Genomic DNA, 125,868 nt, shown 5'->3' with positions numbered 1-125,868 from the left:
CTGAAATGAACAAAAATGCTGTGATACTCTTTGCATCGCCGTGTTTTGGTCTATAATTCCGTTAATTTCATCGGATATTAAACCCTGGAGGTGAATAATAACTGCTAATCATCACCTTCTTCTAGCCAATCAGCTCGCTCGAAAAGTATTTCCGCGTGTGTGATATACACTATTAGTATTTATTTGAGTCCCCTTCACCTCCCATTTCATTCCGGTGGCCTTTCGATGATGGTGGTTTTGGACATCCTTCCATGTACAAATTGAGGAGAATGGTAACAGAGGCACCATTGGTCACCAGAGTCAATGGCAACTTGAAGTGTGATCATCATTCCATAGATTTGTGGAAATTCATCTAACACTTGGTGAGCTACAATTCATATTGAAAACAATAGAAAAAAAAAAAAGAAAACCAAAACAAAACGAAGAAACAAAAGAACAAGAAAAAAATTACAAATTACAATCCGTCTTGCTTTTTCCGCTTCTGGTGTTATCCACATATATCTGTTGTTCATGCCAATATGAGTGGGACTATTATTCACATCAAATTAAACGCGGCCAAAACTAAAATAAGAATTGAAGGAAATGACTCCCACAACAATCCACCCAAAAAAATTTTTCATGAAGAGGCAGCTGTTACTTTCTCTTCCTTCCGCGACCTACAAAAGATTGAAATTCTGGACGCTAACTATTTGTTCAGAATAGCTTGTACACTAGTACGGAGAAACGCTCGAGAAAGATGTCTTTTGATTCATAGTGCGACGAACTAAAGTTGTTTTAGTAACCCGTTTTTTCTCGCGACATGTTTGCAGACGAATCAGAAACGGTCAACCAAGCCAACATGACCTCGTCAGTGTTTTATTGTTGGTATTATCCAAGTTATTCTTGGGACTTGGGGGAGACCACTTTTGCCTGGCTTATATTTGGTATTACAATTCTTGCTTCTCCCGTGATTTTTCGTCTTAATGCGTTCGAGATCGTAGCCGTGAGCAGGAGGAGAGATTTGCAGAGAGCGTCGACTATTCTGTTGTGCAGTATGGCCCTTACAGACATTTGGGTTGGTGCCGTATCCCTGCCGTTAACTGCCGTTATTGATTTGTTGATTGCTCACCAAACGTTTCTTGACAACGTCTGTATTTTAGACCTCATAGGCCTTGCTGTTATGTACTGTGGATCCACCTCTGTACTGTCCTATTTGACAGTGATTGCATGGGAGAGGTACATTGCTGTCAAGAAATGGAGAACATACCAATTGATCTCGTCAAGACGACGTGCAAAGAGACTTGCTGTACTCGCTTGGCTGCCGTCGATAGTCATATTACCGCCCTATTTCTTAGCCGCGGCTAACATAGACATTGGGTGGTTTAAAAATTCTTATTTACTTTTTCAGGGTGTTTTTTGGGGATCTGCCTTAACAGTGATAGCCTATTTTTACCTAATGATGTACCTTGAAATACGAAAACTAAAAATGAACCTGGTCCACACTGTTCGCACTGTATCTGTTGTAAAGCAGAAAGCTAAAATTGCTAAGACAACTGGTTTTATAACAGGAATGATATTTTTATCGTTTCTTCTTCCCACTGCGATAGAAATTTTGGGAAAGTTCTTCGCAATTTTTCAGAAAAGTTCGGTTTTCCGACTGACTGAGACAATCATGCAGCTTAATTCCCTCGCAAATCCCTTGATCTATTATTACAGAGATCGCCGGTTCAGAAATGCTATTTTTGAAATGCTACGACTAAAAAAATCAGAGGAAAACCTGCCAGCTGCTGGCGCGAAGCCACGATCTGTTGAGGAAATCAATCCTGAAAGACAGAGAAGAGTTGCCATGAATGAATTACCATCACAAAATAACCAAATTAAACCAACAAGAACATGAAAGGTGTTCATTTATGATGAGTGCACAATTTGGATTTGCTGATTGCTGCCAGGAAAGAAATGACATTTGAATACTCTAAACAGCAGCATCGCGTTGGTCACAACAACACAATTCGTCGAAAGGACTTCGGCAGAAATTTGGCAAAGAAGTGAAGTATACAATTAAGATTCATGTTTTTGAGAGTGGAATGTTATTTTCAATTTTTGGGTAAGGAACTGAGAACAAACAGTCATATGCCCGACAATTTTCCTTTCTTTTTATTCCTTAATAGAAGTTAGCAGTTACGCAGATGTCTAATACTTATCTAGCCGAGCCACTTTTGAAAATCATATAAGGTCCTTAATTACAGTATATTGATAACTTCATAATAACATCAAAAACTTATAAAATAGGAAAGGTTGAGAACAGCTTGGTTTGAGAAAAATATAAAGAAGACTTTTATTAGCGTCATTAACCACTCAAGAGATGTTACTTAAGGAATAATCTTCAGTATGTCACGAATTTCTCTCTCAAAATACTTAACCGTGTTTTTTTCGTTGCTCTCCGAGAAAGCTTGGTGTTTCATTCCATAGTCTAGCAACGATTCTTCAAGGCACTCTTTCTACTACAAGATTTAACGGTTCCATATCGAAATAATAAGAAGTAGCCATATAAAAGTGTGTATGGCAAGAAAGGAAATCATATGTTTTCGCAAATAAACTACCTAAGTTCATTGGCGCTAAGGCGGTGTTAACATCAGCATTAATTCAGATAAATTTTATGATACAGAAGTTGTGGAGGCAGAAGTTTCTGTAGCAGTGATGTTTTGTTTGGACAAGACATACAGACCTGAAACCAAACTGACAATCATTTGGTAATAGGGTTTGTCGGTAACTTTGTCTAAACGTCCGTTGCCTCACGGAACCGATTTCGTTGTGAACATGATCTTTTTAGGCGAAGTGCAGTGTGGAATCAAACGTGTGAATTTTGCCGTAGCTAGCTCAGCAGTAGTTCACATGTCCAAGGTGATCTTCATTTGAGAGGGGTTGTTAAGAGCGGTCGAATTTATATGGATTCATGATTGTATGATTGTTTTTATCATTAATTTGTTTTTTCTTTGAAGATTTTAAGAAACAGTTTTTGTGGGGCGCAGCGGACAACTGGAGGTTATGGTGTTTATTATTACTATATGCATCAGCATAATTATTGTGATTGCTATTATTTTTTTAGATATACGCACTATTTTGTCTTTTTGTTACCTTTTCAAATGATGGGCAAAGATGAAGAGATAACATATCCATGGATAACGATAAGAATTTGTTCTCGTTTTATTATGAAAAAAATGTTCATGATTTGAACAGAAAAGCTTTCCTTTGCGTTCAGTTTGCCTTCTCCATTGAAATAAATTGATGTTCTTTTCGAAGTCTTTAATTTCCGATTTTCACAACATCTCATACTGAACACAATTGATTCTGCTTCTCATCTGTGTGTGGGCGATTTTTTTTACCCTTCAATACAGACAGAAATGTCTTTTTAAGCGACAGGCTTATGTGTTTGGTTTCCATTGCCTAATTGAAATCATGGGGTTGGTTTACAGACAGCCTTTCACAACAATTATTCAGCACTATAATGTATCCTTCTTAATGGACTTAGTTTATAATCCCTTTCCTTCATGGATTAGCTGAGGTATCGACCAATTTTGAATCTTCCTTTATGTCATGTTTTGTATGTTATTTCTATCTTTTATGGCATCATTTTCCATTGAAACTGGATTTGAGCGGGACACCAGCTGCCAAAGTAAATATTAACTATTTTTGTTATGTACTGCTTTCTACACATTTTGGCGGTTTTACGGCTATCGGTTAACCCCATCGAGACCCTCGTAAACGTGAGACACTGGCTTAATCAAACTAACTGGTAATTTGAGTCTCAAGGCTTACGTATATATGGCTAAAGACGCCCCATGATAGGAACACCTTGAAGTAATATACCATCAGTTAGTCTAAGGCCCAAACCACTCTAAACTGTTTTTAAAATAATCCATTTTAGTCTTGGCCAAAAGGAAGCAAAATATTTTTACTCACTGAAGCATTTTCCGTTTTACTCTCTCCTGTTTACATCATTATAGCCTTCACAAACCATACTCCCCCAAGGAAAGCTTTTTCTTATTTGAACGATAGCAATGAAAATCAGATCGACCGCGAGCCAGCTAGCGAACTGAAAAGAGGCGCAAATTGCTTTTTGCCTTGATCAATGGGAAACCAAGTCTTTGACGAGCATCAGTGGCAACGGGACCCTATTGATGGACTTACCTATCGAATTAGAATGGCGTGTCATGAAAGTTAATAGCTCAATATGAAGGGACATCGAATGAATAACAATGTTGGTCAACTAAACACTGTTTGCATCTGCTCCAGGAGAAAGAAGAAGCATCACGTTGATGCACATGGCCGTACGCTGAACTAAGTGAAGTGGACAAGAGGTGGTTCTTGGTCAGCTCAGCAGAAAAAGCAAAAATTACAGCTTACCAGTCAGTCGGCAAATCTTTGTTGAAAAAAAGAAAACCCAAAACAAAACAAAACAAAAACCGTATTATCAATACCGCTGCTAAACATTTAGCTAGCATTGGGAGAACATTCTTCTATAGGATATGACTGTTTTTAAAGCTTTTATAATAAAAGATTATCGCACTCAGTGGTCTACGCAATATTTTTGAACTTGAGTGATAAAACCTCAGAGTCAGCATTTTCAGGCATTCTATATTAACAAGAAGGCGCGTCATGCGCCGATCGATTCAAAGCTTCTACATCCCCCTAGGGACAACCCACGGGTATTTGGCTGTTGTAGGTACCCCGTGGATGGGGGATTAGAGCCTCTCCTCGGTGGGGTGGGAAATTTGAACCAACGGAGTACACAAGGAGTTTAGAGGTAAAGAGTTCGCTTACGTATGCAAATAAGTCAGAGTAAAATTATGACATCGTAGAATGATGCTTAACAGCAAAACCAAACAGCGCCACCGAAATATTTACTGAATTCCCCAACATTTCTTGATCACACTAAGAATTGTTTAATAAAAAAAAATTCCGATCGGGTGGGGCATTTAAACGCAATTTCCTCCCGGGTAATGGGGGGGGGGGGGGAGGGGGGGAATTCTTACGAATCAATCTTTAAAATTTCAAATGCCCGAATTGACCGACGCAACGTTTTTGTAATTTATCAAAGAAGTAAAAATAAAACACATCATAGAAAGTAGTATCAAACAAGTTTATTACTTTTCCTATTAATAAAATTCATCAAAAGTCATTAGTCATCTGGCTGCGATTAGCATCATTACTCGATAAGAGATTTGTCAATTATTCGGACACCTCGAACCGTTGGCAGAGCCATTATTATTTGATTTCTTTTTTTATTTCTTCAGTTCTGTTTGTTGTTCTTTTTTTTTGTTTGTTTGTTTCTTTTGCTTTGTTTTGTTTTGTTTTTCTTTGTTTGAATTTCATATCTGTATTTAAATTGTTGTGGATGCACGTAAATTAAGGTCTCGATCCAATGATCCATCTGTTTTTAGCTGAGATCGACCGCGAGTACATGTCGTACAAGGAAAGCTTAATCTGCTCTTTGGACAGATAATAACAGAATACACGACAGACTTTCTTATAACGATACGTTTACGAAGAATAAGACTTTCTTACGACTATGCTTGTGCGAAGAATAAGAGACCCACTGGTAGAAACGAAAATATAACTTTATCAATATGAATATAAGAACGTTAATAGACCACTAAGAATTAAACAGAAGCGAACAATTTCCTTCTGCTTGCGTTCGAAAAGCCGTTAGGTAAAAATTATTCAACATCAATCTATAATCCCTAAATAACGCGCGGTAAAAAGTATTCTTTGTCTACATCGATCCCCGTCCTCCTCGCCCACGTCCCCTAGGGCCTCCAGTTCCCCTGCTCCGGTCGCCTCGACCCCGGTTTCCTCTACCTTGATGACCCCCTCGTCTATTTCCTCTCCCCTCGTCAACTGACCTCTTATCAAACGTTCTACGACCGTTACTTTGCGAGTTTGTGGTTCCAGTTCCCTCCCGATGTGTCTTCCTGTGTGAAACAGTACACCATTCCGAACTCGTGCCGTTACCCTGTGTGTTGTCCCGATCGGTTACACCGGATGAAGGTGAGGTACTACCAGAAGTGTTCATTTCACTTGTCGTCCCTCTGTCATCATGTGCCCTAGTCTCCTCCTGTTGTGGGTTGAGTCTTGAAACCTCACTACTTTTCCTCGGCGGAGTCCGAATGGCACCTTCAGTAGCAACCAAGCGTTCCTTTATCGCTCTATCGTCCCGAACATATGAACTTCTACCCGCATACTTTGAATCGCTAACACTTCGCTGGTAGCTCTGGTCCCTGTGGCCACCTCCCCTTGCACCTCTGCCCCTTCCTCTTCTGCCCCTAGACGATTGATACTGCTGACTGGATTGTTGTTTAGATCCCCGGGTAAGGTCTGAGGGAGAGGAAGAGGAGCGTGGCTTAGGGTTTCCATCTGATATCCAACTTGCGTCCCAGTTGGAGGGGTATCCTTAAAATAGCAACAACAATAAAGATGACAATGACAATAGCAATAACAGCGGTTATCGTAACCATAATGGCGGTGGCTGTTATCATGGCAATGACGGCAGGAAAGGTTATGCTGAAGATGAAACTGAACAGTGACAGTAAAAGTGGTAATAACAAATTTTCAGTTAAAAAAAAACAAACAAACAAACATTGAGGACAAAGAAAAAACAACATGAACAGCCGCACTGAGCACTATAAATAACACTATAAATACCACTCAACAAAAGCCTTATTTCGCGCTAAAAAGCGTAAGCACCACTAACCTTTAAAAGATTTAGAGCTGGCGGAGGCACTCCAAGGAGAAATATTTGTAGGACTTTTTGTTGTCGGTGTTGTAGCAGATGGGACCACCCTTGTGGGTGTTCTTTTTACAGGTGTTGAAGGGCCACTAAACGCCACTTTCTGTGCCCACGTCACTGGAAATGGCTCTTGCTTACTACGAACCGCGTTTAAAAGGGGAGGAGGGGGATTGGAGAAGGACGATCGCCTTGAACCTGAAGCCTTGGGAAATGAAACAAGGAATTAATTTATGAGAAAAACGTAACCTATCATAGTGGAATGTGCATCTTATCAATGATTGTGTGGAAAGGTGGGCGTATTATTGTAAAATGTAGGGGTCATAACCAAGAATGAAAACTCCAAAACGGGTTGATTTTTGGTAGAAATGCCACACTCCTGTTTGCTTAGGTCAGTCTATGACTGCTATTGATTGGACACGATAAGGTTTCTCTGCAGCATGTCTCACCCTCACTTCGTTATGGGATTTGACTGCTATTACTTTCACTCTGAATTGCCTTCAGTCTCCATTTTTGTATCAGTGTGGATAACACTACATGTGGTCAGTGCGAACCCTGATTTTGGAGCATCCATCATAACTATGACCGTATGTTTGCACGGAAGATCATAACCTCTATTATCTCCAGCCCTATATCTTGATGATCCTTTGGCAATGTTAAAAATCTACAACATCTTAGTAAACCTGTTTGGTTGCAGTTCATTCTTTAAAATGGTACAAAGCTGACTTGATTCGTCGATAGACTGGAGCTCCCACACCAGGAATAATGCGGACCGTATCACTATCACGGCTTGTCAACGACAAACAAACCTTACACCAGATGGGTGGGGAGGAAACCTGTTTGCATTTACCTTGGTTACACAAGGAGATCCGGGTGGGGTAGGCGATTGAGATGAAGACCCGTCCAGGCGGCTGTTCCCTCTTGCACTGGATCCCGTTGACTGCTTCAGCGTTAAATGAACAGTTTTTGTAATCGTCGAGCCGCTCTCCTGAAGCAAGACTGTGTGCACATGCTTGGTACTTCTGGGCTTTTTGACATTATTCTGAGAATAACATAAAGTAGAAAGATTACATGTTACTCACAAACAAGTTGTTTCTTTTTCTTTTTTTACTCAAGAAGAACGCGTTTGACGCGACATACCTCATAATTCACCGTGCATTCCACGACCGGTGCCGCACCGGGAATGCTGATTTGCCAGCTGCTCATAACGTAAGGCGGCTGTGAGACAAACGGCAAGTTAATTAGTAACTCCTAAAATAAATCTATTTTGTTTACTTCCTTCGGCCACCACGCCAAGCATTATTTTCACAAAAAGTAATCTACCTACCATTCCAAATTATTAAAATTGCGGAAAATAAAAAGTCACATGGTCGTCAGTGAGCATAGGCGACGTGAATGACGGGTGTCCGTGAAATAAGTTCGAATTCGCTTTAATCTTTATTCACAATATTACAATCCAATTTTCAACACTTAAAAAATTATTGCGACAACTTTGAATGACGGGCGACCATAAAATAATTTCCGTCCGTGAAATAAGTCCGAATTCGCTTTAATAATCATTCACAATATTACAATCTAATTTACAATGCTAAAAAAAATTATTGCGATAACTTTGAATGACGGGCGACCATGAAATAATTTCCGTCCGTGAAATAAGTCCAAATTCGCTTTAAACTTCATCCACAAGTTTACAATCCAATTCACAACACTAAAAAATGATTGCGACAACTTTAAGATCATACCTGGCTCAGTGTTTTGATCTCGCTTGTGTGTTTGAAAAAAAAGGTGACATTCTAAAAGAAGAGAGAGAAAAGGTAAGACCAATAGAACTGAATTTGTCGCTGTCCTTCGAGGAAGATGTGGAAAAATCGTAGTGGAAACAAACCACAGAGAGGAAATATTGAAAACTTATTCCCACCTTCACCAGAAGGAGAGCTGTCTCGTCTCCATCAACTTCCACGAACATCTTCCATTTGTGCTCCTGTTAGGGGGGGATAAAATTTAGTTGAAATATCGTGCCTTCTTCAGCAATGGATAAATTTATGTCCGGTTGTTTTGCATTTAATAATGGACAAAAATGTCGAATTTCGTTTCCTAATGCTTTGATTAGAATGAGTGTACCTGACCCGTTCATTCCCAAGATGTCAGTAAAAACTCTCCTTATTGTCTGCCAGACAATTCTCATGATGTAACCATGGAGAATTTAGTATTAGACCAAGTGATAATCCCCCCATTGATTATTTTCTTGATTATCATCACTTGGCTGCTTGATATTGTAAGGAGAAATTCTTCCTTGGTCACTCAAGAGAGTTCAAGGGTCACACTATTCTTGCGACAGTTTACATGCACGTCTCGTGAGGGCCGCTGCGCTTAATTGTAGAAATATCATCTTCAGTTTAAAATTCATTCGCATTTTGCCTTTGAAATCAAGAAAGTTAGAATTAATATCACCTATAATTTTCGATAATAACGTTTCACAGCTGCATTAATCAAATCGCCCTTATCAGATAAGCATCGTTCCAGATGATTGATCTCCTTCGCTCTCTGTAACAGCGGCTTCAAATCCAAATTGAAGGCTTGAGTACAATCGCATGGAACAAAATTTTATCCAAGAAAGAATCTATACTAGGGCACTCACCTGCGAGGATTTTTCCATTCTACAATGATTACCGAATAAGAGAATGAGAGTTTGCTGCTGGGGTTGACTGCTTGCATAGCCATTTGTTGTAACATCATCCTGAATGCAAGGTGATAGAGTTAATATCGACTGAATGTCATACAATCAAAACCAAAGTAATTCCATAAGCCGATAGGAATAAAGAAGAATATCACAAGGAGCCAATGAGAACTCGAGGTAAAAACATGTTTCCAGCCAAAAGCGCGGGAAAACGCGAGTGACCAGGTCGCAGTTGGTTTTAATTTTGCACCTGATTGGTGGAGAGAGAAGCGCGAGTGTTTCTTTTAGACCAATCGCGGAGCGAAGAAAAGCAAAACTGACGAAGTACTTCGATACTTAATTGGAAATTTCTCTGTGGCTTGTTAGACATGCATCACACACAAACTTGCTAAGCTCTAACTGCACTAAAGTGCCACGAACTGACTCAAAAATGGCCATGGTCTAAGAAGTTTATGAAAAAAGGGAACTTTGGAAGTTGTATTTATAATAATAACAAAGCAGAAAAAAACCACAAACAGAAACAACTCTGCTTTAAAAATGTACCATGGGTCGAAGAGGAGGAAAGTGCATCATTGACTCGCTCTCAGACCTCAAATGAACAATTTGCTCCTGCAAACAGAAATAAAACAAAGACAAAGGATCTTGTTTTTCTTGATGATTGAAAGTAAAATACTCCGTAATCCGTTACTGATTGACACTTACACATGAGTTTATAACTGTTAAAAAAACATTTTCAATAAAATTTTTCGTACTTGTCGCTTAGCAGTAAACTCCACCAAACCATTTGGCAGTGCAGCTTAAAAATATCATAGAGTAATCCTTCTTAAAAGATCTCACAAAAAGACCTTTCTTTGTCGTTCCGTTGACGTTCTATAAATATCCTTCTGGAATTTTTACCGTCGCCTTCCAGAAATCTTTCCACCACACTGCAAAGGTCATTCAGGTTGTCACTGAAACTTAATTTTAGCTAAAAAAGCATTTCAAAGTTGACTTAGATGCCTTGTGATGACCAATCAAATTTCACAAATTCCTTAGCTTGAAATAAAGCACACATTTACCATCAACTCAATCCTGTGACCAAAGGATTCTATTCCAAGAGTTACCAACTGCTCGTCTGTGAGCACAATGAGCCTGCGCGATAAAAAAAAAAAATTTATACCCACGATTGCTAATTTAATGCTATGCACGAACGACTTCCAGCTGTATCCTTGGGTATAATCTATTAAAAAATGAATCGTTTTCCGTGAATGCAATTTTGAACGACATTCTTGCCTTAAAATGATTGAACTGCATAGTTTGAAGCTTGCGTGGAATCATGAATACGGATTGTTAACTGGGCGAGTGGATGATATAACTGATTGACTGCTTGAAAACCTGAGTCACGCACTGATTGACGGACTGACGGACTGACTAATTGACTGTTTGTTTAACTGATTGACTGATAGAATAACTGACTGACATACAAACTGTCACAATAACTGAAATAATATTGATTTTATTTAGACTGACAGACGGATTGACTGTTTGTTTGAATGATTGACAGACAAACTATAACTAACTGACAGGGTAATTTAGTATTATCAACCGAGTTGATTAACTATATGACTGACTTTTTGATTGACTAACTGCCTGACTGACTCACTGAACAAATGACTGACTTTCTGTTTAACTTACTGCCTGACTAACTGAGTGACTGACTTTTTGATTGACTAACTGCCTGACTGACTCACTGAATAAATGACTGACTTTCTGTTTAACTTACTGCCTGACTAACTGAGTGACTGACTTTTTGATTGACTAACTGCCTGACTGACTCACTGAACAAATGAGACTTTCTGTTTAACTTACTGCCTGACTAACTGAGTGACTGACTTTTTGATTGACTAACTGCCTGGCTGACTCACTGAATAAATGACTGACCTTCTGTTTAACTTACTGCCTGACTAACTGAGTGACTGACTTTCTGATTGACTGGCTGCCTAAGCGACTGACTGACTGATTAAATTTCCTTATTGACTACCTGACTAAAATAACACCCACTCAGTGACTAACAAACTTCATAGTATACATTAAATTTAATTTTGCGTTTCTGACCAAACTTCCTCACCAAAAATCTGCCTTCTACCAAATCCATGCACTACCACCATATCTATTTTGAAATACAACAAAACACATATCAGCTAGGGGGAATGCAAACTAATATTATTAAAAATTTCAAATAGAACAACTCAAATAGGCACAAATGGATAGATAGAACAAACACGTTCCCTCTAGAATTGAACGAAAAACTAACCTTCTCCCAGTAATATGATTATCTTGGAACAGTGGTAAATACGTCACAAGGTCTTTATGCCCACCTGTAAACAGATTAAGAAAATTTAGCTAACAAGGCTTAGCATTCTGAATTAGCCCTTCAACCCCTAAGAGTGACTGGCATTTAATTTCTCCTTATAACATCAGCTCTGAATCAAACATTAAGGTCATGAGAATAAGGGAAATGATCAACAACTAAAGAACTCTTGACTGTTAAACAACTTCTCCTTTTCAGACCCTTAAGAAATGTATAGAGAACAGTATGGAGAAGATGCATACTGATGTTAGCTAGGGTGTAAAGTGTTAGATGCAAATTGAAACTTTAACAAAATAAGAGCATTAAACAATGATTTGGTTTTATCAACTGAGTTGATAAAATAAATGTAAATTTGCCACTGTAAAGAATGTCTTGAGCTGATGCTTCAATCGTTAGCCCTTTCGTCAGAGCGACGATGGCTTTCAGCTTTAGAAACTGTTTATGGTAGTCAATTTACATCATTACCTCAGGTTACAAAAAAATTATAACCACCCATTACCAATGCAGAACCACAATTTCTTTCAGCTTTAGAAACTGTTTACAGTAGCCAATTTACATCATTAACTCAGGTTACAAAAAAAATTATAACCACCCGTTACCAATACAACCACAATTTCTTTACAAACTTCCCTAGTATCTATTAGGAGAGGCTGACTCAGACTGTACCCCACAAAGGTCAAATGAATGGTAGTGTAGTCCTAGTCACCAAGCTCCACTCATCTGTGAATACTTCTAACTACATATTTCATGGTTTTCTGTAGAGCTATTTTTTTTAATCTGCAACATTGTACAAGTAATTTCTGCTGGTCACTTACTGTTCTGTGCAACTTGCTGCAGCCATAAACACTGAAATATATCACACAGGATTAATCATTCAACACATAAAAAGAAAAAGCATAGAATGAAGTTAAAAGACAGCAAACAAAATTACCACATCATTCTCTGTCCAGGCATTAACATCATGTTTGTCCAGAACCTGACGGAAAATAGAGACAATGTTTTAGGTAGGCATTAAGTGTTGTTGAATGGAAGAGGAGGTAGCTTTTTGGGAAAAAATTCTTAACTCTTGAAAGGAAAATCCTGGTTTTAGCAAGACCCCACTTAATAGCAGTGCCTCTCTTCACAAGGAAGTAGAAAAGGACTTTTTGTTGGACTAGCATATCACCCAGGAGAGTGGTGATACACTAAGTCATTTCATGCAGCAGATATTAAGTTACATTGCGGCAGCTATGTGAGTCAGCCCCCAGCAGGTCCACAATCCAAAAAAAAATGTGCATTATAAAAATAATTATGCCCTGTACAAGAATTGTTGTGTTTACTTCAATAGGCTGATATGAAAGACATTACATGTGTATGTCTGGCATTCAGCCATCACAGTCCAAAAACCAACAAACAAATAACAGCAACAACATCAACAGCAAAATGAAACAAAAACAATCACAAAAATCAGATAACTAAGGCCCTGGTAAAGACATCCAGTCTTCTCTGTGAAAGGAATGATTTACCAAAAAAATTACAACAAAAACAACATTAACTATCAAAGCAAATTTGAATGATTTTCTAACTGACTAATTCAAGAAAAAAACTAGACTAAGTCCAGTCTTGGATGATGTACTTTACAATTATGTTTTCATCAATCAGCAAATCATATTTCACTTTAATTCCATGTGTATTAATGTGAAACATGACTATGATGCAGAAAATACACACACTAATAATACTAATGATTCATTACATACCTTAGAAATAGACTGCAGCTCATTAATTTTCTTTTCTTTTTGTTGTACACGTACTTCTCTCTAAACAGGGAAAAACAGCCACTAAGTGTTCAATGCATTCAGCACAGCAAGATTGGCCAGGGCCCATATTTACTGGTCTTCAACTCCTCACAGAAGACTCACATTTCTTCATCACATGATCAAGAAAAAAGTTAAAAATCTTATCCTAAATTATCAAGACGCAGTTCAGTACGATAAGCACTTTGCCAACAATAACCACAAAATATCTGCAAATTGACAACTTTCCATTTGAAATAAAACCAAAATTGGTCTTAATTCCTGAGTTGTAGTGTACAGTAAGTGTGTATCAAGAATTTACTTCCTGTTCATGAACAGTCAGCGGGTGTAAGGTGACACAGCAAAATAATTCCATACCTCACGCAGTTCTTTCTCCTTATTTGTCAAATCTCTCTCTAACCTCTTGAGCCTACTCAACGTAGCATCTATTTCATTACTGAAAATTAAGTAAATTAACAACAAAACATAAGTAAAGAATAATTATTAAATGAGCTTAACCCTTTAACTCCCAGAAGAGATTATCATGGAACCTCTCCCAATAATATCTATACATCATCCAGCAACAGGCAAATGAGAATACCCAAACTTATCAGGAAGAAATTGTTATCTTGATCTAATACCAAATTCACCAAACCTTTTGGCCAGGATTTGTGTAAAAGCTGGAGGGGAGAATTAAAAATCAGATCTTGGAAGTTAAAGGGTTAAGATCTACAGTGCAAACACCAAAAGCTCCTTACAGCTGTAGCTGAGGAAAAATTGAAACAACTCCCCATCCTTGTTCATTTAAACAATTAGCTAGTTGACATTGTTGAAATTTTTTAAAGAGTTCTCTCTGTAATCAATAGGGATCCTGCCGAACCAACAAAAAGGTATTTATTAACAGACAGAAATGTCTCTGAATATTTGATTAACCTACCTCCAATTCTTTTTCTGTTCAATGAAGGAGTCAGTTTCCTGTTGTAGAGAAGCTGGAAAAAAGATAAAATGACATAATACGAAACAATATCATAAGAATGCCGTAACAAAAGGTACTGAGGGTTTCTGATGATAACCCCCAAATGGTTTCTCTCCTTACTGTGCCAAAGACTTTCACTTATCACTTTTAGGTCATTGTCCCAAACATGTTTGTCATAGGTTGGTGATAGGTACCTAACATTAAAATCTAATTTGATTTTACTTGTTTGTGTACACTTGCATGCAATACCTAGTTATTAATACTATTGTACCTACCATCTCCACTCATGGATTTGAGTTCTGACAGAATCTCATTAAAATTTGGACGTTCCTGACAAAAGGAAAAAGTAACAATTACAGTAAATCAACCATAGAGTGCAATACATGTGAAACTGGAGGCTGATGCATGGATATCACAGATGCTACAATCAAAATCTCCCTTAAAAGAGTACTGTCATAGGACACATTTACAATTAAGTCCCCACTACCCTCTCCTAAAGCAACTTCCCCCCCCCCCTCCTTCTCCAAATGAAAATACTGTTAGTAATCAATATAGATAACCATACTTATTGGTAAAGACAGTCAATTTTTTTAATAAGGTTAAATTAAACCTTTTGACTTCAAATGCTGATAGAGAAGGATTTTGCTCTTCATTTCTGTAGAAATCAGGGCAGTCCCTTTTCAAGGCACCATTAGTTCCTTCACTGGTTCTTCCTCTATTTCTTCATTAAGTATGAGGTCTTCATTAGTATGAGGGTAACTGACTTCAAAACATCAACTCTAAGATTTCTACAAATGCTTTGGCCACTGACTAAAGGATTGTATTCCTTGATAATACTCCAAACCATAAATATAACCAAACATGTATTTATCACCCATAATCAAATGATTCAGAACTACTAAGGATTAGTCATGACTACCTTTGGTTCCGTCAACCAACACTTTTTCATCAGCTTTGCAAACTTTTCTGGGCAGCTGCTTGGAATGGTCAACCTCTGGAAGATGAAGAAATCAATTACACTGTACAGATGACACATTTTTAAAAATTACTCAACATAAAATTTGCACCTCAGACTAATTCAAAAAGTAGAAAAGTAAAGCATATTTAAACCTAAAATACCATGTTCTTTGGAAAATAATTTGCAATGAAAATGAACCACACTTGACAAGTTCAGTACTGTCATAGTTTTCGTTATCATCATTATCATAACAAGTGGTTTTTGTAATATCCTGAAGAGCATACCAAGTATCTGTTGTCTAATTATTTCTTTATTATTCATTTATTAAAACAACCAGATCACATTATCATCAGCAAAGGCATTTATTTACAGGGAGCAGTCTGAGGCTGAATCTTAAATGTGTGTCCTTCAGGGACAATAGCCTGTATGTTGATACCTACATCAACATGTATTTCTTTAACCCTTTGACTTCTAAGGGTGACTAGCATGTAATTTCTCCCAACAATATCACTCCTGAATCACACATTAGGGTCATGAGAATAAGGGAAATGATCACCAACTAAAGAGGCTCTTGATTGTTTAACATATTCTCCTTGTCACCATCTTAGGTGACAAGTATGGAGAAATTGCATACTGATATTAGGGAGCAAAAGGTTAAATTTCAAAATGTTTTTTGGATTTACAAAATCTCTTTCATTTACCTCTTCCTCTTGCACAACCACCCATGCTACTTGGACACCAAGAAGTCCTTTAAATGGTACCTCTTGGGTAAGCATTTCCCATAGCACCTAAAATAATTAAAAACAAGGTTCATTCAAACTCACATAATGAGTCCAGTCAAAAACCAATTCCCATACTGGAGTAGCACACATAATTATGTGCAATTGTAAGCCAGCTTCTCTGGAATACAGAATAATAAACTTTACTACACGTATATCAATAATCTGGAATGTGCACCATGATTCACTCACCACAGCATAAGAAAATGTATCAGAGGCTTCTGATATCGGCAGGCTTTGAATAACCTGAGTATACAACAAATAAGTCTAAATTTATTATTTGTCTGAGTATGTGTATATGCAATAAACTCAAACTGAGACCTTGCTCTAATTGATAGATGAAAGCTACTAACAGCGAAATGACATTTAATCCTCTTAAATGCAAGTGTAACCAAAAAGGAACTTCTGCTAGCAATAACTGACACTGAAAGGTGAAGAGAAGAAAAAAAAATTGATAAGTAGGTTCTTCTTACCTCAGGAGCCATCCATGGGTATGTCCCCACCAGAGACATTTTAGTTGTGTTATTAAGGAATCTTGAAGTGCCAAAATCACAGATCTGTAAAATTTCAAAATTGCACTATCTTACATATTTGGTGAAATTGCAGTTTGGAGCCATTGTCCTTAATTACATGACTTGTGCACATGTACATCTAATATCATATCAAATTATATGACTGTTTATGTTACCTAAACAGTCATTTGTAAATATACCGTATGAACTTTGAGAAAATAAGAACATCCTGCTTGCTATCAGGATTTACATGTAAATATCAACATGTTACTTCTATGCAATGGAATTAAATGAGGAAGGTACATGTCCATGTACATGAATGTTTTAAGGCAGGTGATATATTAAAAGTAGAATACATGTACAAATTCTCAAAGTGCCCAGTCATGTCATTCATGTTATAAAACATGCTCAGGATACACACTATTCTTAAAGGTACAATTGTTGAGTATGATTCATGAATCTTGCTGTATTGTACACTGTGATACATCCACACTTACTTTGACTGTCAAGTCAGAGCAAATCACCACTGCAAAACAAAACAGTTAAGGTAAAGTGAGTTTATACAGCTTTAAATTGTAAATGGAAAGTTACTTAATAATATCTAAGCTAACTAAAGGTTTTACTGGTAATTATTTTCCTGATGATAATAATTACTACTACATTCCTTATTATCCAAGATCAATCATTAATAATGTATTTTACCACACCCAATATAATAATATTAACAACTGACAGATATCATTCAAATTTGAACTCAGACTTTCTTCCAAGGGCTAAAAGGAAATCTGACTCAAGATCAGGAAACATCAATTGCAATAAATAATGTGCAACATGTATATTATATATGTATCTTTTGAAATCATTAAGTAGGAACTCTAAATAACTTTGAAATATTTCACCTTGGTGTAAAATTTAAGATAATCTAGTTTGATTGTGGTATTGCAATTTCAAGCTTTCATTATCCACTGACATCAATCTCATTTTACAGGTATTTCAGTACCAACTCACTGTTTCTTGAACCTAGTTCATAAGGCTGTTGATTGAGCAAGATCAAATATTTTAAAATATTTACCATTTTTTGACTTCAGATCTCTGTGAATCACCTTCACTGGGGCTTCATTGTGGAGGTAATTGATAGCTGTAAATATATGAGGAACAATAAAAATGATTGGTGTTTATTAACACATTGAATATTATACATATACCATGCACAATATGTATTATTTGTTATTAGTACTTGTAAATAATAAATCCCTGATAGAAATTTGCGACCAGATAACTCTAGAACTGGGTTTCTTTGACCTATTACCTGTCACAACTTATATCATCTTAAAAAGTGCCTGGTGGTTCATAGAGATACTTTGATGTGTTCTCTCAATAAGATTGAAGTGTCTTTCCCAAAAACATGTCACACAATGACCCTATCCCCTTCCCTGCTAAGTCTAACAAGCTACCTGTTGGGCTATTACATATCCCATGCTGGTTGATACATGTTTGACAAAATTGGGTAATTGGTCAATGCCACCAATGTGATTCTGTGTTGTATACAAATGTTTGAAAATAACTTTCATTGTACACAGAAACCCCTTTCAATTAGAATGAACCTTTGCTTACCAAGAGCAATCTCAGTGGACCATTGTAGAATCTGGTCAAAATTAAGCTTATTGTTTGTGAGATGATCATACAAACATCCACTGGCAGCATATTCTGAAAAATGGAATAACATAGTCAACACTAATACATTACTTATATACAAGACTTTGGGGTTTCCTGCTGTGATTAGCATTCTTGTGAATACTTTGTAGTGAGTACACTATCAGACAAATAATGAGACTTAATAAGCCATTTTACAGTTGTGTACTTAGTTACCAAGCTTTTGATTTGGAGTGAGGCTGAAGGTGACCTTGTTGTGATAGAGACCAGTATCTTGTTAGCATGATAACAAAGTAATTTACATTTGAAAAGCAGCAAGGTTTGTGACATAACAAGATCAACCTTAGCCTTACTCTTGTTCAAAGGCTTGGCAACCAAGTAAACAACTGTAAAATGGACTATTATCTTTAGCATCCCTAATTGGAATTTGAAATTATGAGAAACTTGCGAGATAAATAAGGAATTAAAGTTCTTTTGGAGATCAGCTACTGTCTGTACCTTTAATCAACACATATTGAAGCCTTTTTTTTTTTTTTATCATAATCAGGGTTAAAATGGATGTTGTTGCTATTATAAAATCCTATACCTAGCCTTGTACATGCTTAGGCTTATAATACATATAGCTGCCTCACAAATATTATATTATAATCACCCATTTTCAATCCCAAACCTTGCTTACATCAGTAAATCTTAATTGGAAAGTATTCCCAGAACACTGAAATTTGAAGAGCACTCACATCGAAACAACAAAAATGTGGCAATGGTAAATAAAAATTTTTTTACAAACAAGTCATGGGCTTCAATTTTGGGTAAACAATGTCATCATGCAGACACATTAGAGTTAATTAAGCTGCTCACCTGTCACAAGGCAAAAGTTAGGCTGAGAATTTACTGCTCCATAAAACTTGATGATATGCTTGTGACTGAGCATGCTCAGAATACTGGCCTAAAACACACGCCATAATAAATTTAAGTGCGTATATAAACATCTTGAAGATGACAGCTTATATTACTGAGAGGAAGATTCTCAAAGTTCAATACTTGGACTACCCTTGACTGAAGTTAAGCATTAAGTAGCAATGTTACAAAACCTCAGCACTGAGTTGGAGTCTTTCAGAAAAAACAACAACGAAATGCACGCCGAATACAATCACACGGCAACATGTATCATTCAACCAAATCTCTACATGGAGGTCTTTGCGATAATTATGTCTGCCTCTTGACTTGAAAATGAGGTAAGATTGAGACAAGGTGATTTTGCTTTTGACATACTTACATGTAAGTAAAAAGCTAAGAAGCCCTTAAGTACATGTTGAGTGAGATCTTAGCGTGTAAATGTTCTCTCGTCAAAAGCGCTAAAAACTTAAGTGCAATTCATATAGAATTATGCATCTCAAAACAGCATCAGTCAGTTAAAAGATCAACCCAATTCTAAATAAATCAACATGTGTTACAGCGACTTGTAAGCTTCGACACCTACATGCTTTAAGATCACGAAGCCGTGTGTTTGGGACGGACAACACAACTGTGAATTGTAACCCTCAACAATATTAAATTACATCGTTGCTGTAAAGCGAGTGAGTACAATTAAAAAAGAATGTCGATCTCACAGGTAAACACACATTTATGGTTTAAAAGATGGCTTAAAATTGAAAATAGCGTGAACTTTCCAAGAGCGGGGTGATAAAATTAGAACACAGGTGAGATTTACCTCAGTGAAATGCACATGCCTTTCAAAGGCATGTAATTTGTGAGAAGTCTAAAAAAATTTGATTTAAGTCTGGTCCAAATGTCTAGTTTCCTAACAAAAGATTATGCGTTTGGACTTGACTGACAAAGGGTCATGCAACTTCCTACCGCGTGTAACCATTTGATTACAACTTGCCTCTTTTCCTAGACTCAAGATTTTCTTCACCGCTACCTCTTTATCTTGCGATTTCCACCTCGCTCTATAGACAGAGCCAAACGCACCTCCACCGCATTTCTCGAAGAATTCGAGATCTTCAAAATCAATCTGGACATAGGCCATGGTTGACGTTTTTGGACTACATCTCCGAGCTAAAAAAAGGCTACGGATCTTTCTGCCGAGCGCTAACTAGAACGTGTTTCAGATGACTTGAGAGGGAACTCGTTCGAAACTGGTCAGCAGTCAGCAGTATTGACTAGGAAGAAATTTCTGACGTCACGAAAGTTGTCAGTTCTTGGCCGTGAAAGACTGGAAACCAAGATTCCCAGGCGCGAACTTCAAGAAATGGCGCCTCGTAATATTCCTGGTTGTTGTATCTCTCAGTTTTTAGTAAAGTTTTAGCGGTTTTTTACTCATTAAGTCCTTTCGGTATAGAAGCAAAGATGTCTTTGATAGTGAAAGATGTTTTAGATGCCCTTCAACAGATGCAAAAGAGTCTGGAGTGTTCGATTTGGTATGAATGCATTTAGCGTCCCCTAAACTTATGCAACATTTGTCTTTTGCGATTTACCTAAATGTTTTAAGGTCTAAAAGAGTAAGTTATTCATTTTATCTCGTTGAATTCTTCATAATATTACAAAATTACTTCTTAATAGCCTTGAATTGTTGAAGGATCCTCACTCAACGAAATGTAATCACCAGTTTTGTGGGTAAGTTACGATGCGTATACATGTAAGCTTTATACAACTTTGTCAACAAGTACAACAAGTTGCTCATTTTGGATTTCCATTTTCTTTTTACACGATATTTAAATAAAGTGCCATTTCACACATTGTGTCCTCCTTCTCCACATCTTTTCTTGCTTGAAAGACCTTAGTGCAAGTATTGTGTAAGACACTGTTTACAGTTACAGTCTATAATTTTTTTCTAAGTTACATGTACTGTTCTTACTGTCCTTAAGGAAGACAACTTGCCAAAATGCTTATTCCTCTGGGTATATCTCACTTAAATCTGTCACTGGAGAAGCCCCAGAAGATCCATGTATTTGAACAAAAATTTGGAAACAGCCTTATTTATTGATTATTTCTTTTTTATTTATTTAGTGTTTTTTCCTTCCACTGGGCCATCTGGCTCTAGCATGAAGGGTGATTTTAGGGGGCTTTTGGCTAGGTTGAGGGTTGTGCAAACCAGCCAGGAGTTCTAGCACCTTGGAGTGTGACTGTAGAGCAAGAGCCCCCCTAGCCTCGATTTGTGACTTCAATATGAAAGCTAATTTTGCAATCAACCTGTAATATGTTACAGTATCTACATCAAATTTTAATTGATCTTCTTCAGAGATAGAGCTGTTGACATGTTGCTGGATGAGTGCAATACTTCCACAAGCTGATTTTGTTGTCACTGATAAAAAAAAATAGATGAGTATTAAATAACTGTTTTTGTGGCTAGCCAAAGCTTGTTTAATATTTTTTTTGTTAAAAATTACAGTCATTGCATCAAGCAAGTTCTTGAAAAGAGCAGTAAGAAGTCAAAATACAAATGGTATTGCCCACTCTGCAAGACTCCAGTTTCTAAAAGGTATATTGATATCCTTTCTTTGTTGTTTACTCTTTAATTAAACTAGATTGAATCTTTGTTCTTCGTTACATTTACAAGAATACCCTTTGAATGTCTATGTATGGATGAATTGAAAAAAGAGCAGCTTTGTTAAATAAGTAAACAACCATCACAGGCTTTTAATCCATTTAAAAAAATGGAATACAAAGCAAAACAAAGAACTTTTGGTACACATTTTTTCCCCTGTGTAGGGAGCTGGGTTGGTTGAAATCACATCAACAGTGATGTTTTAGTAAAAGCATTGAACAGAATTGTAGTGGTACATGTTGGCTGCAATAGGGCTAATTGAGCTTTGAAATATTTTGCACAATGCACATGCAAATGCCATAGGAAATTAGGACATTCTTATTTTATTATTTACAAAAATGAATTAGGAGGTTTTAATTTTTCTCTTTTTCCTCACTGTGTGTAGGAGCCTTACACCAAACCCTAGACTAAATGAAATTGCTGCTGCAGTGCGTAATTTACAGGGAGCTATTCAAGAAGATACAGGGATTCCAACAGGTAAGAGCTGCAACATGTCAAACTGACTACCTCATCCGTTAGGAAGTGCTCTTTCCAAGAGAAATATTTGTGAGTATTCAGGGCAATCACTCTGAGTCTGCAAGGGGGGTTTCTTCTTCACAATCCCTGGGGAGTTTTGTGCTGGAAGTTTCATGAAATCAAATGCTAAATTCCTTTCAAGATCCTCAATGATTTTTAAAAGCTCCTGAAATTTTGAAAAGTTTTTAATTATTAAGGATCTTGGCAAGAATCTTTAAAATCTGTGTAAATTCTTTTTGACTAATTGGCAGTGTTTGCTATTGTTCCTTTACACTGTATTGTACCATTACATACACATGTGGTGTTTGTTTTGTTTCAGGCTCACCACCTTCACAGCCACTCAAGCCACTCATTACAGTCTATGATAAAGGAAGTGTTGATCCAGATTCTATTCATTGTCCAACCCCACAAAAATGTGTCAGCAAACAGAAAAATGTAGGGCAGAAAGTTTCCAGAAGGAAGAATCCTTTCAGCATATATGTTGATGACGATGGTTTGTGTTTCATCCTTCATTCCAAAATTTGACTGTTATGAGATAAATGGTGTAAAAGTTGGTTCATTTCACATGCTTTAACACCGTACCTCAACATTAACCATTTGACTCCCAGATCAAATTTGTAATTCTCCTTACTATCAATCATACAACTCATATAATGTTAATTCAGAGAATTTAATATTGGATCAACTAATTATCCCCAAATTGATGTTTTTCTTTATTCTCATCATTTATCTGGTTTATATTGTATTGATATTGCAAGGAGAAATTCTGTCTTGGTCACTCATGGGAGTTAAAGGGTTAACCCTTCAATCTCAGAAGGGCTCATGAATCATATAGAAAACCATAGTCAAAGCCAGACAGGTCATATGATAATGCACAGTATATCAGAAGAACAATATTTACATCTGAGGGAAAGAAGCTCTGGCCACCAAATTTAAACTACAGAATTTTGCATAGTAGCCAGATAATTCTCCAATGTCTGATGTATATAGAACACCTTTCCACATTTTCCTTGCTCCTAACATATTTCCTCATTGTTCAGTTGGTAGTAATCTACAATTAGTATCTAGGAAGCACACTTTGGAATCCTGTCCAGGCCAAGTTTCTTTAGTCTTCTTTCTTTTGCAATTTCTGTAATGGCAGCTCACCTTAAAGAGTAATATTCAATGGACAATTTACTACTGATTTAATTTAGTAATGTTTAGATCCTTTAAGTGAGTGAAAAGCCTACAAGGCTTTGCCTTGCTCCCAACATGTGGCCTCATATATATGCATGTACATTGTAGCTCTGTTGGTGGTAGTATCTGGGAAGCCTGGGTTCAAATCCTGTTAAAGCCTGAATTTTTCCTGGCTTTTAACAGTACTTGAAATTTCTTCAATTACAGCTGACCTTTGTCTGTGAGGATCATTTTACCACTTTTCTTTACGATTATTCCTATTTTAAACTATAGATGATGCTGACCATTCTCTGCAGAATAAAAAGCCTGAAGCTGTGTCTAATGTCAACATAAGGTGAGATTAAAAGTTAACTGTACAAGTTTAAACTGGTGAACAGACATTTGATAAAACCTATGAACATGTGCAGTTACAATTTTGTTTTCTTTGTCAGTTAATGATTAATTGCCCATAATTTGATTTTAAATTTAAAGAAGGAAAGGACTGGAAAGAAATAAGTCTTTTGAGATGCAACTATGGTGTATGGGCATCAAGCATTTTTTTCCTCATGTTTGGTTTTTGTCTTTTCCGTTTGAATGTTATCATGTTCTCCACATAATTAGGTCAATGCTGGGACCAATATCAACACAAAAAGCAACAAACAGTGCAAAGTCAAAGAAGTCTTTCAACACAAGACAGACGAGAAGCTCCAGAAGAACAGCCCCAAAAAATCTCCTCGAAGAAAACACAAATAGAAACTCTGTCAATGAAGAGCTACTTCATATGATAGATACGTTGCCATTCCAACCACTTTTAAAAGCAGGTCAGAAAGTTTATCTATTTATATGTATACTTGTGCTTTAATTAATGTGTTTTTATCATTGTGAATATAGTTTTGTTGTTAATCGTTTTTGCTAATATTTTGTTTTTGTCTTCTCATTATGATGAGCAATGCAAGATTATCAAAATGAGCCAGTAACCTGCACATTATACTGTCTACTCAATAAAACATGCTGGCTACTCCAAATGCTTGTAGCTCCCAGAGCCCTTCGCTGTGGATAGACCTTTGACCTTCAGTGCCTCCTACTTTGTGTCATTGTCTGGTTACTCAAAATATTTTTGACAACCCCAGCCAAGGCATTTTTAGTACTTATATAGTGTGTACAGAGTGTGTGATTTAAGATCTTCATGTGCATATACACGTACACGTCTAATGTGCTAATTCTGTGTTGAAATTCTAAGGTTCAACATCCCAGGCGGTAGATGGAGCTTCGATGGCAGGTGAAACTGAGCAGGATCATGCTATTACAACCAACCAAGTGTCATCCCAGTTAGTTGAATCTGAATGCGTCGTTAATTGTCAAACCATAGACTGTAAAGGGAGACGACAGATTGCTTCTGGACAGCCAAAACGCGCTGTGTGTTCAAAAACTGTTGCCGAGGCCGACTCCTCTATGAAGACAAGTCCTCGTGACAACTCAGTGTTCATTGAAAACAAGATTTCTCTTTCGCCAACCTTGGCACCAGTACCTGTAAAAGGAGATAACAATGGAGATGAAGGTGCAGTGTCCAGCACCAAGTGTGAGTGTTTTTCACCAAGTAGTTTAGATATTATGCAAAGTGTTTCTATTTTGCCATCGCAGGATTGTCTTGAACATCGATATGAAGTAGTCGTGGGGGAAATCCAAGTAAGAAATCAAGAGGAAGCTTTTGCTAAAAGGGAAGAATTCTTAATTGAGGGTGTTAGCGAAAGCGAGGCTATCAAAATCGAGAGTTCTGCAAGAAATGCTCAAGAGGGACCGTTATTGACCTGCAAAAATAGACGAAATAACGATAATGTTTCACCTCAGTCTTTAAAGAAGGGGTTACAATCTGAAGGCCTTTCGAGTAGTTCCAAGAATCATGCGCAGGGAAGTTTGGACTTTGAAGGTTTAGTTTCCTTGTTTGATGATCCTTTTATGAGTAAAGATGTAGAGGAACTATCAAAAGCGGATGAAAGTTCAAAACAACATCCAGATACCAGTCAACACGAAGAAGAGACGTTTTCATCCACCCGAGCAAGTTTCGCTGATTGTGAAGAATCACAGAATCAAGCAGCCGAATCTGATTTGTGCGAACAAGTTAAGATGAGGCGAAGGCGTCGAACATCGGAGATTCCGTTGCCAGCAAACAAACGTTCTGAAGCTTCAAAGAAATCTCTGCAGTTGAGAACCAAGACAAAAAAGAGATGTGCAGAATCTGCAGCTACTTTAACTAGCGACGATCAAAGGTTTTCTGAAAACACTCGCAAGAAGTTAAAACAAGTTGAGGATCCTTTGCTTAATAAGAAGTCTCCTTTCAAAGACGAAACGAAGGAATTACAGAAAGACGAAGAAAATAGTGAAGAAATGCATGCTAATGGAATGATTTTGCTGTCGGTGAAGCATGATGAACAAGCTCAAGATAATTCCTCATTCGGAAGTGATAGCAGCAAGACCGTGCTTTCAAGCGAGATTATTCAAGCCAGTGTTTCTTCCTCCGATATATCTCCTGCGACAGTCATCAATCCAATGATTGCCCATGGTGATCAAGGTGGAGAAAACCTGCTAAAAAGAAAGGAAACAGAAGGATCAAACTCGCAAAGAAACAAGGAAAACGATCAGAGTGAAGTCAGCAAACACAACAGCGTGATAGGGAGTAGACTGCGTGAGGATGAAAAGACTAGAGAGTGCCCTCAAATAAAACTGATTTTGGATAGAAATAAAGAAAATCAAGCAAACCACGAAACGCAAGACCAAGAAAATGCATACAAGGAGGAAGAAACGGGAAAAGAAAAGAGAAAACATCGTGAAGAAGAAGCAGACTGTGTTGGATCAAAACAAGAAGCATCAAAGAAACGTCATCAGCAGCCTCAGTCCTTTTACTCAAAAGGGATGTCACTGACGGCAGGTGGTTACCAAGGGTTACCAGTCCAGAAAGAAGTGGAGGAATACGAGTCTGATTTGGTTAATACAACTGATTCCTCTAGATCATTACCAGAGCTAGAACTTAAACAGAAAGACCATTTGACGAGTTCTTTTACGTGGCATTCTCAGGAACACACTGCAACTGAAGTAAAAGAGATTGTGAACGGTTTTAATTGTAAATTTTTGGATGAGGCCCAACATTTAACATCTCAGAAATTAAGTCAGAAAGGGAAATTCTCAGGTGACACTCCAACACAAAGTTCATTAGAATTTTTGGATGCCATGACGCCATGTTTGTTTGGAAACGACGGCCTGGAAACTTCAGTTGGAGACCTAAACAGCCCTCATAAAACAACAGATTCCAGAACTCCTTCCTGCAGTGACGGCGAAACTGAAGAAGAGAACAGCTTGGATATGCAAAAAGATGGCTGCCTGAGCGGAAATTCTCGAGATAGTATCGGGGTCGAATATGGGAATGCTGAGCGAGAGAAAGTCGTTGACTTGGCCCATTGCCCTAATGGTGTTGGGGAGGTAACGTCCAATACAGACGGAACTCAGAGCTTTGAGACGAGTCAAAGCATATCGGTTCTTCATGGTTTGGAATTTCCGCCACATGATCAATCCCAAGATAGTACTAACTGCAGCGAAAACATACCAGACCTTGGCAGATCTTCACAGCATTTCCAAAAGCAATCTGAAGACGATGCCCCAAGGACGGAACCGCCTCCCAAGAAAACAAGAAAAATCGAGATGATTTCGACATCGCAAGATGATACATATTCAGATATTTCACTTAGGCCAGGGAGTGGTCCGATAATCAAGAAGAGTCGTGAATCGGAGTGCATGGAATGTGAGGTCATACCACCTACTCCACTGGTTAAACCTGTCACAAAACATGCTCTTAGCAACCTAGATCAGTCTCATTCGAGGTTGTCACATCCCAATTCAAAGCTGCACAGGAATAACGACGTGAAATCTCGATTGGAAAATCCAGTTGTTAGACGAAGAAGGCGAAGTAAGAGCCCTCGTGTTTCAAAATCTGCAACTTCCAGTTCTACATGTTCTTCTACTAGCAGTGAACAGAGCGAAAACAGCACGTCTTTATTGAAGAACCTCGAGACCATCGTGCCTGACTTTAGCAAGGAGTTTGAGTCTTCACAAGGCAGGAAGCCAGGAAATGCAATCACTGAATGGGACGCCACGCCTAGTCAATCACCTGATGACTTCGAAATAAATAAGAATTTTTGTGATAAAACACTACCTGATCGTTGCGTTTCCCAAGACAAAACTTTCAGTCAAAGTTCTTACAATGAGATTCGATCCGATGTTTTAAATTCTAAAGAAAGAGCTTGTAAGAACTTGGGTGATATGCCTTGCCCTGATGCAGAAAAAACAAATTCGTCGCCACAAACATGCAGTTTAGATAGACAAAAAGTTCACGGTGAAGTACAGGATTCGTTTTCCTGGACAGGTACAGAACACAAAAGAAATTCTCAAATTTCTCCTGTCCCTTCGTATAATGATATTGCGCATAAAAACACTGAGGACGTAATTGATGTTTTCAAGCACAAATTAAGAGAGGCAAGTGTGCGCGACAGCGGTGAACAAGACTGTTTCCGTGGTGATTATGATGAAGGGGACATCTCCCTTGGAGACGATGTAAGGCGCAAAAATCCTTTCGGTGTTAGGAATGAAGGGGATGCCCTTGCTAGTGATAATGAGGTAGATTCTTCAAGTGATGAAGTTCTACTGATGCCTGTGTTTCTCCCCAAGTCGTCTGAATCTCATCCAAATGACAATTGCAGTGAAGATGACGAGGATGATGAAGAGGAATTGCAGTTCTTTTCACAGGAACTAATTCCATCTGACGAGGAGAGATATGACGACAACGATGACGATGGAATATGTGCGTACTTTTTCTTTCGATTTTCAGTTGATTTACTATTTCTTATCGAAACTAGAAAATGGTATTTTTTTAATTAACGGCTTTTCAGCGGGTGAGGTTATTTGTAAAAGTTAGTAAACGACGTTAACGACGATTTGAAATCGTCCACACTCCATCATCACGCAGAACTGAATGTGATTACAATGTAGCTAAGATCCACTCCAAACGTCTTTCACAAACTGTTCTCATGGCCGTTGTCGTTGTTGGTCTCCCAAGAACATGTTGTACATGCATTTCTAAGATTTTAAAATCGAATTTCAAAAGAACTGCACCGATACATCTCTCTCATGAAAATCCATCTTCTCACATACATGCACTACTGAATACGCAAACTGAACGGAATTTGTAAACTGCATGCTAAATTGTGAACTAAAGGATTCAAATAATCGTATCCTCTAGCTTCGTGTAAAGCGTTGGACAGTACTGGTGCTTCGTCGGCTACAGTTTTATCAGAAGCTGCCGCCTCTACTCAGGTAGGTCTTTTCATTCAACCACTAACTCCTCCATATCGAGTTATCGTGTTACAATGGACAGTATTTGAAGGCTTACATGTACTTAAATATCTCTGATCGTCATTCCTTAATTTACGTTGCCATGGAGAGTCTGACATTTCTTTCCGAAGACAATGGGGTTAAAGAGCTCTTCACATGCAGTAAAACCCCGATATGATGTTATTACAGAGGCCAGGCTAAATGTCTATGTAATTTTTGGGCGTAAAACATAATTTAAAGCGTGCTGGAGTCTCAGTTGTGGAGAGGCTGGTTGTTGTACCTACAACCAAAGAAATTTACCCTCAAGCCCCTCACAGACTAGAGTTACTTGTACTTTATTTGATTGAATAGGAGTGGAATTTTTTTTTTTTTTTCAGAAAATGGAGGTTCTTCGCCAGGATGTTGAAGCGATGGAAAAAGAGATGGACGAGCTAAGAGCTTATCTTGCTGAAACAGACGAGCAACAAAAGGAAGGAAACATAGCAATAGATGATGACGTGGACTGTATGGAAGAAGGTACAGCTGTACATGTAAAGGAACTTGTTTGAGCTCATTGTGTGTTATTCTTCTTAATGCAGATTCATTTGTCAAATCTGAAATTTGTATCTTCAATACTGAACTGACATTGTGGTTGGTTTTAAGGCTTGATTGAAAAAATATAGCTTTCATTGCAGTGATTTCGATCCCCCTTTCCTCCTCCGTTTGCCATTTTGTGACCATTGTAAACCGAGAAAAAGAGAGGCGTAGTCGCAAAAATTACTGACTTGATTTAATTAATCCAAGGTAAAAGTAAAGTAAAGTCGGTATTACCCAACAAATTGTTGGTTAGCTGTAATTGTGACTTGAACTCTTCCTTCCAAAAAAGCCGTTTACACTTTCAGATTAATTTTACAATTTCAGATCCTCGTGATAGTGCCATCATAACGTCTTCACTCACTCCACCCCCACCGCTTACACCCAAGAGCATCCCTCCCATGCGGCAACTGTCCTCTCCCCTGAAAAACGCTTCGCGCTATCTAAATCAGGAGGGGCAATCGTCAGATGAAGATGAAGATGAAGACATTGCTGGTGAGGAAATAACTACCAGCATTAGAGAGGAATACTGCGAACTAAGAAATACGCCTTGTAACGGAAAAGAGAATCTTGAAGAGAACGAAAATGCTGTCAGATCGTGCTCACGGAAGCGCGCTTTGTCACCGAGTCACGAAGATGATGGATTGAGCATCACATCCGTCGGGAACCGACAAGATAAGACGCCTTCTCCACCGCGCAGTTCCCGTGAGATTCAAAAATCTCAGGAAAGAGATGGAGGTTTAATTGTTATTGACGATAGGGACCCTGTGAATTCTAAGACTGGGTCTCTTTTGCTTGTTAAGAGGAGAAAAGTAGTCGATGAACTTGTCCCCAGAAAATCTCCAGTTGTTAGCTTGCTGTTTACGAGAAGAGTGAAAGATGTCAATGCGGCCAGTCATTCTCCAATATCACATGGGTTGGCAAAAGGACTATCGCCTATAAAGAAGAGATCTCCTTTCATTTATTCACGCAAGCGCTCTGCTGAAGCCTCCACGATCTCTGGAAGGAACTCTACGAGGTTACTGTCACATAAAACTGCGTCTGGTGACGATATGCCGCATGACCAAGCACGTGTTGTGACACGTGATGCTCGATCCCAAGAGAGTACATCAAGAGATTCTCTGTCAGCTGATGGCCTGTTGATTGAGGGTGTGTCACGTGCTCAATGTCGGTTATCCGATGAGACATTCATAGAACTGAGCACTGCCACGAACACACCAGAGAGCCCGAGGAACCGGAAGAAGGACAACTCACGAAGTGAGAAGACTAAACCTCCATCTTTTGTGGCTACTCGTCTAAACAGGAAGCAGCTGGTAAGTATATCGCTTGCTCTGGAACTTGAGATTTCTATCCCCCTATAATTATTGTTATTCAGTTAGAATAAGAAAAAGTCGTTTAAGGTGGACAGCGGAAGTTCTCCAGGGCCGACAGAAAGCGCCAACTGACAGATTTTAAGAATGACGCTCGGGTCGTTCTTAGGATTTTTGCAACGACTTGTCCAAACAATTGTCTCGGCGATCCTTTACACCGACCAAATACATCAGAAATGAGCTTAAATGTGAAGCTTTCAATAACTTTTCCACAAGTGGCTGCCACTGGTGTAACAGGCGAGTTACGTCCCAATCATCAAAAAATCAGGAGCATTTGATGATCTTTTGCAGCATGTATGGAACGTATGGAATACTTTGTGTTATCCTTCTTTTTTGAACTAAAACATTTAATGTATTCAGTCAGGCCGGTTATCGCTGTAGCTTACAATTGTTGGTCTAATTGCAGGCGGAAGCTCGTGTTCTTGCCGAAACGTATGGCGGGAAGCTGGCTAGCGAATTTAACAGCAAGACTACTCACGTGATCATGGCAACAGGTTGGTAAATATTGTCTGGTACGTCGTTTTAAGTGTACTATTGAGAATAGCTCATGACCCGGACGCTCACTGTGTGACCGACGGTATGTGTACATGTATCACAAATTTCCAGATTTCTCTACATACCGTATTACGTAAAATTCTGCGTGAGGGTTTTGTCCTTCTCTTTTTTTTTTTTTTTTCGGTTCTACATGACTAAAATTTCTTATTTAATATTTCTTTATTTAAGTTTTAAAATTTTTTGTCCAAGAAGTAGAACTTTAACAAAGAACGAATCTTATCAATTGTATTTTTCAAGTTTTCTGACTCATCAAGTTGTACGAAGGTAATTGTTTATATATGTGTGTTTATATTGAGTCTGACAACGAAACATAGGAATTTAAACTTGATTCTCTTAAGGAGTGTTTTATTGACTGAAAGAAGTAATTTTTTTTTTTTTGGGGGGGGGGGCTTAGTTTTATTTTAAGGTATTTTTTCTCAAAGGAAATTATTGTGGCGGATAAGGAACAAGGATGTTTGAATTATCAAACATCATTAAATTTATCATCAAACATAATCAGGTCAAACTGTATTCTAAGATGATAACGGCAATGAATTTTGCTCCTTTCAGATGAAAACATGCAGGTGACACGTCACAGTTATACCATGAAGTACTTACTGGGATTGGCTCTTGGTAAATGGATTGTCAGTCATCACTGTAAGTTCACAGTGTCAGTTTGCCAGTCGAGTCCGATATACCTTTGCTACTCTCCGCTCCGCTATCCTACTTTTCTTTCTTGCTACAGTAATCATGCCTTTTGTGTTTTGAAGCAAGCGCTATTAACCAAGTGCTAGGTCAACAGGGCTGGATATAAACCCATCTTTCCAGCTCGAGAAGCCAATCAAAGCCCAGGGGTCACATCGTCGTGCGACCTCGTGCAGCTAGCCTTACTATGAAGAGTGATTGAACGCTTGTTTAGTGCACGTCATTTCCATGATATTTTCCAGTTTAATAGTACGCAGATTACTTTGAGTACACCTCAAAAGGAAAGAAAAGTAGCCACATACATCGAGTTTCTCTTTTGCGCAGAAAAGTGTTTTTAGCAGCAACTAAATTTCATTGTGGTTATATAATTTGACTTTGCTGCACTTTGCATGACAGCAGTTGAATTGCGACAAAAAAAAAGTTTTTATTCTTGTATCCTCTTTTTGCAACAGTTTTCCATTTTCTTCTTTTTTAGGGATCACTGCGTGTATTGCAGCCAAAGCACTTGTAGCGGAGGTAAGTAGGTCTTCTATTTTAGCACTTATTTATTTATTTTCGTTATTTTGATGGGTTGGACGATTTCAGCTTTAAAGCTGGACTAGTGTACTTATTCTTGTCTCCGTGTAATTCAGTGAATTTCCGCTCGCTAATTTACCAGTCCGTTTGTCTGACTGTCTTTTCGATCATTCGCTTGAAAAAATCACGCGCGAGAGAAACATATTTTCGATTAGTTTAAGGCTACTTACCCATGGATTGTTTCATAATGGCACCATCCCTTGAATGCCACAGTTACATTTTTTCCACAATTAAGGGGAGAATAACAAGCGTTCACTCCTTAACCCTTTAACCCCTAAGAGTGACTGGCTTCTACTTTCTCCTCACAGTATCACCCTTGAATCAAATGTTAAGGTCATGAGAATAAAGGAAATGATCATCAATTTAGGAAGCTCCTGATTTTCAGACAAATTCTTCTTGTCAGCTCCAGAGGAAATGAAAGGAGAACAGAATGAGGGATATGAATACCGATGTTAGGGTGTAAAGGGTTGGGAGTTATACGTTATTTTTTTTCCTCAGGCGGATTATGAAGTGAGGGGTGACGCTGGTCTTGGACAAACTTCTATCCCTTGCTTGGCAAGAACAGCTAGAAGTAAGAAGGTATGTCTAAAAAAATATATGCCTTTGTTAGGAAATGAAACAATATCAAACGTTTCAATTTGTACTAAACACTCTGTTGCATTTACCACTCAACTAGCCTCTGTATGCGATGAAAGTGAGATTTTATACAAAACCCCGATTAATTTTGCAAGCGGTAGACTTCGTTGTTATTGCGATGTAGCACCGAACTTAAGATCTCACGAACATCGGTTGAACCCAGCTGACCAGTTGAAGGTTTTCTCTTGCTTGGTCTTGCCTTCTAGGTATATCTCTCCCAAAACTCGTCTCCTACTTATTATTTTTTCCAGGAAGCACTATTGTTCGAAGACTTCCACGTTCTCTGCTTTGGCAAGTTTAGTGCAGCGGTCGCAAAAGGTACTTCTTTTGAATTGTCTGCTCCTTGTGAAGATTTGTGGCATTAAAGTGAATTTTGAGAAGCTGTTCAGTTGTGAGCCTTTATAGCTCTTACATCTTGCATAAAATCTCATCTTTGTTTAATTTCCTAAATAGCCTGCGGAACAGGTGGGATTTTTTTGCGTTTTCAGGAGAACGGAAGCAAGCGCGAGGCGAGCGGCGCAAAAAATGACTTTATTAAATGGCTTTTTTTTTCTTCAACTACAGACCAGCTCAGCCAGCTTTTAAAATTTTGTGGAGCACATGTCTTTTCCGATGTTGAAAATTTAAAAAGAATCGGAAAGGTGAGTCTATTTGGTTCTACTCTTTTCTTCCTCTTTGTTTAATTTCATTTTCATTTCTTCATGTTTCCTTATATATTTTTGTCTCTTTTGTTTGTTTGCGTTTTTTTCCCCTTTAACTCATTGTAATTTCCCGAACTCTAGATAAGGATGTAGGCTTTTAAGGTAGTGCAACGCATGTCTTTAATAAGAAAAGTGGTGACTTAAAATAACAGAACTAACTAGCATGCCCTAAATTACCTGTATGGCGAAAGTGTTGCTCCATCTCCCATCCCCCTTCCCTCTTCCTTCCCCGACTTAAAAACACTTCCGATGTATCCCCTGAGCTCGGCATTAAGTGAATGCTATTGTCTTTCTAGGATGGCCGAAAAGTTGTTGTCCTTGATAAAGATACGAAAACAAACATTGATCACTTGAACGGTAAGGCTCATTCTCCTAGTTCTACGCTGTGCTGCAGTCAACATTTCACCTTGTTTTTGTTTTTTGTTCTTGTCAGTTTTTTTTTTGTTACACTGTCACTTCTCATATGAAAACTGATTACCTTTATCTTGTTTGAAACAACTTTATTTTTGGCCATTATTCCTTTTTCTACTAAGTTAATATTATCGTCTTTTCTTCTCATCTTTCTTTCTTTGTGTCACAGTGGTCTGTCGTCACTTGAACACGATCCCTGTGTCTTTAGAATGGGTAACAGACAGCATAGCAAATTACAAGTAAGTACTGTACCTAGAACTAGCGTACCTCAACGACACAATATACGTTTGCTGTTTTATCGTAGGTTGCTACTCCTTCCCCAACCCCCATCCGCTCCAAACTCCTTTTGCACGTCATAGTTGAAAGAACCGTGGTCCACTAATTATTGCGCTGGAAATCGCCCGAATTGAGCCCCTCAATCAAAAGTACTAGCCTACTTGTTTTGTTGACTTTCACCGAGGTTAACCCTTTAACCCCTAAGAGTGACTAACATCTAATTTCTCCTTACAATATCACCCCTGAATCATACATGTAAGTCACGAGAACAAAGGAAGTGATCACAGACTGGAGAAGCTCTTGATCGTGCAACAGCTTAGAAAAGTAGAGAATAGTAGGCAGACTGTGTTTACTTATTTTAGATTGTAAAGGCTTGATTTGTGTACAAATTTGTAGTTAATTACTTCTCACTCTTCTCTTGTTCCCTTTTCCCTTTTGTTTACTACTTGTCCTCAGGGTTCAAGATTTAAAAGATTACGCCATCAAAATGGACGATTAGAGGCATACAGACAAGTCTTCTCTTAACCAAGATATCTTAATTCTGTGAATGGAAATGGTGTATTTAAAGTAGATGTGGTATAAAAGAAACTGCGAAATAATTTGATTAAAACATGGTAGTTTGCTTTTTTAAAACATCCTTGGAAAAATTGTGGACAGGACTATCATAGAGGCAGAAAATTCTTCTCGCCCAGTCCCTCAGGTAACTCCCCACGGGGAGAGTTAGAGTAGGGAAATATTTTAATACACTTCTGAATCGCACACATATATTGTGATATGGTGTAAATAGAGCGTATAAGTTGAAAGAGAAACTGAAAAAGCATATTAACTTTTAAATGATACTTTCCTTCTTTGACTGCCCACAAACAGGTCTAGAAAAGGTTTAACCCTTAAACGTAAAAGATTCTTTGATATCTCGAACGTGATAGTTTGATTATTATATTAAAGAATGAAGAGCCATGAATGGGCAGTTCTCTCCGATTACAAGAGAGGGGTTTTTTTTCTCTACGATTAGTATTACAAGTTGTGAATTTATTTTTATGTTTAGCGGTTAAGCGCTTGTCAGATCAGTTCATTGCGTCAAATCATAGAGATGTTCTCTGATGAGCACTCAAGCCTTTTGTGGGGAGAGGACTTATTCCTCTCGTTATCTGCTCGTTAAATCTGCGTGCAAGTCTTGTGGGTTAGGCATGTGTGCTCCGACAAAGCTGAATTTCCCTTTTTGCAAAAGAAGACCTCTTTTTGATGCTCCTTCAAACGTGTAACAAACTGACGTTTGGTCTGTCCGGTATACACATGGTCACAGTCATTGCACGGAATAGAATTAATAGCGTCGGTTCGTTGTTCTTTCGTGACAGCAGGATCCCTAGGTTTGGCAAATATATGCCAATATTGCCAAACCTAAGGATCCTTTTACGAAAGAACAACAAACCGACACTATTTCTTATATTCCGTGCAATGACTGTGATCACGAGTATATCGGACGGAAAATATGCCAATATTGCCAAGAATGGGGGACTCAGTGTTTTATTCGTGTGGCTTCTTTGCTTCCTTTCCTCTAAAAAGGTCAGGCTGAACACGTTCGTAACTCTTTCACTATCATTTTCAAAAACGTGTGTCATGTCTGACATTGCATTTTTGACGTTAGCTTCGCGTCTCAACTGAAATGACTGACCAATTCTAGCGTTTGACTATTCAGTTCGTTGTATGAAACGCGAATGGTTTCAGTACCTGGCTAGACTTATGAAGCAGCAAGAAATTTTAGACTTAAGGATGAGTAACTTTCAGTTCTTAGCGGAATGACTTGGCTGAGGCAAAATAGAGAATGGCAATTACTATTAAACCTCATGTACAATAGTACCAAAATAGAGGTGAATTGCAATAGCACACCCGTCAGATGCTGAGTACGTACTTGAAAGCTATAACCATAAATCCGTGGAAGTTCTAAGGTCTGTGGGCGGATGTGAAACCAAAGATAACAAAGCGCATTAAATATAAAATTAGCTGTACATTTCGTGAAAACTGCTTAGGCAGGAAGTCCAAACCTAGCAGATTTATGAATTTACTAATGTCGAAACATGTAAAGAACGATGGGGCTCTATTGAGGTGGTGTTTAGTGTATCCGCTTCCTGTACAAGAATATTCAAACGCTCACTAAGGTAGGGTTCTCGATAGGGTTAATTAAGCCGTTACGCGTAAAAATTTGCAAATTGTAACCGTTAGTTGAAAAAAGTTTACTGTAAAATTGAAATTTCATCACAATGCGAAAGAAAGTAATCGTTAGCCATAAAATGGCCAAAATTTTAACTGTTAGCCGTAAAAGAGAGCCTGTAAGATAGGGAAAAAGTTTAAGGGAACTCGTAACTTCCAACCGCACCGTCGAAATGATTTTGACTCGCGTGTTCGTTTTTAACATCGGAAGTTTAGATGGGGAAGAAATTTCCAGGAACTTGGGATTTTCTCTTCCGGCTTAACTTTCAGTTACTCACGAGGAGAACTGGGTTCGATTATTAGTTCCCAGTCGATTGATTTCCATTTTGGACTTCATCTTAGAATGTTCAGAGCGCCTTGCATAATCCGTTCCCAGTTTCTGCCATTTTTCGGGATGAAAATGTATTCATATATCTACAGAGGTGATATCTAAGACAGTGTTAGGTAAAATACCAGAGAATCACCGACTCCCGATTGTTGGCATGCCTTTAAAAGGCCTAAAATCACACAGAGGACGCGTTGATTGTCGCGTGGATGTCAATCGAAAACACATGAGTAAGGGGATTCCCCAATGCCAAAGGTAATTTTCCCAAAATAAATTGTTATCGGTTTCCTTTTCAAAATTATACTGTACGTCACTGTCTGAGTGGATGTTGCGTCGTTACTGCCGGTTAAATAACAGTTTGCACTAATCAATCTGCAAGCCAAACATTGAATTCGTATAACTATAAATCGGACTGACTCATAACGACGGTTTTACGCTGGGAAACACTCGAAAGAAGCTACAGAAAATAGTCAATTTCAGAAGTAAATATGAATGTACAGAATGCAGGTATTTTGATGAACATAATGTCTTATGTGATTAATTCTACTTCGAAAAGCTCTTCTTTTCTCCATTATGACTTGAATGTGAGTCGCACTGGCTACCGAGCGGAGCTGCAGTAGATTGTACAACGTGTCCATCGAGGGCTCTCCCGATCTTCGTCAGCTTTATGTAGTTTTATTTTTTCGTCCCAGAAATTATTCGGCTACTGAAGAACAGAAGGCAGCTGTTGTGTGCATGAAGTGTAAAATATTTGAGCCTGGCTTTAATTGTAATAAATTAAGGAACTGTGTGCGGTGAAACATATTTCGTAGGCAGCTACAAGCTCTGTAATAGCATGAAAATAATTAAGTTGAAATCGTACTAAAGCTGAAGAAATTTGGATAAAAAAACCTCATATTTAATTAAAGTTGTAATGCAAGGTTGTAGCTCAGAAATCGGGCGGCTGACTGAAATTTTAAGAGAGGCCAACTCAAAGATTTTCAGGGATTGTAAGTGCATTAATTTCCTCAAAAGTCCCTGCAGTGCATTCACGGTCAAAAATCCAACTGGGGATCGCCGCTTTTTCATTCTGCAAATTTTGCAAGCTGCTGGTGCTTGGTAACAACCCAGAGTTTAATAGTGTTATTCTTTTTGGCAAATGACATATCTGACATTATAATAAATAATCACAGGCAAGGAGAGAAGTTAAATATTTTGTTATAGTTTTACTGACCTTGCCTAATTATATGAATGCATCGCCAGAACTCTTGTTTGAAATTTTAAGTTTTTATTTTATTTATTCTTCTCCAATTTGTTCTCAAATTTTGAATCGCTGAGAATAACTCAATATAAATATCTTTTTTGTTGTAATTTAGACAATATCTCCTTAAACGTTTGTTAAAATTATCGATACTGTTTATATGTGTGTTCCTAACGTACATAATGAAATTATAACAAAGTTGCACCATGTTTCAAATAGGGAATAGAAAATTTAAAGTCAATGTTAGTGGTGGGCATGTCCTCTGTGGTGATAATTCAAGAATGGATGTCACATACAGAACAGGTAGGGAAATTTTTTTCCAAGAAATTTGTTTCAGTTTGAATATGTTGAATTAAGGGAGATATGCAGCAGCTATATTAGAGAGTAACATGATCAGGTAAATACAGTTCACTTTGGCTTAATTAACCCTTTCCACCCAAACATCAGCATAAATATTCTCTAAGAAAGTCATTTTCTTTATTTCCATGAACATACTGTTGGATTCAACTGTAATTCTGATGGAAGAAACTAGACGCTAGAGATGAAACAGTTCATGTACATATGTATTAAGCAAAGATAATATAAAAAAATTATTCATTTTAAGTCTGTCTTAAAAAAAATTGAACCTTAAATCCATGACACTTTTTTACTATTATTTTTAAAGGTAATAAAACAAGATATCACACATTGTCATCAAAATCAACTTTTGCAAAAATTACTGGTCCAGGTAATACATAGTCTTTTTATTCCATGGTAAAAAGTGCTTACCACCCATAACCTTAGCTTACTGAGAAATTTCTTATGTTTGGTATATGCTGAATTAAGAGATTTTGGTTCCAGTCCTAGGCCAGGTGCATTAGCTCTCTCAGTGCTGCTCTCTACCTAGTAGTATAAATGTGAACAGCAAATATTAATTAATAGGGAAAATAGACAGTGTTTTCTTATTCAGTTTAACTCTCATCATGTTACCTTCACAGGAGTCATAGATTTTCCAATGTTGTGCACATAGAGATTTCTGATCAAACAGTGTCATTTTGAGATGTCCTGAGACCCCATATAGTAAAAGAGGAAAAAATAATAGGCATATATGTATGGATATGTGGAATTTTAAACTTAGAGTGCTCTAAGGTAGTCACTGTAGGTAAGGGATCGGAGGATCAATATTATTCTCATTGTGTGGATTGCAGTCACAGCTCATTACCAACAGGAGTTTTTGATTAATTTCTTTTCAGATCAATTGATATCATCAATACCTTACACTGTGTATTCTCAACTCAGTGCACTGTTGATAAGAGACCGAATAGATTTAGCAGCGAAACTCTTCAACTTGACACTAGAAGAGGCAATATCACTAAAAGACAACACAGACCATGAATGCCATGGTATGGATGCAATTTTCCAACTGATGAAGGAACGCAACGTGAATCTTGGCCACCTAGTGGAAGTGTTGAGGGAGATGCAGAGGTATGATGCCCTTAGTGTCCTCATTAAAGCTGGCTATCCTGACCATCCAGATCTTCATCCAAGTGTTTCAGGTACAAGCTATATTCAAGGGTGAAGCATTTACCCACTGCCACATGGGTGCAAATTTTACACTTTGTGTATGTAGAATTTCATTTTTCATGTGGTCAAAAAATATCTTTTGTGTGTTCTGTTTCCCTTCTTTCATTTTTTGTGTTTTTTTTTTTTTGCAGACAAAAAAAAATTTATGTGATGTCTCTTTTTCAAAACCAAAGTAGACATAGTTTCTTGTATATTTGAAATGTTTTTAAAATAATAGATAAACATGATGATCCAACTGTCTGTTATTGATGTTTCTTTAGTTTCTGTTGTTGGCACTTAATTTAAAGATAGAATGACAATGACAATGATTGTGTTAATGATGTTGATGCATGTATCTTGTGCAAGAAACAACCCATCAGAAGACTACAATAGGACTGTTAGTAAATTAAAATACACCCTCATTATTTCAATCCTGTTTTTGGGTTATAAAGGAAGTAACTCAGATCATCAGCATCTCTTTGGTATCACAAAGTGAGAAACTTAGGATACCCAAAGGAGCAGATTAAGAAATTTTCTTTTATTAGTTATACTATTTATTAAATATTATTTCAGTTATATTACTTTTAAGGTAGTTCTGAGAATCAGAGGGAGCTTGTAATCACTACTGTCTTGTCTTGTTTCAGAGGAGGAGAGCTCAGAAGAGGTGTTAACCCTGTTGCAGAGGGGAAGCAGCCATGTGAACCCCTGAAGACGGTACAATTAATGCTTTGGAGGAGCTTGTTAATTGTTTAAATATTTCTCAGTAAACTGTTCATAAGTGGAAACAAAGTTTTTTGTTCATTTTCCTCTTCAAATTAAGCTTCTGTTGATGTAACTGAAATATTGATCTATCTCTTATTTATTTATTTATATTCTTTTCAAAATTATTGGTTTGAATGTCATCATAGTTTATTTATCAACATTAATTACTATATGCTACAATACTGCTTGACGCAGGCTCTGTTATATCTTAGTTAGAACTGAGAATTTTCATAGCAAAATGTCTAATATATTTATGGCAGAATTCCCTTGCCGCAGAATTCCCTTGCCACAGAATACCAGTGAGAAATGCCAGTCCTCTAATTGTGAAAGGAATGGAGTTAAAAAGTCCAAAATGTGTCAAAGATTTTAATCATACACATGTTTTACTGTGTGTTGTAAAGGTCCTCCTTTCACAAAATTTTGGTCAACCAAAACAAAAACAAAAATAATATTAATTTCATGTTAGAGACAGATTTTGACATTATGATTATACTATTGTACCTATATAAATTTGGTAAAGGTTGCCATGGGAATTGGACCAAAATTTTTTTGGCCTTTTTTATCCAGAATAGACATAATGTAACAGCCATCAATAGATTGAAACTGTTCATCTATGTAGTAACCTTAATTACTGAGTTAGGTCAGGTCTCTAGTGTGTTATGGAAAAAACAAACAAATAAAGATGCAAACAAAAAAAGTTAAAAAATACAAAAGCAATCAAACTTAAAAAAAGTCACAAAATAGGAAAAAATTATTCTTGTAAAGATAAATTAGGTAATTTACCTCCTTTAAAATACTTCATTGTGCATCAACCAATAGTTAGCCTTAACTATAAATAAAATGAGTTGACGTTTTTCCTCTCAGAGTTGTTCACTTTGACTTTCTTACTGTAATTCATGAAAATGAATTAAAGGCTTGCAGTCTTCTCTAATACTTATATCTCAGTATGGCATGACCTTCACTGTTTACTTGTTTTCCCCATTGCAACGTACTGTGGCTGCAGAGAAACTGTTGCAAATGAGATGCAAATTAGGTTTTTCAGCCCATAATGGCATTTCATGGTTCCTAGCCCATCAACTGTTAATTTTGGATACTTATATCTACATGTTGTGAAAGTTTTTATTCAAAGAAGTTTTATGTGAATTTTCTTTGTGTTTGTATTTCTCTATGTGAAATGTTGAGCACAGGTCGAGTAACACCTTTGCAAAATTTGTGGAAAGCAGCAGATTTGTTTTAATTCTATAAGCTGCCATAAAACTTAGGTTTTCATATTTTCAAGGTATATCGTGAACTTTCTACCGTCGTCTTAAGTTTGAATTAGCACACAATAATTGAATTTATAACTCAACAGAGAATGACAATTATAATCTTATGATGAATGAAATTTTAAGATTTAATGAGATCAAAGTTTTAAACAGAATTAATGGGGTAGCAAACTATGAATAATCCACTTTCTCATGTAAATTTCAAATTTTTTTTGATACAACGCATTTTTTTTATGTTTTGGCTAGAAGGTTAAATTTAACAGCATTATGTGCAACTTTAGCACTTATAATTTGAGCCAATATATAGAAACATGCACACATACATACAGACAAAGAATTAATGACGTTAACTGTCAGAATGTCTTGAAATAAAACACTGGAGAATATTCCATTTTCACTCAGGATTTTGAAACTGAAAGATTCTGTTAGGTCGAAAAATGTTAGTTAGCCTGGCTACATAAAGTCTGAAGGCATTTTAAGGCTAAAAATACAAATGACAACTCAAAGGGCTTTCCCCATTTGCACTTTCGAAATGAGAGGATAAAAAGGTCTTTTCACAGATTAGGAAAAATAAAATTACCATATGTATGTGAAAGAAAGAAGAGATTTTTAAGTCCTAGTCGAGCCAAAAGCTGGGCTTATTTCTATACCTACAGTGCTGGACTTGCAAGTGTATAAAGATCATATTTTAAATACGTAAGTGTCATGAACAAAAACCTTTATTACTGTTCGAATATGTTGATATTAGTTTGTTTCTATATCTTATCGTTCGTGATAGAAATTGTAAACTTTCCTCTTGACTTCAAACAATTGAAGCAAGATTTAAAACTATCCAATGTCAGCCATGACTGAGATCATCAAAAGGCTGAGGTATCGCGCAGCAAAGTCTACTCAGTGTTATTTAAATTGATCACGAAAGCGAGTTTTACGGTTTCCCTAATAGTTCGGATTGATTTCGAAGTACTGATCACAAATATATATTTTTTTTCATTCCTGTTCTTCTTTACCCATTTTCTGCTGTTTTAGGTCTTTGTGTTTCATCATATATCGCGAAAGGGGATTACTAAAAATAGCCATTTTCACTTTCTATATTCGTCGTATCCGCGACGCATCTTCTTTACAAGTTTCTAACCCACTGTTTATTTTGATCTACGTCCAAAAAGCATAATTAAAAAATGGGAATAAATAATTTAAGGGCCAGTTAAACAGCATGATTACCGGTAGGAGTGAGACAAAGTGACTTGCTTGCGAAAGAAACTCTTTCCGTAAAAGAAGAGGATTAAAATGCTTCTCTCGCAACTACATTTTGCGTTATGATTTTCAAAGCAGTAACAGATTTCTTACTTTTAACTGTGGTGGTGAAAGTGAAAGTAGTTCAAGCCGGAATTGATTCGATGATTAAAGCTTTTTTAGGACGGTACTTTATCGGTCTGCTATCATTTATTATAAACACAGGAATACGATGACAGACGCTGCAATTTGTTTGGCTACGCTACTCGCGGTCTATCTCATGTTGAATGAGTAGTCTGATAGCGTGCGAATTTAAACAAAATAAAATAAAAACACGAACTTGTCGTAATGTTAATTTCGATTAACTGATTTCTTTTGTAAAATTAGATTATTCCTGCGAAATTTATATGCGTGATAGTTGATTCGGTCCACGTCCTTTCTCGTCAACTATCACCTCAATAGAATTATCGAGGTCATAATATAATTCTTAAATAGTAAGTGCGTTGGAATAGCCTTGGTCCATTGCACAAATTTTCTCTATTTGTGCTGAGCATCGCAAATCCACTGATTTCTCAAAGAAAAAGAGTCGCAAAAGCGGGAACGATGTTATCAATATCCTCACCAGTAGGATACGACAAACTTCCCAATCAAGTCTTGTCGGATAATAACTTTCACCAGCCATATTGGTTATTCAAAGTTAGAATAGTGTTTGAAAACGGAAGTTTTTCTAATAAAGCAATTTCAATGAGCGGCATGATAATAATAATAAACACAAAACAAAATAATTACATGTGATTACATGCTTACGAGTGCAATTTGATGTAAATAAGCACGAATACATTTTTCAAAGACAGCAAAATTGCCCGAGCACGTAAGGCAAGTGCAATTTGTAGTCTTTGAAAATTTGTCAAGTGCTCATTACACCAAATTAATAGTAAGAGAAATGATGTTATTACTTGTCAATAGTGTACACGAAAAGACATCGCAGAAAGTCATTACAGACGAAATTTCGAAAGCTTACGCGCGCTATTTGACATTTGCACTCACGTTACAACTTTGCACCCGCGTTACATGAAAATACGCTCGTTTTCAGCTAATCAGAAGCGCGTAATTTTTTCATGTACATTAAAAGTATAATTCATGCCACTTGTATTACAATTTTGTCTCCTAGTGTTGACAAAGCTGATGGCTGGGCTCCTACAAGGTACACTGATGCTGCTTTATACTTCCTAGACTTTTTTAATCGAAAGAGGCTTTCCACGCAAATCATGAGAATACACAGCTAGGCGTAGAAAAAAAAAACGCTTTGCTTCAGTTTCTTCCTTAAAGGAAACACTACTACATTGTTTGAGGAAAGCCTCTCTGTTGTAACGAATTGTCGCGTTACAACTGAAAACTATAAGTGTAACTATAAAATTTGAACGAACTTCATTGATCGTAGCATGCGAGCAGCCCCTATCATTAACGTTGATAGACACAAGTTTCTCCTCCCAAGGGAAAATTTCAGATGAGTCGGATAGAGATTAGCTGGGAGTCTGGCGCTAATAATGTTAGACCCTTCGAGGATCGACCCCTCGTTGGCTCGTGTTGTTCAAGGCTTCCCACTTTCCCGCGGGCGAAGAAACCCTCGCGCCAAAGCTCCAGTAACGAGGGCTTTTTTGTACGCTACATTAATCGATAGCCCTCTTCTGATATTTGTATTTGCCTTTTTTTTTTTTTTTTTTAGCAACACAAGGAAAATACTCAGTATTCGTTACTGGGGGAAACGTCAATGTTGGTTACAGATCGCGAATGACTTGTTACTCCGGGCAGCGAAGAGGTAATGCTAAGAATGAAAGAGTCGTACTACGATTTAGTTACTTGGTTTGGACAATCTCTATTGATTCTAAAATAGACAAAAAGTAAAACAAAACAAATCAAAAAGCAAACAAAATGTAGGAATAATTCCAAATGATACTAACAATATTAGTAGTAATTATGATGTATATAATGATTATGATTATATTCATAAAAATACTGATAATAATACAAAACGAAAACAAAAACAGAAATAAATGTCAGATATGTGAAAAACTGTGCATTTTTTGTTTTTTTTTGTAACAGCAAGCTACTCCACCGGTCCATCAGTAAGAACAACTACAGAAAGAATCACAGGCCCCGGTGAGAATGTTTTCGTAAACCGTTAAACCCTTAAACCTCTAAGAGTGACTGGTTTCTACTTTCTCCTCACAGTATCATCCTTGAATCAAATATGAAGGTCATGAGAATAAAGGAAATGATCACCAATTTAAGATGCTCCTGATTGTCAGACAAATTCTCCTTGTCAATTCCAGAAGAAATGTAAAAAGAAAAGTGCGGAGAATATAAAGACTAATATTAACTTGTAAACGTATAACATGACAGTTTTGTCTGGTTGCTGAGATATGCATTTTTGGAAACAAATTCATGTAACTCGAAATTACTAACATTTTTGTAAGGCATTGACCTTACAAAAACTGTTTTGACGCAACCGAAGTAAACTTCGAAACTTTTATTTGCATAAAATAACATCTTACTTTTATTTCTTTTTCTGTCAAAGCACGATTTCCTGACATTTATTAAATTATTTAAGTCTATATATATATATATATATATATATATATTTAGATATATACAAGAAAATTTAACCGCGTGTTCTAGAACTTTTCAAAAAGGACGTAATTTGAATGTAACACTTAAGCGCGTTTGGGGTAGAATAAACAATAATTGAAAAATTTCGCTTATTCAAGAAAGGATGTAGGCATCTTTCATCTTAAATCGAGGAAACATCAAGCAAAAAGATAAGTTACCTCGAATCACGATAAATATGAATACTCACCTTTATGAATTCTTTGGGGTTTTTTTGTTCTTTTGTTTGTTGTTTTTTCGTTGTTGTTGTTGTGTTAGTTTGTTTTTGCTTTAATTTTACATTGGTTGTGTGTGTTATTCAGAGCAACTATTGAAAGATGTCCCAAGTTCAACTCTCAGCGAGCTTGTTATGTTGCTGAACAACCCTAGCCCCCTCAGAAACAATTGGAAAGCCATGGCGGCCGAGATGTCTCTGAGCTTTCAAACAGTACAAAGTTTAGACTACTATGGTGCAGATGGAATGATGAATGGGGTGCTCGAGATAATGTTTCAAAGAGCAAAAACAGTCCGGCACTTAGTGGATATGCTGAGGAATATCCAAAGGCCTGATGTCATTGCAATCTTGGTTAAAGCTGGTTTGCAAGAGGGCGACGTACACCTAATAGATTTGAGTGGTATGAAGATGTAAATCTAGTATTTTTGTAAAAGTATTTTTGTTCATTATTTTTAAATATTATTCACTTCGGTGAATAATTGTTAAAACAATTATTTACCGAAGTGGAGGTGAATAATTGTTTTTGTATATACTACACAGAAACCAAAATTGTTGGAAATTAAACTGTTGACGCGCGATTTTAAGGAATTTGATATTTGAAAATCTAATTGACTCCGTCTCAGATTCAAGAAATCTCCATGAGAAGATGCCTTCGGCTGCTTGAAGGTGAACAGTACTTGCTAACCACTTCCGAACTAGCCAATCAGCTTGCGCGAAAAGTGCTATTCGCCCGTGTGGTCTATACTAATTGTAAACAATTTTTCACCGAGGTGAAGGTGAATTTTCACCATTTTAACCGTCACTGAGGTAAATAATTGTTTTAGGATACGCTAGAGAGATACCAAAAACTTAGTTTATTTCTTTCAAGATATAACCAAAAACGGTCAGAAATTAAACTCCTGACTCGCGTTTTTGTCTCATACGCTGTTCTGCTATTAACTTCTACAAACTTGTGGAACTATGGGTTGTGGGTTAGATATTCAATGTCTTATTCTTAATTATTCTGTCGTAGATGATGCAAACACAGAAGACAGTAACGACAATGTCTCTCGTGTAACCATAAAGACAACCAGCTCAACTAACTCCATTGATCAAAAGCAATCAAGTGGCCACACGCATGCATTATGGGAAAACCCTAACAAGGACACACCACGCCAAGGCAGTGTACCCGAATCCTCAAATGTTACAAATAGCCGTGGGAGTCTTCAAGAGCCGTTAGACAACACCATTCCCCGTGTTGAATCAGACGGGGCGCCCTTCGGTACAGCTCTGGGTGTCTGCGTCGTGCCAGTAAATATCACAGCTGATGAAAGACATAAAGAGGAAGTTGTGGCACTTGAACGTCAAGATTTTAAAAATTCTATTATTTATAGAATAATTAGGTTAATAGTGGTCACTTATTCCGTGTTACGTGATAGCTTCAGCTTAGGGTCGAGGCAGTAGCACATTGTATCAAGTTGTATATAGGTTTTTAATATTCAGCTTCGCTTAATTTACTTAGAAAGCTAACCGGATCCATTAATAGCCTGTAGTCCACGTCGTCCATGCCGATTTCTTACTTTCCGTCGGACATTTCGTTGATTTCCAACATCGATTTTGCTTACGTTTGCTCCAGTTCTTTACTGAAGTTGGACAATATTTTGTTGCTACTGTTGTTGTTTTCTTATTTAAAGACTACTGTTGTGAAGTTAGGGGGAAGATAGCTTTAGACAAACTCGCTGAGCGAAGGGTACCAGGTGTATCGGATCACAATATCTTCTTATTTAATGTACCACTGCCCTGTTGTTAAAATGTCACTACAAAATCCAACTTCAACTACTATTAACAAAAGATACACGCTTGTATGTGAGGTAGCGGGACTTGTAACCTTGCAATAAACAATCTCAAGTAGTAACGACTAATTCATAGGTAAGCTCCAAGGTTAAGAAATCACTCACAGATCTGAACCTTGCGCTGATAAAAATTTTTAAAGTTTCTGCAGATAAAACGCTTAAAATAGCGATAACTTGAGAAACATCGAATTCCAGAACGCATCGACAAGAACCCCAGAAACATCTTCCTCTAACTGAACTACGCCTCAATTCTTGATTGATATAAATGCTACTCCAATGCAGATCTATGGGGTCGAATATTAAGTGTATAGAATAGACTTTTAGTTCTGATATCTGGAAAATGAATGCAGTAGTTAGAAAGTAAACTCAGAAATTCCTTTCGTTGACTGTTTAAATTTCCTCCTCTTTCTAAAGCCAGCGGAGGCATTTGCTCTTTCCTATAGCTTCCCTCTTCTATTGTTTGACCTCGAGAGCTCATGCGACCCTTTAGGCTGTTGTGAGATATGATGTCCTACTGACGACTTCGCAAACAATATACAAGGGATGAAGAGAAGACCGATGCTTTCTTAAACGCAGCACAAAATCAAGAAGTCCTCTCAGTATGGAGCTCGTGCTGCCGAGAGTTTCCTCACGTAAACACACCTGTCTATGTATGCGGTGTGGAGCGCAAACATGTTTTCTGGTCTGCATTTTGATGGAGAACGTAACCAAGAGAGGATAAAGCGAACTTATTTGTAAAAAAATTCCCTTGTAGGAAAGACAATAAATTGACATAAAATTTGGTCGCTAGGCAACAGCGCGCGAATACAAAACCCGGATGTAAAATTGTATTTTCATGACAACCGCGTTATATAGCAATGAGAAATTCACAATGTGATATGCTTTTACTTTTACTTTTTTTAAATTTTATGAGGTCTTTTACGTAATTGTAATGATAATATCCACTGGAAAGGAAGATATCGCATTGGCGAGTAATTTATTGAGATTTCCGACATTTCCTAACTTCACTGGCAAGTAAATTGTTGAGACTGACTGCAGGCGTTTAAGGAAAGGTCTTCTTGGTAATTCCAAGAGAAAATAAAGGAGCGAGGTAAATGTTTGTTCCAGTGTATACTAAAATATTGAGGTAGCAAAGCACAAAGAGATAACTTAAACTAATTTATTCCTGCAACGATTACAATATTTTCGGGCGCAAATCCCGCCCGAGTTGCTTGGAGGTGAATGTCAAAGGATATTCGGAGTTTGATTAGCCAATCAGAACGCGCCTTCAACGCTGTCCATTGTATTAGTATTAGTAATATACATGAAAAAATTAAGCGCGGCTGATTGGCTGAAAACGAGTGCATTTTTTATGTAACATGAGTGCAAATTACAAATAGCGCGCGCTGCAAAATTTCGTCCGTTTTGACTTTCTTTGATGCGTTTTTCATGTAAATTATTCATATGTAACAACATGATATCTCATGCAATTTGGTGTAAATAACAACTTATAAATTCGGGCTCGTGCAATTTTGTCGTCTCGAAAAATTTACTCGTGCTTTTTAAAACCAAATTGCATGAGAAATCATGTTGTTACTCACTCAAATTTCACTCGAAATCACGATAACCTATACTAATTTATTTTCTTACCTGGCTAAGGACATATATACACTTCTAAGTCAGTGAATAATTCAGTTGTATTATGACTCTTGCACAATGGTCCTCAACAATTTTCACTTGTGCAGGACTCATTTTCTTTCTCCATTTCTCAAGAACTTCCTTTGGGTCGCGAATGGTTTCGTAGGCTCCTTTGTGGGCATTGCCAGCTTTTGTCGCCTCGTACAGCCATTGTTTGACTTCATCCGACATTTCCATGCCGACAAACTTGTAAAGCTCGCTCACCATTGAAAAGGGATTCCCAGCGAGGTCTTCGAACCGAGTCAACCGGTATCCATTGGGTAATAAAGTTTTAAGGGTCGAAATACCGCTGAGGTCTAACTCCATTTGACGACACATTTTCTTCACAAACCACGAAAATTCACGTTGTTGGTCTTTTTTCCTCCTAAAAAAGTGCACAGTCTTTAAAGAATAAGCCACAGCTCGCGGATCGCGCACTAAATGAAAAATTCTACATTGGTTGGCATTGTTGACAGAGCTGCAGCTTTGTAAAAACGTTCTTATCCAGTCAGAGGAGGTTGGTACTCTGGGTGACAACACTTTTGCGGCAAAAACGCTGTAGCTGTTTCGACAGACATATTCAAGTTGCCTTGGTTTGAGTTTTTTGCATGATCCATCCTGAGAACAAAACGGGGAAGACTTCAGTGCTAAGCTTTTGTTGCGCTCAGCTTCTCTAATGTAGCGGGTAAAATTACTTCTTTCAAAGTTGCATCTCACAACATTACTTAGGAATTCATTCGCTGCGGTTTGATAGGAAGAAGACGAGAAGTCATATTCGAATAACGAATCTCTGCTGAAACGTCTTTGTACCGAAATTAGTGGCTCGAATAAGTAAAAAACTCCAGGATGATGATTAAATATGTCGCCTAAGAATGAAGATCCAGACCTTGGGTAGGACAAAATAATAATTTTTGCCTTTTTTGCATGTATAGGGATTTCAAAATTCCTCGTCGAAGTGAGTTCAACTTGTAAATGATGTGGAGAGACGAACTGGTTCATAGCGCCGTGACGACTAGAGAATTCTAGCTGGGCAGAACTTGTCTTTCTGGAGGCGTACATAAACGTTACAAAAAAAAATAGTAAAGCGATCACCAGTAGAAAGGTCAGGCATGATTTGTTGAAAGCGACAGGACCGCAAGGAATCCTTCTTGCGACCGGTACAACGAATTTCATCTTCCTTAACCGCTCATATTTTCTATGGATAAATTGAATATAAAACAAATCAGACCGTATTCTTTATTCTTTATCCTTTCCCTAACATGTTAATAAGCCTTCTTTGTCTCGAACAAAAAAGATTCTTATCTGGAAACCGGGCAACGAGAACCATTTAACCTGAACAGCACAATTTTTTTTCCTTTCAGAGTGCATTTCGATTGGCTGCTGTTAAACCACGGGCAAAGTACGTAATCACAACAGTCTTTGAAAGTAAGAGTAAATATCACAACGAACTGACAAGAAAACAAAGTAAAAACATGAAAACTTATTCAAATGGCTGGCAAACATGTGTGACGAAGTCGTGATTGATTTTAGTTAAAATACACAATTGTTATCAAACCATTTTATAAGATGCAATGTCGGAGAAACTAGCTTCGGAGCAAATCACGCAATGAAGAGGCACTAACGCTCTTCTTTCATACTTCGGCCAGTAACTACTGCTGCTTCTTCTGCTTCTACTGAAACGTTATTCTAAGGCACTTCGTTAAGTATTTTATCGTTAAACATGTTTGGGTTATGGGCTGAGAGTCGTTTCGACCAAATAATAAACGCGATTACGATGCTGATTAAGGTGCAACTACTTTTTAAGGTGACTGTAAATGAAAATAACTCCTAGTTACTTCTACTTTACATCCTTCGCACTTCCTCGTAATTAGAAAATTTTTTGGAGAGCACGTAGCTCGATAATTTAAAATAAAGGGCACTACCTTGAATATGCCCTTTTTTTTTTCAAATTTTCTGTTTATTCTGTTGCCATACAACAACCTTAATGGGAAGAGTTCTTTCTAAACCTCTTACTTCGTTGACTTTTAGTTCGCCGACATGTTCCTAAACAAAAATAATGACAAAACTTTCTCTATGATCCTAGTTCTTGACAAGCTTGAGACTTGATCATTTTTACCTTGGCTCTCTTAGGCTTTTGAATCAAGCAGCGAAATGCCTATGATTTTTAGATAATCTAAAATTTCCTATGAACCCTGTGAGTTTTCCGGACTAATCTTTTAAAAAATAAAATAAAATTCAATATGTGAGCCTTTAAAGAGAACTCAGAGATTCCTGCAAATCTGGGAGTACAATTTTTATTTTATTATTGCAACATCATTTACTGTCTATGACGAGACGATGTAGTTTTGCAAACGAATTTTATGGTAAGCTAGAGATGTTTACGTAAGGGACTCTACCCCGCTCCCCCCAGCTTCAGCTCGGCCGCCACCAACCCCCCCCCCCCTCCCCCCTTCCTCCCCTTCCCTCCTTACCCAGCCGCTGATATTCTTCGGGGACTGTATTAGAAGTTTACACCGAATTCTTCAATATGTTGTCGAATTCGCCCTTACAAAAATTTTTTTTCACTCTAAAGCCTAGTTTATGTAATGTTTTACCTTGCATCTCCATTTTAGTAAACAACAACATTTTCCGTGGAAATGACAAAGGATAAAAAAAGAAATAAATATATTGCAATAGTACAAGAGTGCAATATCCGGCTGAGTTATATTTGTCTCCTCAAAAGGCTCTAAATGAAATCGCTGAAACATTTTGGTCATTTTCGATCATATGAACTTCATCTGATTAAGATCTTTAATTATTGACGAATGTGTGTACTTCTGATTTTGGATTACGGTGTGTTACGCGAAACTAAAAACGGTTTTATACTTTTACCTATTAGAGAAAGCCTTTGGAAAGACCGAACCAGTCTCAGCGAAACTTTCAGTTTCTGACCATTTATGCTTGGTTAACCTTTCTGAAACCTCACTGGACTACTTTAAAAACGTTTCGAAGATTACGGCAATGGAGACCGACATTAACTAATTTACACGCGACTATTTCATTCGGTGATGATTGGTGATGGAAGAATTTAAGACTCCACTGACATCAGTTTACCGCGAAACCGTTAAGTTTGCTATCACAGAAAAGTTGTGAATTTGGCTCATTTTACTTGTTAATCACGGACAGGTCTGTAGCAGAATCACACGCTTGAACAATTCCGCTTTTAGTATCGATTATAATAAAACCCACCTTGACTAGCACGTAATTGATCTTACATCGAAGTGTTGAATCAAAACACCGAATGTGTATCGATGCTGGGCTTGAGGAGATTAACATAACACCAGGCAGATTTGTATAGATGGTTTCCTGGTTTAAAGTCTTCTCGCCATTGAATGGGAGCAAAGTTCCTCTGGAGGACCTTTGCGTGAGGAGACCTACGAGAAAACTGAAACTTGATAGGCCCTAGCTCATTCTGATCGATATTTTGCCAGTTCCCAAAATAACAGACAGTCACACTTCTACTGCTCTTAAAGGCATCATACAAAGCCTTATGTATTTCTTGTGGTAGGTTAAGCAATGAACTCAAATTCGTACAGACCTTAAACTTGGGCAGGATTTTGATTTATCGGTGATACACGATATTGTTAATTATTGGCGTCTGGAAGATAGGTGGCGTGACAGAGAAGACCATCAAAGAAAAAAAGAAAAAAGGGAAAGGAAGATTGGCAGGAACGGAGACTGACGTTCCAAAAACTTGCGTGGAGGTCATTGCTATTATCAGAATCACAAAGGTGTTGTATGTCGGGCGAGTGTTGTGAGCCAGCTGACCCTAAAATGTGACTGCAGTCCATTTAAGCAGTCTACGCATATCGGGGTGCTCTATGGACTGGGGATCACTGTTTCATCTCGACCCTACCATCGTCTAGTTTGCATCGTTCTCATTCTTTGTTCCTTTGTAGTCGTTCCAGTTTTTTTCGATGTCCTGCAAGGACGCGTTGAGCTCAGTTTGTTGAGATTTTGTTGAAGTTGTTTGTTGTTGTAGTGTTTAAGTCTCCTGCGGCAATCAATTGCTGATGAATGCTCAACAATTTAATCAAGATGGATATGTTATCTGCCGCCCGGGAGGCACATTGGAAAAAATGTGAGCGAGGTTTTTATAATGCAGCGGCCGAGGGCAGAGTTTTTCACGTTATGGACCGACCCCAAGCCAATAAATTATTCATTTATTTTGTCCCTTTCTTAAATCACCACAATAGTTGTTGCCTTTTCCACACGTATAACACGCAGTTAGTTAGTAAATCCGGTAAATTGGGTCGGAGTGCTAAATCACAATTTATCGATTAGATTATAAGAAATATATATATGAATGTTTTTTATTTACATATTGTACATCTTTCTATCAGACCGAAGGAAATCAGTTTCACTTTATTCTTCGAGGCGGTACCAAGAGAATTACCTTACTTTCTGGACAAAATTCAAACTCTTATAGGCTAAAGCACAATACTGACCAATACTTTATGTCACTTGACGTACTCTAGCCTCATGAAAATATCATAATTTGAGACTTTCTCTGAAGCTTTAAGCCAAATGACTATTCTATAGTTTACAAGGACCTACCTGAAAAATTTATCACAATTGTCCACTGGGGGCTATGATAAAATTGAGAGCATGTTTGAATAACTCTATGTTGTCTTGAAGTGCCTTCGTCAAGTTGGGAAAATAAACACATGATCACACATGCTACTCTTTATATTGATTTATTCTCAATTTGTACGCAGCATGTAGAAAATATAAAATATAAGAAAAATATAACAAGCTATAATTAACTTTTTTATTCAATTGAGATCCAGCCAACGGGATCCTGATTGGATTCACCAACAATTCATCACAATCATTCAGTTCCCGTCAACCGAGATGAAAATGCCTCAAAGCTGTAACAATAGTAAGGTTGATTCAAACAGCTAAATACTCGAATCTTAAGGAGAAATCTCAACGTTTGATAGATTTTTCTTGAGGCAACAGCTGTATTATCTTCCCATCAATTTTTATAGTCAAATATTTATCAAGCTCGGAAGGTTTACATGTCTTTTCTTACGAATCTTTGAACGCTCCATGGAAGTTTTTTCCACTTTCTTGGAGCCAGCGAGGAATTATGTGGAGCGTTGACGTTCAGCGCCAAGCAAGGAAGAGCCTCTAGAGGGGTCGGAACACATTCCTCGGTAGAAAATAATTTACTTATAGATGGTTATAAATGTTCTACCCTACATCTTCTGGATAATAGTTACATAAATCGGAACAGAGGAAAGAAATTCGTTCATGTGTATTAATGCCAATCTTTTTTCAACTAGTCGAGAACATCGGAGACTCTTAACATCAATTTAAAGTGACATAAATAAATATAGCTGGTATCCTAGTGACAAAATTCGTTCCTATTTTGGAAAGCGAGCTTAGAATTTTTTCAAGCAGGTTTAGTAAAAAGGAAAAATCTTACGCCTTGTACATTTTGAACTGTACATTTTTCGTGCGAAAGAATCTTGTAAGAGAACAGAAAAGAACACTCAAAATAGAGTACTGGGCGTATGTGTAATTCGTATCATTCGAGAGTAGAGCATTCTCGCCCATACTTGAAAAATAATGTTATTGTCGCCCCCTAAAGAAATATCGTCAGGAACTAAAGGGGTTTAAGGAACGAGAAATAAATCAATTACATCTTCATTCTCCACACAGCGAACCTTAAGAGAACATGAGGTAAAAAACACGCGCTGTTGTTCCCCTACAAGGAGGGGACGCAAATTGAGGAGGGTGGTTGTATACCGACGGTGTAAGCAGAAAATAGCACAAGCATGGGTTAGTTATCAGTCCTTGATAAACTACATAGATCGCACGCCGAGACACAGTAGTCAAAAGCGTTAGCATTGATTCCTGGTAGAGCAAAGAAAAGAAATAATTTTTGAAAAAAAAAATTGAAATGCTGAAGTGCCTGAGAAAGAGTGCATTGCGAACGATACCCGTTAATCTTCTAAACTAAGTTGATCCTAGATCCCACAACTTTCGATGAGCGACGGTAGCAAGAAAGTCCCTTATCCTATCATTTAAACTTTTACTTCCCTAACTCTTTCAAGCGTACAAAGAATACTCGGATTAGAGCAAACCACAGCCATAAACTTTATATAAAAGTAGCCAAACTAAACTGCTATAGGAATTCTTTCTTTAATAATTAAGGCATAAAATAGTCGACCCAGTGAAGATGTACACGTTGGTTCACTGACTCTGTTTAGGTCAACACTGAAGACTTTTGTGGACGTTGAGTAAATTGTAGAATATTTCTTAGTTTAGTAAGAAAATATTTTCACTATTTTTGACCTGGAAACTGATTGATATTGGTGTCCAAAATCAAAAATCGAACACTGGTGTCAAAAACAACCCGAACATTAGTGTCCTAAATAAAAAATCAGCCACTAGGGTCCAAAGCCAAAACTCGGCCACTAGTGTCTAAAAAACAAAAAACGGCCATTAGGGACCGGTCATTATTTATCGCCTGGGGGGGGTCGGAGTATTTAGGGGGGGGATCACATGGTTTTTTGAAGACCTTTAGGGGGGATCAGCCGTAATTGACAAGCATAATGGGGGGGATCAGACCAAAAAAAAAAGGAATTTTAGGTCGCGCCGGGACCCCGGGTGATTGCATTTGTAAATACTTTGGTAGGATTTGCCGCTGGGACTCTAAACCCCCAACCATATATTCAAGACCACGTTCAGTTGTATTTTGTATTATCTAAACTCTATTCTAGCCCAGACACAAAACCCAAACCCTTTTACAGACCCTCCATTTTGTAAAAAAGAATCACTATCGTAGTCTAACATACACGTTTTTATTCAGGCACGATCTAAATTAGAAAGGTAATCAAGATTTTGAGAATGGAATACTTACAATTGCTCAAAATTGTTTCATAACGTTTCAGTTTGTTTTATAGAGAATCGTAATCTAAAATCATAAACTTTCATTATTTTAATACGCGGCCGAATGAAAATAACAAATAAAAAAGTGTTTATTTTGGTGAGGCTGTATCTTGTTCCGCTTCCGTGTCAGAATCTTCGGCAGCCCTCTCCACTGGCTCTTGCACAGTCTCCTCGTCAGATTCATCTGAATCCTCGCCCGAACTTGACCCTTTTTCAGCACCATTACTGCTATTCTCTTCGTTCATTCTGGCCACTACCACTTTCAAATTGCGTGCCAGCTCTGTTTCAAACACGCCTCTTTCCAAAAGCCATAGCAGAGGATCCAGGTGGAGACGCTTGACAAATCTCGCAGTGAATCCTGCATTAATACTTGAGACACATTTGTAAGTATTCTTTTCGAGTGAATCGAAAACCTCTTTAGCTACCTCTTTTGAGGTAAGTTTTTCTAGGAGAATTGCTGCTCGCTGATGCAACCTTTTCTCCTTGATTTTTTTCACTTTTCTCTTGTTTTCTTTTTTTCTTCGGGATTGGCCGTTGTTCCCCATGGGAGATGGGAACTTTCTCTTCAAGCTCATGAGGGTGGTCGTGAGCGCATTGGAGGCTTTCTGCAGCTCTTGGTGTATGGCCTTCACTCGCTCTTGAGCTTCCTGGAAATATTTGAGCTCATCACTTGCAAACGACCTTAAGGTATGCTCTTCTGTATAAAGGTTCTTTCGTCTGTTGTCGATAAATGAGAGCAAATCGGATGCTGAATTAAAGGCCTCATGGACAGTGGTCAAGGAGGACTCACACTTCGCGACATCACCACTGCCCTTACATCCATCCACGCCTGACATGAACTTCGTGATGTTTTGGCACACTCCCCAATTCTCGTTTCTAAGCAAGTTGTTTTCTTTATCGGAAAGGGCTTTTATCTTTGTGTTTAACTGCCAACGCATTTGCTGTTGCTCGAGGAGATACTGTTTGAAACCGGCTTGTTTACTCACGAATGAAGATTCATAAATCTGCGGTACAACACTATTGTAGAATTTCAGCCTTTCTGTGACAAACTCGGCAATTTCTGATGCTCTTGTGGATGGCGCAACTCTAGAGTGGGAAAAATATAGGAGATTTGAGGATCTTTCAGAAGAGGAAATCAAACAACTGTCTCTCCAGTCATACGAAGAGTACGAAAAGAAACGGATGGAGAAAAATGCCTGGTATGTCTGTAGTCAGGTAGCCGAGAGAATTGATGATGCCCCTGTCCTTAAAGATTACATCAAGAGCAAAGTAAGCGAGTCCCCTGATGAATTATTCTTTTTCAATTCTGTTTACCTCGACAACTATCGGGGTGCATCAGAACGAAACAAAGAGCAAGCGCCCGGTGCAGCATACTTCCGAAAGATCGAATCGTTTATGGAAGACCACTATATTCGTGGAGAACTTTTTATGGAATTCTGTCGTGATGCCTGTAAAGAGTCAAGAGAAGAAAGTTCCAATCTCTGTTCCTGGTGTTCTAACAATAGATGGGTCGGTCCAGAAACGGAAAGAATTCCGCAACCTGTACCAGATTCAAACAATCCTGGACATTTCATGGATATCTATCAGACGGAATCGACGGGCAGGACACCAGATGATTACCTTCCAAGAAAATGTATTAAAGATCTGTACGAGGAACATTCTGACAGTATCAGAAACGATCAGGATACCATGAAGAGCTTCTGCTCAAAATATAATGTGGAAGAGAAGCACGTCATTGCATATGTTAATCATTTGAAGGATATTGAGATCCGAAAGGACATCAGAACAAGAGCAGCTCAGGAGCGAAGAAGGCAAGAGGCCGAACGAACGTACAAGGACTTTCAATGGGATAACCTCATCGAGGGTGGCAAAGTTGAAAAGTTGCGGGTAAGAGAACTAGACCTGTATCTCAACAAGCATGGTTTGACGACTGTGGGTCGGAAACTTGACAAAGTGAAGGCCATTCGATGTCACTATTACCGACAGAATAAAGAGACTGTGATAACAGAAGAACTGTCGAGTGATGAAGATGACGTGGAATCCGAGGATGAAGAATCCGAAAGTGGAGAGGCAGAGAGCGACGATGACTATGTTTTCGTGGATTTGGATGAACAGCCTGAGATTGGCACTTCCTCGACAATTCAGTTCGTATCTGACGAGCAAATATTTACCGTTGTGGTTCAAGGTCCATGAGACGTAAGTACCACTATTAAAATATCACTTGCATATTCAAAAAGTTATTTGGCGGTGGCTGGGAGAAAAGGGGGGGGGGATCATGAAACTTTCCACTACCGATAAGGGGGGATCTCTAAAAAACTAGATACTCTACGGGGGGATCAGGTAAATGCTCCGATGTGACAACAAAAATACTCCGACCCCCCCCCCCCCCCCCAGGCGATAAATAATGACCGGTCCCTTAGTGTCCAAGATCCAAAATCGACCAGTTGTGTCCAAAATCCGAAATTGGCCACAACAGTCAAAAATCCAAAATAAGCAATTAGTGTCCAGAAATGAAATTCAGCAACTAGGGTCCAATTTCCAAAATAGACCACTAGTGTCCGAAATCCAAAATCGACCAGTAGTGTCCAAAATCCAGAATCGGTCACTAGTTTCCAAAGTCTATTATTGGCCACTAGTGACCAGAAATAAAAATCGGCTACTGGGATACAATATCCAAAATAGTGTCCAAAATCCAGAATCGGTCACTAGTTTCCAAAGTCTATTATTGGCCACTAGAGTCCAGAAATGAAAATCGGCCACTGGTGCCCAAAGTCTTAAGGCGGCCACTAGGGTGAAAAATCCAGATTCGGCTACGAGGGTGAAAAATCCGGAATCGGCCCCTAGGGTACAGAATCCCAAATCGGCCACAAGTGTTCAAAATCCCAAATAAGCCACTAGCGTTCAAACTTTAGAATCGGCCAATAGGGTACAGAATCCGATATCGGCCACTACTGTCAAAAATCCAAAATCGGCCACAAGGGTCCAAAATCCCAAATTGGCCACTAGTGTCCGAAATCCAAATTCGGCCACTAGGGCCCAAAATCCCAAATTGGCCACCAGGGTCCAAACTCTGTAATCGGCCATTAGTGTCCAAGATTTAGAATCGGCCACTAGGATTCAAAATCGAAAATCGGTCACTAGAGTCCAAAATCAGATATGGGCCACTAGTGTTGAAAATCCATAATCGGTCACTCGTGTCCAAAATTTAGAATCGGCCATTACTGTTCAAAATCCAAAATCAGCCACTAGGGTCCAAAATCCAAAATCCAAAATCGGCCACCAGGGTCTAAAATCCAAAACCGGCCACTAAGGTCCAAAATTCAGTATCAGCCACTATGGTCTAAAATCCAAAATTGGCCACTAGGGTCCAAAATCCAAAATCGGCCACTAGGGTCTAAAATCCAAAATTGGCCATTAGGGTCTAAAATCCAAAATCGGCCACAAGGGTCCAAAATCCAGAATCGGCCACTGGGGTCTAAAATCCAAAACTGGCCACGAGGGTCCAAACTCCAGAATCGGCCATTAGGGTCCAAAATCCAAAATCCAAATCTACCACTAATATTTTAAATCCAAAATCGGCCACTAGGGTCAAAAATCCGATATCGGCCGCTAGTCATGAGGAGCTTTGGCCCCGAAAAAAATTCGCAGCATGCATTCTACTGAGGCGCTATATTTCTGTCATCGGTGTAGAGAATTACATCAACGTTTGCGGTCGGTAGGTGTCTATGCGGTTACTTAAACCTGTTGATTATAAGTTAAAGTTTCACCTAATAATAAATACTGCATCTATGCTCGAATTTCAATTACGAAAACACAAGAAATCTGGCATTGAAATCACTTGGCGCGATCTTATTATGGAGGCTGAAGTCTTCGTTCGATCGGCAGAGCTTTTTATAGTTACGGGATCCAATCTCGACCCCAAAAAGTACTGGTATGTGCTAACAAAAAGTTAATGTGTAATCAGGTCGAAAGCTTTTACAAAGAACGAATTGTTTCATTGATTCCGCGATGACTACAATACGTTCTGTCCCGCCAGCAGGTCTCAAGCGCGCCAACAAAGGCTGTTCGTTCAACGCCAGGTAACCAAACAACATACATGTTATATCCTCAATTGGTCTCTGTGCCAGACTTATTAGACAGGGAGAAATCCAGCAGATGGATTCGCGAGGTCTCAAAACATAATCTTGTTGTTGATGAGGTAAATCAAATCGCCCTCGACCGTACACTTTAGGCGGCAAATGCCTCCAGTCGAAATATCATGGGAAATTTCAATGATGTCAGTCAAGAATAGCCGAGCTTGACAAAGACAATCGGGAACTAGTAAAGGATAATAATTATATAGGTTAATGGTGGATACCTCAACTTTCAGTCAAAAGAAAGAGTCTAGAAAAGGAGCGGTCTCCTGATATAAATTAGTGTGAATTCAATTTTTCGTGCCCTCTTGGGCAGTGTATACCTGAGGATTACCTTTAATCTCTTGCATACCCTCTTGGGTAGTGTATACTTGAGGGTTATTTTAATCTCTTGCATACTCTCTTGGGTAGTGTATACCTTAGGATTAATTTTTGATATCTTCTATACCCTCTTGGGTAGTGTATACCTGAGGGTTATGTTTAATCTCTTGCATACCCTCTTAGGTAGTGTATACCTGAGGGTTATTTTTTATCTCTTCTGTACACTCTTGGGTAGTGTATACCTGAGGGTTATTTTTAATCTCTTGCATACCCTCTTGGGTAGTGTATACCTGAGGGTTATTTTTAATCTCTTCTGTACCCTCTTGGGTAGTGTATACCTGAGGGTTATTTTTAATCTCTTCTGTACCCTCTTGGGTAGTGTATACCTGAGGGTTATTCTTAATCTGTCCTATACCCTCTTGGGTAGTGTTTACCTGAGGGTTATTTTTAATCTCTTCTATATCCTCTTGGGTATTGTATACCTGAGGGTTATTTTTAATCTCTTGCATACCCTCTTGGGTAGTGTATAGCTGAGGGTTATTTTTAATCTCTTCTGTACCCTCTTGGGTAGTGTATACCTGAGGGTTATTCTTAGTCTGTCCTATACCCTCTTGGGTAGTGTATACCTGAGGGTTATTTTTAATCTCTTGCATACCCTCTTGGGTAGTGTATACCTGAGGGTTATTTTTAATCTCTTCTATACCCTCTTGGGTAGTGTATACCTGAGGGTTATTCTTAATCTGTCCTATACCCTCTTGGGTAGTGTTTACCTGAGGGTTATTTTTAATCTCTTGCATACCCTCTTGGGTAGTGTATACCTGAGGGTTATTCTTAATCTGTCCTATACCCTCTTGGGTAGTGTATACCTGAGGGTTAATTTTAATCTCTTCTATACCCTCTTGGGTAGTGTATACTTGAGGGTTATTTTTAATCTCTTCTATACCCTCTTGGGTAGTGTATACCTGAGGGTTATTTTTAATCTCTTCTATACCCTCTCGGGTATCATATACCTGAGGCTTATTCTTAACCTCTCCTCAGCATACCCTCTTGGGTAGTGTATACCTGAGGGTTATTTCTAATCTCCTCTATACCCTCTTGGATAGCGTATACCTGAGGGTTATTTTTAACCTTTTCTTATCCCTCCTAACTTGGCATTCGTGTAAGACGATATTCATACGTGTGAATTTGTTCCCGATGACCTAAAATGCAATAACGATGTTTTAGACCAGCTTCTCCCCTGTTACAGTCGATTTTGACAAGACTGATGTCTTCGGAAAAGCTAAAAATACCGTTCCAAACTGAAACCTTCGAACATAAAAGGTCATTATAGGAATAATTGCATTGCGCCGAAGCTTGTTGACCGAACGAGGAGATCATCAGTTGAAAGCGATGTGTATTTTCTGGATTATCTAATCAACACAGTTTCTGGACTTTAAAAGTTAAAAACCATGACCTGTATAAAGAAGGGTTTGTCGGAGTAAACCTTACAGAGGCCTAGGTCTTTGATCATGTAGGTGAAATCAGCTTTACCGGTGCTGCTTTTTAAGCTTTTTATGAGTTTCTTCTCTTTACGTGTTTTAAATTGTTCCTGTTGTATGTTTCTGTAACATTTGGTCAGGAATATTCGTGAACCTTGTGTTAACGATTTACTGTTGTCTTCTTTAAGACATGTATTGTCTCTACAGAGAAAATAAGCTTAGCGTACTTCCCTTTGAGTTTTTTCGAATTAGACCCGTTAAGTTTGTATGAGACATTTCCCTGGACTCTTGTTTCTGGAAATGAGTGAACAAAGTAGAGTTGTATCTTGAAAATGATTCGAAAGCTAATCATCGGAAGTTGCGGTTTTCTCCATTCCATTCGAAGGGGGCATAATTACATTTTTTGAAGCGATTATCGGATGTCCTGGAATGTTTAGCGAACACCTCATGCCACCAATAGGCGTCGAACCTTGGCTTGAATACTTATGCAAATTAGCTGACTGCACATTCAGTGTGCAGCCAGCTAAATTGCATAAAATTTTTTCCGACGCAAAGCTCGTCGTGCCAAAATCCCACATCGGCCAATAGGGTCCAAACTCTATAATAGGCCACTAGTGTCCAAAATCCAGAATCCTAAATCTGTCACTAGTGTTTAAAACCCAAAATCGGCCACTAGGCTATTAGTGTCCAAATTCCAAAATCAGCCACCAGGGTCCAAAATCCGATATCGGCCGCTAGTGTCCAAAGTCCCAAATCCGCAACTAGTGGCCAAAATCCAGAATCGGCCACTAGGGTCATCTGTCACTAGTGCTTAAAACCCAAAATCGGCCACTAGGGTCTAAAATTAAAAATCGACCATTAATGTTCAAAATCCAAAATCAGCCACAAGGGTCCAAAATCCGATACCGGCCGCTAGTGTCCAAAATCCAAAATCGGCCACTATGGTCCAAACTCTATAATCGGCCACTAGAGTCTAGAAATGAAAATTGGCCATTAGTATCCAAAATCCAAGACCGGCCACAAGGGTCCAAAATCCAAGACCGGCCACAAGGGTCCAAAATCCCAAATCGACCACAATGGTCCAGAATACAAAATCTGCTACTAGTGTTTAAAGTCCAAAATCAGCCACAAGGTCCATAATCCCGATTCGGCCACTAGGGTCCAAACCCTATAAGCGGCACCTAGAGTCCAGAAATGAAAATTGGCCATTAGTGTCCAAAATCCAAACCAGCCACTAGGGTCCGAAATCCCAAATCGGCCATTAGGGTCTAAAATCCAAAATCTTTCACTAGTGTTCGTAATCTAAAATCAGCTAGTTGTGTCCAAAATCCAGAATCGGCCGAAAATTTCTAAAATCCAAAATCGGGTTCAAGAGTCCAAAATTCCAAATCGGGCACTAGTGTCCGAAATCCAAAATCGGCCAGTTGTGCCCAAAATCCAGAATCGGCCATTAGAGCCAAAAATGAAAATCGGTCACAAGGTATCCGAAATGCATAATCGGTCACTAGTGCCCAAAATCCATAATTGACCGCAAGTGCCCAAGTCCATAATCGGCCATGAGAGTCCAGAATTCAAAATTGGCCACTATTGTTCAAAAATCAAACATCAGACGCTAGTGTCCAAAATTAATAATCGGACATTGATTATCTAAATTCAAAAACGGATATTTGTGCCTAAAATCAATAATCGTAATAACGGAAGTACGTAGATCTGAAAACGAAGATTAGGAGGTCTCAAGATCTGACTAGGTGTTAGTGACGTGCGGTTGGCTTGGCTAGGATCGTTTTCCAGTTTCTGCCGAGCTGCTTCTAAAGCTACGTCGATCGGAACGTTGGTAAACAACGATTCTACGTAGAAGGACATCATGATCTCGCTTTCTTGAATCCACAAAGTGGGCTGAGTTGGGCCCTGTAAAATCTGAGTTACATGTTATTGGAGATAATACATTAGCTCGATAAGGGGACAAATCATATGCGAAGGTGTTCACGCATGACGCAATGGGTCTATTTAGATATTTCTGCAAGGAAAGTTCTCTCTCTTTTTTTAATTATTTTGAAATGTTTATCGTCTTTTGTAGTGTCGCGGCGAGAACTGAAAATAGTGCGCTAGTGGCTATAGGCCAAAAATCACGAATGTCGAGCTTAATTATAGGATGCTTCGAGTAAAACAGCAATTAGCACCGAGAAAAATCGGGTCAAATTTGGGTCAAGTTCTGAATTCTATTGTTATGTACCATCACTCACTTACTCACCCATCCCCGTAATATAGTGGATTCGCCTCCTATTATCTAGGGGGCAGTAGTTACAAAAGTTATATCTTCGGTTTTACTGAGCATTATTCGCTAATTTTAACGGTGATATGCTCTCTCTTTAAAAGAAAAATTTTTCCTCTAAGTTTTCACGACGCTCCGATCACACCTATCCTGATATTTTTACAAGGAAAAGTTTTGTTTTAAATCACACGCCATGTTTGAAAAAAATTGCGTCTCCCATTTTTTAAGGCACAAACTAAGTTGTTTCGGGGGCTTCCTTCTCTCTTTAGTGTATGCTGCCCCCAATAATCTCTAGTGCAAATGTCGATCAACGAAGATACTCAGAAATAAACAATACGTGACAGCGAGTCAAAATCGGTGAAGTTCGGCATTATATTGTTACTTACCATCGCTCAGTTCGATGACATATGCGGTTTTGCCTCCCCTGAGAGGCAGTAGCCACAAAAATTGAAAAGCCTCTGTGTCATTTGTAAGTTGTTTAGATGGTAAAGTATCAATCAGTGTGGGTTGGTCCCTTAAGCAGGGTCACTAGGTCGAGAATACGAAGCTACGAATTCGAGCATAATAAAATAGAAGATGGACTCTCGAATCAAAGAATTTGCTTTTGGAGGGTGACTATAAGAGGGTTGGACCTCGAGACAAGATTGCTTTTCTTGATTGGCTTGTGTGTGTGTGTGTGTGTGTGTGTGTGCGCGTGCGTGCGTGTGTGTGTGTGTGTACATAAGCATCGATAGAATCTCTGGGAAAAGTTTGATTGTCATCGCTGGCATTTGTCCAAGTTGATTCCTTTTGATCGCAAAATGAAACTCCCTTGGAGATGCGGTTCTTCTAAGCTCATGTTACAAATATCTAATGTGCGTGGGCAGCAAGTTTCATCGCGTCTTCTCGTTTTATCATAAGTGGAGGTCACAGAATTCTTTCCCAGAGAAAAAAAGAGTGATTGTGTACAAATCTTACTAGCACTGTCTGTCGGCAACTTTGATATTAATATGATGTGTTTTTCCATCCCACTTTCTCTTAGTTTAGGTCGCGTGTTCACTTAAAGTAAAAAAGCAAATTAGACACATTTTAAAGTGCAAGAATTTTAAATCTCCCCGAAAAACCCACTAAAGTGAATTATCATCTAACAATGGATTTCAAGTAAAAGGAACAGAGAAAAAAGAAAAGAAGATTAGGAATTTTTTTCTTAACTTTTATTTATTAAATTTTGGCCTTTGTTGGTTAAGAAAGCGGGTTTTAAGATGAAAAATGAAATCTTTTTTTCCCCCTATGTCAACCAATTTATTACAGAAATGTTAAAGATAATCGAGGATACGTGCTCGAAAGAAATTGCTTTCTCTAAATCTCAAACCATGAAGGGCCAAAAGAGTCTATATTTGTCAATATTTGTAACGTAATTTCTGGCCTGTCCTCCTTCTTTCACAAGATCACGACATTTTTTATGGTCGAGTTCCTCGAAATCAGTCGAGTAATTTCTTGAAGTGGGTGTTACTTTAACCTCCTCCCGCTGCTCTACCAGTTCTTTAAATCCGTTCAACTCGGGTTAAGGAAAATTGGAACACAAAACCATGTTTCCCTATCAGCCACGCATCTGTTGCGTGGAGGTTTAACAAAAACAGGGTATACAAGTTATTAACAAACTCTTAGCGGCTTGTAGTGTTCCTGAGTTAATGGCGCCTTCTCCAATTTGTCTATTCTTTTGAGCGAAAAGGCGTCCTTTAAGCGTAAACCATACAATTGAAATACCGGAAACATCGCCCTCAGCCGAAACCGCTCGACTAGCAGACCATTTGTGTTAATGACTTCCCAGAAATCATAAAACGAAAACGAAAGAAGTGCGTGACCGATCTGATCCAATCAAATGACCGGTACAATTTCGAAAATTTAAAACTTGTTGTGGGAGAAATAATAATCAATGACTTTGAAGAATATCATTCATTTAAAAAGCGAAGGGATTAATTCAAGAGCAAAACCAACTTAAGAGAGGATGAATGTTTTAAATAAGAACATGGCGGGCCATTTTGTTAAACTGTACAAAATATATACTATTAATGTGGATATTTTCTTCATCCATACCTTCAGTTAGTTTTTCATGTTCTCTAAATTGTCCTATAAATGAAAGAGAAACTCTAATATTGTTTTAATTTGCAAGGGTAACCATACAATAAAATGATGTTAAACCCCGCAGAATCAAACGAATATGTCTGAAGAAAAAATAAATCTCGAATCGGATTTCAACTGGCAAACGTCATAGGACAAATTCACCTTTTATTTTCATGAAACACAAACTTTGCCGTTGCTACAAACAGCTTGCCAATACATTGGACCTTTTAGTCCAAATCTGTTCCACTATTGTCTCATGTTGGCGTCATTTGCAAAGTGCAGTTTTTTAGCGTCGAACGGTCAACTATTTGCACTATTTTTCCACACTGAAATTGCAACCAGTTCTAACATGAATATGCTTTCAGCAACCTAAGAGGAAAGCTTTCGAGATATCAAATGTCTTCTGCATTTTCGTCGCCACAGCGTAAAGTGACAACGCGTCGCCAAAAAGGTAAAAACTTGCTCAAGGTATTGTTCCCTCGTTAGGAATACTTTTTCTCAAGGCAATTGTGCTATTTCTGCGGGGGTCGTATTAAAAATGACCGCAGCCAAAGACCCGGATATCGATAAAACTTTCGAAGGAGGCTATAAAATTTTAGTCACGTAGACAAAGCGATGTTTAAGAGTGAAATTTCTCCCATGCTTATAGAAAAAAAAAACGGAAGTTCTTTCTTCAATAATGTGGCGTACATTTATTTTATACAGAATTGCCTCAGGAAGGTACAACTGTTTTCCTTTTTATTATTATTATATTTTGATATACTTTCTTCTTCTTTACTTTTTTCCGTTTATTTTCTTTATTTTTTTTTTTGTTTGCGTGGAAAGCGCGCAATCTTTTCTGGCCTTTTTTAATTTCGAACTAATTTGTTAAGGTGGTGGATAAAACGCTTTATACTAGTTCTCGGAAACCAAGAAATCTTTATCATGTTTGCGTAGGACAGATAATATTATATTTTATATTCTTCTCTAAATAGTCTTAGCAGTGTTCCAGAACATCAGGCTTCTCATTTCAGATCAAAATAGGAAAACATATAGAAATTTACTATATGCCATTTTGCCAGTTTATGATATATATGCAATTGTTAATTTCTCTTGTATTTTAAAATCCTTGCAGACACAATTAACATAGGGGTGTTTTTCTTTTTCGCGATGTAGGGTGAGACTGGAGATAAATTACTCATTGGGGCAGGTGTTGCCGACGAAAGTTTACCCGCCAATTTTAACAGCATGAGAACAAACGTCGTTTGCGTGGAAATTATTGCACCGTTTCTACCTTAAATTTGTGGATTGTTTTGTCTCAATAAGACACTTGTATGGGCGATATTAAACCTCTAATGTAGATCGCGTGGTTTTAATCCGGAGTATAAAAATCATGACTCCATTCGGAAATCCTCAACTTGAATGTATGGAGTTGAAATCGCTACATTCAGTCAAACTACAGAGCGATCATGTATTTTGGGGCTACTGCTATCCTCTGCGCGGTCTTTTTGTCTTCAAGTGAGTATCTTTCCTGAATTTCAGCCTTTTTACAATTATTCCCTTTCTATTTTTATATTCTTCTTTTTGCACGTAAATATGAATTGAACTTTTTTCTCCCTGGAGACCAAACTATTTTTAAAGCGATGTCATCTGTGATTCAAAGGAAGACATTGGATTTATGTACACCAAAGTACTAGTGAAGAGACAGACCGAAGAAAATGGCTTACATTATTAGGCACAAATCTTCGGTTTTCTTCCTGTTTTCACCGATATATAAATTTTAGTTCCTATTTTCTCTTCCGTTTGAAATAATCATTTTCTTTCGCTTGCATGAGGCAGACTACGCAACTCTTTTCCCTTCAGTCAAATACATTTTGATCTTGCAACCTCTTCATTCTAGAAAATGCAGATACCTTTATCGTGGATTTCATGTCAATAGCATTGTCACGTATATAAACAAACAAGTTTCTTTTGATTCTAAAAACTGTTCAATAACCACCGAACTCGAAATTGTCGACAATCTATAATTGGCCTCTACAAATAGTTTTTAAAATACATGCAAATTGGTTGATAAATCTTTCGTTTACCTAAAAAGCATAAAGTATACACAGCACAATTGATTGAAAAAATGTATACCTGCTATTATTGAAGAAGAAAAACCCAAAACAAGAAAAGGAAAATCATTGATGTCTTCTGAAGTGCCAATTTTGTCTTTTTTATGATACGCTATAAAAAACAAGTATGTTAATTTTTTTTTATTTTCCTTAAACGAAAAGCCCATGACGCATTCGCAATTGAAAGTCACTTGAATACAAAAAGCTAATAAAATTATTGATAACCAAGATAAAGGAAAATTGCCCCAGGGATAAACATTGAACCAGGTCAATACTTAAAATATATTCTTGCCTTTCCGCTAATAGGTTGCTTGAATAATTCTGTTGGCAGAACTTAGAGCTTAATTTTCCCTTTTAAACAGCGGCTTTCAGTCGGCAGAAAATTGTCAGATATCTGACCAGAATTTGTGCGTATCTAAAAATAATATATGTGCAGTGGGAAAAAATATAAATATTGCATAAATTGTAACTCGTGAACGTGCGTGCGGTTGGGAATCGCTCTATGATAGAGGACCACGTTGGTAATAAACATCTTGAATTCACGAATGGGACTAGTTTGAGAGCTGTGGTCAACGAGTTTGCTTAAAAATCTTGAAAGGTGTCTAATGCGTCTTTCGACCGAGACGAAAGACCACCTCAAACCAGTCACGAAGGTTTTTCTTTTCATTTTTTTTTTTCATCATGGAAAACATGTCTGAACGCGTGATTTTATCCACAATCCACCCAGACAAAAAAAATTTCCACAATCGTAAAAGTGATAATAATTGTCACCAGACACAACGGAAATATCCAGAAGTTTTTTTTAACATCTAAGCCAATGGGGCTACGGAGAAATGCTGGTTACATTACATTGCATAATATATATTCTGATAGAACTTGTAGAATAAACAAGTATTTCTGCAAAATTCACTCAGCCTGGGCATAATTTCAAAATATGCCAGAATCCGTCGAGGAGTGATATCATCTTTGAGTGTTCAGACGCTTAAATTACGATTCAAACAGTCAGCGAATTAGGGAACAACCTTTAAAAAGCTATTAATGTAGTTTTTATTTCTTTGATGCGCTCCTTATCCAACTCCGCTTTAAAAAATAGCATTTTACATCATATTTGAATTGTGAACAAATTTGAATTTGTTCAAGTTGTGCTGTTTTAATGAGTTTCTTTTTCCCCCAAAAGTCGTAAGGGGAACCCAAGTTACAAACAGTCGGGGGCGTTATGTTTTTCTCCATATTTCCACTTGCGATTCCCAATAAAGTGGTCCTTTCCAGCTTTAACGATAGTGCCGTTGGCACTACATAAGATGAGTGATCATTATTTTCCTACGTTTTAGTTTATCCAGTTTGTTCTGTAAATATTACGGAATGAACATATTAAGTCATAAGTCATGGATTTTATTGTACAACGTACCAATTCATGCAAGAGTTCATTCAAGTAACAAACTCAGCACTAACTTGAACCTCTGCCGATGCCAAACTGAAATCGTTCCTATTACAGAACGTAGAGCACTGATTTCACAGTACACGGTTTGCCATGAATCCTGTGTGCATGGATACTTCAACTTTACAGACAACTCTATGTTGTAGAATAATTTTTGGGAAAGAGAAATCTATAATACAACAATTGTTGTTTAACTCTTAGGTTTTTCTGGAACTTATGGCATTTCAACCAGGATACAAGTTCATCCGATGAACACAGGCTTTGATCCGGGAGATAACCTTACTTTGACTTGCCTAACAGGGCAAAAAGGCCCCGTTGACGTAATCGACTGGTACAAAGATGGCCAGCTTCTCAACAGCAGTGGGCATTCAAACTCCTCCTGTTGCGCAGAAATATCCTTGATAAACATTACCAAGGAGGATGCAGGGAAGTATGAATGTGAAGTCAGGAAAAATGACGAATATGACAAGGGTGTCTTCCAGCTTCATTTAAACTGTAACTAAATGCAACATGTTCAAAATACTTCAACATTAAAGTAGTAGCTGCTTGTCTAGGCGCGAAGGAAATGGACCAAGAACTGACTCTGAGAAACAAACAAAAAAAAAACCTTTCAATTTATATTTAGGAAAGAACCAAATAAACACTCTCTCTAAAGAGGTTAACCATAAGGATAAGGGTTAAATGAAAAAATTCATTATCCCAGTTTCTACTATCTAATCCATCAGGCACCCATTTCCAAATCAAAAAATTATTCAAGGGGGTAAGCCTCTCAAAAATGTGATTCTGCGTCGGTAGGGGTAATGCAAGATTATTTGGTTTTATCAACTGTAAAATGGCCATCGTTTTCACGGTGACATTTCAAGCCCCTCCTCAGAGCGAATATAGCAATTGTAGGTTATTTCTTGTCCTATATCAAAATGTTGACCCGGTTATAGGTTATTTGTCTATAACTTTATCCTTTAAATTTATCTTTTAAATCTAATTTTGTTTTTTTCTGTCATACGCGTACGTGTCAAGCTGCCCCCAGAATACTACCGTTGATAAAGCTAGTGGAAATCGAAGAAGGGGATGACAGACGGATCATATGCCAAGCTGAAGGATGGCCCACACCCTCCATCAAATGGAAACGGGACACAGAAGAAATTTCAGAGAGCGACGATTTCAGTACATGGAAATATCCGAATAAAAACCAAGTGATGTTAAGGATCAAATCAGCTAAAAGTCTTCACCAGGGGGATTACACGTGTGAGGCTATGAATGCATTTGGTAAAGCAAGCGAAACCGTATCGGTCGTTATTGAAGGTAAGTGTGACCGATTGGAGAGCCAGCTGTAGAAGCGATTTCTTGCTTGAATTATTGACCAATTCAGTAACTGGCTGACTGACTGACAGCTTGACCCACTGTCTGACTGACTGACCGACTGACCAACTGACTGACTGATTGAACGACCGACCAAATAACCGACTGACCGACTAACCAACCCACCGACCGACTTACTGGCCGGCTGACAGACCGACCGACCGACCAATCGACTGACTGTCCAACCGACCTAGCGAAGGACGGACCGACCGACAGACCAACAGACCGACTGACCGGCTGACGGACGGACGGACGGACTGAATGAATGGCTGATTGAGTCCTGAGTGACGTGTTGGAGGACTTACTGACTGAAACACTGAATCTGCGATTGGTGTCATAGCGGTGAATATTTACCGAGCTGCGCAGCTAGCCACCTCCTCTTTGGTGAATAGTTGTTACTTATTGATACTCTTTCCATTTTCAAGGAATTTTCACCGTCCAAAAGAAGAACTGCAAGCATATTTCGAAGTACCTATTAAGGCTTTTGCACTCCAAAAATCCTTTATTTTTTCTTTTTCAGAATCAGAACCGCCGCGAGTCGGTCGAAACCCTGAGATAATAGCTCATCCTCGCTACACGATCGCCTCCAAAGGCTCAAATGTCACTTTAAAGTGTGACGTCATGTATGTTCGCTCGTATTTAGCTGATTGGTATTGGCTACTCAACGGCACGGAATTTACACCGGGACGAGAACGGAGTCGTTATAAAGAAGACACATTTCATTTCGACTACAACTTTACGATGGTGCTTCACATTCTAAATGTTTCTGAAAGAGATGAAGGGCTCTACGAATGTCTAGTGTTTGGTTTAGTGGAAACCAAAAGTCCTTTCATGACCTTGAAAATTGATGAAAAAGGTAAGTCTGTCTTTGTAATACTTTACATTATACAGCGGACTCCGCGATGGAGCAAGGTAAAGCGAATCCTGTATTTTGATGACAAACACAAGTGGGCAAGAATGGGTCATCTTGCCGCTTTCTTCGCAAAAGAGACGCCGGGACGTAATGGTTGGTGCTCCAACTTCGAGGCCTGGGTGGGCAATTTTCTTGTGCACTTGCTTCTCTGCGATGCAATTAGGCCGCGGTTATTCGAAGGCCTTTTATAACGCTATCCACTGGATCAGTCGTTATCCGGTGGATAGCACGGTACGTTTTGTTAACATTTATCCACTGGATAGTTCTTTATCTGTTAGATAACGTTATCCACCCTTTAAATAACTGTGCCTAGGAGGATAGATAGGTACTGGTATAATATAACAGTTCATGCCCTCTTTTCCAGATAACGTTCAAAACATTTCGACCAAATGGGAAACAATGTATGTGGCTCTCAACACCCAGGTACAACTCAAATGCACATCCATGTACCAAGCTTTCATTGAGGTGGGAACGTTTTGGATGTTTCAAGGCGACAAATTGAATCAATCAGATCCACGCTACAAAACTTATACGCTCGGGATTGCGGACAGCTCGGAGACCATACGGAAAAGGGAGGAGATGATCCTGCTCATTAGTAATGTGTCTGAGTCTGATTTTGGTAATTACACTTGTGCATTGAGTACTTCCCTTGGAATATCTACGGAGGAGATTGTCCTTGTGGAAGCAAAACAAGAAATTGGTACAGTAAAAGTCTCATAATTTTGAGAGTGTCGCGCATAGTTGATTAGGTCTCTAGTATGGAGGGCCATTACGAGTGAGGTGTTCTATATTAACATGCCTTTGCTGTGGAGCGGTTTCGTAGGCTACCCCCTCTCTATCTAACCCCAGAAAACTCGCGCCACTCTGTTAACCAATCAAATCAAAACTAAAACCAATCACAACTTGCTCAATCGCGTTTTCCCGCGCTTTAGACAATTTGCTTGTTTTTAATTTGGGTTTCGATTGGCTCTGAGGTATTTTCCTTTCTTCAGATTGGAATAAAATCAATCGAAAAGTGCTCTCATGTTGATAAGATATCTCATATAAACTCGTCTTTAATCCTGAAACAGTGACCAGCAAACTAAGCCCTTCGCTATGCGCCTCTTTTTTAACTTAATTAGTTTGAGCTGTGATTTAAAATTGAATGCAAAGTTGTACTGCTTGCATTTCGTAGAGTTTTCATCATCGGATGACAGCTCTTCCCCCGTGTGGATCATCCTCTTCCCTGTTGTTGCTGGGGGAATTCTCTTGACTTTGATTACATTGGTTCCTCTTCGCAAGATGATAAAGAAGAGGCAAGAGTGGAAACTGCAAGGTTTGACGTTATATCCTCAATAGTTCATAACTGAAAACTAATCCCTATTGACCACAGGCCAATAAAGGATCCGAAATGGAAATGTCCGATGAAAACTAACATCATAAATCACTAATATTGTGACTGAGGTAACGCCTTATCTGTGCGCCTTCAACGAAAGGGCATTTAGAAATTTATGAATTTAGTTAGTACTGAAAGTAGTACTTTGTAACTTGTCTGATAGAGATCCTGTCTTTGTTAATATGGCTTACTTCATAGGTTTATGTTACTTAAGTAAAATGTCAGCGTTCATTAAAACACCACTTCAAGAGCAAAGTGTATTTAGTAATATAAGAAGTAAGGTTTGTGTTTGAGCAAGTTACCGAGGGGTTTCATGAAAGGGGATTATGTGCACTACTGAAATAGGTGTCCTTGGAAGAGTATTAGTTTTCATTCAGCTGCTATCAGTAAGCCGCTTCACAAAGCTCGAGTAAGGTACCGGCCCCAGAGTTAGTGAGTCTGAAGGGGGAACGCGTTGGCGAGGAAAGAGCGTGGAAAGAGTGAGGAAAGAGTGCGCTTGAACTAAAGAATGAAGGAAAAAGGAGGGAATAGCAAAGGAAGTAATTGAGAGTACGAGTAACGAGCGAGGTACGAGTAACGAGCGAGGTACGAGTGTGGAAATGTACCGTGAGAAACAAACAAGGAAAAGGAGTAATGAATGACGAAAGGTCAAAGTACAGTTAGGAGCGAAAGAAGAACGAGTTAGAAAAGATTAGAAATCGACACAGGCACAAACAAAGAAAGCCAAGTGAGAAAGAAAGAACGGATGTATAGTGCAGAATGAACAAAATTCTACTAAAAGAAGAGAAAGTCAACGAAGGATAGAGACACGGGTGGAGAAAGAGTCTTAACTCAGCAACTTCCATGGTACGAGGAATTAGCGAGCAGGGATGAAGAAATACCAGCATACGAAAAAAGACTGACTTTGATCTCAGTATACATTGGACAACAAGGTAAGAGGGAGAGTCAGAACGATCGAGTGAGACCGAAAGGGAAATGCGCGCGATTGGAATGAACAGAAAGATAGGTAACAGTGTGTGATGAGCGGAAAGAAGGAGAAATAGAGAAGGAGGCTCGAAAGAGCAGACTGAGGGGAAGTGAGGGTAAAAGTGATACGCCAATAGCCGCTTGTGAAATTTTCAATTGAGTGTCGAAAGGAATCCGTGATTAAATTGGTCTTGCTGTTCCAGAAAACTCGCGCCAATCTCTCAATGAATCAGACGTGAAACTATAAACAATCACGACTTTATTTCTCACTTTGAGATCTCTATGGCTTTTAAATATATCTTCTTTTCTTCCGATTGGTCGTTGTAGTTACTTGGGCTGAGTTTAAAGACTCTCAACTAAAAAGCATTATAAATTATTGTCAACAGCTGTATTTCCAAAGAAATAGTGAGCGCTTAGTTGGCATCAGTGTACCTAGTTTGTGGGGTTTTGTTACCAATGGTTTCTTAATGAGGGTTTGAATACTCAAATGTCTAAAAATAAGTGAAGGGCATCAATGTACCGCGGATCCACAATCTTTCCAAGAATTAGACTGCCGACTACATTTGTTTTACAGGAAAATCTTGTGACGGACAGTTCAAATACGACGTTTTTGTGACATTCAGCAACAAGGACCGTCAGTGGGTGGCGGACAATATAATTCCCCTTCTGGAGGGGAACCAAATTAAATACTGCATCCACAGTAGGGACTTTGAACTGGGGAGGCCTCTAACGGACAACATGGCGGAGAGTGTCTACTCCAGCCGCAATGTACTGGCGGTGATGTCCAAGAACTACTTGGACAGCAAGTTCTGCAAGGGAGAACTCGAAATGGCGCTGTATCGAAGTAAAATTGCTCATGAAGGTTCCCTGTTGGTCGTTAGAATTGACGGGATAAGGAAAAAAAAGTTGCCCAAAGCATTAAGGGAACAGACATTTGTGGATTATCACAGTGATAAGGACCGCAGCAGTTGGGAAAAGAAACTGCTCCGATTACTTGTTGAAACTGAGCAAAATCGATACATCACTAAACTTTGAGGCTAGATTTTACTGTTTCGATACCGCGCAGTCATGAAGTTTTGAAAGTCGTTGATTTCTATAACATTTAGCTACCAAACAACGCACTTTTCACGCAAAATAAACACGCGCTGTAGTTTGTGTCAACATGCGGCACTTAGCAGTTGATTAGAGGAACGGCATAAAACTCAAGAGGATTTTATGTTGATAAAATAGATTTAATAGGTATTCTGGTTCTTAATATAATCAAAACTATAGATTAGTCTTACTTTACAATACAAGAGATACGAAAATACTTGAATTCTTTAACATCAAAGCGAGTACGTCGTAAATTCATGTATTTCAAACAAGCCTTCGCAAATTGATAATTGGTAGCCAAGAATAAACTTTCGAACATTTGAAAAAAAACAATTGTCCCTCTCTTCAAGTTGACGATGGCACAAGGGCCTGGTTTTGTAATTTTAGGAAAATTACGCTTCGAAACCTCACCACCAAAACTGATATAAAACGGTTGAGTTAACATTTGTCACAAAACGTAGCATTTTAAAAATTTGTTATTTTACAGACATTGATGAAATAACAAAATATCTACGCCTCTCGAAAACACGACATCTCCGCGTGCAAAGATCATTTCAACTATATCTTAATAGGCGAAGATAACAACGTCTTCGAGTAATCAAGTTGACCAACATGGTGGTTTTACTTTACACGTCGGAGCTTTTTTTTATCTCCTCTCATTTACCAACAATACTACGGTTGATGGAAAACATTTGTATAATATGAGACCTTGTTTTATTGTTATTTCAGACGATAAAGTAGCTTTTCTGCGAGTTAAGTAAACGTGCAGATCTCTGCATTTGGTGCTATCAAAATATTTTAAAGAATCGATCCAAAAATGCTATTTAATAATATGTAATATCAAACAGATCATTATATTTCCACTTGTGGATACGAATTTATCTTCTCGTGTTGATAAAATTCGTATCCACACGCGGCCATCTGATATCCTCCATATAATTTGAACAAATTTATAGTATTAATAAGAAATATTTACAGGAATTAAAAAAAGCTTTGTTGATGTTCAGAACCTCGAAACATAATTTACTGATTTTCATCATTATTATCATCGGACACGTATGGTCCTGCGCGCACTCTTAACGAATAACATACGCGATGGTGCGAGTATAAACGGGAAAAGCCGAAGATGAAGGAAGCACAAAAGAGGAAGAACGGAAGAATAAAATGCTTATTGACTAAGGTAGCTCGAGCCCAACGGAAAATATTGGGCCCTTGGTATGAAGGACAGACCTCGAACCCAATATTTTTCTGTTGTCCCTGCTACTCTGTCCATAAGTACAAAATATCATAAATACGTTTTTAAACCGGTATTAATTTCAAAAATAATTTTGCCGGTCTTATTAAGAAAAGACCCACAGCATCATAGTATTAATTGCTAGTCTAAAGCTGAAAGGGAACAACTCTACAATAAGTTGTCAATGAACCACACTACGTAAGGCGAGAAACTCGCACTATTTCTTCCGTGTACCTCACCACATCGTATCGTATTCCCGCCAGCGCTATCTTGTTCGTGCCCTACCCTGGTAGGGAGGAGGCGACCACATGTCACAAGCAGTGGGTGGGGGTGGGGCTGCTTGTGACTGTTCCGGGTTGGCTATGGTGTGCGGCCTCGCTTGATCATGATCATGCATATACCACGAGTGTCCTGCTTGGTTGTATCTTTTGCTGAGCTCGAAGAGATTAAGAATTGACACTTGCTAAACACAGTCAAGGAAAGAAAGCACGTGGTACGTTACGAAAGTTTCAAATTATATCAAAAAAGAACCATTTATGACCGTTAACTTGGCTACCCGTTTTAAATTGAAGAAGTAGAAATGTTACGGAGGGGCGGTTACATTTCTTCTTTCCGTTCAAGACCGGAAGGAAAGGGTAGATACCTTTTCATGAACCGATGCCGTGATTGTTAAAACCTCGCTCGAGGTTGGGTTTTCCACATGTGTACTCTAGAGGATGTTATGAGAGACTTGGGCTTTGACTTAAAATTATCTAAGAAAGGCGTTTCGGTTGATTTGTCAACTTTCCTCAATTTAAAATCCTAAGAACTGGGAATGGTGAGCATTTTGAGCTGACTAAGGTGGAAGGACCATCGTAAGCTACCCTGTTTTGGTCCGCAACAGCTAATTTGTGACTGCCGCTCATATCATGTTCCGCTACAGTTTAATGACTGTGACCCATCTCCTTGATTTGTTGCATGGTATATGTCTTAGTTAACCCTTTAACTCCCAGAAGTGATCAACAATTAACTTCTCCCTGTAATATCCATACATTATCGAGCAAACAGGTAAGGAGAATACCCATACTTATCGGGTAAAAGTTGTTACCTTCAACTAACACCAAATTCTTGTATCCAATTTACAAGGGAATTTATAGCAGCCAGAGGGAGAATTAACAATTAGACATTGGGAGTTAAAGAGGTAAAGAGTTAAGCTAACAAGTGATAGAGAAGACATTGATCTCAGTAAACTCTTTGCTAGAGGATACAGCTTCTGATGGTACAGACGGCAGCTTAAACATAGAAGGCGGTTGTGTAAGTCGGCCCTCAGACGAACCTATGGAAAAATGACGAAAAATAATAACCGGGTCATATCCCATGTCATCAAAATATGAAAGAAGGAACGAAACACATACGTCAAGAAGTAAGAAATAATAAAAAGAAATATTAACAACCTTTCTTCCAGCTGAAGTTGTAATTTAACAATTAAGTGAAACTAATTTCAGAGTGAAGATTTAACATATAACACCAATAAGTCTCTAAGTTTTTTTACGACTACGGATTCGTGTTTCCAGCACGTAGAGTGTGCAAAGACTTGTCAAAAATTAATTTTCAACACACCACATCGTGGAAAGTTTAAACCAAGAAGGTAACGAAGTAGTTTTTAAATACTAAACTACAATTATATACACCTTTTGCTGTTCATTTACGCAAAATGTACATTCATTGACGTCAACAGTTGAAACTATACGGCAAATATACATTCATTAGCACTTCAATGAAATTCATGAACGCGAACGAACTTTCAGTAACGCTATTTCCATATGTATTAACATTCAATAGCATCAACGGATGAACAATTGCACCTTTGAACAATCAAACAGAACAAATATACTTTCAATCTCGCGTAATGATTGATCATTAACACCAATAGAAAATCAATTGCATAGTAGGACAATCAATTGCGTATTAGAGACATTCAATAATACAATTCGCATAGAGACGTACATTCAATTGCACCTTCATACAATCGTTTATTGGACATGGTCAATCAATAACGTGAACTGACAAACATGTGTGTAGTAATAACAATCAACTAGGGAAAAAGAAATTTCAAAATTGTTCGATTACAGTGTACTGTAATGTAATGTTTTGTAATTATCCTTCAATTTCTTCATTATTTAAACATTTTGGAATGTACGTTTGCATAAATCTGTACCACTGTCCACATTTAGCAGCCGTGATGGTGCCTATGTTTCTCTGCAGGGCCTGAAGTAGCAATTGAGTGCGGAAGTTGCCTAACGCGATTCCTTGTCGTCTTGCCTCTGCTCTGTTGTTCATTTGTTCTTGCTGCTCTGGACGGCTTATGTCCGCTTTTATGGCTGCTTTTAAGGCACTTATTGCTTGCTCTACAATGTTAAGGAACGGGCTGTATGGTGGTAGCTTTTTAAGCTCAGAATTAGGACCAGGAATGGCAGGATTGTTGTGGGCTGGTGCACCGTCATAAATGAAAATCACATGTTCATTTGGGTCGAGATTTAGCCTTGTCTGTGACAGAAAATCATTAAATCTTTGTCCATTCATTCCACCGAGAAATGCCGAGTGAAAAACGAGTCCATTGGTGGGTGAAATTGCCAGTGCTACAGTAACATTTCTCCCTCGCTGACCACATACTTGTCGATATGCCCTCTCTCCCATCCTTGCTCGTTCGTGACTTCTTGCCGTCCAAATATTGTACCCACACTCGTCTACGAAAATACTATGATTCACTACAGCATGGCGCATGAACCAGTTGGCATAGTCGACTCTTTTTTGCAGGACATCAGGGCGGTTTCGTTCAACTGGGAGTGGCCTTGCCAATTTCATACGATACAACATACCTTCAAGTGTTCTTGCTACTGTAAGGTCATGGATTGTTGGTTTTCTTGGAAGACGCTGTCTCAATTCTTGATTTATCTGTGCTAGTGTCAGCAGGCAATTTTCGTTCAAAATGTCATTCAGGCAATTCCTCATTTCATCATCTACTCGAACATGATTTGCTCCTCCTCGTGGTCTCTCCGCGATCCTTCCTTCTCGCAAGTATCGTGCAACGATACTTCTTGCCGTTGAACGGTTCACTCCGATAGTAGCGGCAACCGTCAAATAATCTTCATTCACATCTTCGAAGGCTTGAATAATTCTTTGACGCTGTTCAAGTAGGATTCTGTTTCTTGGTGGCATGATTTTCTCCGGTTATTTCTGTCTACTTGTTCGTACAGTGTACTGAACATGTAAAATGTTCTTCATTTTATATCTGCTTCAGCAAAATATTGTGCAAAAAGGAACATAAAATTTAAATGATAATGTACATACTCTTGTATTTTTGTTCAGTATTATAAAATACAGGTAACTAAGATGAATGACACTAATGAATATTTTTTTCATCCTATTGTTTATTCGAAAAACACCAATGTTTATCAGTTCACGTTAATGATTGACCATTTTGAATAAACGATTGTATGAAGGTGCAATTGAATGTACGTCTCTATGCAAATTGTATTATTGAATGTCTCTAATACGCAATTGATTGTCATACTATGCAATTGATTTTCCATTGGTGTTAATGATCAATCATTACGCGAGATTGAAAGTATATTTTTTATGTTTGATTGTCCAAAGGTGCAATTGTTCATCCGTTGATGCTATTGAATGTTAATACATATGGAAATAGCGTTATTGAAAGTTCGTTCGCGTTCATGAATTTCATTGAAGTGCTAATGAATGTATATTTGCCGTATAGTTTCAACTGTTGACGTAAATGAATGTACATTTTGCGTAAATGAACAGCAAAAGGTGTAATAATAGTTTTCAACAAAAATACCCCAATGACTTAAATTGAGGGATCCCTAGGAGATTTTGCCACAAGGAGATTTTATCCAAAATTTAAGTGCCTCAAGTACCAAACCTTTTGATCATTAACAATGCTCTTACCTGGTGGGTGAAAATACGAGTGGGCCTTAGGCGAGAACACGTGCACGTGACCAGTGCGTGTTGGCATAAATACAGCAGGGAGACAGATGTCTAATACAGAAGAAGATCACATCATATCAAGATTGAATTACCTTTTTTAAACAAAGTAACAAATAAAAGCTAACAGGGCAAAATAAAAATGGAAAGGAAAACGAAACAAAGAAAATAACAAACCGGTATCTTCCTTTTCTTCTTCAGCGTGAGCCAGTCTGTTTTGTACAGCCATTTGTAGTTCATACCGTTCTTGTATCTACAGGAACCGTAAAACAAGACGGCGAGTGCTAGTAAGCGCGGATTAAAAAATACAGTTGTTTCCATATAAAGTCTTAAGTGCGCATGTATTTATACTAAGAGTACTTTTCGATTGAGTGCTATTAAACGAAAACACCCGACGAAGAGAAGAAACACATCATACGGAGCCAAAGAGGACACAGGGTGAGGATGATCATGTCGCGATTGGTGTTGGAGCGCTGTTCAATTGAGTGTCGTAAAACCAAAATCAAACCAGTCACAAGGGACCAATCAGGAAATCTCCGAGGGCAGCCAATGAGAACTCGAAGTACAAAACATGAAAAATGTTTGACGCGCGGGAAAACGTGAGTGACTGGTTGAGAAGGTAGCGCGAGATCTCAGCACCATTCCCATAGCATCAGGGGTGATGAAGGCACTAGACAGGAGCGTCGAAACGTTGGGTCTATGAATTGTAACTTCTCGGTTATATTCATTAAATCTTTAAACCAGAGTGGCATCAAACCATGTCTGATTGTCCACCTGGTTGCCATGTGAACTTTATTATATCTTCAATGCCATCCTTTCGTCACTCAGGTGAATATTTTTGTAAAGGCCTATTTACACGGTACGACTTTGTCGCATGCGACAAGCTTACGACAGGCCTACGACACGAATTGTATCGTGTAAATCAAACCCACCACTCGCTTACGACTGTCGTGCACGTCACGAAAAATGTCGTAGGATTTTAAAACATGTTTTAAAACGCTGCGACAATCGTAGCCGAAATTGATAGAAAATGACGTATTTTGTGACAAATTTCTACTGAGTAGGGGAGGAAGGTGAAATTTTCTTGCGTCAAAATGGCGGAGGAAGTCGCCTCCGGAAAGTCGAAGACTGCTTCCAAAGCGAAAAATACATTCTCAGATGAGGAAACAGAGAATATTATATCACTGTGGAGCGAGGAAGAGGTTCTTTTCCTTCTCTTGCAAATTATTAGGGAGCTTAAGCAACCACGACGACGACGCTGGGTACGACGCCAAGTAAAAAATGAATTTATATTTTATGAGCGAAATTCACAGTTGTCTAGATCTGTTCGGTTCGTTAATGGCTCTAAAATCGTGCTCGAGCTAAATGTGCAATGGCGGCGTGTAATTCCAAATGGAAATACGAAATATTAGCCGTCGTCGTCCACGTTCCGTACAGGACGCAGAATTTGGTCATTTCACGTTGTTGTTTTGCAGAGGATGGCAAAGAAATGTACAAAGATTTATAACGCACGTGCATAGCCATTGTTCTGCTCATTAAACCTTTTGCTGGATGACGTTCTCGTTGCCGTTGTCGTCGTGGTTTGCCTATTAAGCTCCCTATTGAAACAATGACCGCGGCCGAAACGAGTGGAATTGCACGCGATTTTGGCATGTCGTAGGTGAAAATGTCGTGCGCGTGTAAATTGTCCTAAGTCATGTCGTAGGCCTGTCGTAAGCTTGTCGCATGCGACAAAGTCGTACCGTGTAAATAGGCCTTAATACATATTGTGCACGACTTGTACTAATGTAAAAACTCACTGCTCTGCGTGTTTTGTCAGTCAGTTCTTGATGGTATTTGGAACTGTTTTCATTGAATAAATGAAGCCGAACCAGGAACTGAAACAAGGAAGATAGTGCAATGATCAAACACTTGAGTAAAAGAGAAAACTTACAGTTTAACACTAAACATTTAGCTCGCAAGTCACATTTCAGTTTCGTTTACGAAATGAAAAGTTTCAAACTTATTCTAATACAGTAAATATAAACTTATCATGGAGGTTCTATACTGCAATGATTTTTCATATGTACATAAATCTGAGAATTTTAAGAAAACGGGAAGCCTGTGACTATTAGAGGCAACCAAAGTTGGTTTTTCTGAAGTTCTACTTCGCATTAGACAGCGATCGGTCATCACCGATGGTACAAAGAAGACCAATGATAACAACAACTACAACAACGACGATGACCAAGACAACTAAAATAACAACAACTGTGGCAATGACAACGAGGAAGACATTACCAATTATATTGAATGTTGCACTATGTAAAGTATTATTTCTACAACCACCACCATCAGTTAGACAACCAGGAGGCCTTGATATAAGTGACAGTCATTCTTCAGAGCTATCAAACAAATAAGCACACAAATTTGAACATCATTTATCTAACAAAGGTATTCAACACTTACATCCTCGGGTAAATCTTTACCCCACTCCGGTAAGTTAGGGATGCGGGGTCTTGGTTTCCGAGCCTGAGATTGTGGTCTGAAGGATTGAATAAGATTACATTAAAAACTGAAGCGGCCTCGGGAAAAAGTCCGCACACAACAAATGGTGTGCTAAGAATTAATAGCGTGTTCATGAAAGAAAAACCTGGTTCTAAAGAAAGTCATAAATTGTGTCGACGATCCAATAAAACGCTTGATTGGGCATTAACTAATGAATAAGTCCGAGTAACTTTTGGGAAAAGCTGAAGTTCCGAACATCATCTACGATCTTAGAAGTTTTGTGATGAAAGAAAGAATACCCCTTGCCGATTTTTTAATTTGAATTTGGCTTCGCATAACCCATGTGCATGCATGCACTTGCATGCATAACCCACGTGCATGCATGCACTTGCATGCATAACCCACGTGCATGCATGAACTTGCATGCATAACCCACGTGCATGCATGCACTTGCATGCATAACCCACGTGCATGCACCTCTATATTTCTTTACGATAATCAAATACCAGAAAAAACATATAAATGAAACGATTGACACTGCTAATGTTGAAAAAGCAAACAAACAGACAAACAAAAAATCATAAATTAAGTGAAATTTGATTGAGTATCCTAACACCAAATTAAAACCAAAGTAATTACGACGGCCAATCTGAACTGAACCCCTGAAGGAGTGTGGGTGGGTTCTCATTTTGGCTATCTGGGGACTATCTGAAAACAAGGAAAGCCCGTGGATACAACAAACACCATCCTTCCGCGTGAGTCGTCAACTGTACATTACGATGCCAAGAAGGCGTTAAGGAACCTCACTGCTACCAACCAAGAGCTCAGTCATGTTACATTCAAATTTCCAGTCGGAACGGGCCAATATACTTTGTTCCATTCAATCTCTTACCTCGCTTGTGATGGCGGTCTCGGCGATTTCCCCTGTTCGGGTGATGGCGATCTTACTAGTGAAGGAGATCTAAAAAGGATCGGTGAAGTGGCAGCTACAGAAAACCAAGGAAAGAGATTTGTCTTAGGGCCTATTTACACGGTACGACTTTGTCGCATGCGACAAGCTTACGACAGGCTTACGACACGAATTGTTTCGTGTAAATCAAACCTACAACTCGCTTACGACTCTTAAGTCATGTCGTAGGCCTGTCGTAAGCTTGTCGCATGCGACAAAGTCGTGCCGTGTAAATAGGCCTTTAGCAAGCGTTACATCTTGATTAGCAAATAAGAACAAACATTACAATTATAGTCCTTCATTTGGCAATCCTGACATTGAATGAAAGATGTGATAAGATAAGAGGTGTGACTCATCCTGAAAACAGTTGCAGAGTCGCGTCCGAGATGCGTTAGGGCCTATTTACACGGTACGACTTTGTCGCATGCGACAAGCTTACGACAGGCTTACGACACGAATTGTTTCGTGTAAATCAAACCTACAACTCGCTTACGACTCTTAAGTCATGTCGTAGGCCTGTCGTAAGCTTGTCGCATGCGACAAAGTCGTGCCGTGTAAATAGGCCTTTACAGTACCTCAAGTTTATCCAAAGCTTTATGTCCAATCGAAAAGAATTCCAACTGAGATGATTATAAACTACCTGAAGCTTTTCCGACGCTTTCTTCCCGATCACGAGGAATTCCGATCGAAATCTTCGGTACGCACCAAAAACTACGCCCAAGTGTAAGAAGTGCACGCCCACAGAAAGCTTTCAAGTCACCCTTATACTAGTAAATTTAGAATACACCACTTGGTTTGAACGAACAGGAGTTTTAGAAAGGAGAAAAATTCTTATTACCGTCGACAACATTGTGAGTATATTCCATATCAGGAGAATACGGACCCAGTCCTCGGGCAAGCTCGTTTAACCTCTTCCTGTGAAAAAGAACGTAAAATGACAGACATTGATTAATTATCTAAAATTGACGAGATTCAATCGGTCAAAATTATTTCGATTTACTACATAAAATTAAACAAAGTAAAAGATAGACTACAAGATGGAACATATACATAGTGTTCTAAGAAGAAGAGCTATAAAGAGAGACAAAGGTAAAATTGAATGAATGGCATTTTCTCAACAAAAAAACCAGCCTGGAGCTCAAGAAATGAAACCTAACAACTCGTATCAGTATTTTATTTTCTACCACTGCAACATTTTTATGAAGAGAAAAAATGTCTACAATAGAATTAAAATACCTGACACAAAAAAAAATTGATTAACAATACAGCAACCCAAAATTGACACGCAGAGGAGCAGTAGGAACTAATGTGTTGTTCTTTAAGTATTGAAGATGCAGTGAGGATAAGAATAAAGCTGCCGACTGTTGTCTATCATAAGCGAACAACCACGAATTTTGCTACACTAAGGCGTTGTGTGGGTGGGGAGGGGTGCGGGCAGGGTAACGGTATCTTAAGGTGGCCTTTGTGTAGAGATGGCCGTTAGAGGAGGTTCACCTGTAACAACAAATTCTAAGGAATATTCAACAAAGAAATGCAGCATGAAAAAGTGTGGGAATGAACCCACAGATATTGGAAGTGAAATAGTTGCAGAGAGCCATGATGGAGTCTCTTGAATTTACCATCCCGTAACCTTAAGCGTGATCCTGTCCGCAGAACAAGAAAAGCGAGTTTCGCTAACTTACCGCCATAGACGACCGCACAGAGTCGCGGGAGTAAGTCGTTTCATTGGACAGGAACAAGTTAATATTTCCCTGATCTCTTTACTTACTCGTACTCCTCATGTAGTAGCTGTATTTCCTCAGCGTGTTGTCCTTTCAAGGCTGTCATATCCCTCTCCGTGTACACGGCCTCTGGAGTCTCAAAGTGAATAAATTCCTTGAATGTCAACTCTATGCTTCACGTCAAGTGATAGGTCGGACAATCCTCTCATTTTTGCGCTAAGGGAGGGTACAAAACTACCCTCGGTGAGGGGGTAAGATTTTTGTAATGAGAGCACATAAATCCTCGCTTTTGCCAACTCAAGATGACAAACAATTTTTGCTCGAAGAAAAAAGGGTAAAAATAAAATTATAAAAAAGTGAAAAGACAGACCCTCAACTGTTGAAAGTCTATCACGGAAACCGGAAAGGCCACTTTTCTGATGTGGGAACTTACTAGTATTTCCTCAAAAATATCCAGGAAAAATTCGCACCGATCTACTGAATCAATTCAAAATCAAAACGGAATCTGAAAATAAATTGCTGTTTATCTTACTTCTGGAACCTTCTCTTTCACGATGGCCTCTCCCTCTTCTTCCCTACAAAAAAATAAACACATCAATAAACATAAAAGGAACAAATATCTTAAAGAAAATTCAATCAATCGAACCATACAATTAACTGATTAATCGAAAAAAGGACTCTGGTCGTTCCCTTTACAAATGTTCTTCATGTGAAATAAAGTGAATCGCAAGAGTGTATTTAGCTGTCTCTGTAAATGCTGATATTGTTCAACTTCGTTCATACAGACAAGAAAACTGCCCAAATATAAGTAAGAAAGTAAATTATGTCTTTATTTAGCTTAAATATATTTTTCAATATTTTTCTTTGAGTTCTCATTGTCTACTGATGACGTTATTTTTTGTTCTGATTCGTACTTGTGATTACTTTGGTTTTGTTTCTTTAGGCATTTAACTGAAAACTGCTCGAATTAAAGCAGTGTGCCTGACCAATACTCACAATTTGCGTGATTCTATCTCTGCATCCACCAAGCTATAAAAAAGAAACAATCTACTTATAATAATGCGTGGTAAATGGTATTATTAGTTACTATGTGTATATAAATACGCTTTACTGTATCCCTTGGTTACCAAATTTCTATCACTAAATCTCAAAGAATTCATTGCCAGTTGTTTTTTCTTTTCTTGGGCAAATATGGATTGATGTCTTTTTTTCTATTGACATTAATTTTTTTGTGAACAAAAACACTTGCAAACAACTAGACGATAATTTCGAGTCAGCTCAATTTGCTATTAAAATATCTTTCAATGATTAAAGCTGTTTAGCATAGCTCGATCTTTTTTTCAAACTCATTAAACACACAGTAGAGATACAATAAATATCTTAACAGCCTCGAGTTCTCCGGTTCCCGTTACCACAGTAAAGGATCCTCGTTTTCTACCCTCGGCGCTACTCTAAGCCAGAAGGAAAAAATCTGGGTCCCTAACTTGCCGTAAAGACTTCGAAGTCAGTTAGAAAGAAGTATGTCAGTTCAGCGTTCTCATATAGGTAGATTGTCTTAAATCAAACTTCCAGTCGGCAGTTTTTACAATGACTGACTCTTCGAAAACCGTCATCTTGTTTTTTGGTTGTTGTTTTTGTTTGCATTGTCGTTGTTGTTGTTGTTGTGGTGAGCGAAAATAATTTTTATCTCAATTCAAAATCTAAATGCTGACATGTAGGGGGCAAAAGTGGTTGTATACATGTTCTAGCAGTTCATACTCACTCCTCGAAAGGTATTGTTTCTGTTGACTTTCCAACTTTTGTTAACCGTTCAACTTGAGACTGTAATGAGAGAAATAAATCCAGTAGGTGTCGAAAGGTTAAGTAATGTCATCTAAAGCTCAATAAATAAAGTTGAAATCTAAACTGATCGAAAGAAAAAGTCATGAAGCTCACTTTAAAAAAAGCCAAATAGATGAAAAGCTGTTGATGTAACTTTTGTTGGTTGTAGGTTACCTAATCCCCATTATTATTATTATTATTATCATCATTAGAAGAAGAAGAAGAAAAAGAAGAAGTAGCAGTAGTAGTAGTAGCAGCAGCAGCAGCAGCAGCAGTAGCAGTAGCAGTAGCAGTAGCAGTAGCAGTAGCAGTAGCAGTAGCAGTAGCAGTAGCAGTAGCAGTAGCAGTAGCAGTAGCAGTAGCAGTAGCAGTAGCAGTAGCAGTAGCAGTAGCAGTAGCAGTAGCAGTAGCAGTAGTAGTAGTAGTAGTAGTAGTAGTAGTAGTAGTAGTAGTAGTAGTAGTAGTAGTAGTAGTAGTAGTAGTAGTAGTAGTAGTAGTAGTAGTAGTAGTAGTAGTAGTAGTAGTAGTAGTAGTAGTAGTAGTACTATTGTTATAATTATCATTATATTTTTTTTTTGGGTGGGGGGAAGGGACGGGATGAGCTTTTGGTAAGTTTCTGATTTGCAGCAATCCGCCTCAAAAGATTTCGGTAATCATTAAGTCAAATTGTCAATTACTAATATGTGATGAGACAAAGCGAAAAGAAAAATGTCTGACGAGCACGGAAATGACGGAACTGACTGTTAGTCTTTCTTACCAAGTAACACAACACAGATATTTGTCCACACGGAGTGTTAAACGGCATATCACGGTCCGATACAACAGAGGTAAGAACCAATTGCTCTGGTTTAACACTGCCGTCTGTGTGCGACCAACGGCCCTCGAACTTCTCCTGTAAACAGGTTCAATAACACCCATTAAGCGAGGACGTTTTAAAAAGATAAATGTCTGACAACGGTTTTCACTCTCTTGCGTTTGGCTGAAGTGAAGCTGGAGCAGTCTCTAAATCATTGACTAAGGTAAAAGTACTCCAAAGTCAGTTTCATTGCTCGAGGTTTCAGGTTCCATTTTCATTTAAAATTACGGTACAAGCTGTCTTGAAGGTAGAGAGAGAGATTGTTATAGTCTAATCTCTAAACGCCGTCTGATGATATGGGGAAAAGATCCTCTTTTAATAAAAGCAACCAGCCACGCCTACGATTCAACGTTCACGACGTCAACGTATTTCACCGACATGTGCCCTTTAAGTAGATGAGATAACCTACTTATGTCAAAATCCTTCAAATTTGGGTACGATAAAAAGGTTTTCTTCAATCGAAAATTAAGAAAAATTACATCAAATGTAAGTTGTGAACAGAAGAACAAGATCTTGAATTCATTCTACTCTTCGAGTATCTACTGTACATGAATAATATATCTAGAAAAAAAAAACCTTAACATAAAGGCACATATTGTGTAAATAAACAAAGATTTCCAACATTTTCATCACTAACCAGGATCTTCAAATCTCCAAAAGTGGTAGTTGCCATGGCAATCATTGGACGATCCTTCCCGGGATGCACGGCAAATCGAAGCGGCTCCTGAGTGATGTCCTTGACAGGTTCTCCAAGAATACAACCATCATCGTTGGGGAGTTTAAACATCAGTTCCTTAAACTCACTGTTTAAATAAAAATAAAAACAGTTTTATTGACTCGAAGTTCGTAACGCCTTCATACCAAGACCAGGAATTCAGAAGCACGTTTAGTACAGAATCATCTTCGCACCTAGGCTTTTTCTCCTTCTCTGCTGATGCGGGCCGTGAAGCAGGAGGAGACGGGTCCCGACTGTTCGCACCACGTGAAGTGTTCATTTTCCCGCCCTTTTTGTCACTGACTGTCTTTGCTCTGTCCGTCTTAGTTATTTGTGACACTTTCTTTGAATTTGCCTTCGTTGTAGGCGGCGGAGGTACTGGTTCTGCAGGGATTTCTTGGGAAATTTCTTCTTCCTCCTCAAAGATTTCGGTCTTAAGAAGCTGTCCGCTGAATGCTACGCTACAGAATGAAGTCTTAGCTTTCCAGGAGAAAACAAGAAAATCACAAAATTAAACGTCAAACCAGGTGTAAAGGTATTCCGTTGTAGTAAATCTCAACGCAGCAGGGTCGACGTTTGGGAGGTCGACGAGGACACAGTGTTTCAAGAAGACAACCGTAACTACGATTAGCGCGCTCATGTGCATAGATATTTACATAGAACAGCTAGTTGGCAAGCAGCATATGTGATATCGCGTGCACGTGCAGCAGAGTTTTCGTATGTGTGCAAGTTAGTATAACTGCGTTACCGTAGATGGTACATGAATTTTTTTGCCGTTTTTTCCCCAAAGAGCTGTTTGGTAACCACTTTCGAACACACTGAGCAACGTGCAAAGTCGGTCACAGAAATTTCCTGCAAAAACTAAACTGTGTCTGGTAGATGACCATGTTTTAGGTTGGCCGGCAAAAGTCAACTTTAAGTTGCTAGCGAACCAGAACTGTCATTTTTGATCACAACTCCACAGACTTAGACATGCACAACAAAACGCAACTGATAAAGAACCTAGCGCTTACCTTTCTTACAATCTGGTTTGTATATTCTCAGATGTAGATACCTTAAAGGACAGAAAAGTGAAACATTATAGCTGAGTGACACAATGAAAATCATAACCTACAGATTCTCACCACATATATATAAACAATATCCTCTAGAGAATAGACGCGGATATTTCCGAGATACGAACAGTTTACCGAAAGTGAATCTTGAGGAAAAATGTGAACTTCAAGGGAACGGATAATGTCCAAGGACAAATATACGAGCATATTTTCGCGCAAACTAGAGGCTTTTGTGATTATGATTCTTTAAATATTTTGCAACGTACGTGGAAAAATGTTAAATAACAGCTTACTTTTAATGGTGTGGGATGTTTTCATTTGAGTGTTCTCTGGTGCGGCTTTATGAAAATACTTCTGTAACAACCATAAAACGTTCTCTCACCTTGAATTAAATTTTCAACGGAGACTCCTCGTGGTGGACAGTAAGGTTTGAAAACTGGGTAATGTCTCTCAGGTTATAACCTCAAATTTTCCCCAGTTTTAGCTGGGGAGTATTCGGCCATGTAATGCATTTATACCAACCGCGCGCGAGCATACAATTATTTGATGAATCATAAAAATGGATATTCGCCAATGTTAACTAGAGAATGCTGGGTTACGCAACAAAATATCTCAAAGAACGTCGACGATAGAAGTATTCAAGCGTTTCACATCAAAATAAACTTACTTATCGAACTCAGGTTCATGTGTCCAACATCCTTTGTCCACCTTAACCACAGCAGGAACTGACACGGGGGCTTTTGCTTGCTCTTCCTGGATATCTTCGTCCTCGTCTTCATCCTCCTCATCTGATTGGAAAAATCTTACACCAGCATGCTAAAAACAATTAAAACAGATTGTTAGGCATTCTGTTGTACACATTCTTGAAATAGCTTATGTGATCTTTGAAACAAGATAACTAAACTTTAAAGGCGATATACCAGGGTTCTTGCGTAGCAAAACACTTTTAGCCTAAATTTTCCGTGTTCTTTACGTGTCATTGGTGTTAAACTCGCTATTCATTGTCTCTCATCTCTCGTTTTCATCGTATTTCCCTTTCTCTTACAATAAGAGATGGATCAGAGTTTGGTGTACGTAAAAAGAAAAATGTATGACAGATTTGAGATGTAGTGACTAACCATCCTGAGTCATTATACCACTGTCTGCAGCGATATAACTTCATTTATTAAAGAACGTTTCTGCCTTTTTTTAATTTCCCATGTGGTAACTGCGCAGTAGGACATTCGAAACATGAAGGTCTTACTATTTATACAAAGTTTGGCCGTTAGTTGACAAAACCGCGCCCTACACAATCTTCAATTTGGCTGAACCTTTCATCTGAACATTTTTTTTTTGTTAAAAAAGCGTCAAGAGGGCCGAAAGCTAACAGTGGAAGGAGATTTATTTCATGAAATCAACCCTCTTATAGAGAAAGCCTGTGACCCATTGATTCCGTAAAACCGTGGTTTGGTTTAGACATAAGTGGCCCGAAAAGTCTTAACTTACTTTATATTTTTGCAAGGCAGAATTAACGAAGGGCGGAAGACTTTGCAAATTCCATAAAACAGCACAATATCAGTGGATTGCAACTACCGCGGAACAAACCTTAAATGATCGGGTGTCTGCAAACGTAGTCTTTGGTTTAGATTTCGAGGGTGCGTCAGCAAACTTCACCGCGGACTGCTTTCCTTCCTCTTCCTCGGAATCCTCATCGTCAGATGCTCCAAAGAACTTAATACGCGGCCGAACTTTCTTGGACTCTGCAGAATAACGCTTTGAGTTTGTCTCTGAGTTTATGCATTACGTGAAAAATGTACGCCATTGCACTTTAAGCGCAAATATCCCAGCATCCCCCAGAATGCTTGTTGTTCTCTGAACATTTATTTCCGGTTAGAGAAAGTTTGTTGATAGGTCATATCGCCGCCATGAGGCATAGACGCTAGCAAAGAGCTTCAATCGTTTACCCATTCACCACAAACAGTGACTAGAATTGAATTTCTCTTTACAGTATCACAGCTAATTCAAACATCTAGGTAACGAGAAAAAAGAAAATGATCGCCAAAGCAAGTAGGTCTTGATTATAACACAAGTAATGCCCACAAAACTTACCAATCTTGGTTTCCACTGATGCTGGTTTCCTGAAACAGGAAAAAGAAAATAAATATCCTGATGCAAAGTTTATCATTTCCCTCTTAGTGTGGACGCAAAGGTTCACTTACGGATTAGCAGTAGATGTGTCAGGGGTGATGGCGATTCTTGTAGGACTTGTGCGGTTCACTCGCCTCTCAGGGCTCGGACTTGTAGGTGAAATGGTTTTTAGTTCCGGATCGCTGAGGTTCTCGTCGTCTGAAATGACATCATTGTCTCTACCCAAAGCTGTATGAGCCTACGACAAGAAACGAGAGTTGATTAGAAAATCTCCGTCGAGCTAATAAACATTTTCGTGTTCACTAACTCACAAATTTTTTTTGGTTACAACAGGATAACAGCCTCTGAACTGAATGTTTTTCTATTCTCATCACAAGTTTACTTTGTTATAAGTGCGTGATAGAGCAATATTCGAAGGTGTCAAAATAAATTCGGGATTGCTTTGGTTTTGCTTCTCTCTGAGATTGGTCAGAAATTCGCGCCAGTTTCTCAACTTATCATAACCATCACAATTTCCTCAGATGTGATTGGTGCATTAGCTGTTATATTTTTCACTAATCAATCTGAACAGTTGAAATCGGACAGTTCAATGCAATCGGACAGTGGGCTGTGATCGGACACTTGTAATCAGACAGTTGAAGCGACCAACCATACTTGGTCCTTTCAGCCAAATTCACCAATCACAGAATTGATCACAATGAAACACCCACTTATCCTGAAAAAACAGTGGAATTTTCAAAGTTGAGGAATTTTTTACCTAGGCAATGTCTCTATCGCAGACATTTGTCCTCAACGTATTTGTTGTTTTCAGAAATTGTAAAGGTTATGATAAATTGGTATCAGACCTTTGTGTCGTCCAAAAGCTCGTGATTGACAAATCGGACTCCCGCTTCACGGTCGTTCGAGTTTGTTACTCACTCGTATGATTACAAACCGAATTGGACTCCACTCGGTCTTAATACTAATAATTTTAATCAGATGCCAAACTAAAACCAATCACGACTTGGTCGCCTGCGTTTTCTCGCGCTTTAAGCATTTTGGTTGGTTGTTTACTTAATCTTCCTATCTCCTGATTGGCTGTTGAGATAACTTTGGTTTTGTTTACGACACTCAATCGAGAAGCGCTCTATGAGAACAGATTATATAAATATAATAATATTCAAATAATTTGATCTCCTCGTGTTTTCCGCATCTAAACTGGCGTTAGAGCAGGGTTCTATAAAAGAAAAAGCAATTATATAAAAATCACCGGTTTATCACTGCCTGTTCCTTCCAAAGACTCTCTCATAATTCTCTTAGCAGCAGTGTCTTTGTTCATGCTTCTCCTTCTTATAGATTCCAACTCACGCTCGTTCTTCTTTTTTTCGCGTTCTGTTTAAACAAATAAATGCACAAGTGCTGTTCGATAACTTTAATACTTATGTCAGGGCAGCTGATTCAGGACTTACAAAACTGTTATCAATTGGAACTACGGTAAAAACCCGCGGTTCTACTGCACAATAAAATAAAAATGAAACTTTAATTATACCTACACCTGGACATGTACCACGTACTGTACAATCATTTGATATTGAGCTGTATGTGTTTGGTATACAATGGCTAATATTGCTCGTATGCTAGGTAGCATCAAATGTTCGATATTAAAAATATTTCTTCTCGTCATTGCACTGAGGATAGATGTTCCAAATAAACGGTTGGTCAATGCATGATTAATACCCTTTTGACCCCTAAGAGCGACTAGCATCTAATTCCACCTCATGATGTCATCCCTGAATCACACTTTTAGGTCATGAGAATTAAGGAAATGATCACCGACTAAAGAAGCTCTTAATTGTTAACTGTTAAACAAATTCTCCTTGTCAGCACCTTAGGAAATGTGTAGTAAAAAATATGGAGAAAATGCATGCTGATATCAGGGCGTAGACGGCACGTAATAGCTTGTTATCCGAGTTTTACGATTCTATTTATAAGCACTGATGAGTCATGGAGCGTGGATTTATAAACAGTGTCCTACCAGTTTCTTCATCTGTACTTATACCACCTGCATAAACCTCCCTGCAAAAAGCAAACAGACGTTCATTAACTGTAACTAGGATCAAAAGCCATATCAATACCAGCTGCTTTCTCCGCCTTCACCCTTTGTTTTTACCCACTCTCACAATTGTACGTTAGATCTCAGTACAATGTTTAAACTGATAAATGTCCATGTATGTGTACCTACTAAAAAATGAAACTCCTAGTGGAGACTTTCATTTGGTTCACTTACATGCTAGTTTAAAAATCAATAACAACTAAGCATGCAAAACTCTGTCTCCTAATCAACAATATAACAATTCGTCTCACCCTGTCTTCACTTTTTCTTTGAAGGACTCAATGAGAAACTTCCAGCGATACCCATGCGCCTTTGAGGTCTAAATGAAAGGAAAATCGAATACATGCACTTGTTCAGAGGATGTATACTAATATCGAAAGTGAGCAAAGGTCATGTCAGAATTCTCCGTTTCATACTAAAATAAAGCGTGACAGCACGTTTTTTTGTGGCATCTTGATTTACTATTGGGGAAAAGTTGCTGACATAGACACACCCCCAGAGTTAAGTAGTATTTTTCTGAGCCCCGTACGTGCAAGGAAAAATTGTGAGGTTTACAGGTGTAGGTGTTTAACTGTTCATTAGAACCTGCTCTGATTAGTAATGGTGAAAGTACTTACCATCATCTTAGAGAAAAGTTTCTCCCAGTTAAGCACCTTCCTCTCCTGAGCTAACCTTTCACTCTGCATCCACAAGAATTTAATAAAAATTGATTAAAGACAAGTATAAATAGTCATGTGTTATGTACTAGAGGTGCAACTTGAGTGCATTTTGCAATTCCTTTACAGATAAAGTAAATTTGTACCATAACACATTGCAAGTACTCTTTAAATCTAATCTGATGCAAGTCAAAAATAGAAAGATTCAAAATCATCTTCCCAAAAGTTAGTTATTTGAAGACTCCTAAATAGGAAGTGCATACTATTTAAGGTACCACTTATGTCTAACAAGATATTCTGAATTACTGTGAATATAAATTAAGGAATTCTATAGGAAAAATTTTTAAGAATACAATATTTCTAGCTGCAGAAAATTCAAATCCAAGACATTTTAGACAGTTTTCTAGGGCAGAACTTCCAAGTCTAATTTAATTTAATTTGCTTTAATCCTCTACTTGACACATCACTGTGGCTACAGGAAGCTTAATACTAACCTGAATTCCAACCAGGACTAGTTTTTGTAGGGCCACATTTAACTGCCTTTGCTTGCTGTAAATTCAAGCAAAGACATAACCAGTTAGACTTAAATCCCAATCTTAACCCTTTAAATTTAATTCTCACTTTATATGCATCCTTCTCTTGATAAACTAATGATTATTTCCTAAAACTGCATGGCTTAGTTTAAGCATCCTAACCTGCCATGCCAACCTGGTTGGTAAGGGAACACCACCAAGAATTAGTATTCCACATTTTGTATCATTGCAGCTGATATCCATGCCCACTAATCGTCCAGCCTCACAAAACGATTTCTGTCTCAAAATAACACCCCAAAGGAAATATTTCACTTTTATGTCCTAGTCTCTTGTTCCTTAAAAGCTTCGGCTTTCTCTCTAATATAATTAAAAGTGACTTTCCTGTTGCATTTCTTACATAAATGTTCTTGAAACACAAGGCATGATATTTCAGTTGACTACCACTATATCAATGTTCTGCATCACAGAGAGGATCTTCAAAGTTCTCAGTAAGAGTTTTATTCAGAGTGAATTAATAAATTCACATGGCACATGATTTGAGCAGCATTAACCCACACCAATTGACTGGGAACAAGTCTAACAGACTAAGATAACAGCTGTGACTGTTTTTAGTATCATGTTCAGCATGAAGTTAACCCTTTAACTCCCAAGATCTCATTAGTAATTCTCCTTACCATCTGCCAAATGATTCTCAACAAGTTAGTTTGGAGAATTTGCTATCCGATCATTTAGTAACACAATAATTGATATTTTTCTTTGTTTTCATCAGGGAGAAATTCTCTTTTGGTCACTTATGGGAGTTAAAGGGTTAAGAGACATTGCACAGCCTTACACAATTTAACTGCTCAACAAATGATTGTGTTTGTTATGATTAAAGTACTAACTTTTCATAATCCTCATGCAGTTTCTTTAATGCAGCACTCTTGGTTTCCCATGGTGTAGAGTATAACTTGACCATCCTCACCAACTCAGTGATTGGCACACTGAGATCTGATGAACTAATAAAATAATTTTGAGCATTAGCCTCAATTCCTCTCTTTCTTTCAAGTGTCAAAAATAAATTATCAACTTTGCTTTAACCTCTTCCATCCTAGCATCAGCATGTATATTCTCCATACTGTTCTTTGTACATTTCCTATGGTATTTACGGGAGAATTTATTTAAAAATCAAGAGCTTTTCAAGTTTGTTAAAACTTTTTTTTAAAATACTCATGAGCCTAATGTTCAATTCAGCATGATTCCTTTATGATATAAATTACATTGTAGTCACCCTCAGGGGTCAAAGGGTTTAAAAGTGACCTTTAATTGACCTTCATAAAACCAAAACAAAAGTTAAATAGTGTAAGAGGGGTGGTAAGTTTTGGGCTGGGTAAAGAAATAGAGAAAGATGTTTTCCAGTCTTTTCCATGGGACAAAGAAAAAATATTCTGAGTTCCCATGAGGAATCGACCTCAGACCTTTGCATTCTGCACTCTGATGCTCTACCATTGAGCCACAGAGACTCTGTGGTGAGTGATGCCCATTTAGAAGTTCATATGAAAGTTAAATGATCACAACAGCCAATCACAACAAAGTAAAAATGAGAATGGAACTAAAAACAAGCTACTGCCTGACACTGCATGTACTATGGGAAAATAAGAGTGACCATGATTGATGTATCTGGTTTAAGGTTTGTATCTGATTGGTTGAGAGAATCGCAAGAGTCTTCAAGAAAAATCAAAAACAATATCAATGTATTCAACAAAAAAAAGCCAAAAAAGGTGAAGTTGAACAAGAAAATAGATCCTTATCAATTTGCATAAAGTCATAAACTACCAGGTCAGTCAAATAAGTTGATCAAGCTCATAAAATGCTGTCTAATATGTTTGGCAAATTATCATAATTTAACATCTCTGGGAACAAGATTGTTAATTTTTCACTTTTCTGTAATCAAATTTCATATCATTATTATGTACAAGAAAACTGAATAAATAAAGAGTAACTTCCTTTAACCAGCTTGTATCAGTTCTATTTATAAGTTTAAAATACTGGTATTAAACTGTAAATTAGTTACATATACACTATACCTTCTGAACAATTTTCCAGTGACCAGCGCAACCTTTAAGAGTAAACTGGGTGGCAATGCATGCTGAAAATCAAACAAAATAAATCCTTGAGAACTTTTAAGAGTTCGCACTGTGTTAGTGCTATAGGTAAAAAATGAACTATGGGATATTTAGTAATTTAATGAACAGATAGACCACATTGCCTTGCTTCTGTTTACTGGTACAGTGTAGATCAAAAATTTTTAGTGTTGAGGTCAACTATATCCATCTGTCCTCCAATAGATCATGCATGTACGTAAGAACCAACGACAACATGTGTATAAAAAACCTATTAAACAAAGCAGAGGTGGCTAGTGGTATATCCTCTTTTAGCTACTAACTTTTTAGGTAAATAGCTGTTCTTTAATTTGTATTAATAATAAGTTAAAACGGTAAAATAATGTACAGTGTGCATGTAGCACAAAAAGATGAAATTTTCACTCATTCATTCCTTCAGCAATCATAATGTTTTTGGGCACAAATGCAGTTTGAGTTGCTCAGAGGGGGAATTAACGAAGGATATTTGGAGTTTGAGTAGCCACAATCAGAGTGTGCACTTTCAATGCTTTTCACTGTGTAAGTATGTGCAATTCAGTTTATTATTGCATAATATCTAATGGATGTCTAGTCTTTTATCCTCATTACCTTTAAAAGCTCATCTTTTATTGCAAGTAACTGATAAAGAGAAACAAGAAAAGAGCATCATCAGAAGTCAACCAAAACATAGATCATGGCTGAATTATCAATTCAACATGACTTGTATTTATAATTTTACTGACTAAACATAAGTTCTAAATAAGTTCAACTTTTTCAAAGTTACCAATTGGCAACCTAAAATCATAAAATGGTTGCCAGAATTAAAATTTTCAAGTTGACTTTTTGAAAAAAAAAAAAAAAAAAAAAAAAGGTTGGAAAAGAACATAAATTTGTGCAATATCATATGTTCTATACAAACATTATCCCAAATCCACTTAAGACCATAAACAACACTGCTATTCCTGATGACATGTATCCATATTTACAAAATTTTTATTTAAAATTACTGACCTCTGAAAGGGAAGTCTGAAATAATGCCAGGCAGTTTTGCACTCCTTCACAAAGAGCCTTGAATTTCTGTTGTTCTTCATGTGGTGTTGATGTTCTCTGTTAGATACATGTAAGAAAATTCAGTGTTAATATCTTAAGCTTTTAAATATACTGTACATGTAAATGAGCCTTGTAGATCTCAACAACAATTTGAACTGATCCTGATTTCCTTAACAAAAAAAATAAATTGTTGTGATATTTTACTAATCCCTTAACTCCTAATTACTGAAACAAGGAACAACCTCAAATGACCTAAAATGAACTAAAATGAACTAAAATGAACTAAAATGAACTAAAATGAACTAAAATGGACTAAAATGAACTAAAATGAACTAGCCATGATCTAATCCGTGATCAGATCACAGATCGAATCACAGATTGGATCATGGCTCTGATCACGAACCAGATCACAGATTAAGATCTTGATAAATTGAAATTACAGAAATTTTGCCTGGGAAGTGAGAGGTACATATCATTTCATCAGTCAGTTAAGAATAATGTGACACACAGTTGCTTTTTAAGATCCTTGAACTTCTTCCATTGCCGGCGTGTGAGGCACATTCGGGAAGCTATAATTCACAAACTGATCGACCTAAGTGCTCCACATTGCAAGGTCAAAGTCTTAGGCACTATTTGAGATGCCCAACTTCCTACAGATCCCTACAATATTTAACCAACAAAAAGTTATTCTCAATTAAGCACCTCCTATAAATTCAGACATATGTTTATTAAACCAAATGTCAATATACATTGAAGACACTTAAGATTACACCAAATTTTAAAACCCTCACCTCACTTTCCACCATATCTAAATTAGAATCTGCTCTTTGAATTGAAGACTCTGCAAATTCAGGAACTGGTTCCAGAGATGTGCTTGACTTCTTCAGTATACCTGTATCAAAAGTTTGCTATAAAGTGATCAATTGTCCCTAAAATAAAAGTAAGTATAAGTATAAAGCAAAAAACTGAATAGTGCTTTTTGCATGTGCTGATTGGCTAGCAAGCATTATTCACCTACAAGCAGCCAATGAGACAAAATTACATGCCAATGTACAACCATTTCTTGGTATATTGAAATAAACAGAAGTTTTTGGTATCTATGTGATATATACTAAAACAATAATTCACCAATATTTGCTTTCCTGGTAAAGTAATTCAGTATTATCAACTCATTTGATAATACGAAATTACCCTGTTATACTCTCCCATCGACGCAGCACCATTCACTTTAGCAAACAATTTTTAATTATATATCCAGATTAATCTTTATCTTTAAACCTTCACCCGGTTTTCTTTTTGGAGGGAGCATCACATTAATTTTTAAAGCCACTTGAATGTACCACTTCAATAATCTCATACTCTTCCAGTTTTGGAAAAGGTTCAAACGAAAAAATTCTTGACTCTAATGATGACTTCCGCACAAGTTGTCGAAACGTTAGCCTCGTTCACCAAATTAAAACCAGTCATTTGCAGTATTAATTCTCAATTTGAAGATCCTTCGTACGCTATCGAAAAAGAACAATGCTTTTGCTTGATTTATTGCAGTAGATTTTTAAACTTTATACAGCTACAATGAAAATATAAAGACTCCCATACTCGTTTCACAAGAAAACACTTTCTTCTAAGACTAAAAATTTTAATAACGAACTAGTGTTAACGTTTCCTTAGCAGCTGCTGTTGATCCCCCTAATTCTTTTAAATTTGAGGCGGTTGCATAACAAGGGCAGAGTGCATGAGTATAAGCTCGTTAAGATGACACGAAAAGCACAATATGAGGTCGTACAGACGCAACATATCAGAATCACCGGGTATATAATAAAAATGATAAATCATTTATCGGAATGAAGATAGGAAAATTGGCCTCTACCATAAAACAGTAATGAAGAAGGTTCCCACCTGCTCGTTTCGGGAGAGTTTCTTGTTTCGCTGCCGCTGCTGGAGGTTTAGACTTTTCCACCATGTCGAGGAAATGAGATTCAACGGGAACAATTTCCCTTTTTTTAAGAGTTTCTGTTACATGCAAGGGTAATCAACACTCCTCATCAAAACAACCAAAATATGCAAGAGTCGTCTGCCATCATTTGATTGTGAGGTAGCTGTTGTCATGGTAGCAGATCTTGCTTATTCAAGTTGCAGCCGCTGACATTAGTGTAGGTCTGCAAAGCGTGAAAATTTCTGGGCGAGAAATTGACGACGTCAATTTTAAGCAAGAGCTTATCAAAACTACAGCAAGGATGTGAAAGAAGAGACACGAATGGTATGCATTCTCATACGAACGATTTTTTTTCTCTTCCTTTATCCTCTCGTGACTTCACTTAAGCTCTCTAATATGATTAAGGATGAACTGCCTTTTTATTCGAGTTTATCATTTTCAAGACACACCAAAAAAAAAAAAAGAAGATTTAAGGAAGAGGCCACAAATGAACACGTATTATATTTGAACAATGGCTGCATATCTCTCAAATTCCCACGTTGTTACAGCTCTGTGGCACAGATTTTCTTGGAAAAAAATTATGAAATCTCTCCTCCATAGATTTCCCAAATCTATTGGGTAAACGTTAAGTTTCATTAAGGAAGACTTTGCATGCCAGGGCCGAGAAGGGAAATAATTCCGGATTCATGTGCAGAGAGGTTTTTACTCGACTAGTGGTCAACAATTTAGAGCATCAACACGACACAACAAGGCGAAAGGCTCAACATGTTCACAATGTATTTACATAGGAATATGATCCTCTTTTTTATGAACAAAAAAGAAAGTAGAACAGTAAAAAACAACAATTTAATTAAAAATTTGAAATGATATTCAGAGGTCACGCAATGACCACCAACGGCAAAACATTTTCCTCACAGGCTATTTATATAATTTGCATTTGATAATGACTAGCGATACTGAGACACGGAAACGTTGAGTAATAGGCCATTGCTGAGATTCAGAAAAGCCTTTGTTTTAAATTGAGGCCAACTGCGAAGCCTCTGACGAGGAAATTACTTTTCTTTCGCTAATTTTCGTTTCAACATGAATCGAATTTAAATCAATAAACGATTTACTCTTGTCTATTCGACAAAGTTTTTACCAACTCTTACACATTTTTATAGTGGGCCTCTTTATCTGGTAAAGGCAATTTTAGACGTCACAGAAAATAACTTGAAAATATTTAGATAAACAGCTAATTCTACAATGAGGTCAATAATAAACGTCTGTTGGCACCTCAGTTACCAATGCGTTATCGCTCGTGAGTTGATTACCGCACCGTATCGAAACCTTCTTTAGGGTATCCCTCACAATCGCGGGTGTCATGAGGAGTACTGGACGAATTAGACGTCGGCTTCGGGTTCACCGTGGTGGGAGAGTCTCTGGAAGGTTCAAGATTCCTGGTCCTCATTCTGAACTCTAAACCATTATCATTCGTTTCCATTTCCCAGCGTGTGTCTCCGTGGATGGGATGAAAAGGCCGCATTGTGCAAACGGTTCACGTGGTTCTCTCTTGGGAATCTATCTCTTGTCTTGACAGCTTGAAACGAGCTCAACTTGGTGTCTGCTCATCCGACGATCTCCTTTTCTTCCTTCTCTGAACACTGAATACAATAGGCTGTACAACCGTTCTGTTTAAATATCGAACTCTGAACTAAAATCGCGTCAATGATCTCTGTCACGAGATTACCACAATTCCAAATACGGAATTTTCAGTTTCAAGCAGGAAGTTTATACTATTATTTTATTTAAATAAATAGGATAAGTTTCTAAAGAAACTGTGCGCTTCGTCGGTGGGAGAGTATAACGGGGTAATTTAGTGTTATTAATTGAGTTGGTAGCTTAAATTGGCCACCATAAAGAGTTGAAAGGTTGACATTTCGAGCGTTGGCCCTTTGTCAGAGCGATTATATTCCATATAATCCAGGAGATGAATTTCATTTTCTGTGTCATACATTATTTATTGTTGAAATCAGTGAGCATTCATGGATTTTTTTCGCTATCTTTAATATCATTTCAGCGGTAATTTCTCTCTTTAAAAGGATGCGACGTTTCTGTCTCTAGATTTTGACATATCCGGCTCTTAGTAAGGTGTTCCGTGTTTTTATAAAAACATGTGTTGTAAATTCTCAGTTCATTAAATCGTTTACCGTCCTGCAATACAGTTTGATGGGCTGCTTTCGTACCAGAACAAATCTTTTTAAAATATAAGAATTCAAACTTTTCATTTCTCAAAGGCCATATCTATTCTTAGTCGGGTTTCATCTCCAGTAAGAACATTTCACATTCTCTTGCACGCTGTAGCCAATGAATAGGCTGTGCATGTACGTCAAGAAATCGCTTCCTTTGTGTTATATGTGGCTATTCTCAGATTCCATTTCTTTTTGTGGCAATGTGAGACTCTACAATTTACGCTTTTCTCTTCCTAAAATATCCCGTTGCGAGCGTGATAGCTCTGAATTTTATGATGCAATTTTTGATGATAGAAACGAGCTGATCGCCACTGTTAAAACATTTGAACACTATCAACTTTTCTGTTAGAGCGAGGACGGGGAATGTAAGATAGCTGCAGAGGGTAATTACCCTCTGCAGCTATCTAAATCTAAATTTTTTCTGCTAAAGCTAGCAGAGGGTAATTACCCTCTGCTAGCTTTAACAGAAAAATTGATGGTGACCGGTAACACGGTTATGGAAAGGCACAATGATCTCTAGAGCCTTCTCGGTCTTGTTCAATCTCTGTTCGTTCATACAGTTTTACTTATGACAGATTCACCTTTCTCACTTCTCTTGCCTTCGACAACTCTGATTCTCTCCGACTCTTTCCACGGCACTGGTCTTTATTTGTCCCATGGGGGGAAGATTTTGGTTTTTTTTTACGATTAAATAAACCTGATCCTTCCATAAGAATCTAAAATTCTCATGATCCCCCTCATTTCCAGTTAATTGGTGGTCAATTTTCAACAGTCCCCCTTTGCTCTCTATTGGTGACGACTAACCCCCATCCGCTTCCCCACATCTCCCCAAATCCTTCACCCTTCTCACAGGCGATAAATAATGACGGTCCTCTAACCTCGACGGACTCTTACTTCCTCTCGTTTTCTCTGATTCCCTAAGATTCTCAAACTCTGATTGACTCTGATGAACTGGCTACTAGTGGTCTCGTACCCTGACCATCCGTGGCCAAGCGGTGGCAAGGAGCCTTCATTTCAGTTCCGGTTACACGGCAGGATCTAGGTACGAGATTGGGTTACGAGCTCTACAGGCCTTTATAAAGGTAAGATGGGGCATACTTGATGCTTTCGACCAAACGATCGATTTTAGAATGCGAAAACCAAAACAAGAGCTTTAGTGTGGGTCTAAGGCAGGGTCGGTAGGCAAACTAAGCACGTCCATTAGTGGAAGGAAACAAGACTGTCCAAATTTAGGGATCTCATCGTGATAACTAAAATCTAAATAACTCAAATATTAACCAGGAGCCCATTACTTTTAGTAATGGGCTCCTGTATCAACCAAATAGGCAGTATCAACAAAGGACTAAACCATACCTTACTAACTAAATAATTGAACTGCCTGCAGATCAGCAGTACTTAATTATTGTCAATTGCGTGGGTGTACCAAAGATCTCTCCCCGTTGAGGCAAATTCCTCCTATCGACGAAATGTGTTAATCGTGGGAAACTTGTTGGTTGAACTTTGGAAAAGTCATCCGGCACAACTAAGCAAACGGGGACAGTTCTTCTACCTCAAAAACGAATAATCACTTCAATGCATCAAGATCTCTTATCCCATAGTCGGCGCTCAGTTTCTTGTAGTTGATTTCGTGAAATGCTTTTATCTCTTAAAACTCTGATTCGCTTAAATCATGTCATCGTCAAAGCATAAGGTTATTTTTACTTCTTTAGTTTCATCTGTAATGGAATCTCGAGGGTAGAAGCCTCTCCGAAATGACAACCAAAATTTGTCAAAGTCCTCATAGATGGAGTAAACACAGTCCAAAAAATTCTCACTGAATATTCCTTGTCGAGGAAAGTTATTTTATTTTTTTTTAAAGATAGTGGTAAAACGCTTTTTATTCATATTAGTTCATAGGACTTGAGATACGGCCTATGTCTACCATTATTAATGATGTATACCTATTGAAACTGTGTATGCTCAATGTATTGAGCACACGCAGTACATGAAAATTACATTTTCTTGGTTGAAACACTTATCCTAATTAGTGAATGTTTGTAAGAGTTCTATAAATAAACGGTACTTATTCAGGTGCAAATAAGATCTTGCTAATGGGAAACTTTCGGAAAGGAAGATCTTCCTGCTGACCTTACTGAATAGGAACCAGTTGCTGAGAACTCCTACAAACTTTTCATACGCAATAGTTTTCATTAATTTTCAGCCGCCGTGAATTTGTGTTGTCTTTTTTAAAAATCGGTGAATATTTAATTTTTATTCCACGAGCGTACGTTGGTATGAGATGGAAAATAGCCAACAAGGCGCGTAGAAAATGGCGCTGCTTATTAAATCTCGGTGGGATGAAGATCTTACAGCACTATGGCAAAGCTCGGTTTTATAAAATACCGGCGAAAATACAACGAACTTCTTCAATTCTTATTAGCTGTTTTGTTATGGCAAAGTTTCAAGAGAGTTAGCGGTTGTAGTAGACGTTAACTTGATTTCCCAGGTAACAGCTTACAAATGTCAATGCCAGCCGTTCACCTTGAGTTTTTGACCTTCTTGCTTTGGTCTTTAATTCGACACCATTTCAATTGTTCTTTTAAAATTTGGAGCGAATATTTGCATATCGCTAGATAAAGAAATAAACAATAGCCTTTATTTAGCACGGAAATATGCACGGATATTTGTCCGCGGACATTGATAGTCTGCTCTATAATACGAACAGTTTTCCGAGAGCGAGGCTCAAGGAAACCTGTGAGCTATGAGGAACAGATAATTTCCGAAGACAAATATAAGATAATATTTTCGTGCAAATTAGGAGCTATTATGTTTATCATCCCTCAAATAGTTGCAAAGCGCTTGAATAAATGTTTAAGAACAGCTTACTGTTTGCTGCGCGGGATGTTTTCTTTTGAGTATTCTCTGGTACGACTTTATGAACGAAAAAATATTTCCCTTCTTCTGTAAATGTAACAACCATAAAACGCTCTGTTATCTTGAATTAAATTTCAAACGAAGACTTACCGTAGTGGACGTAGGGTTTGAAAATTGGGGAATATCACTTGGGCGATATATCGGATATACCCCAGGTTTAGCTGGGGAACATTCGGTCATATGATGCGTATAGACCATTCGCGCGCGATTAAAGAATATTTCATGGATCATAAAAGCGGATATTTTGAGAGTTGCGCAGTATTTCTCCGGGCTTCGAAGGGGTGAGCGAGCTGTGAGCAAATTGTCCGCTCGTAATATATGATAAGCCATCGAATAAGAGATTTATTATTCCACAATTATTTCACTTTCTAGTATTTTTATTTTAGTTTGCGAAATACGTCGTACGGTCTTATCTGTGCATCGTATCGATCAGGACGATCGCACAAGTAGTTTGCCAAAGACGAAAAGACACAAACAAAACTCAAAGTTTTCTTTGTGATTAAGGGCTGGTCGAAAAATAAAACGCGTTTACATACAATCTTACAACCCCGGGGTGCTGGGGTGAGGTTTCTTGAGGCTGCTGTTGCGCTTGCAATGAAGGAGTTTGAGCAGAGTCGTTCTAAGCTCATATCTCAAGAAAGACGAAAGATTTATTCTCGAACACAAATGTATTTATTCATGAAAGCGTCATGCGTTGTGTTACGCGATCTTAGGTTACGCGAGGAACAGTTGTTTACTTAATACGTTATACGGAATAGTTTGGGAAACGAAACATGGTCGATTTACGACGCTAAATATTCCGAAATGTGAACATTTTTCACTCCTTGTGAGTCCGTTGCGGTTTCTGGTGATTTCTGCCATGAGACGGCTAGGAAATGTACAAAGTTTTAGAACATGCATGTTTCGCTTTTGAGCATTTTTGCCATGAACGCGACCCTGGCTAGGCGGGCTACCCCACCTTGAGACGTTTACATGGCAAATTGTCGCCCTGGCTGACAGGGTTACCCTACCTGGCAGACCAGGCAACCCGCCTAGGCGGGTCACCCCACCTATCATGTAAACGTGATCAAGATAAAATAAGAAATTATGTGGAAAGACGGGTTACCCCACCTGAGCGGGTTACCTTACCTACCTGGGGTCCCCCACCTCCACGTAAACAGGCCCCAAGAAAACAACTCTGTCGCGCTTTAAAATTTTGCTTCTTTCAAAAGAACCTTATTCGATAACATGAGATAATAACATCGGAGATTTTCCAGTTTTAAGATATTTGTATGAACTTCTGGATAAATAAATCTCGTAGGAGCAAAAGAAGGTACTCTACCAATCGTTACACTCTATACATTGCTTTTCATCTCTAATTATAAGCTCTAAATTATTTTTACGGCGTAGTTTAAATGGCTCACAAACAAGCTCCTCAGCATGATTCTCAACAGATTCAAGATGTTTTCTTCTCTCATGGTAGTTTTTCATCTGTTTTCTTTCAAAATTTTAAGCCGAGTTAACGTTATTTCCCTTTCTGGTGGGAGCTATTTGAAAAGAAAAAAACAAAACACTATTCTCTCCGAGATAGAACCTCTTTAGCACTGACCACTGGATTAGTCTTCGGCGGACGCAATTAGAAAACCTGTCAAAACACAACGAGTAACCGCAAATCAAATGACGCAAAAGCAGTTATCAGCACAACAAATTTAACTTCTACCGTTACCTCGTAAGTAGTCAGAACTCACACCAATTAGCAACACATTGGAAAATTTAATGTTCGTATCAGTTCTTCGAATCGATCGTCTTTACAATGGTTGCGACCAACATACTAAACTTGAAGATTTACGCAGCATTCACGAAAGTAACATGTTATCATAACGTTATTACCTCAGTACAACACTTTCAGACAAACTGTTAACGCTCATGTCTTTGCTAATCGGTAACGAGACTTTTTTTTTAGTATGTCACTAAGTACTTTTTGTTCCCTCAGCAAAAAAACACCTCCAAAGAATCAAGGTGCAAAGCTGAGAGTATCAACCAGTAAACTACTCTAATTTGCCTTATGGCAAAGTCGTTGTGATGGACTTACAAGTAAAGAAAAAAATTTGTCAATAAACTTGAAGCTTTACGGTAAACAAAAGCTACTTGGTTACTTTTGTTGGCAGAGTCTTTGCTCCTATTTAACTTTGCCCTTGATCTGTGAGCACTTCACCGTACCGGTTCGGCCACTTATTATTGACTGGTGGACGACCGTAGCGAAGTAAGCTTCCATCAGGTGTGATCCGTCCAACAGAAGACAAAATGCTTCTTTAGTTGAGACATTGGAAATATCTGTGAAATGAGCTCTCGCGAACGTCAACTTTGCTCTCGCAAAGAAATATTATTTGAAAGGAATATAATCATTCTTTATTAGAGGAATTCTTTCTTCAAGCCTGCTTCTTCTTGTTAGAAATGTTGCAGGGAATTTAGATATTGTGATTGGTCAGAACATGTCCATTACACCTGCAACATAGCACGTGCTTTACCTCACGTGCGAGCTTCATCAGGCATGATATCATAACCTACTTGGGACACGTCGAAAGCGCGCGGATATCATGCGAGCTTTTGCTAAAAGGTTCCTTGTGAATGATAGATATATAACATTATTAGTTTCCCTTTAAAACAACTATAGATAACGAAAATGAAAACAACCTGATCAAAATTCAGAGAGTAAAAACGTGATTGGCCAATGCCTGTCAACCTCAAATTAAAGCTTACTTTGTCATAATAATAATTTTGAAAAAAAGGCTATTTTTGTGAATAACTTTGCTCTCAACTGCAAAACTTCGGTAAACTGATCAGATTTTCATTTGGAGCTTCGCATAACAAGGGAAAACTTGTACTCTTCATTCCCCGCTTTTATCAACAACGAGTTAAAACCGACGAATTAATTTCACAACGTCATTATTATTCCGTTTTGATATACCATCGTTGGGATAATTTGAATGAAAATAATAGACAAAACAGACCAGGCGCGAAAACGTAACTTTCTTTGGTCTCCAAAGTTCTTCACAGCACAAGCTGTCACAATGATTTGTCACGTCCAAAATGATAACCGTACATTGTAGGGCCATGCATACATCACAAAATTAGTGATTTTGGCGTAATTTTCCTACAGCTATGGGTCTTAGAATCACATGGTAGCCCTACAATTTTCACAGTTTTTCTAAGGGTCAACCACGCGTATAAACCCAAATGTTTCGTGCTGTTGCATCAGTTATTTTAACCATTTTTATTTTTCTTTATCTGTTTGTTTGATACATTTTGTTGACTGAGACTTAAATGATCTTCAGTAGTCTCTACAAGTCCAAGGCTGAATACAATTTACCGTTTGTAGTAATACTTTTTCTTTCTTTACGATTCTGCTTAAAAAATTCCACCAATGTACACTTCCTGAATAGTACAGCAAATTTAGAAATTGTTTAGTCAACTCAAGGCATAATTATTTGCTCTAATATTATCTATACTATCATACGCCGTCGACTTCGACACTTCCTGAAATCCACGCACACATATGGCAGCACTGATCCTTTGATCTTTCTTGGAATAACCACAACCATTTCAGTTAAATATTTGCCCAAGAGCTGGGTGTCAAATTAGCTGGTAAATGTTTCTCCATGGAAATGTTCATTCTTCAATTTAAAAAAAAATTATCGACTGAACTTAAAAAAACAATTAAAACATAAAGTTTAGTACACAATTAAGAATGGAAGTTGTGTGGAAGGAACGTTAGTATTTCATAGCCATCGCGTTGCGAAGTGCAAGAAATTTCTCAAAGGTCAACGAGTCGTGCGTTCATATATAACAAGGGGTAATTTCATGATCTCATACCAAAACTTCGATCACAGCTGAAGATTCTGTCATTCTCCATGATATAAAAAAGTATTTAAGACTAATCCATTGACCGTTTTCGGGAGGGTTAATCAGTTATTGTTATGCAATTGAAGAAAAAAATTGGAAAATTTCCCTGGTCTCCTATTACTATAGAATCACGTGTTCCCCCTCGCGGTCCTCACAAGTTAGCTCGCAACGATTAGCGATGCATAATGGCGAATGCGATGGTTTACAGACTTCTAGTGACTCTTTTGATTATTTGTCGCTCTGTTTCAGGTAAGTTGTTGGCGTGCCCATTGAAAAGAGCTTAAGAAGTAGCTCAGTGACACGACAAAAGGATCCTTGAAATTACGTGCAAACAATATTCAAGCGCGCCCATGCATAAAATAGTACTCCTTCCCCGCTCACTCCGTTTTGTTTATCTGCTAGTTTCCACGCAAAATCATCTTGGATCACCCGAATCTGCATCGATGAAGTTATTTTAATATCCGCAGTATTTTTGCGATCAACAAACTGGGGAGGAACTAAACGAAACGGGTGTGTTTATTAATAGTATGCGGGTAACCTTGCTTCGAAAGAGGTTGTTTTTCCGCAGGTTAAAGGAGCAGTTTAAACATTCTTCGATCTCTGTGGCTTTTTCTTTAAATCGTTTTCTTGTTAAATGGGTTGTGGTGTGCGTAGTTTGTAAGATCTGAATGGAAAAAAAAACTCTTCAGATTTTAGTCGCGCGAGTACCTAGTCGACTTGAGGTTACGACCGAACACGATGCATACTAATTCATCTCATGTTTACCCACTCGTAACAAAATAGATTGTTATTCTCGGTAAGGCGTGATTTTATTTTTCGAAGATGTCAATTTTAGGATATTAGAAATGTGAAATGGTTTTTTCTGCCTATTAGAACGGTGATTTCGCAAAGTTTCGATCCATACGCAATGAAAAATGATTGATTTATTCCTCAAGATAAAAGATCGCATTACTCCTCGGATAATAGTTGACATGGGGGAGGTACTGGGGGAGGTTTCGCGGGAGGTGACGAAGGAGGTACATGTGTGTGTACCGATCGTTAATTTTGGCGAGGGCTCGCTTCGCGTGTTCTTTTCTAATTAAAACTTCAATACTATTTTATCCCATGGAACAAGTATATGACAGGAAGGCTTTTCACTCCAAAATGGTCTGTTCCTAGATTAAAAATATCAAAAAATAATGAATAAATGAATAAATACTATTTATGTCTAAATGCATAGAAAATGAACACATTTTTAAATGCATTCAATGACTCCCTGGAGTCTGATTTTTCCACACAATCTATTTATTAATTTATTTATTTACTGGCAATATTTAACCAGACTGGCCAAGCTCAGCTATAACCTGGTCCAAATAGGGCACTGAAAGGTTCTTTTAAACTTCTCAAGAATATCAGATGTCAGTGGATGCCAAAAAATTATGTTGTGTTTTTAGTGGAACATTTCTGAATATACTTTATCGGGTATAACATCTAACTGCTAGGCATTTAGTCCATTTAGTCCTGGATCTAGCTAAATTCCCCCACGAATATTTTCAAATTAATATTTGGACAGATTTTCAGGCTCTCTATTCTTTGAAATAAAATTTCAAACAGCAGGACATTGAAAATAGAAGGTTGTCAAATGTGTCAGTTAAAGATTTTTATTGAGTCTCATTTCATCATCTGACTAGAGGATGAACTAGATAATGTCTTTAGGATGACAATTGTACTCAGTTAACAGTGGGTAGCTTACTCTAATGCTAAAGGCACCAGACATTTGCACCTATGCATCTCAGATGGGAAGAAATATAGCATCTTCACTGTTCCTAAACTCCATAAGTTAATGGGTTGTGTTAGAAACTTTAAGCAGAAAAACATGCAGAGTTGAAATTTGGAAGTATCATTGTATGATGAAGATTTTTCAAAATCGGTACCTGATGGTTGTATTGTTTATTTCACAGTACACATAAATCCCTTGAACTAACTCCCATGTTACTGCCAGGCTCAAACCATTTTAAATCAATGCTTAATTAACACTTAATTTACAAATACATCTAATTACTAACAAGGAGGTTAATGTTTTTATTTTGATACCAAGCCTCTAATTGTCCACCCGACTGGTATGGATTTGGTAACTCTTGTTACAAGTTTGTGGTGAGATCTTTGTATGTGAAGGGCCTCAACTGGGAAAATGCACGAAGAACTTGTCTAAATTATGGAGGAGACCTGGCTAGTGTTGAAAATATTTCAGAAATGAACTTCATATACAGTCATTCCTCCAAGAATTGGAGGGAAAATTATTGGATTGGACTCAATGATCAGCACAATGAAAGCCAGTTTGTTTGGAGTGATGGAACACCTTTCAACAGTTCTGTCTATAATAACTGGAACAGTGGTGAACCTAACGATGGTGGTGGAGTAGAGGATTGTGTCGAGCTCTACCTCCGTCATTGGAATGATGATAAATGTAATAGTGAGCTTGGTTATATCTGTGAAAGGCCTAAAGGTGAGCATGAAATATTGATTAATCCCTGAGTGATGCTACATGTACACTATGAATGTAATTTACCTAACTCTCTTACTCCTAAGATCTCATAAGTAATTTCCTTTGTTACTGTTTGCTATACAATTTATATGATGTGAATTTGGAGAATTTTCAATTGAATCAATTATCAATCCCTCATCACTCAACTGCTTACCAACCTCCTGATATTTCTCTTGGTATTGTAAGGAGAAACTCTGTCTTAGTTACTCATGAGGGTTGAGGGATTAACAATAAAAATGTATAATGTGGTTCTTCCTTAACCTTTTAATACTAGAAGCGATTGACATGCAACTTCTTCCTATAATATCCATTCATTATTCAGCAAACTCATCAGATAGACATTTTAATCTTGATCTAGCATCACATTCTTGTAACTAATTCACAAGCTAAGTGCAGCAGCTAGAGGGGAGAATTTAAACAAATCAGATCTAGAACTTTTTACCAGTGTTGTTATGATATATTTATAAGTTACTAACTATATATTATATCTTATTATGGGAAAATCTTCCAAATTTGATTTGTTTTCTTCACAGAAAACAAACATGTATTTCTTCTTTTTTTAACAATGTAGTGGTAGTTCAGATGTCAGAGATGGAATTCTTTTGAAAATCTCAAACCTGGTTCCCCTATGTACAAATTAAGCTGTGTACAGGAAATCAATGTTACTTCAATTTATTACTTTGTTAGACTTTATTTCAGGTATATTCTGTTCCCGTGTTTTTACCTCATATAACATACCACATTACCATTACATAAGAGGAATCTTTAAGCTGTATTTGAAGGGCATCTGAAAACTGATGTACTAGATTTTGAAGATAGTTCTGCAATCCCATCAAAGTTGTTGGCACAACGTTTTATTTACCAAGCATCACTTACAGTAAAATAGCAAATGTTTCCAAGACCAAAGATGTGCATTTTTTTAAACTTTTTTTTCTCTTCTTTCTACAGGAGTACCCTTGCCTACCTCATTAACTGTATCACCACCAGCCACTTCCAGTGAGTTCAACATTTTAGGCATATTCTTATTCAGTGGCAGAAATTTTGCCAATTAAAGTATGAATTAATTGCCATAAATTATTGTCTATGTTCAGTTGGAACATTAGCGGAAAAATCATGTTTCCTCACAAAAGAATGCTCAAAATTTTTAACTGAATTTGACATTTTGATGGGAAATCTATTTCATTTCTTAAGTAACATGATCTTCTATTGTTCAACTCAAAGAGAGATTCCATATCTACACACATCCATGCATTGTTCACCACCTATGAATTTAATGTCTTCAGGGCATAAGCAAGCAATTTGAAGAAGTCATTAATATATGTCTCTTTGCTGTCTTAATTCTCCAAAATCTATGCAAATATTCTCTGATGATTTTAAAACCATTCATTATTGTTATTTTTGTTCCTCACCAGAATTACAAGCTATTATAAGCTATAATTCAACAAAGCAAAAGCATGTGAACTACCTTTAAATTGTAGCTTCAACTTCAAACTTTTTAAGGGTATTAATGTTAGGAAGCTTTTGAATTAATAATTTTCAAGCAACTCTTACATTTGACACTTGTGATTTGGAAAACTTCTAAGTTGTTTGAAAATTCTCTTTGGACTTGTGCAGATATTTTACAATGGAGATTTCTTTCATTGTATAAAATATTTTTACTTTTTGACAACACAGAATTTAATCTGTGTAGACGTATTAACCTTTTCACTCCCAAGATCTGATTAGTAATTCTCCTTACTATCTGCCATACAATTCTTATGATGTTAGTTCAGAGAATTTGGTATTGGATCAACTAATAATCCCATGATTGATATTCTTCTCTATTCTCATCACCTGCCTGCTTGATATTGTATTCATACTGTGAGGAGAAATTCTGTCTTGATCACTTGTGGGAGTGAAAGGGTTGATCCTTTAACTCCCAGAAGTGATATATAAACATGTAGCTTCTGCCTATGATATCCATAGATTATCCAGCAAACAGATAATGGGAATACTTAAATTTATTAGGTAGAATTAAGATTTTCACTTGATCTAACACCAAATTCTCACTCCAAATTTACAAGGAAATGTGTGGCAGCTGAAAGGGACAGTTATAAATAAGATCTTAGGGGTTAAAAGGCTACAAACATCAAGGTTGTGGTTCCCTGAGCCTTAAACTCACTGTTCTGTTAACCTTGCTGAAAATGTATTTACCACTGAGCTTATTTTAAGGTTTTCAACATGCATTGATTAACAATTTGGAAGTAGTTGGTCCATTAACAGTTAAACAATTTTTCTGCAGCCCCCATTTCCTGTCCTATTGGATGGGAATATTATGGGTCATCCTGCTACAAGTTTAGCTCAGTTAGAAAGACATGGACTGATGCTGCAAAAGACTGCCGAGCATTGGGAGGATACTTGGTTAAAATAGATGACAGCGATGAACAGCATTTCATAACATTCAAGCAGAGAAGCAGTCACAGAGTGAGTTTACATGCTTCATTTTCTAGGTGATCCCAATTGTTTCTCTCCCATTATTTCATTTCCAGTGGTGGAGCTATTTGGATAAAAATTTGTAATTCAAAGAACAAGGCTAGCCTGGGTTCCTCGTCAGTTTGAACTAAAGTACAAGGACATGAACATGTAGATTATCCTGGAGAGTCCTGGTCGAACCAGCAATCCTCGGTGTGTTCAATTGAATAAGCATGACTGTCTCTTAACCCTAACATCAGTATGCATATTCTCTGTATTATTGCTATATATATATATATCCCAAGATGCTGACGACGAGAATTTGTTTAACGATGAAGATCGAGCCTATTTATGGCTGGTGATCATTTCATTTATTCTTGTGACCCTCATGTGTAATTCAGGGGTAATATTTTAGGGAGAAATCAGATGCCAGTCACTTGTGGGGTAGGTAGCTATTTTTCCCGTGCCCTGCGCATGATTATATGCTCTCTTGCATTCATTCAAAGCCTCCTGCCGTCATTGTTTTGTATTAAAATTTAAAGCCCACATGAATGATTGTGCTCCATTAATGAGTTACAAAATTTAAAATATGATTTATGAAAAAAATCGTGTCCATTCCATGTTAATTTCAAACAAATAAACTGTTGTTTTTGCAGACGAGATGGATTGGATTAAGTGATTCTGCTGTTGAGGGAAATTACAGATGGGAAGGTGATAATACATTGGTAAACTACACTTATTGGGCAACAGATGAACCAAATGATTTTGCAGGCTCAGAAGATTGTGTTCAAGTCTGGGCTTACTCTTCAGGAGGTTTATGGAATGATGATTTTTGCAACTCAGAACACTACTACATCTGTGAGAAACCTGGTGGTATGTACAGTTTCTTATTTTTAATTGAAATTTCCTAATCCCCTAACTTTTTGACTGCAGGAGTGAGTTATGCACATTGTGGTTTGGAATAACTCCCATGATATACAGTTTCTGTGATCTCTGCAACTGTATTTCATTAACACCCTCTCTAAACATACTGGCCAAAAGATAGAACATCCTGATGTAGAGGTAGCTGTTCCTCTTTCCTCAACATTCACTAAGGGCTGTGCCACAAGGCAAAACACAAACATGAGGCCCACCTGCAAGAGGTTCTAAAGGTAGCAGAAGACTGCTGGGATAACCAGCTTTTTTAAAAACCCTTACTAATGTCATACTGCTTAGGGCTATTGATGGGCTTTGGACTCAGTTAGATCTTAAGGCATCAGACTAGTGGACATAATGTGTGAGATTAGGCAGCTATATACATACATGCTAAGAAAAGTGAAAAAAGACCCAGCTGGTTTGCATTGGAAAATATATATTTCTCTTTTTGGTTTCTGTGTGTTATATGCAAAAACAGCAATTCACCCTGGTGTTGGTGGAACTGGTGGTTATTTACCTCTGCCTTGCATCTCAGTAAATATCTCTATTGTTCACCTCCACTTTGGTGAATAATTGTTAACTATATTGCATGAATAATCTCATATGGCTAAGTTTCCTGTGGAGTTTGGTCATAGATAATGCTAATGTGGCTATTTTCTTTTGAGTTATGTCAGTAGGGTAATCTAATAAGAATTTTTTTCAATCATTTAGGTCAAAACCTATGTCCATTAAATTGGAGAGGTTTTGGTGACTACTGTTACCAGTTCAATATTCATGGGGCCCATGCCAAGAGTTGGCTTGATGCTGAAAAAGCCTGCATGTCACATAATAGCGGGACTGAATTGGTTAGCATTAGCGCGGGGGCAGAGCAAGATTTTCTCTTGAAGTACCTTAAAGACACGAGAATTCCTCAAATATGGATTGGACTTAATGATCGTAAACAGGAGGGGACATATGTATGGACAGACAAGTCCTCTCTCACCTACAAAAACTGGGCACCAAAACAACCAAGCAATGGTTTTTTCGGAACGTATGCAGATTGTGCAAGAATGGATGCTGATAATCAGAATGGCACCTGGAGCATGGCAATGTGTCGCAATAAGTTTGGCTATGTCTGTAAGAGAAAAAATGGTGAGAAAATTACTTTCATCGATTAGTGGTGATCATTTCCTTTATCCTCGTAACCTTAAAATTGATTCACACGCAATGATAAAATTTCTAGTGAAGAGGTAAGAGCCCGCTTCAATCAAACACGTTTACTCAGTTGATTTCACATAAGCTCCTCCCTATGATTGGCTGTTGTCATTGGTTTGGTTTGGGTTAAGTTTTACGTCACTCAATCGAAAAGCGCTCTAGTTTAGAGAAATATGCTTTAAAAAAAGACAGTCTCTGAACCCTGAACGGCGTAGCTGCCCCTCCCGTTGTTCCACGACTTCTTTCTGTTTGATCCATGTAAAGTTTATCCAATTTTCAACCGGTTTTGTTTTGTCCTAGGCATAAATCAGTGTGATTCGCCATTTGGAATGGAAGATGAGAGGATTGCCGATAGCCAAATATCTACCTCCAGCAATTATAACTTTTCATCTCGAGCAAGTCAGGCCCGTCTTCGTTTGGAAAGCGGTGACTTAAATGCAGGAGCATGGTGCGCTGCACAAAGCAAAGTGGTAAATTATTAACTAGGTCTTCATACTGATAACAATAGTAACAGAAATCATAGACCACGAGAAGTCAGAAAAAAGAAAAAAAAAATTGATGCTAGCGCGCCGCAGGGAATTCTGGGAGTTCAATCCTAGAGCTCTCAGCGGCGCGCTAACAACAACTTTTTACGATTTTTTTTTTTTTAATCGCGCGACGGACTTCGCCGAAAAGGAGAGACTGCTTGTATTATACAGAAATCATGACCTAAGACTAAGAACTTTCCAGAGTTTAATTTAGTTATGAAAGTAAGTAAATTAAAATTGCAAGCTACGACTATTGGAAGAGAGTAATAAGAGCAAAAAGGATCTTGAACGACCAAGGGCAGAAAATGAAAAAAAACATTGGTAGCTTTACTTCGGTCGGTACCCTTACAACGTGATGGTTTACGTTGTAACAATACATTCAACATTGTGTTGCGTTGGATGTGCGCGAATCCAGCGTGAAGTCATTTAAAGTAGCACAGCTTGAAGTTTTTTGCCTACAGGTCGGGCCCGGTTATTCAAAGAGCGGATTGCGCTATCAAACAGACAAATCGTTATCCTCTATATATATATTGTGTTAATTAAACCTACCGCTTAATTTCCTGGTTGAGAGTTACCCACTGGATGATATTATCCATCCTTAGAACAATCGGGGCGGGGAGGGAAAAGAAATAGGGCAATTGTTTGTTAAGATTTTTCTGTGAGGAGGTAAATCCTAACATGTAATTCGTATTTTAATGTTCAGTTTGCCTTGTGTTCATTTACCGTTTTGTTATGTGGCAGGGTGAATATTTACAAATTGATTTGGGAGTTGTGCGTCAGGTAAGACACATTGCACTTCAAGGAAGGCCAGGATCTTCCGACCATGTGAAGACGTTCTATCTCAGATATGGAGACAATGGCCTGGATTTTAATAACTATGGTGAAAACGCCACAGTCAAATACAAGGTAGATAATGGGTTTCTTTTACATGTGCTAATATTTACAAATGTTTTAAATCGGATTCAAACGAATGAGAAAATTTGGAGAAGTATATCGTTAACTGATGATTACTAGTATTATCAGGTGAGCGAGACACTCATTTAGTCTGTCAGGTAGGCAATCAGTAAATTAGTTAGTCAATCAAGCGACCTTTCTGTGGGTCCATAATTAATTAGGGAGTCAGTCGTTCAGTCGTTTGGCCGGTCCATTGACGTTTGCTTAGTCTGTTAGTTTGTCACCGAGTCACCAACACCACTATCATTATTGTAATTGATTTCAATCATTCATGTTTGTGTAGCACTTCATAAGAGTCACTACCTTTTTGGAATTTCAGACTTTAGGTGGAAATGTCAATGATGCCGCGTCCATCAGCAACATTGCCCTTACTGAACCTATCTATGCCAGATTTATCAGGATTTATCCACTTTCATGGAACTCTCGTATCTGCCTGAGAACTGAAATTTATGGCTGTGCATCACAAGGTAAGAAATAACTCAGCGCTGCACACTATGGCGTACTTTAACAGGCTTTAAAGCGCATTTCGACTGAAAGACGTAGAACCAAACAAAAGTTGTCACAAAAACTAATCGCAAGAAAGTGAGATATCACAGGGAGCCAATGACAGCTCATATTAAAAACTTCACGCCGTCTGAAGCGCGGGAAAACGCAGGTGGCCAAATTCCGATTAGTTTTAGCCTTGAATGTAATTTGCCGAGAAAGTGGCCAATCACATCTAGCGAAGTAAAAAAAAAACCAAAGCAATGCAGGGCACTTTCGACACTCAATTGAAGATTGCTTATTTTCTTAATTGCATGAACTGTGTAATTGTTTGCGATGATTCTTTTACATATATCTTTATCTCGCCGTTCAGAGACATCGATATCATGTGACCTCACATAATGACCAGCCCCTAGTTGGTTTGATGGTTCAGCTGACTTGCGTGCTGCACTAGTCTTACGGGGCGATAACGAATTCGAAGCCAGTTCTCTTCTACTTTCCAGTTTAACCACTACTTAATTTTTTTATTACCACCTAACTGCAATGATCTTCGGTCAACTGGAATCTTTTCGTGAAGCCTAATTACTGTACATGACTTACCTATATTTTCCTTAATAAACAGTCTGTGTAGGATGAAAGAAAGTTCTTTAAATCGCATCTTTTTCCCTTTAGCCTCTTCTAAGAAGTGTGGGATTGGCTGGGAGATTGGACCTGATGAAACTTGCTACCAGATTAACTCAAATCAGTGGAAATTGTGGGCAGGTTTGTTTGTTTTGTTTTTAGCTGCTGTATTGGATAACATCGGTGGCCAATAGGCCTGATTCCCAACGGATTTCTAGATAGCACAAGCTCATGCTTGCTTGTAGAGGAGACTGACCCAATTAAGCTCTACCGAAACAAAAATGATTTCTGTTGCTGTTATGTTTGTTTTTGTTGTTGTTTTTTTTGTTTCCGACGAGACCATATAGACGTGTTGTGAAGGTAAAAGCCAGTGACACTGATCAAAAATTGATATTCACAAATTTTGATAAACTCTTGAATTTCAGAAGCTCAGACAATCGTCTTTTGTCTTAAGTACGGTACAGTCAAAACCTCAGATATGGGCGAAAAAGGCACGAATGTTGTTCGGCAGACCCATGGTTTTAATAAAGTCCATAAGAAATTAAAAAACCCTAATTGCATTGCTTTGCCATGAAAATTTTATTATGATTGTTTGTGCATGCAACCATATGACATTCAATACTGAATTTATTTCGGTTACAGATGCACGCGCATCTTGCCTGAGCAGAGGCGGTGATCTAGTTAGCATAGTAACTATGAAGGAGAAGAACTGGTTGAATAATAGATTGCAAGCAGTCAGTGGGTGGACTTATTCATTTTGGCTGGGACTGAATGATAGAGACTCTCCTAAGCACTTTTACTGGAGTGATGGAAGTCCTTATAGATTGACCGCATGGGATGCTGGTTACCCCACGAACACACCACAAAGTGAGTCTGATTGCAGGATTGCTTGGCATTTTAAAAGGTGGCATTTAAGACAATTAAGAGATTAAATAGTGCATTCAGATTTGACTGTAAAATAAAATGCTCTTAATCCACGAAACAACGAGAAATACGGGAAAAACATTCTGCACAAAAGAGAGTCTTTCTATGAAAAATTAAACAGAAAAGTATTCACACCAGCTAAGTTGACGTTTGTGCAAGTTTCACAGCATCAAGCACTTCAGAATAACGCTGTTTCTAGCCGCGGCCGGTTACGAGCTCTTCACAGGCTTCACGTATTTTCAATCTTGGGTGAAGAGAGAGTAGTAAGAGTAAAATGTCTTGCTTAAGAAAGCAATGCTTGTGCTCAAGTTTCTTTTTCTCCAAAGAGCAAATTAGAGAAAAAAATTTTGTGATTGTTCGGGGTGGCATTACCTAGTCCATTATTTTCCTTAATCCCTCACTGAGGTTTTTCTTTATTTATTCTCTATTTATTTATTGTATCTTCCTAGCTCCAAAAGCTTGCGTTGAGATTGATACAGTCAGAGGGGCTTGGAGAGATGTGAGCTGCGGAGAATATCGACCATTTATTTGCAAAAGGAAAATGGGTGAGTTCGAGTTCGTTACCAGGTGAAGGCATTTTACAAAGAGGATGAGGAAGACTGTAACTAGTAGTTTCCAGTGTGCGCGCATAAATTTAGTTTTTCATAGAGTACGCATTACTCATGATTTCTGAGTATGCTCTGATTTATGCTGAAATGGTGTGCTGATGGTTCTTTATTAATTCTTTTGATATTGATCCCTTTATATCAATATCAGAATCTGGACGACGGCCCACCTACCCCTCCCCTAACCCAACATTCACCCTAACTTGTTATCAATTGACTGTTTTTGGGTTAGGGGAGGGGTAGGTGGGCAGTTACCCAGATACTGATATTGATCCGATTCTTTTATATCGCGTAGCAGCCAATAATCACCCTTCAGAGCTATCTTTGAAATAGCTGAGACAGTATTTGTTAAAAATAGTCAATGAACGGACTGCTAACGGTTGATATGTTTTTTTTGTTATTAGCAAGTGGTGTGAAGACTCCTGTGACTGGAAGTAAGTTTTCAATCAATAGCCATGTAAACTTTGCAATGTGGGTGACTGAATTTATCGCTTAAGGCTGTGTTTTTTAATTTCAAAGTAGACATCAGTATGGTTGGCTTTAGATTCTCGTAATATGTATGATGCTTTCCGGACATTTAACCATCATGCAGTGAGAATTAACCACGATTCTGACCTGCGATTCAACCCTAAGCAATTACTGGAATCACTTCACAATAGTTGCCGCACAACATAAGGTTATCTATTGCCCTTGGGGGATGGTGTTGGGTGGGTGAGTTTGTAGGATTTGGGGGGTTATAATGTTGTTTTCACGCAGAAGGGAGGAGCAATCAGTCGTTTCTAACAAGAGGTTGAAAATGGACTAAAGAATATTGCAATATTTACTGCGAAGTAGGGAGATGAAAAGATTACTAGAGATTCAACTATTAACTTTTGTGCAGATGTATGGAGCCAGCTTAGTAATGATAAAAGGAATGCCCCCACCCTAACTTGTTTTAAGCGCCAAGTTCTAGACGCTAGCAGTATAATTTGATTTTCTTCCTGTAAGCATGATTATTATACCTATTTTAATCCTATATTCCGAAAATCTTTTCAATTTATATACTTTTAACTATTTATACTGATACCATTTATACTATTCATACTATTTTTACCATTTATACTGGTTTCTTATCTTATCTTTTTTATTTATAAACGATGGTAGTTTTTTAGATTTTAATCCTCTTTGGAGGACCCTCGTGTAAACCACTCTTTGTAATCCTGGTATCCTCAATGAAGATCACATAATTAGTCTTATGGGGATAAATTTTATGATAACACAACCAAAATCCTCAGACCCTCTCCTTCCCGGCAATAACTAATGCCCGGTCTCTTAAAGATTTGGAACTTTAGGCTGGAAAAAATTTTAAAGTCAGTGAACGATATTTAAACTCGTAGTGTGAGTTGACTCTCAAACAGCCTTATGTGCAACCAACTAAACTGGTATTATAGTGTCTTTTTTATATTCTGGGATGGGGATTATACTTTACAACTCATTACTTTTTTACTGACCTTCATGATAGGTGTTTGTACTGATGTATGTTTATGATTTTTTAAGACTGGATTAGTGGGACAGATTACTATTGGCCGCTCGATCAAATTGTCGATGGGAAGTCGGTTGTTGGAACAGTCCCAGCTATTGTTCACGGCGAGGTGAAATCATCTAACTCGTCTCAAAATGGACACAGCGTCGTATATTTTAGGGGCTACCAGGCGCATTTGGATGCGAGACGGTTTCAAGATCCCTGCATATCGAATCTAGATAAGTGCGAGAATGGCATCTCTGTCTCATTTGTTATACAGTTCGAGGATGATGCAAAGACCTGGAAGACAAACACTTTCATTGTGTACACATTCGAGGACGTATTGCAGAAGGGTCGAGGATTTGCACTTTATTACGTCAACGGTCAATTACATACGGCAGTGAACACTCGGCAAAAGAGGTGGCATGTTTTTAAACCTTTACAGACGGGCAAAAATGTATGGCACCATGTTATGTTCACCTGGCAACGCGAAAAGGGGATTGTTCTCTACATAAATGGAAAGAAAAGGTAAGGCTTGCATCACTTGTGCAAAGAAAGAAATTCATTTCTGCATGGTGGACTCGAACTACCGTCAGATTTAAAATAATGCGTCATTTAAGTCAATTATAGGCTAACAGAGGAATTAAAAAGAACTTTTTTTGTCTTTGTTTTTAGCTCTTCTTTGTACTATGGGGTTTCTTCCTCTCACTCTAAAAGTAGCAGTTCATTTATTGTGGGAAGCAAATCCACTCAACCTTTATCTGGTGGTTTTCGGATGCGTTCACTGGCAGTTTGGAGAAGGCCGTTGACGCCTCAAGAAGTAAATCGTATTTATCTGGCCGGTAAGAATATTTTTTTGCGGTTTAGATAAAAGTATACAGTTAAACCTTTAGTAGGCAGACCCAGTGAAAAGTCCCGATCTAGTCTCTTATAATGAAGTGGACAACAAACCTTTATCCAGGGGTCACCTCTATCACTACAAGTAATTGAACAAGAAATTTGTAAATAAACAAATACTCTTTTTTATACTTTTTTTTGCGGAGAGATGGTTTAAAACATATTTTGCGTCTTTTCCACAGAGTTTGGCTCCTGTAGGGTTGGTTGGAAAGACTTTGGGCAGTACTGTTACCAGTTCAATTTGAACAAGAAATCGTGGCCTTCTGCACAAATATCCTGTGTGAACCAGCAAGCAGAACTGGTCAGCATTCACTCACCTGTCGAGCAGGCCCATATATCTCTGGAGACAGGACCTCACGGACTAGACTCACCGGCGTGGATTGGTAAAAGAAAAATATCTTTTTTACAAATCAAATCAAATTTGGTGATTTTGACTGTAGAGTTTGAACAAATTGTCTGTCATTCAGCTCCATTCCTCTCTTACTATTTGATTTCTGCAGTTCTCAACACCGGGAAAGAGTACCTCTGTCAATTCTTTCGTTTAAATTATCATCTCCGTCGTAAAAATTTCAACTTTGTGAATCTTTATTCCCTATTTTGTTTGTATAGCGTACTTCTCCTTCAGTCCTCTTTAACCGTTACAGCTTCTTTTTTAAGTGGCCCTAATCCTCTTGCGCTTAATACTCACAGGGATGCATGATCAGGGAGTGGAAAGTGAGTTCCAGTGGTCTGATGGGTCAGCGGTTCAATTCACCTACTGGGATGGCTGGCAACCTGATAACTGGCGAGACTCAGAAGATTGTGCCAATGTCAGAAATGTGAACGATGGCCGCTGGAATGATCAGAGCTGTTATAACAGTTTGCCATATATCTGTAAGAAGCCAAAAGGTGTGTTTCAGAATCGAAGAGGATTTTAAAGGACGAACTTGGTTTGTTGCTAATGCACGAGTAATTCAGTATCTTGTGTTAGATCACCATCACAAGAAAACCATGAATATGTCGATGAATGGGTGTTTCTGACGTGTTGGCATTCTTGTAGAGAAACGTTTTGAAGTGAGACGGGTTTTTTTTTAATGCAACTGCTCGTAACGTATAGTCCCTAAATCTTTAACACATTTTGTTTCCTAGAGTATATCTCACCTCATGGAATCATTGCAACATCGAGTAAGTAATTCGATATGGATCTGAGGCTTTGCTTTCATTTTATAAGTAACTGATAAATTTAGAAATCTCCAAACCAACTAATTTTTTTTCAGCTCCTAAGAAACTTTTCGTTTGCGAAAGTACATCTGCAGTTCTTAGTTGCCCAACATCTACAGTTTTGACGATCAAATCTGCCACATGGGGACGCACTAATACGACCAGATGTTTTCAAGTGAGCGTTAAACCTTGCAAGCTGAATGTTACCGCAAACTTAAATGCCAAATGTGGAGGCAAAAACCACTGTTCGTTAAAAGCCACCAATTCAGTACTTGGTGCTGACCCATGTGGAGGGGGAATTGCTAAGTATTTAGAAATTGACTACATGTGCCTGAAAGGTATGTAACACCCATAGCACATTACACGATAAATTTGATATTTACCTTGATACAGTAACACGAACGAGTTAAACCTTGTTAGAACGTATTTTTCTTTCTACTCATCATTTTTAAATCACACTTTAAAGTG

At 38.0% G+C, this 125,868-nt stretch overlaps 12 protein-coding genes across 24 annotated transcripts in view; 8 read left to right on the top strand and 4 right to left on the bottom strand.

Annotated features, from left to right (window-relative positions):
- Positions 1-838: 838 nt before the first annotated feature.
- On the top strand, positions 839-1,876 carry LOC113672333 (melanocyte-stimulating hormone receptor). The gene has a single exon (XM_027188609.2). It carries the CDS (start codon positions 839-841, stop codon positions 1,874-1,876), a length of 1,038 nt encoding a protein of 345 aa, XP_027044410.2.
- Positions 1,877-5,105: 3,229 nt separating this feature from the next.
- On the bottom strand, positions 5,106-20,582 carry LOC113672315 (mitogen-activated protein kinase kinase kinase 20). The gene is made up of 25 exons (XM_089182654.1): positions 20,329-20,582; positions 19,302-19,389; positions 18,405-18,497; positions 17,863-17,928; positions 17,288-17,316; positions 16,752-16,835; positions 16,471-16,524; positions 16,201-16,287; positions 15,461-15,535; positions 14,817-14,871; positions 14,503-14,554; positions 13,944-14,022; positions 13,530-13,589; positions 12,722-12,766; positions 12,606-12,636; positions 11,734-11,797; positions 10,499-10,571; positions 9,984-10,049; positions 9,402-9,500; positions 8,682-8,744; positions 8,506-8,556; positions 7,904-7,981; positions 7,614-7,805; positions 6,731-6,968; positions 5,106-6,429 (listed from the first exon to the last, which is right to left on the bottom strand). The coding sequence occupies exons 1-25, from the start codon at positions 20,470-20,472 to the stop codon at positions 5,753-5,755; spliced, it is 2,643 nt and encodes an 880-aa protein (XP_089038780.1). The 5' UTR covers positions 20,473-20,582; the 3' UTR covers positions 5,106-5,752.
- A 12-nt stretch (positions 20,583-20,594) lies between these two features.
- On the top strand, positions 20,595-35,779 carry LOC113672314 (uncharacterized). The gene is made up of 20 exons (XM_027188588.2): positions 20,595-20,863; positions 21,006-21,059; positions 21,835-21,924; positions 22,376-22,467; positions 22,826-22,999; positions 23,956-24,016; positions 24,283-24,482; positions 24,902-28,510; positions 28,949-29,022; positions 29,418-29,556; positions 29,941-30,926; positions 31,390-31,477; positions 32,088-32,174; positions 32,698-32,738; positions 33,297-33,377; positions 33,686-33,752; positions 33,999-34,075; positions 34,432-34,492; positions 34,716-34,785; positions 35,279-35,779. Exons 1-20 carry the CDS (start codon positions 20,793-20,795, stop codon positions 35,319-35,321), a joined length of 6,165 nt encoding a protein of 2,054 aa, XP_027044389.2. The 5' UTR covers positions 20,595-20,792; the 3' UTR covers positions 35,322-35,779.
- A 1,579-nt stretch (positions 35,780-37,358) lies between these two features.
- On the top strand, positions 37,359-41,762 carry LOC113672332 (uncharacterized). Of its 5 annotated transcripts, none has more exons than XM_089182665.1 (5): positions 37,359-37,610; positions 38,815-38,898; positions 39,260-39,322; positions 39,828-40,130; positions 40,782-41,762. In XM_089182665.1, exons 2-5 carry the CDS (start codon positions 38,877-38,879, stop codon positions 40,844-40,846), a joined length of 453 nt encoding a protein of 150 aa, XP_089038791.1. In that variant the 5' UTR covers positions 37,359-37,610; positions 38,815-38,876; the 3' UTR covers positions 40,847-41,762. The 5 variants fall into 5 exon arrangements, with proteins under 5 accessions (XP_089038791.1, XP_027044409.2, XP_089038789.1 ...); XM_027188608.2 differs by lacking the exon at positions 37,359-37,610 and adding an exon at positions 37,651-37,862; XM_089182663.1 differs by lacking the exon at positions 37,359-37,610 and adding an exon at positions 37,651-37,862 and having other exon boundaries at positions 39,828-40,196.
- On the bottom strand, positions 39,067-53,452 carry LOC113672310 (carbohydrate sulfotransferase 1). Of its 3 annotated transcripts, none has more exons than XM_089182656.1 (3): positions 52,992-53,129; positions 49,737-50,958; positions 39,067-39,477 (listed from the first exon to the last, which is right to left on the bottom strand). In XM_089182656.1, exon 2 carries the CDS (start codon positions 50,934-50,936, stop codon positions 49,761-49,763), a length of 1,176 nt encoding a protein of 391 aa, XP_089038782.1. In that variant the 5' UTR covers positions 50,937-50,958; positions 52,992-53,129; the 3' UTR covers positions 39,067-39,477; positions 49,737-49,760. The 3 variants fall into 3 exon arrangements, with proteins under 3 accessions (XP_089038782.1, XP_089038783.1, XP_027044385.2); XM_089182657.1 differs by lacking the exon at positions 39,067-39,477 and adding an exon at positions 47,118-47,578 and having other exon boundaries at positions 52,992-53,452; XM_027188584.2 differs by lacking the exons at positions 39,067-39,477; positions 52,992-53,129 and adding an exon at positions 47,118-47,578 and having other exon boundaries at positions 49,737-51,005.
- On the top strand, positions 42,729-48,484 carry LOC113672309 (uncharacterized). 2 transcript variants are annotated; one of them, XM_089182661.1, is made up of 6 exons: positions 42,729-42,860; positions 44,566-44,598; positions 45,121-45,213; positions 45,498-45,554; positions 46,364-46,675; positions 47,288-48,484. In XM_089182661.1, the coding sequence occupies exons 2-6, from the start codon at positions 44,580-44,582 to the stop codon at positions 47,716-47,718; spliced, it is 912 nt and encodes a 303-aa protein (XP_089038787.1). In that variant the 5' UTR covers positions 42,729-42,860; positions 44,566-44,579; the 3' UTR covers positions 47,719-48,484. The 2 variants fall into 2 exon arrangements, with proteins under 2 accessions (XP_089038787.1, XP_089038788.1); XM_089182662.1 differs by lacking the exon at positions 45,498-45,554 and having other exon boundaries at positions 42,730-42,860.
- A 3,798-nt stretch (positions 53,453-57,250) lies between the features above and the next one.
- Positions 57,251-59,007, top strand: LOC149040509 (uncharacterized). 2 transcript variants are annotated; one of them, XM_089182660.1, is made up of 2 exons: positions 57,251-57,389; positions 58,042-59,007. In XM_089182660.1, exon 2 carries the CDS (start codon positions 58,098-58,100, stop codon positions 58,893-58,895), a length of 798 nt encoding a protein of 265 aa, XP_089038786.1. In that variant the 5' UTR covers positions 57,251-57,389; positions 58,042-58,097; the 3' UTR covers positions 58,896-59,007. The 2 variants fall into 2 exon arrangements, with proteins under 2 accessions (XP_089038786.1, XP_089038785.1); XM_089182659.1 differs by having other exon boundaries at positions 57,253-57,389; positions 57,829-59,006.
- Positions 59,008-60,322: 1,315 nt separating this feature from the next.
- On the top strand, positions 60,323-68,287 carry LOC149040508 (uncharacterized). Of its 2 annotated transcripts, none has more exons than XM_089182669.1 (3): positions 60,323-60,633; positions 60,742-60,781; positions 68,165-68,287. In XM_089182669.1, exons 1-3 carry the CDS (start codon positions 60,428-60,430, stop codon positions 68,285-68,287), a joined length of 369 nt encoding a protein of 122 aa, XP_089038795.1. In that variant the 5' UTR covers positions 60,323-60,427. The 2 variants fall into 2 exon arrangements, with proteins under 2 accessions (XP_089038795.1, XP_089038794.1); XM_089182668.1 differs by having other exon boundaries at positions 60,739-60,781.
- Positions 68,172-76,575, top strand: LOC113672319 (roundabout homolog 1). Its single transcript, XM_089182655.1, has 7 exons — positions 68,172-68,506; positions 70,742-71,035; positions 71,558-71,842; positions 72,420-72,755; positions 73,177-73,512; positions 73,987-74,127; positions 75,728-76,575. The coding sequence occupies exons 1-7, from the start codon at positions 68,458-68,460 to the stop codon at positions 76,186-76,188; spliced, it is 1,902 nt and encodes a 633-aa protein (XP_089038781.1). The 5' UTR covers positions 68,172-68,457; the 3' UTR covers positions 76,189-76,575.
- On the bottom strand, positions 76,365-102,058 carry LOC113672320 (uncharacterized). 2 transcript variants are annotated; one of them, XM_089182652.1, is made up of 31 exons: positions 101,542-102,058; positions 100,437-100,537; positions 99,607-99,702; positions 99,205-99,234; positions 98,542-98,603; positions 97,360-97,473; positions 96,437-96,491; positions 95,904-95,966; positions 95,538-95,605; positions 95,209-95,249; positions 94,444-94,565; positions 93,266-93,432; positions 93,156-93,184; positions 92,652-92,806; positions 91,735-91,883; positions 91,026-91,066; positions 90,207-90,492; positions 89,935-90,100; positions 89,199-89,333; positions 88,383-88,441; positions 87,617-87,649; positions 87,153-87,195; positions 86,668-86,756; positions 85,738-85,814; positions 84,843-84,936; positions 83,912-83,987; positions 83,263-83,340; positions 81,641-81,716; positions 81,428-81,517; positions 78,727-78,794; positions 76,365-77,942 (listed from the first exon to the last, which is right to left on the bottom strand). In XM_089182652.1, exons 1-31 carry the CDS (start codon positions 101,603-101,605, stop codon positions 77,745-77,747), a joined length of 2,925 nt encoding a protein of 974 aa, XP_089038778.1. In that variant the 5' UTR covers positions 101,606-102,058; the 3' UTR covers positions 76,365-77,744. The 2 variants fall into 2 exon arrangements, with proteins under 2 accessions (XP_089038778.1, XP_089038779.1); XM_089182653.1 differs by having other exon boundaries at positions 97,556-98,603; positions 101,542-101,702.
- LOC149040507 (uncharacterized) lies at positions 79,520-80,824 on the bottom strand. Its single transcript, XM_089182658.1, has one exon. It carries the CDS (start codon positions 80,675-80,677, stop codon positions 79,616-79,618), a length of 1,062 nt encoding a protein of 353 aa, XP_089038784.1. The 5' UTR covers positions 80,678-80,824; the 3' UTR covers positions 79,520-79,615.
- Positions 102,059-110,713: 8,655 nt separating the features above from the next.
- LOC113672313 (uncharacterized) overlaps positions 110,714-125,868 on the top strand; it is a 39,685-nt gene continuing 24,530 nt past the window's right edge. For 2 of the 3 annotated variants that reach the window (XM_089182641.1, XM_089182642.1), the window contains exons 1-19: positions 110,715-110,853; positions 112,682-113,089; positions 114,077-114,124; positions 115,410-115,591; positions 116,236-116,452; positions 117,206-117,625; positions 117,989-118,158; positions 118,957-119,121; positions 119,489-119,636; positions 120,325-120,414; positions 120,916-121,140; positions 121,647-121,742; positions 122,207-122,236; positions 123,339-123,831; positions 123,979-124,145; positions 124,383-124,583; positions 124,891-125,088; positions 125,329-125,364; positions 125,457-125,738. In XM_089182641.1, coding sequence (XP_089038767.1) covers positions 110,790-110,853; positions 112,682-113,089; positions 114,077-114,124; positions 115,410-115,591; positions 116,236-116,452; positions 117,206-117,625; positions 117,989-118,158; positions 118,957-119,121; positions 119,489-119,636; positions 120,325-120,414; positions 120,916-121,140; positions 121,647-121,742; positions 122,207-122,236; positions 123,339-123,831; positions 123,979-124,145; positions 124,383-124,583; positions 124,891-125,088; positions 125,329-125,364; positions 125,457-125,738 — 3,640 coding nt within the window. In that variant the 5' untranslated portion in view covers positions 110,715-110,789. Of the gene's footprint in view, positions 110,854-112,681; positions 113,090-114,076; positions 114,125-115,409; positions 115,592-116,235; positions 116,453-117,205; positions 117,626-117,988; positions 118,159-118,956; positions 119,122-119,488; positions 119,637-120,324; positions 120,415-120,915; positions 121,141-121,646; positions 121,743-122,206; positions 122,237-123,338; positions 123,832-123,978; positions 124,146-124,382; positions 124,584-124,890; positions 125,089-125,328; positions 125,365-125,456; positions 125,739-125,868 lie in introns of all 3 variants that reach the window. The other variant, XR_016179802.1, reaches the window with a different exon arrangement.

Source organism: Pocillopora damicornis, chromosome 9 (genome assembly GCF_964200805.1).
Source record: "Pocillopora damicornis chromosome 9, jaPocDami1.2, whole genome shotgun sequence".
Taxonomy (NCBI): Eukaryota; Metazoa; Cnidaria; class Anthozoa; order Scleractinia; family Pocilloporidae; genus Pocillopora; species Pocillopora damicornis.
Note: the sequence above shows the minus strand (reverse complement) of the source record. Positions and strands in the feature narration are given on the sequence as shown.

Bases quoted from the DNA above. Each gene is read 5' to 3' on its own strand.
- LOC113672315 (XM_089182654.1), bottom strand. From the start codon at position 20,472: ATGGCCTATGTCCAGATTGATTTTGAAGATCTCGAATTCTTCGAGAAA. The intron at 14,555-14,816 runs GTAGGTACAATA...TCTTTTTTCCAG, and splicing joins CAAATCCATGAGTGGAGATG to CTTCTCTACAACAGGAAACT. The intron at 6,430-6,730 runs GTTAGTGGTGCT...TGCTATTTTAAG, and splicing joins CAGCTCTAAATCTTTTAAAG to GATACCCCTCCAACTGGGAC.
- LOC113672309 (XM_089182661.1), top strand. The intron at 45,214-45,497 runs GTAATGCTAAGA...TTTTTGTAACAG, and splicing joins TTACTCCGGGCAGCGAAGAG to CAAGCTACTCCACCGGTCCA. The intron at 45,555-46,363 runs GTGAGAATGTTT...TGTGTTATTCAG, and splicing joins AGAAAGAATCACAGGCCCCG to AGCAACTATTGAAAGATGTC.
- LOC149040508 (XM_089182668.1), top strand. From the start codon at position 60,428: ATGCGGTTACTTAAACCTGTTGATTATAAGTTAAAGTTTCACCTAATA. The intron at 60,634-60,738 runs GTATGTGCTAAC...CTGTCCCGCCAG, and splicing joins CTCGACCCCAAAAAGTACTG to CAGGTCTCAAGCGCGCCAAC. The intron at 60,782-68,164 runs GTAACCAAACAA...TTCGCGATGTAG, and splicing joins GGCTGTTCGTTCAACGCCAG to GGTGAGACTGGAGATAAATT.
- LOC113672332 (XM_027188608.2), top strand. The intron at 38,899-39,259 runs GTAGGGAAATTT...TTATTTTTAAAG, and splicing joins GGATGTCACATACAGAACAG to GTAATAAAACAAGATATCAC. The intron at 39,323-39,827 runs GTAATACATAGT...ATTTCTTTTCAG, and splicing joins TGCAAAAATTACTGGTCCAG to ATCAATTGATATCATCAATA.
- LOC113672319 (XM_089182655.1), top strand. From the start codon at position 68,458: ATGTATTTTGGGGCTACTGCTATCCTCTGCGCGGTCTTTTTGTCTTCA. The intron at 68,507-70,741 runs GTGAGTATCTTT...TTTAACTCTTAG, and splicing joins CGCGGTCTTTTTGTCTTCAA to GTTTTTCTGGAACTTATGGC. The intron at 72,756-73,176 runs GTAAGTCTGTCT...CCTCTTTTCCAG, and splicing joins CTTGAAAATTGATGAAAAAG to ATAACGTTCAAAACATTTCG.
- LOC113672314 (XM_027188588.2), top strand. From the start codon at position 20,793: ATGTCTTTGATAGTGAAAGATGTTTTAGATGCCCTTCAACAGATGCAA. The intron at 33,753-33,998 runs GTACTTCTTTTG...CTTCAACTACAG, and splicing joins TAGTGCAGCGGTCGCAAAAG to ACCAGCTCAGCCAGCTTTTA. The intron at 34,076-34,431 runs GTGAGTCTATTT...TTGTCTTTCTAG, and splicing joins ATTTAAAAAGAATCGGAAAG to GATGGCCGAAAAGTTGTTGT.
- LOC149040509 (XM_089182659.1), top strand. From the start codon at position 57,885: ATGGAGAAAAATGCCTGGTATGTCTGTAGTCAGGTAGCCGAGAGAATT.
- LOC113672333 (XM_027188609.2), top strand. From the start codon at position 839: ATGACCTCGTCAGTGTTTTATTGTTGGTATTATCCAAGTTATTCTTGG.
- LOC113672310 (XM_089182657.1), bottom strand. From the start codon at position 50,936: ATGAAATTCGTTGTACCGGTCGCAAGAAGGATTCCTTGCGGTCCTGTC.
- LOC113672320 (XM_089182652.1), bottom strand. From the start codon at position 101,605: ATGGTGGAAAAGTCTAAACCTCCAGCAGCGGCAGCGAAACAAGAAACT. The intron at 87,196-87,616 runs GTGAGTATTGGT...ATTTTTTTGTAG, and splicing joins GAGATAGAATCACGCAAATT to GGAAGAAGAGGGAGAGGCCA. The intron at 84,937-85,737 runs GTAATAAGAATT...GGTTTTCTGTAG, and splicing joins TACTCACAATGTTGTCGACG to CTGCCACTTCACCGATCCTT.
- LOC149040507 (XM_089182658.1), bottom strand. From the start codon at position 80,677: ATGCCACCAAGAAACAGAATCCTACTTGAACAGCGTCAAAGAATTATT.